We start from the raw sequence: 144179 nt of genomic DNA on the forward strand, positions 1-144179 counted from the left end.
CCCTCACAATTGTTTAAGGAGCCCATGCTACTTTTTCCTCCTCTTGTGCCCTCTTCATGGCATTCAAAGCCCTTCTCAAGCCAGCCCATTCACTAGCTCTGGCCTCAGTCTCTGACTTCCCACCTGTATCCACTTTGTGCTCCAACCATTCTGGGCCAACTTGCCACACTCTCCCCCCCCCCCATAGCACTGAACATTTTAATTCTTCTGGGTTTTTCCACATGGTCTTCTCTTGGGCTAAGATGCCTCTGGCTCCCGCATCTCTCCCTGCTAGACTCTAACTCATCATTTAAGACCCAGCTCAAAGAGCCCCCACTTCCTGAAGAATTCCTGGTGCCTCGGGCCCATAATATGCGGTTCGTATTGCGATGATATAGCATCTCTCAGTCTAATTGGTACGTTGGCACGTCTGCATGTTTCTCCCTTCGTCATGTTACAACGAAGTGGTACTCTATTTACTTCTCAGACGCTTAACATAGCACCTGGCAAATTCTTGGTGCCCAACCAATGGGTGTTAAACTGAAGCATTTTTTTCTGTTGATTTGGCCCCAAACAGGCTCCACCTAGGGCTCATGAAATAGTGGCCACACCTTGGTACTGCTAGGGAGGAGCTGGGCATAGGAAGAAAGCTTAATGGGGATGTCTCTAGCTACCTACGTGGCCACGTGCCCCTGCTCCTAAAGGTTAATGTCTACTTTGGCTTCTGAGTAAAGCTCATGGAGTCCCTGTTTTGGGGAAGCTCCCAGGCTGATAAGGCAGGTCACCAATTTCAAGGATTTTACCTGTCGTTCGAAGAAGGATGGGAGCTTATACTTATTCAGCACCTATTGCATGCTAGACCCTGAGTCACCTCATTTAACCTCACAACCATCCTGTGAGGTAAGCACTGTGATGTCCGTTCTACAGATGAGGAAATAGAAACTCAGAGAAGTTAAGGAGTTTCCCAAAGGAGGCTCATAGCCAGTAGCAGAGAGTGAGGAATGAACTCACCTGTCCATCCTCTTCCCCTACACAACACTAGTTGGTACCCAGAAACTCAACTTCACAAGCACCGAAAGCCCCAAAGTCAAAAGCCTCCGCTGTTGCCATGTCAACAAAAACGGAAGCCCCATTGCAGCCCTGGTGTCCACCCAGTACTCATTTCTGAATCAGTCTTCATGAGTGCTTCTGATTGGTGGAGAGTAGGTCATATGCCCATGTCCTAGCTGCAAGGGAAGTGGGGAGTTTGAGTTCTTGTTTTCTGCTTGGGGAGGCAGGACAATAACAAGGGAATTTCCTCCAGAAGAAAGGCTATCCATAAGACGATGGCAGGTACAAATGTGACAGATATCCACTAAACTGACTCACTGAATGTTGCACGAAAGGAAATTATTTTAGATGCCTGAACACATTCCTCTTTCAAATCCTGTTCCTTTCAGCCGAGATCGGGCGCTTTCAGGGTGGTATGGCTGTAAACAATCCTGTTCCTTTCATAAAAGGCAGTTTGCAGAAATAATTTTTATTACACAATTTTTTGAGATATAATTTACATACAGTAAAATTCACCTATTTTTTAGTGTAGATTTCTAGGGGTTTTTACAAACGCATACAGTTGTGTAACCACTACCATCAGCAAGATACGGTATTTAACCGTTTTTGTCACCCTCCCCCAATTCCCTCATACCCCTTTGTAGTCAACCCTTCCTCCACCCCCAGCCCCTGGCAACTACAGATCTGGTTTCTGTTTATAGTTTCTGGAGCAAAAACTTTTTAAGCAAAGTACTAAAATAGAACTGAGAAGATTCTTTGTGTAAATATGAATGCATGCAAGTCAGAGTCTCCTTCTCCTTGGTCCCTGTTCCAGGAGTGGAGAAAGGCAAAGATTACTTCAAATTGAATCAAACGGTCAAAAGTATAATTTTCTTTCAAATGTGAGGTTTGGGGTTTAAAGCAGGAAGAAGGATGAGGTAACTATTGTGGCTCCAGCTCACTGCAGGAATTTCCACTTAGAGTGACAAGCAAGCAGCACCTCCAAGGAATGCAGTAGTCCCCATAGACCTGTGCAGAGGGAGGCCTGTTTCCAGCCTTCTGATGGTACTCCTCTCCGTCAGGTAAGGGACTGGCGAGTCTGTGCTGTTCCAGGTCCCAGGATTCACAAACTCCTACGCTCAAAGGTGGCCAAAGGCTGGCTCTTTATGGGGGTGTAGAAAGAGCTTAGACAGAAGGCCAGCGCAGGCAATAGGAAGAGAAGGGGACTAACTATAGGTTCAGGCTAGGGGCTGGAGGCTAGACAGAAGGTCTCCAAGGAGTCTGAGAATTCTAAATTTGAACATGGCCTTCTAGGTCATTATGAAATATATTTTTTCATTATGGAAACATATATTTTCAAAACAAGATATAACTTATTTTAGGGAACAGCTTATTAGCTTGGTTTGAGACATAAACATGTGGGCATGTGTTATGTAGGCCTCTGTTAGTAGTCTTCCCGGGGCCCTGCACATGTTCAAGGCAGGCCTAAGTGAATCTATTGGGCTTCTTCAGAGATAGGTACCAAAGCTCCCTGCAGGCCAGGCTCCCTGGTACCCATCTCCTGAGGAGGTGAGAGAAGAAGAGAAGAAAACATTTACTGGACGATGACTATGTGCCTGAATCTGACCTGGGCCCCTTCCCTCACATCATCTCATTTGGGTCTCTCCATTCCCCTGCCAGGTAGGTATATCATTGCTGTTTTGTAGATGAGGAAGTCAAGGCTTAGTGACATTTAAGTGCCTAAGTCTTCAAGCTGGGATTCCCACCCAGATCTGTGTAGCTCCAAATCCAGCAACCTCCTATGTTGCTATAGAGAGTTCCAACTTGCTTCTGCTCTCCCTCCCACCAGAGTCCACAGGGGAAAGTTGTCAATCACTTAAATGGGTTGGAATGAGGCCTGTGCCACTGTTTGTTTGTTTTTTGAGGGGGGGACCCTAAAACTTCTAGAACTTTATCTGGTTGACCCAATCTTTGTTCCAAAGTAGAAACAGGCAAGCTACAGGTACCTAGGGCAGGAAGTGTGCAAACACTCAGGTAAAGAAGGTACATGTAAATCTGCTGTGGGAGCAAAAGAAAGACAGGGAGAGTGGGAGGGTATAGTGCAAAGAACTTTGGCTTTTGAGTAAGTTCTGGTTTCAAATCCAGGTCCCACCACTGACTAATTGTTTGATTTTGACTGAATCGCTTAATTACCCAGAACCTTAGTTTCAATATCTACGAAAATATGATCGATCATAGGGTTTTTTCCGAATCCCTGTGGGGATGAAATGAAATGGAATCAGTGAGCCACCTAGCCGGATTCTCGACAGTGCTCCCGTCTGCCTCTCTCTCCTTCCTCTTGTTGACTGAATCACCGGAGCCCATTTTGGCATTTTGTAGATGTCTACAGCTGAGAAATCTAAAAATAAACTTGAATTATGGTGGGTTTAGCACAGAGGTCCCTGGCTGTCACTTCTGTGTAAATAGCAGAAGTGAAAAAAAAAAGGCCATTTCATTTCTAAGTATTAGAAACTTGAGTTAAAGAACCCCCATCATGTGGGTGTCCCACAGTGGAGTGGCGGGGGCGGAAGGGGGAAGGTTTGGTATTTTTTCTTTGTTGTTTTTGTTTTTGTTCTGTGATGATGTGGGGAACTCTCCAGGGACACATGTCACAGAACTGTAAAGAGAAGAGGAAGGTGAAGGCAGAGCAGGTGGGAAATGTGATCCTGTCCCTAACCTCATAGGGCAGGATTAGGGAAAGGGGGAGTGTCGGTCAACCACGGGTGGAAAAGGGGAGCCAACACTCACAGGTCCTATGGCTGTCACACCCTTCCTACCTCCCAACTGCGAGTCATAGTTGGGCAAGTTCCTTAAATCGTTTTTAGTGAACTTCTGAGGTAAGGACACCTTTGGGGACTTGCCTGATTCCTGAAATGCCAGTACGTCAGAGACTTGGTTTAAAGATTGTGTGTGTGTGTGAGGGGGGTTGGGGATAGGTGAGGGTGGTGCTGGTTATAGACACTCGTGCAAACAGAAAGCAAGATTCTGGCTCACTTGACCATGGACCTACGTTGATAAGAGTCATAGGTTACTCTTATTCTTCTTATTAATTTGAATGCTTTCCCATCACTCAAATCTAATTTTTCACTATTCCTACAACCCACGTTTTATAGGCTCAGTGAGATCAAGAGAATTCCCCTAGAGTCCTAGCCAGGAGAGCCCGAACTTGAACTGGCTGCCTCCTTCTTTATATAGGGTTGTCATTAGCCATCCTAAGAATGGTATGCAAATTGGGCTCTGGACCCGAGACTTGGGGAACCCAAGTCACCCCAGCTTTTGCCCTGTGACCTGGACTTCTGAAACTCTCTCTCTCTTTTTTTAATGGACGTAATGACATTATATGTTAATGTTGTTGTTTTTTTTAAAAAAGGAGCGAATAATCCTAATAAAAACATGCTATACCATGCTTGGTATTGTATTGATCTAGAAGCCTCTGAAGGTGATTTTATGGAAAATGTAACCAAGTTGTCTCCTGTTCCTCCTACAAATTGCCAGAGGGAAGGGATTTAAGCTGCTCTAAGAGGCTGTGGGACAGATCCAAGGAGAAGCTTCCTGATGATGGGAAGTTGAGAAATATAGGAGATGGAAGTGACACCTATCCAGTCCCCTGAGCCTCGAGCCCCTTATGGTGTTTACCAAACACCGCACTTCTTACTTCTGGCCAGTACCTATATTCATCCTCAAGCCAGCTCAAATACCCATCTCAGACTTCCCAGCATTGCCACAAAGAATCATGGGCTTTTCTTCCCTGCTCTGCCTTGTGACTCTGGTACCTCTATTTAGCACCTATGTTGTTCTTCCCAACTTAAAGCCAAGCCCTTGAATTCCTCCCTTCTTGGAGGGCTGGGATGTGGTCCATTCATCTCTATTACCAATACCTGAGGCACCCCCTGGCACAGTCAGTGCTCATTAAATGTGTGCTGAACTTCACAACAATGAGTTGCCTGTTGGTGGTGGTTTAAACCTTGTTAAATTTGAGAAGCTCAATCCCCAGTGTCAGTGCATAAAAATAGGTACTCTCACACCCTGTTGGTAGGAATGTAAACAGGTTCAACTTTTCTGGAGAGTAAATTTGAATTACTTAGAATTTTGTATGCCTTTTGACCATACTATTTTCTTTTATTTTTCGCCCTCTTCCTCATCCCCTCATCTCTTTTTTTCCAAAGCCATTAATGGATGGTTTTGCATAAATATATTGCTATTGTTACATTCATAGCAATGTTTTTTTTAAACAATAGCAGAATTGGGACCAATATTAATATGGAGTTGGATAAATAAATTGTGGCTGATGTATCTGATAGAATACCACGTAGTCATTTCAAATGATGATATGTGAATACTTGTTAACCAAAAAAGGAAAGTGACAAAAGCCAATTATGAAATAGAAAGCATGGTATGATCCCAATTTTGAAGAAAACATACAGATATATCCATGGGAAAATGCCTGGAAGGATTTACATCTAAACCTTTTGTTTGCATGGTGGGATTTTAAGTGATTTTAACTTTCTTCTTTTTGTTCCTCTGAATGTTCTTCTGTGAACGTGTATTATGTGTAGAACATGGAAAAATATTTTAAAGTTGATTCTCTAAGTTTACTTCTTGGTCCTCAACTTCTGGAAACTGTAGAAAACAATACAAATGTAGGAAGTCAGATTTGGAAGAGCTATTAGAAGGCCTTTGGGTCAGAGGCTCTCAAACTTGGCTGCATATGAGATGGGAGCTTTCAAAATTTGATTGCTTAGTCCACAATATATACCAATAAATCAAAATTGCCAGGGGTGTATAGGGGGCCCAGAGTATATTACATCTCCCCAAGTATGGCCAACTTTGAGATCTGCTGCTGCCCAACACAGCAGCAGTAGTCACACAAAGATATTTAAGTTTAATTAAAATTAAGTAAAAGCAAATGAAATGAAAAGTTCAGTTCCTAGTCATACTAGCCTCATAACCGTATGTACTCCATAACCAGATGTGATTAGTGGCCACTATATTGGACAACATAGCTCCTCAATTTTCAGGAGAAGACACCAGAAAGATGCCTGATGGGTGTGTGCCCTTCTAGCAGGGCTGATTCTCACGGAAGGAGAGGGTCCCTATCCTTGCCTGCCCCGTGGCTGCAGAACAGACCTGCTCGAGCCATCGATAATTATGTGTGCCTAGAAAGCTCCTTCTGCTTTCTGTGACTACCCCATCCTCCTCCTTGAGCCTGGGGAAGCTTTATGCTACATGATTATTTTCAAAGGCTCGACAGGCCCAAACCCTCCTGACCTGTGCAGCCTGGTCAGGCCGGCAGGCGAGCTGTTTACATGGAATCTAGGCGCTTAGCGGACAGCAGAGGGCTGAATGTTTTCCACAGCTGCTGAGAAAGGTGAGTGAGCTGAGGCAGAATAACAAAAAGCCACTTCAAAAACATACCAGAAAAAGTCATAAAGCAGAGACAATCAGAGGTTTGCGAGACACATCCCCCCCAAAAAGCCTGACAAGAGAGCAAAAACAAGTCACGGGAGCGCCTCTAGCCTGCTGGTTTCGAGACCATCGCGGTTGCTGACTTGTACATGGGCCTGTCCCAAGCAGTTCTGAGAGGAGCCAGGAGCTGAGGCTGTGGGGGCTCAGAAACCTCACCTGAGTTCTGAGAATTGTGCGGTCTGGGTGGTGGGACAGTCCCTGAACACTCTGACTCTGGGAAGACAGGGGTATATGGGAATGGCAGGGTCAGGCTGGCTGGGTGTGAATGTGGGGCTGTGTTAGCCCAAAGACTGGCCACTGGTTAGGAAGATGCATCCTACCTGGTTCAGGGCTCCTGAGACCCACTGCCTCAGAGGATGAGGCCCCCGTGGACACAGCCCACTAGGGAATTCAAGGCATATGAGTATGGCCACTTATGTCCAGGAAGCTCCTTTTCAGCTTGGCAACCATGACAATGCCAAGCCAGAAAGGGAGGCCTGGGGCTCCCTCACCTTACCCCATTTCCCAAACTCTGCTGCAAGGCCGTGAAGCAGAGCCATGGAGTTGGAGGACTTGGGCTCAAGTCCCAAGCGTGGTCACTTGCTGTGTGACCTTGGGCAGATCAGTTTACCCCTCTGGACCTTAGTTTCTTGACCTGTAAATTGTAGGGTTGGTTTAGACCAATGGTTCTTACCTGGGCTGTGTATTAGAATAACCTGGTGAGCTGCAAAAATAAACAAAATTCTCATTTTGTTTATTCTGGGATATAGTCTGGGCATCAGGATTTTGAACAGCTCCTTAAATGATTCCAGTGTGTGGTTAAGATTGAGAACCAGATCAAATATATAGTGATGGGAAGGAGAACTGACTCTGGGTGGTGAACACACAATGGGATTTATAGATGATGTAATACAGAATTGTACACCTGAAATCTATGTAATTTCACTAACAATTGTCACCCCAATAAATTAAGAAAAAAAAGATTGAGAACCACTGGTCTACCCAGTGCTAATTCTCTGGGTCTGGCATAGGGTCTGATAATCCACATTTCTAATAAGCTCCCAGGTGACACTCAGGGCCCACATTTGAGTAGTAGTATGTCTGTCTTTAATGTTCACTTCCCTTTAACCAGCAAGCTCAATTCCAAGCTCCAGCAATTCAATCTGTTTTTGTTTTTTGTTTTGGTAGCTGGCAGTAGTTGCGCATTTCTGCCCATAGACATCATTACTTCTAAGTTCTTTCTTTTTCCTCCCTCTCTCACAGGAATCATTTAAATTCTCACTCATTATTTGAGTTCTGAGTGGATGCTGTGGGTGTGAATGAAACCGGGATGTTCCCTTCAAGGGCAGAAGATGAAAGACAAATCCAGACTGGCTTGAGTTGAAGGTGGGGCAGAGGCCATTTTTATCGGGAGGGTCAGGAAAGACTCAGAGAGCTGATAATAACAGTTACCACGTATGGAGCCCCAACCCCTGCTGGGCACTGTTCAAGAAAGCACATGAGTTGTCTCATTTAATCCTCATAACAACTCCATGGTAAGTACTGCTAATGTCCCCCCGTTACAAACGAGAAAGCTAAAGCTTAAAGAGAGTCAGAGACTTTTCCAAGTAAGGAACAGTGTTGGGACTTGAACTCAGGTCTCTGTGTTGACTACTCGTTCACATAGAGTCATGAGCAGTATTTGAGCTGCATGCCTGACCAGACCTGGCCAGACCCAACCAGACCCAGCCTCTTGGCACCAAATTGTTGTTGGTGGGGAGAAGGGTGGGATGGGATTTGTGTGAGTTTCGTCTACTAAAGCAACCTCTCCACTCACCTGCATACCTCTCCAACAAGAAAAGGGCAGATGGTAACAGTTTTTCATCCCCAGCTTCTGGCCTTAGGGCCCTTGCACAGAGCCTGGCACCTGGGTTCATACTTTTTCCCACTTGGCTGACTGTCTCAGCCTAAATCTCTGCTGCCTGTATCATTTTCTACTTACATCATTTTCTTTTCTCTGAGGGAGCAGGCAGTGTGTCTAGCTTTATGATTATTTTATCTTCTTTTTGTGAGCCTGTCCCTAGAGTATATCCCCCTCCCCCAAACAGTGCTGCATAGAAGGTGGTCTGAAGCTACCACGATTACTGCAAATTCTAAACTTCTCAGATTCCACTGGGTTCTTAGCTAAAATGGTAGTCACCAGCTCGACTCAATACTTTTTCCAACCTGACTCAACCCAGCTTGTCTCACCTCCTGATGTCAGGGTTATGGGGCTGGGGTGGGGGTGGGGGTGAAAAAAAAGGGAATGGAGATTTCTTTGTTTCCCCACTAGATCTTGAGTTCCTGGAGACAGAGAATTTGTCTTTTCACTTTTGGTATCCCCAGTATCGAATAAGGTGCTGGGCAGATAGATACATAATCATGTTTGTCAGATGAGCAAATGAAGGTGACATGGGTGCATTTTCTTACTGCGTTGAATGAATGGCAGCACTGATAGATTGTCCTGCTTGGTGGAAGAGTCACCGGTACAGGCTTCAGCTTGTGAAGGCGCCGGAACCCTGTGGGCACCGTTACTGGGAAATCTTTCTCTCTCACCACATCTTCTCGGGTTCTGCAGCAGCTCAGGAAGACAAGGTTTTCTTACAGAGCCCGACCCCTCACTGTGCTGGGGAGTTGTAGAATGCCAACTTTGAGAGCAATTAGGAGTGGCCCCGTGCAACTTAGACAGCCCCAGGATTATAGAATGGGGGACCCATGGAAGGAGAAGACCCCTCTCTCCTTTACCTTCCAGAGAAAGGACCATCTTATTGTAGTGGATATTCTTAAAATGTGTTTGGCTATCTAACCTTGGAGGCCAGGATGAGACAAGCAAAGGGTTCAATTCACATGGAAGAATTTTCCTCTGCAGATCGTTTTTGTCCTATCGTTAGAAAAAGAAAGATAAGAAATTTAAAAAGAGAAAGAAAACACAAAGAAAAGAAATCACATATGTACTGATTGGTACAAATATGTACTGATTTACTGAGAAGGTAAATGTGCACAAGAATCCAAAGTGACTTTGTACTGGTCAACTGGACCCAGCCAGGGAAATGTTCCTGTTTATTCAACTTGTGTACCCAAGTAAGAAAATGTCAGGTCAGCTCCTGAAGACTCCCTCTTGTCTCTTGATTCTTACAAGAAATAAGCCATTGAGGGGTATGTATCCACTGCTGAGGTACCTGTTCCATTGGGAGAGGGTCCAGTAAGAGGAGCAGAAGTTAGGAGAGCCCCCCTCACCCAATTTCTAGCTCTGGATTCAGATGGGTGCTGCTGTTGATAACACATTATTGCTATAGACCCAATCTCTTCCTCTGGCTTTCCCATAGGCCTGTGTGGTTAATCCAGTTACACCATCTCTTCTGAAAGCATCACCCATCCCAGGGGGATGTAAACTGGGATTGGTGCCATTTCTATCCCCTCCTTCAATAAACAGCTTCTTTTCTTTATTTTAATTGCCAGGGTTAGAATTTTCAATTGTGTGGAATCATGAGGTGGGCCATTAATTAATAGATTAATTAATCTTTCGTTTAACAAATATCTCTCCTTGAGTGTCCATCAGCATCCATGAGTTTTATCTATATGTGGTTGACTTTTTAACCTATTTCTTTGCTTTGACCTCTCTCCTTGACATTAAACTTACATTTCTAGCAACAACAACAACAACAACAAAAAAGAGTGAGAGGATGAGAATAGAAATTGGATGTAAATGATTGAAGTTAGCCTACGGAAGTCATTCAGCAATACATATTCAGTGACTCCATTTCCAGGAGCAGAAGTTGAGGCCACAGATGGGCTGTGATTTGCCTAAAGTGTCTTAGAAAATTAGTGGCAGAATTGGGGCCAATGCTTTCCCCCTCAAAGCCTTGGATAGCATACAGCGTAATCTATTCATGTCTTCTTGGATTGCTATTACTAGGCACAGTCTGCCTTCACAGAAAACTGAGCTCCTCATGGGCAGGGGAGGAGCTCTACTGTGTCCCTGCACCTCGCAGCCCAGTGGCTGATACATCTGGGGGCTCCAGATGGGTGTGGGGAGTTCAACGGAGTGCTTAAATCTGACTTATGAGACTCTTAGCCGTAAACAGCATTAAGTGAGGCAGGCTGACCCCACCCCGTTCTCTCCACTCAACTATGTCCAAAAAGGTGTAGCTCAGATCTCACCTTATTTGAGAAAACTTTTTAGGTCAATTCAGTCTCTGAAATTTGAAGCAGTTCCTGTCTGTTTTACTTTTCACTTAGCACCCTCTATATACTAATTTATGTTGAGAGGGGATAGTGTGGCATATTGGTTCTGAGTGTGGGCTATGGGTATAAATTAAGTTCCAGCTTCACCATTTTCTAGATGTGTGATCTCAGGTAACTCCTATGAGCCTTAATTTTCTTGTCTGTAAAATAGCCCTAGTAACAATTCCTCTCTCATCATGGTGAAGAATTGAGACAAGTTGACAGCAGAAACAACAGATGGCAGAAAGAGATGTTGAAACATAGATTACAAATAAATAACAAAAAGTTGGAAGAAAAAAAAAGAATTGAGACAAGTTGTGCAAAGTGTTTAGTGCGGAGCCAGCACTCAGTACATTGTAGCTATTATTCTTATAAGTTTTCACAACTAAGTGTTTTGTTTCCTCACCCTCTCTGAGGATGGTTAACTCACCTGTGAACTGGAAAAAATATTATGCAATCTTGGTGCATTGTTATGACAACCAATGAGAGAACACATATAGAAATGCTTTGTAAATTCTTAAGGTTTGGGTGTGAAGTATGGCTGCCCCCAAGATTACATGGCTGGTAAGAGGTAGTGCCCTCCTGGAACAACCACACCCACACCCAACACACGCACCCACACCCAACACACACACACACACACACACACACACACACACACACACACACAGCACCACCACCGCCACCACCAGGAAACATCTAGGTGATCTGACCCCTACTGGCATCCTAAGGAAGTTGACTTTTGGTTATTTCAATAGTTACTCATGGAGGCCTCCAGGCCATCTGAGCAAGCAGTGGTGAAGTGGAAAAAGATAAATGACACATGGAGCTCATTCTCAAGAAGCTTACAGTGTAGCAGGGGAGAAATGTCAGCAAATGTTATTCTAAACGAGGCTGATGACACAAAAGCGGTAGCAATAGAAAGACTGAAGTAGAGGAAGTTTGGGAGTGATATGAGTTTTCATGGCAGGGCTGGCATTTGAGCTGACATGTGAAAGATGGGTATTGTATTAGTTTGATTGGGCTGCCATAAAACAAAGACCACAGATTGACTGGTGTACACCACAGAAATTTATTTTCTCACAGCTCTGGAGGCTAGGAGAGATGAAGGTTTTGGCAAGGTGGATTTCTTCTGAGACCTCTCTCCTTGGCTTGTGGACGGCTGCCTTCTCACTGTGTCTTCACATGGTTGTTTCTCTCTCTGTGTGGTTTATGTTCTAATCTCATCTTCTTATAAGGTCTCTAGTCATATTGGATTAGGGGTTACCCATGTGACTTAATTTGACCTCAATTACCTCTTTAAAAGCCGTAGGTGAAATATATTCTGAGGTCCTGGGAGTTAGAACTTCAACATATTAATTGGGATGGGGGGCATAAATCAGCCTACAACAGATAGGATTTTTTTTTACATTTGTTCAATTACAGAAGTACTCTTAAAATGTTGTGAAATGTTGTAAAGCACAAAAAGCAAAAGAAAGCCACTAAGAGATACCCATTTCTGTCCAATCTTTTAAAAAATGAATGTATACATTTGAAAACAGGCTTATACTGTATAGCCCTGTTGTTTTGTAACCTGCTATTTTCACTTGAAAAATATAACATGAACTTCCCTCCTTGTCATTAATTATTTTTCCACAACATTACCTTTAATGGCCACATAGTAGTCCAACATAAGGATGTATTCAGTCAATGGATGGTGGGATTTTGATTAGCCAAGACTAGGGTAGAGAAAAAATAGTCTTATGGGAGGGAGAACACAGAAGTGTTCAGCAAAAGAGTTCTCAGAATCAGGTAAATTACACTCATAAGAATGTGCAATTTTTTTGTCTGTGTCTGAGGAGAAACTGTGGCTGTGAGGGTGCTTCTGAGAAGTCCTGAAGGGTCCCAAGAAGGAGCCAGCTGTACAACTTCTGTCTGATGAATTTGAATCTCAATTAGACCCTACAGGGCAATTGAAAGTCAATATTTGACCAATAGAGTGAGACTGAACTTGGTGAACATTTAACAGTTTTAATTCAAATGCTGTTTTTTTTTTTTTTTATGAGGGACTTTTAGTCATTAGTGATGGTTGCTTTTCTCATCTCTCACTCCCCTTTTTCCTTCCCCACTGTTCATCCCCGATGAGGAGAAATCTTTGATAAAACAAAGCCAAGACACAGGGACTTAGCTATAAAGATTTATTTGTCTTACACTGAAGACCCTGAAGTTCAAGTTCAAGTTGGACTGGGAGAGCTTCTTGGGGAGAGGAGAGGCAATGAGAGTAGGGAGGGAGTACAACTCCAGGATGTCTACCCATCCATGGTGGATTTCACATGACCCAAAGGACAGTTCAACAGGGAAAAAAATGCTTAGCCCTGTTAATTTGAATAACAGATTTTCAAATTGTGTTTATCAAGCCCATGGAATCTTAGGTTTCATTTGCTCCATCGTGCAAGTGGGAGAAGAGGAAGTGCGAATGACCTTCTTGTGATCTGATAGAGAAAGCCACAGAAGTCAGTTTGGGAATGTAGAGATGTCGGCTGCAGTGTTATTTCTAAAATAACCCATTTCTAAGTGAGAAAACCAGTCAGGATGACAACTGTCTTTGGGAGCTCTTTCTATAGGATATGGCAACCATTTCTGAAACCTTAGGAATCTTACCAGACCCTTTTGTGGAATGAACGCGGCCAGGGTTAGATTTATTCTGATCAAGTCCAGCTGGGAACAGGGATGAATATTCACAGGAGTCCACATGTAGCTCGGGAGAACAAGATTTACATTCTTATGAAAATCTTCAACCTATCACCTTCTCAGATCTGATTCTCTGAACTGGATTTCTGATGGAGAGTACAGCTGTCCTTCTCCCGTGCTGGGCAGAGAGGCCATCTTCTGTGGTTCCTTCTTAGGGATTTGTGTTCATGATGGTGGTTAGCATTTTGGAGGCAATTCTATCAGTTGGAATTGTAAGGACAAAAACAGGCCTGTCAAGTTCAATTTTACAGGCAGAAATGGGAAGGGAATGAAGAGGTTATCACTTATTAACTGTGAAATGTGGAGCATATATAGTTTCTTTTTTAAATGTATTTTTTTATCTTTATTAAATTTATTGTGGTGACATTGGTTAGTAAACCTACATAGGTTTCAAGTGTACAATTCTGTAATACATCATCTCTACATTGCGTTGTGTGTTCACCATTCAGAGTCAGTTCTCCTCCCATCACATATACAGAGGTGCCAAAAAAATGTATACATATTTTAAGAAAGGAAAAAACTATATTAAAATTGTAATATAATGAATGATGCTAGCATTCATTTGTTTAATGCCATCTTTTGAGTGAATGTCATACTACCCATTGCTACCATAATTCAATTCAACTTCTAAAAGGAATACATAGATAACGTCTCTTAAAGTGTGTACATATTTTTGGTACACCCGGTATTTGATCCCCATGATTGTAGAAATTGTAAGGCTTTCTTCTAGTAAGGGATTGTACTGATGCGCTTCTCTAGCGCTGTGGGCATGAAAGGGTTCTGTAAGTGATTGTTACTTTTAGGAGCAGTCAGCCCCTCAACTTTAGGGAGGACACAGGAAAGGGGAATCCAGGAAGGATACGACTCCCTTCAAACTTTTAACAAATCCACCTCATGAAAACCCCGATACGATCATTTGTAAGAAAGCATTGATCACTTTGTAACAATTCCTCACATGTTTACTTTAAATAGTTCTTATGCATTTTGCAGCTTCTTTTCCCTTCAAAAATGAATCTTTGTTGAGACTGTACTGTGTGTGCCTAGCTCTGTAGGAAAACCACACAAACCAGGTCTCAGGCAGACGCACGCCCCCTCATTCTGTGCAAGTGATTTTTTTTTTCAGTGTCTTTTGGCCTCCATTCCCAGTGCCTAGCGAGATTCATGCCACCCAGGAAAGTGGGAAATGCTGCCTAAGAACAGCACCCACATGCCATCAGACAGTCATCCTGGAGGCTGGCAGCCCCTCTCCAAATGCTTGTAAAACAACATGTGCAAGGCTAACGGTGTTCCTGCCGGAAACCAGGTAGCTGGAGAGGCAAGTCATGCAGCTGAGGTGGAAACCCGGGACAGTGACACACCAAAGGCCCAAGACGGGCAAGGTGCTCAGGGCGAGGTGGCCATCAGGACATTTGGCATCATCCAATTATGAAAGCTGAATCTATTTCATTCATGTTAGTTAAAATAGGAGGCCCAGTTCCACCCTAAGGTAGAAGACGCTGTCAGTGGTTGCAGAGTGGGATGTGAGGATCTGGAAGCAAAAGTGCCACCACCCTTGAACCTGTCACTAATGACTGAGATGGTACCATGTCACTCTCCTGGTTACCCTTCACCAGTCACTTGTCTGTTATCCTTTCCGAAGACTGCAGTTTCTCTTGGAAGAAAGGGGAATGTCCCTATTGCCTTAAAGTGCTAAAGCCCCAGGTCCTAGACAACGAGAAGGTGTGAAGGGAAAGAATAAAGGTGTAGATGACACAAGAGACAGAGTTGCATTCCCCACTGAATGTAAACTCCTCGATAGCAGGGTTTTTGGTGTGTTTTGTTCATGGATGGAACCCCAGCGTCCGTAACACATCCTGGCACATGGTAGGAGCTCAGTAAATATTTGTTCACTGAGTGATCCTCCAACGTTGAGTTGACTAGAGTCCTTCCAGGGAAGTGCTTGTTTCACTGTGAGGGGAACAAAAGTGGTGTAAGTGTAAATCAGGGTGCCTGTCCTTAGGGCTGGCCATATACTAGCCCTATAACCACTTGGTATTCACTCAACCACCCATTCATTGAACATTTACCCGGTCACTCTTCTGCAATATACTGTGTGTATTAGTCATTGGAGGCACAAAGATGAAAGTCAATAAATAGTTCTTTAAAGCCATTATGAACCAGGCTCTGGAGATACCGTGGTGACTCAGGTTGGGACCACACTCATTGGTAGGACATACAGACTGTTAAAACCACCGATGGGGAGCGTCTCACTCCAGCTGAAAGTGGAGGTGCTGCGAACAGCTTCACAGAGGAGGGCACGTGTGGGCTGTACCTTGATGGCAGGGTAGGTGTTCATCAGGCACGGGGTTGGGGGGGCATTGAGTCAGCGTGTGTCAAGGCCTAGTGTCTCTCAAAGGCACGCTGGGGCCACCTTCCAGCCACACCGCCTCATCGCTTCCCCACTTCCCAAATCCACTGAACATATCCTTCCTTCTCGTGAATCCTTCATTATTCACTCCTGGCTTGGCTCATCCCAGGGCCTGGCAACATAACACAGATATGTGTTATCATTAATCCCAGTAAATGGAAGAACTATTCCCAGAGTTTGGTGACATTGTTGGTGCTGGTATGGCTAGGGGACTGTGACTCCCATTTAGCTGCTGTTCCTTGGTCTGGCTTCCTCAGGAACCTGTGGGAAGGGGAGCAGGCTAAGGAGGATTGGGGCATTCCTGGGTTCTCTGTACTATTAAAATACCACCTGCCCCCCGTCCTCCCTTGAGGACCAGTAGGTGGTAGGCCCATGCAGTCTAGCTTAACACAGAGACAATGTCTTCAACAGACTGAATATGGTGACAGCACTTGTCCATTTGGAGGCATCCATGCCCAGGATGGAGGCCCTTTGACAGGGCAGTATGGTGGCGTATGGGACTAGAGGGCCTTTCCACCCACACAATTTGTTTTGATTTAGTCATTCTTTCAGGCCTTGAGTCTGGAACGTCAGAGCCTACTCATGTGGCGGTTACTGTTAAAATGATACTGTTAAAATGCAACTAGAAGGCTGTTGTTTTGATACTTTGAAACATCAGCTGGTAATCTTTGCAGGATTTTCCCCTTCCCAGGGTAGAGAGACAAAAGAGGAAGTGAGAACAGGAGGGGAGAATTTTCTTGCAGCACCTCGCATTGTAGACAACAACCAAAAACCCCCTTGGGTTTGAACAATACCTTGTACTTTTTGGTAGCTTGTCCCCTTCCCCGGATTGCTTCATTTGGTTCTCAGAGCTCCCTCAGTTGGGAGGCAGAATTCTGAGCTGCCCCAATTTCACTCTCATTTGCGGAGAGAAGGCACTCCTGGGAAAGGAGGCAAGGGCTGGGGACCAGCTATTCCAGAAGGGAGTAATTCTTCAGAGCCATTCTGGAGCAGTGTTGGGGGTTTCTGAATTTCTTCAGGAAAGCTGGTCAGAGGCTTATCCATACCTGGGAGAGAAAAGTCCCTGTGAACCGGGATCTGAGCTGACTGTCCTCTGGGTGGAGCCCTTTGGTCACAGAAGACAGCTGGGCTCCCCAGCACTGAGTCACCATCTGCTGATCTCGCCCAGCCCAGCCATGGGACTGTCCTGGCTGCTGGGGATCCCCCACTGCAAAGTCCGAGGCCTTCAAGAGCTCCTTGGCACTATCTGCTGCCAAGAAAGGGCCATCTTCCCCAGAGTCTTGTTGCTTTCACTGACAACTTCAACGGGCCAGGGAAGGTGGGGAGAATGTGGAGGTGAATGAGTGAGGCCCTTGTTCTCTAGGAGATTGCAGTCTCCTGGTCCAGACAGACATGGACACAAAGACAGTACAAGGGCTATAGGGAGGGGCAGTGGAGAGGGGAGGGAGTACTAGGGGAAGCTGAGGCAGCCCCAGGTTGGAACACTGATGCCACGTGCCGGGGGCAGAGTCTGTGGTCCAGTGCCTCTGCTCTGGGGGCCATATATTCTACACTGAAAATCAGCAGTGCTTGATTCGGCAAGTGTGAAAGTCCCAGGGGGGCAGAGGATTTGACATTGGGATGGTTTCAGGGAATTCAGGTTGCCATTCCCATTGCTCTTTGAAAAGACTGTAGTGCTGCTTAGTTGAGCTGAGAATAAGGGGTTGGGACATGGAGGTCAGATGGAGGGCTTGCTGGGGAGGGGGCCTCATGGCTGTCCTCTCCTGCCTCCCACGGGTTTTGGTTTGATTGGGGTTTGGGAGCTGGGGATCAGTACTCTGCTGGGAGGGAAGGGGTACTCCTCCCTTTGTTTGACAGAGATCAAGTTCAGGGCCACTGGATATCCCAGCAGAACTGAAAACCAGTGTCTGAACTGCACAGAGAACAAGGCAATAGGATCCTTGCATACAGAGCCCCTCCCCCCACACACATTCCAAGACCCATTCCACTGCTTCCCAGTTAGGAGTGAGCTAAGGCTGAGATTCAGTCTGGGCTGGGAATCAGAACCCTGGAGATGAAATCCTCCAAACAACCCCTTACCCCTACCCCCTTCTGGCTGATCACTGCTCCTTTCCATCTCTGCTCTGCACTTTCTACCAGCACCTGCCTTCCCTCCTGCAATACCTTTCTCTCCATCTGTGCTTTCAGAGCCAGCACAGATGCTGCACTTCTGTGAAGCCTTCCCTAGTGTCCTCAAGTAGGAGTACATGTCTCCTTCCTCTGAGCTCCTCTGGCTCGTGGGACCGTGCATGTGACCCTGCCTGAGGCATTTAGTGCACTTCTCTCCTCTGTCTCTGAGATTCTAACTCCTTGGGCCTGGACCCTGGCCTCCCTCATCTTTGAGTGTGCCCTATCTCCAATATTAAGCTATCAATAATATTGAATGGACACGTGAGAGAGTGCTATCATTGGCTTCTTGGCCTCTGTCGATGATCTTCTCTTCTGGAGAATAGGCAGTTTATTCATTTCCGAGGAAAAGACTGGGGAGAGAGCTGGGAAGGGACATTCATAGCAAATTCCCCAGGGATCTGAGAGAGCTGAAGTCTCGTCAGGGTCATGATTAAGGCTCAGGGGCCATCCAGCAAGGGCGACTGGTAATGACAGAGCAGTTTGCTGGTCTGGGCTAGAGGGGAGAGGACAGAACAGGGCCCTGGCATTGGAGGAATTTGCCCAGCCTACAGGCTTGGCAGGGGGTCAGTTTTCAGGAGACGCCAGAAGGTTAGAACCCAGGTATATTCCAGCGTCTGTCTCTCTAGGGTATAACGAGTGGGGTGAATGACAAGGAACAAAGGTGCTGGGCATCCCTGGTGTCCCTAGAGTTTGGAAACTGGGTGAACCAGAAGTATCCTGTTTAAAACTTACATAAATAATCTCACACCTTTTCTGAAGTACCTCTGAGAGGGGTGGGTGAAGCCTGTGGTGTGTGTGAGGGGCCGGGTGGCTGCCTCTGCTTGGCCCTGGCCTGACCTCTGATTCCCCAGAGCTGGGCCCTCAGCAGCTGAGAACCTGTCCTGGTAGCCTCTTGTCCCTCCTTAGTCATCCACACACACCCGGAGTGCTGTAGGAAGCCGCCACTCAGCCCAGCCCAGTTGTTGAATCAGTCTCCATCTCTTCATTTCGATGGCAGCCTGGATTTATTATCCTTCAAAGATCATCTCTTGGAAGAACACCAGCCTCTTATTACGTCTCCCCGCTGGCCTGGGGCAGCTCAGCTAATCCGCATTCTTTGCCTGGTATACTCACTCCTGGCCTGGGTGTTCCGACGCCACCTCGGGCACCAGTAGGGTGGGACGATGGACAAAATAATTAAGCCCCATGAGTGGAGAGGAGACTTAATTTCCCTGTACAAACTTTTGTTTCTTCTCTTCCTGGGTAATTTCATATGTGTATATCTGGGATGGTTCTTTTTCCCTTTTGTAACAGGTCTAACTTATAGCAGTAGTGTTTTTCTTTCTCTTTGTTAAAGTGTATTTTTTCATTACTGTAGTAGATATGAACTTTATAACATTAAAGCTATTTCCCCTTGTTTGTTGTAAAATGATTGGGCTATATTAAACCCAGTCTTGAAAAGAGAAGCATAAAATGTCACCCCTAATGTTACCAGAAACACACTGGATCCAGATTCTATGTTTTCCCTTGCAGTCTGTCTAGATGCATATTCAATTGTCCACAGTCCCAATGGACATCTACTTTTTGAAAAAACCTAATCTGATAGCAGATGGCTTGTTCCGTCTGCTACAGAATCTTTCTCATCTTCATCAACGCACAAAATACCTTTAGTACCATAATTTATTTCATCAGTCTCCTTGTGGTTGAAAATTTGATTGCTTCTTCTTTCATGCTTCGAACCAACATCTTTTCTGGGCTCTGTCAGTCCCTAGGGGCCAGGTGGAAAAGGTGGTCTAGCTTCTATGGGGGGTCTGGCAGGGTTCAGATGACCAGCTCTTCCTCCCATGCTCCCCTCACCTGGTCCTGGGCCTGACTCCTGCCAACTGGTTCCTGCCGTGCTCGGACGCCCATGAAAAGAAGCTCCCCCCTCTGCTCAGTTGGATAAAGGCACTTCCAGGGCACATCTGTGCAAAGGGTTTCATTCATGCTGGCGCTCACCCACTGGACTCTGACAGTAGAGGCAACCCCTTTGTCAAAGGAAAGGCAGGGCCTAGTTGTACTGGATCTTTATGACTCGTGCCTAGAAGGATTCTTGGCATAGAATAGGTGCTCAAGCGTTGTTTGTTTAGGGAATTAAAGTCAAAAGCTCACAAGAAAACATGGAAGTCACCAACCCCTGCTGTTTCCCCAGCCTGGGCTGCAAAATCTGACATCTTACTCTGCTTTAGGGCCCATAGGCTTTGAAAGAAAGTAAGCCCTTTCTTTCCTTAGAATCCTGGTCTGTGCTCTCCCCCCACGTCCCATTCCTGGATTTCAGCCATAAAGTGATAATGGATTAATAGTGCAGGGTCCGTCCCACTCCCTACACCCAGCTTTAGGTCCCCCTTTATTTAATGAGGTGGCCGGCTTGTCTCAGCTTGCCAGGACTTCCCAGTTTGAGCGCTGAAAGTCCCCCCTGAATCCCAGGTAAATGGGGCAGTTTTGTCCTAGTTTCCTGCATCCAGTTCTTAACCAAGTCCTGTAGAGGGCGCTGGAGGCACACCTAGGAGACAGGCGCACCTGCGGTAGACCAAGAACACGCCGCTTTCCCGGGCAGGTGGTAATATTACACCTTCTGACCAGAGATTCTGCCTCTGGCCAGAGTGGTGCTGAAAACAGCCCATCTACACCCCCTCCGGCAGGGAACGCCCACGTCAAGGAACTGACGCCTGATGGAGTAGAGGGAGTTGCCTTGTCAGAAAGACTGGTGCTCCGAGCTCTGCGTCTGGATCTGGAGAAGGTAAATCGTGTAAATAAGTTGCGGTTCATTTCAGGCTGTCAAGCTGTCCAGTGTGTTCTCTGTCTAAGTGCCCTGACATGAGCACACTCCAGTTGCATTGACCTGGAGCACCTTAGGTGACTAGGACAAATTGGCTTGCTTTGTTTTTCAAGTGTGTTTATCAACTCTCCACCTTCCCCTGGTTTACAGACCTACCTCTGGAAATTTAAGTGGGAAATCATAAAATTTACTTTCAAAGTGGGTGGTGGTAATGAACAAATAATCCTGCTACAACAGTGCTAGTGAGAGAGGAGACTTGCACAGATCTCACTTTGGGCATTAGCCTAGCTGCAATCAGCCAGTCAGCTATTCTGATACATGCAGATTTCCTGGTGCTTCGCATGCACCAGCCCCCTGCTTTGGTTCATAACAAGTGTTGGCTGTTATGTGTTCAACTGGGTTGCAAGTGTTTGGAACAGATACTATCATAGTGGGATCCTTTACCAACTCTCACACTTGCTCACTCTTTGTTGTTAAGCTCCATTACTGTGGGCGATAATTACAGTTCATTAGGTATGGCTGTGAGAACTGTTTTGTAAGGAGGCCTTGGCTGAAAACAGCAACAAAATGACTTAACAACACAGAGCTGCTATTTCCGACTTGGAATATCATCAGTGGATGTTTTCATCTGCACCAGTGTATGGGAAATGACTACGGAATGCCAGTTGTAGAATTCTATAAAGAGACATTATTTTTCTAAGCTCTACTCCCTCTTGAAAATCATTTTAAAAAAGCAGAGGGGTTATGAGAAAAGTATTGGTGCTTTTGAAGAGTCACAGAAGAGAGAAGGCCAGTTGGCAATGCGTTTGAGTTTGTTATCTCGTGGGTTGGGGGTGTCAGCGCTGGAGTCAGACAGATCTGGGTGGACATCCTGTTTCTAGTATAAATTGATTGTGTCATCTTGGACAACTTCTCTGGACCTCAGTTTTTCCATCTTTAAAACAAGGCTGATGTTTATAGTAGCCCCTCAGTAGGTTGTTGTAAGGAGTAAAGGAGATATGTGCAAAACACTGAGCTCTGAGCCTAGGACATGGTAGGGGTTCAACCACAATTTGTTGAAGGGTTGAGTGGCTGCCTTTTGCTTAACTGCAAGCTGACTGCCTATTTTGTTAAGCCACTATTGCCTCAGCTAGAATTATATTGCAGTTGGTGAAGTTATTGCTTGCTTTGTATTTAGATACACTCATTGGATGAGTTTGGATGTTTCCGTTTTCTCAGGGACACTATCATGGACTATCATTGTCAACAACAATAACACCAGCCAACATTTATTGTTTACTATTAACCAGGCATTGGGCAAAATATTTTTCATATAATTGTTACCAAACAAAGGCAGTGAGTTCCTTGCCCTTCTTACAGAGAAGACAAAATTCTGAGGCAGCAGGTTTTCACAGAGAAATGGATTTATTGGTCTGGCCAGTTGAACTAGAAGACCAGAGACGAGGCTCAAATTAGTCTGCTCCAACAAAGGCTTGGGATCAGTTTTAAGAGGTTGATGGTAAGGAGAGGTTATACTTATATAATTCATTCTAATTCAGGGGGTCTGATTGGGTAGTCTTGGAACTAAGCCATCTAAGGTTAGGGATGTCGAAGGAGCTACAGAGAACAAAGAAATTCCAATATGGCAGAGTTTGATTCGTCCGTCCTATGTGTTCAAATGTGGTCCCTGCATTGGATCACCCTTTGCTTCTTATTGGGCTCCGGGTAGTAAAAGTAGCCTCTCTGCTACTTGAGTTCTGTGAATTTTGGTTCCACTGTGCTCTGGAGGTCAGTTTAGGGTCATTTAGCTGCTAACTGTGCCCGCTCCTCGCCCTGGGACCCGTCTGATGGGCTTGGTCTGCTGGTCTCCGGAGTGTTGTGAGGAGGCCTGTTGTTATCTCCTGAAAGACACTTAAAACTAGAAAAACAATTATTAGGGTCTAGTTTTACAATCTCCCATTTTCTTCTCACAGCCACTCTGGGAAGTTGATGCTGCAGTAATTTTATCCCCATTGGGCAGGTGAGAAAACTGAAATGGCAGAACCAGGCTTGAACCCAGAACAGCACTAAAGCCTGCGTTCTGAACCACCACTCCTTACCGCCTCGCTTCATGTGTCTCACTTCATCCTTTGCCGGTTGGATTTTACAAGTTTTGCTTTTGGAAAGCATATCAAACCCCAGGTTCTGTAGGGCTGGTTCCTGCTGGTTTTGGGTTTCTGGTGACGTTGGCAATGATTAGGACAACTCGTGGTTCCATCACCTGCTGTTTAGGGGAGAGAAGTAGAAGGATTTCATTTTCAAGGAAAGGGAACCTGGTCTAAATAAACGGGTGAAATGGGAAACATTAAAAAGTATCACATGGTGAAGGATATCAAACTCTTGACAAAGTGCAGTCCAACTAGGCCAGAACAGGCTTTTGGATATCCTGAGGATCTCCTTTCCCCAAAAGAAGCCGTAAAGAATATTCTAGTGTAGGCTCTGACACAGTTGGACTCTTAGATGAGTCACTCACTTCTCTTTTCGGGGCCTCAGTTTCCCCTTTTGGTAAATAAGGGAATTAAACCAAATTGGTAGTTCTTAAAACTTTGATGTGGATTCCTAGGCTCCACCTTGATGAACTCTAATTTCATAGGCTTGGGTGTGGCCCAGGCAGTCTCCCTGGGGAAATTCTGATGTCCATTAATTTATGACCTGCCTACCTAGACCATAATTTTAAAGCTAGTGTCCTGGGACATGTGTTTTTTTTGACGAGGAGGGAGACCCATTCAAAGCACACACACAGGAAGAGGTGGGTAAAGTTCACAGAGTAAGTAACTCTGTACAACAGCCATCTGATGTTGGTACTTCCTGAAATTTCTGAGCCTCAACCAGGGAGGTCTTTGAAAAGGTTCCCCAAGGCTCACAGATTGACAGGAAACCACAATAGGGTATAACATGCAAACATAACACACCCTATGAGACCTGAGGGCAGTTCCCTATGCAGCACTGTAACTTGCATCATGGAAAAGTTTATAGCATGTTTCCCTGAAAATAAGACTGGGTCTTATATTAATTTTTGCTCCAAAAGACGCATTAGGGCATATTTTCAGGGGTGTCTTATTTATGTACAACAACCTACATTTATTCAAATACAGTCATGTCATCTTTTCTGGAACATCGTCATAACATACTAAATGCGTCCGTCTGGCTGACGATCTTCACTGGGGCTTATTTTCGGGGTAGGTCTTACTTTTGGGGAAACACAGTTGGTCATTTGTGTTAAATCTCTGTGTGTGTATTTTTCATTTTGGTAGTATGGAGAACTCTGGAGGAAAGGAGGTGAGGATGCAAAAGGCAATAATTTTTACACGTACATCTCCCATTGTGAGAACACTGATCTTCAAGTAGGAGTCTTTTGTTTTGAGTCATTTGGATTCTTGTCCACAGTGATGACATCCCCAGGACAAACCTCCACTCTCCACCTCATTTAGTATGTTGTACTACAGCCCAAAGCTATGTTTTTTTTTCCAAGAAAAATGATTTGTAGGAATTGATTGATCAACTGTGGCCCAAGATTATAAATATCGATTTCATTGGTAAAGTGCTCTACTCTAATATTAACTTCAGGAATTAGACAATGTGACTGAAAAGGATGAAAAGCCCATGGGCATACAATACATATTCAACAAATGTTGGCTTTTTATTATTAATAGTTTTTTTTGTTTTTTTTTTTTTTTTTTTAGATTTTATTGGAGAAGGGGAACAGGACTTTATTGGGAACAGTGTGTGCTTCCAGAACTTTTTTCCAAGTCAAGTTGTTGTCCTTTCAGTCTTAGTTGTGGAGGGCGCAGCTCAGCTCCAGGTCCAGTTGCCATTGCTAGTTGCAGGGGGCACAGCCCACCATCCCTTGCGGGAGTCGAACCAGCAGCCTTCGGAGTTAGGAGCATGGAGCTCTAACCGCCTGAGCCACCAGGCGGGCCCAGCTTTTTATTATTATAGGTGATCATGCAATTGATTTCCACTAATTTGCCCTTGAGTTCTACACTGCTGCTGACCCAGGGGTAGTTCCTAAGAAGACAAGGTCCCTGAAATTCCTGGTAGCAGGAAATGCACCCTCCCTTTAGTGCCGTCTTCCCCAAATAGCTTTCTCCAGGCTGCTGTGTGAAATCCTTCAGATGATTTTTGGATGGCGTGCAGATCTTTTAGAGTAATGTTCTTTAAAATAGTATGTATTTAAGTATAAACATAACCAGTAAAATAACTGTTTTAAGATTACCCTTTTGGTGACAAAGGACAATGGTTTTGCATTTATGCTGATATGTTTCCTTTTAAGATAAATTATTCAAGTGGAATAAGTAAGTTGATTCAAAGAAAGCTTTTAAGTAACGAGTACAGGTGGTACCCAGAAATGATAAAAATTGTGGTACCAGTATGCAAATGATTGAGCTTTGAGAAGTACTGTGTGGTGAATTAAACCTGCTTGCTCCCCATTTCACTCCAAAGAAAATAGTAACATTAATTTTATGGAGTTTGCATCTGTCATATAATTATAAAATTTTCATACTCGACAAGACCTTGAAATCATCACAGAACAACCCTCCTTATTTTAGACAGGTGGTTTCTGAGGTCTAGAGTTGTGTTTTGACTGAGTGCATGCAGTTCATTGCAGAGGGACTGGATTTTACTATTAGAGAAAATATTAGCGCTTTCTGGTGGTCTAGACCTCGAAAGTAGGGAAGGGATAGTCCTTTACCTCCAGTTCATCAAGAGAGCTATCAGAAGAGAGAAACTGTTCTATGGCAGAATCTCAGGGGGCACCTGTCTTGAAATATGCAAAGGTCTTTTACTTGGAAGATTAGATTTATTCTATTTGACTTCAAGGTATAGAAGCAGGGCCAGGGGGTTGAAATTACAGAAAGTTTTAGCTCAGTGAGAGGAAATATTTTTGGTGATTTAATCCTGAATGTCAAGGAGTCTGTGGGGTGGCCTTTTCTGCCTTGCAAATGGCTCATCGTAGGGGGCCATTATCTGCAGTTACAGTCTCAGTTTTATGTCAAGTACAATTAAATCATTTGGGAATTTCCCCTCCCTACATAACACTTTTTTACTCCTGAATACATGTAAAAATATATATGTAAGAAACTTTTTGGTGCTAAATGAGAAAACGTGTGAAAATAAGTGAGCTGGCTTAACTCTGTTTTACCATAATATACTTTTAAAATCAGGCCGTTAAATACTTGGCTAGTTTTGGATTTGCATTTTAATCAGGTTTTGTTGAACAACACGGAGGGTGCCCAAAATATGTATACACATTTTAAGAAAGGAAAAATCTATTAAAATTGTAATACTCAGTATATACCGACAAAAGATGAATATATTTTTGTATATACTTTTTTTGGCACCCCCTGGTATAGGTCAGCCTGGTAAATGGAAAGTTCCATCATGTCACACTCAGAAAGCTGCTATTAAGAGCTTATAACTTGGACTATAGAATGCAGAATTATTAGATTGAAGCAGGGGACACGGTCATTTCGTAGATAAAAACCTACATTGGCAATTTTATATGGTCCAATCTAATATTAAGACATTCATAAAATATTATAATTACTGATATTTCGACATTGTTTTCTACTAAACTCAGAATTTTCCTTACCATACTGATCAAAGAAACATTATCTCTATAAGCCAAATTATAATTCAGCATGATTTCTTCTAAGAAGGCTCTGCGTTTATTTTAGCTTGTTATTACACAGTGGATTTTTCATTTGTAAAGACATTAAGCCCTCTAAAGTGCAAATCATTACGAAGTCAATTGTTGTTGTTCCAGCCGGGTTTGCCCTGAGGAGAAAAACATTCGTTGAAACCAGGTGGGGAGACCGTGTGGGGTAGTGCTTGGGGGTGGAGGGGAACTATTTCTGAAATGATTTAACGAGGTATAATCCCAGCTTCATTGTTCACAGGAGACAGCAAAGCTTCAATTTAAATGCAGGCAATAGGAGTTTCACACTGTAAGCATCAACTGTCTAAAACCCCAAACTAGTATTAAATGTGAAGGATCAAAAATAAGTTTGGAGGGATTTAAACTTCAGATTCTCTTTTCAAATATGAATCAAGTATTGTATCTTTTCTATAGGACGTTATTACATGTAAAAATGAGATAGCTCCTAGTAACTTTTCCCAAATTCTCAGCTTTACACAATACATAATTTTCATGTACTATAGGAGAGCCATGTAAAAAGACATGCTTTTGACAAACAGGGAAAGATATGAAATTAAAACTCCTGTAAGAAAACTGGGGTACAAATTTCTCCAATTTGTTGTTAAAAATTAATATAAATTTAAGCCCTCAAACTTTTATGTATTCATACTCAAAATAAATGCACTAAAAATCATGGCTATTGGAGCAGTAAGAGGACTTGAGATAGGAAATAATTCAATCTGTTTTAAGGTTGAAACAGGCTCAGAGTTTTCAGTGATTTGCCCAATTCCTATGGGGATAGGAAAAAGAAAATCAAAGACCTGGGTTGTATCCCCCATTCTCAAAGAAACTAGGAAACACCTCAAACATGGTGGTTTCTACATATGAAGTGTGATAGAAAAGTATGGTGAATGTTTAAAAAATGTATTACAGTAAAAGACACATTGCCATTAATCCCTCTCAAAATACTCCCTCTCGCTTCGAACACACTTATCCCATCTTTCTTGCCATTTTCTGAAGCAGTTCTGGAAATCCTCTTTTGTATTTTAGTTGCGCTGTTGTGGCAACCTTGATGTTCTGAATTGATTCAGAATGTTTACCTTTCATGGTCATTTTGACTTTAGGGAAGAGCCAGAAGTCACATGGTGCCAGATCTGGTGAATAAGTTGGATGAGGACACACTGTAATGTTTTAGTTTGACAGAAATTGCCATATCAAAAGCGATGTGTTACACGGGGAGTTGCCATGATGGAGAATGAAACCATTTGCCCATTTCATGTTAATGTGTTGTTTGTGATTTTATGACACTAACCATAGCTCACACCCGACTGACTACACCAAACAAGTTAAAACTTGTCACACTGTTACTAAGGTTCCACATATGCTTCCCGTATTGAAGATCCCTGCCTTTCTGTGGGATGGCACTAAGCAGTAGCATTCACTGTATTTTTTGATCACGACGGAAAGGCTCCATGTCACACATTGCTTCTGGTACAGCAATTTCTGTCAAAAACATAACAGTGTGTCCTCATCAACTTGATTCACCAGATCTGGCACTGTGCAACTTCTGGCTCTTCCCCATCAAAATGACCATTAAAGGTAACTGTTTTGAATCGATTGAGGACATTGAGGCAGCCACGACAGCACAACTAAATATACTCATGAAAGAGGACTTCCAGAACGGCTTCAGAAAGTGGCAAGAACGATGGGATGTGTGATTGAAGCGAGGGGTAGTTTAAAAGGGGTTAATGGCAATGTCTTTTACTGTCATTTAATCATGTAAACATCGTATTGTTTGATCACACCTCATATTTACATGTATCACTCTGATGAGGTAGAATTTTAATTTGCCTTGCTTAAAAGCTGTCAAATCCCATTTGACTTAATTCACTCTTCAGCCAGTTGCCCTAGCATCGTAAGAGCAGATGTGCTTGCCCTCTTAGTGCCACCTCCAGCTTAGCGAAGGAACCACTTCCATCCTCTTAGAGACTTAATACCACAGTAAATAATCTGACATCTTGCTCTGGTATCATTTTCCACCCATGTTATTTAACAACTTCTTTGCCTGGTTTTGACTATTAGAGAATGTACCAAAAGGGATATACAATTTGTTGGAGATGAGACGGCTGAAGTTCAATGCCTGACACCCAGAAACAGATCTATGTGATAAACTTGTTGATTCACAAAGAAACAGAAGAAAGATTTCATGTATTATTTAGAAAAATATTTCATGTATTATTTAGGTATCAAGGGTTGTTTCCACCCAACATTGTTTCCTTCCCTCCTCGCAGTAGGCTGAATGTACTGGTCATACATGGTCAGTATGTGCCATGCTCAGCAGTGAATTCACTATAAATTAAATCTTGCCCATATAGAGAAGCTATTTGTATGTAAGCAGAGGGCTTCCATGTGTATAAGTCTATTTCCGTTAGTTTTGGAGTCCAAGACCAACGTCCCTGTATGACCTGACTATAACATAAGGAAACTAATTTTCCAAAGTGTCTTGTAGAAATGAACTTACTAGTAGTACAGCAGTTTTTAACAGTTGGGAGAGACAGGGCTGAGTATGCAAATTTGTAATGGCTGTGTATGGCCACTTCATACTGTCATTGCATTACAGTAACAAAATTGTTTGTTTTGCATACAAATAGTGCATTAAAAACACTGAGACTTTTTCTTCCATTTTTTTATTACATTTGGACCTTAAGAAACATATACCATCAGTTATACCACTATTCAGTAAAAATCTATTCTAGTTTTTGGGAAGCATACGTGTCACAAATTATCTCGCTTCTAGTCTCTAAGACTTTATTACTAAGTTTATCAAAAAGGTAGGCTCTGACCTATGGGATCCTGAGCCTTGAGGTTTTGAATGTCTTATTGTAAAACAATTTCAAGTGGATGAACTTAATTTCTCAGCTGGTTTTCTTCTAGAATGAGCTAATCATTTCAAAGTTATACACTCCATTGAAAGAATATTCAATTCCTTGAGCTTGTGATTTATTGTCTTTGGAAACATGATAAAAATAATTTTTTTTTTCTGTACAGTTAAGGATGAATTTACCAGGACACACCCAATACTAATTACAACAAAAGGTAGTATAGTGTCTATGTGCCATGTTCACTTTAATGACTACTTCATAAGCTATAACTACTCTAACTATGGAGACTATTTCTGGATCAACACGATCCAAGTGTAGTTGTAGATACACTCAACAGCTTAACACACTCTTGGCATCTGATATTGACTACAAAGAAAAAAGGGTAAGTGAAGAAACGTATACTCACACATGATTACATTTTCAAGAAGCTACTCTGTGGAAGTAAACAGGAAAGGGAACTTTCAGGGAGCTGTTGTTGGGGACTGAGAAGATTTAAAGCTATGGCTTTGGTAAGCACCCCAGTGAGCTGTAGGAAGGCATTTGTAAGAGTGTATTTTGCAGCATCAAAGGATAATTCTCTACAAGAGGTGGGCATTTTCTCAATTTAAATTCTGAGGCTTTCAACAGTTGAAGACTAGAAACAAGATCTAAAGAAAAGAGCCATCTTCACAACCACTTAAGGTGACCATGCCATTCAGCTCATGATGCTAAATGGTCCAAAAGCCTTTGGTGGTGTGACATGGACAAGAAAAATATTAATACACAAACCACATAACACCATTAAAACTCAAAACTTTTTTTTTCATTTAAAAAAGTATTTAGAACACATAAAACAAGGCAACATTTATTCTTTTTTCTCGTCTTCTGGTATGGGATCTGTAGGTGGCTCCTCCACTGTTGCACTGTTGCTCTCAGAGCCAGTGTTGCTGTCACTGGTCCCTTCCTCTGCCATACTGTCCACCCCTTCCTGCCCGCTCTCCTTGTCCTCAGGAGTCGATGTGCCTTCTTCCCCATTCTGCTGGCTTTCCGTCGTTTCTTCCAGGTGTGTCTCCTCTGTAATCACACATTTGTCACTGTTAGTTTCCAGACAAAAACATACTCTTCTAATTATGCTGACAATCTAGAGCTGCACTGCAGCCACTTACCACATGTGGCTATTAAGCACCTAAAGTGAGCTAGTGTAACTGAAAAACTTTTAGTATGTTTGAGACAACTGGGGGTTTAAAAATCTAATTTTTAACTGTAACCTTATGAAATCTAAATACAGATCGAGTATTTATGATGAAAATGTGGTTTCCAAATTTAGATGTGCTGTAAGTATAAGATAACACATCGGATTTTGAAGACTTAGTATGAAAAAAGAATGTAAAGAATTAATACTTTACAAAATGTTGATTACGTGTTGAAGTATTATTTAGGATATACTGGGTTAATTAAATATATTAAAATTAATTTCTTTTTTGCTTTATTTTAAAATCAATGTCTTAGTAGAAAATTTGTTAATTACACTGGTTTACATTTATTTCTATTGGACAATGCTGTTGTGGAGAGCTTTGGATTTAATCAGTGAGAAAGCAGGTGTGGAAGTGATATAAGCTCGATATATTAAGTGCTTTGTTAAAAGTCATGCTCAGTTGTTTCCTGTAAGAAATCAAGAGCATGAGGTTTCTGCTCTAATAGTTTCAAAAAATTTTCTTCAGTTGTTTTTTTCTTGAGCTAGAAGGATAGACTGAGTAAAGACCTATAGCTATGCTCTATTCATACATGACAAAACAGAGACAAAGGACATGTTCCGTTTAGTTGCAAAATGAGCAAAGAACCATACTCTAGTTCTCTGGCTCTTGCTTTAATCACAAGTGTGCTCATGCTTCAAATTTTGTTAAGATAAAAAACATGTTAACACAAAACAGAAAAAGGCTCAGATAATGAAACTTAGAATTTGACTATCTGAAATGTTAATCTGAATTAAATTTTGTAGAAATATTTGGTAACGGTATCTATATTCCATGAGATGTTTTCCAGCGGTCAATTCAGAAGTTGTCAGCTGAATACTAAGTATGACCAGTGTTCCTTCCACTTCTTGCAATGATGGTCCAGGAAACCTTTGGCTGTTCCCTGTAATACTTTAGTTAGTCCTGTTTACTTAGTACATTGGGCAGGGACAAAATTGTGCCAGAAGGTTGATTTAATCAGTACTTTATGTAAGTTTTCATGTTATTTTTTGCTTTGAGGAATGCTTTTAATCAGGAAAATGAGTACACCTGGAAATAAGAATTTTTCTAGGATGGGATCAACAAACTTTTCTGTAAAGGCTACTTGTACTATATTTCCCCCAAAATAAGACTAGGTCTTATATTAATTTTTGCTCCAAAAGACACGTTAGGGCTTATTTTCAGGGGATGTCTTATTTTTTCATGTACAACAATCTACATTTTTTCATGTACAGCAATCTACCTTTATTCATGTACAAAAACTATATTCAAATGCAGTCATGTCATTTTCTTCTGGAACATCGTCATAGCTCTCCAAACCCCGAATTCCGGCTTGAATTTCTTGTGATTCCATTTCCTGTAGAATCACTGGCCCCCATCTCTCATGTTCAGCAGAGCTCTCCTTAAATGAGCACCTCTTGTCCATGTAGCCTGCTCGTAGTGCATTGGCAACACAGCTCTCAGTGATTTTATCCCAGGAATTCTTCACCCAAGTCACGACCTCTTGCAGCCTAGGCTTGAAAGAGTTTCCACGCTGATTTCTCTCCATTCTATTTTCAATGTAGTCATTGATTTCCACGCGCAAATGGTCCTTGAATGGCTTGTTTATTGCAATATCAAGAGTCTGGAGATAGGCAGTCATTCCTGCGGGAATCATTACTTGATCCATTCTTCTCTCTGCAAGGAAGTTCTTCATGTCTTTAGCGTGGTGAGTGCTGGCTGAAACCCAGACTAGCAGACCTCTTTGGCCACCTCACAAAACAAGTGGCAGCATTAAATCGACGCACTTCCTTATAACTGCTTGTTTGCACCACACTTTTTTGGTTTCAAGAATATAAATGCCTGAAATACATTCAACCTTATCTTTTTTGCCCTTAGTGATGATTAGAGGTGGAACTTTCCTTCCATCCAGATGAATTGCCAAAATACAGGTAACACATGCTCTTTTGTAACCAGTGGAGGGAATGTAGACTGACGAGACACCCCTCTGATTGTCATTTGAGATCCTTCGCCCATAAATACTGCAGTTGCATACATAGCAATCATGTTGGAGAGTTGGTATTTAGAAAACTCAATGCCATCAACAAAAGACTTGAATGCAAGTGCACATTTAATAACTTCAGTATCTTCCAGCTTGAACAGTGTTGTCGATCTTAGAGACAGTTCATATCGCTGAAGGAAGCCATCCAGCCACTGTTGTGATGCTTTGAATTCTTCTGGGGGTATTTCTAACTGTGGTGCCACTGCAAGGGCAAATGCTTGAGTATCAGCCCTGCGCACAACCAAAGCCTTTGCTCTCCTGTCAGCAATCCATTCCCAGATGATGTCTTCTAGCTCAGGAAATAATGGTTGCTGACCTGATCCACACTTGTGCTTCTTAGTATTTCCCTCGTCCACCTGTTGATTGAGGTTATCATACTCTGCTCGCCATTTTCGGACCATTTGGAGATCCAACTTCTCTTTGCAGAAAGGCATAAGATTCTTGCCCCAGGAGTCCTGCACGATTCCTTTCTTGTACTCGACAGAATAGCCCTTTCTTTTTGCATTCATCTTGTCTGGGGGTCAAAATTTATTCCCTTTAAATATACCATTAAATCTAGTGTTAATTGAAGACTTACAAGACAGGAGTGGCAACAAAAATGATGACAGTTAAGAATGATGGTCCACACAAAAGCGATGAAAAATTGCAGGCACCAAAATTCAAAAAACATTAAGTATGTTCATTACAACACACGATGTATTGAATTATGAAGATTCATTAGACACAACCACATCCGTTTGTTATCAAGTGCGCACGTTATTCATGTGTTGTACCTGTACTCCGATTGGTCATTCGGCAATAAGTCTCAAGTTCATCTGTTTACACAGGCATTTACATCTCGTGGAAAGGCACTGGCTTGGGTATTTACAAATACTTAATTTATATTATCACTTAAATATTAATGTCAATAATATTATTTATATTTCATTATATATTAATATTATTTTATAATTCAATACATCCGTCGTGTGTTGCAACGGATGTACTAAATGCATCTGTCTGGCTGACGATCTTAATGGGCTTATTTTGGTGGTAGGGCTTATATTACGAGCTTCCTAAAAAATCATGCTAGGGCTTATTTTCTGGTTAGGTCTTATTTTCGGGGAAATATGGCAGATAGGAAATATGTTAGGTTTTGTGGGCCAGGCAGTCTGTTGCAACCACTCAACTATACTGTTGTGGCCACAAAGCAGCCACAGAGAGTATGTAAACAAATGGGTGTGACTGTATTCCAATAAAACTTTATTTACAAAAGAAGGTGGCAGGCAGGATTTGGCTGGTGGATTTTACAGGGCCAACCCTGTCCTAGGATACTAAAGACAATTGATCTTAAAAGCAATGTCCACATCTTATTTAAACAACTTTTAGCAACAAAGGTTAAAACACTGAGTGCCAAGACCATGTCAAATCCAAAACTGAACGATTATATGTACATTTTCTTCTTTATCCTTTGAAACTCACTCTCAGAGGCAGGTACTAGAATACTTACAAGTGAGGGGACTGAGATTAAGTGACGTCTCCAAAGTCCCAGTGCCAGCAAGTGGTGAAGCGGTGTCAGATGCAGACCTGACTTCAGACCCAGTTTCCTTACTCGTTATGCCATTGTACCTTATATTCCCAAGCCAGAAAATGACGTAACTCAATTTGGGCAAATAACCAAGACCTCAAACAGCAAGACGAAAGATAACACACCACTGCTGTTTTGTACTGATACCAACATTTGAAGTGATTCTACTATAAGAGATTAAGCTTTGGAAAGAAATGGGTAGGTCATATAGAGAATAACTCAACAGGCAAGATTAATGGAGTGACTTCTGGAAAGTATTGAGAAAGAAATCAAAATTAAAGACAGCTGTAAAAACCCTGGACATTTATTTTGGTGTCAGTGGAGAGGTTACCTGTCTCCACTGGAATGCTCTCATCTTCTTTCTTGTCTTCCGTCTTATTAGCTGCTTGCTCTTCCTCAGGAACAATACTGCTCTGACTGCGTTCAGCTTGTTCTGCTGCCTCTTTTTCCCTTTCCTCCTGCCTTTTGCGAGCCTGTTCCTCTGCCTGTGCAATTTCAGCTGCAATTTTTTCCATATCCACTTCTACTTTCAAACCGCACAACTAATGGTCAGAAGAAAAAAAAAACTTAGTACCGTGTTTCCCCGAAAATAAGACCTAGCCAGACAATCAGCTCTAATGCATCTTTTGGAGCAAAAGATTAACATAAGACCCGGGTTTTATATTATAGTAAAAATAAGACCAGGTCTTATATTAATTTTTGTTCCAAAAGACGCATTAGAGCTGATTGTCCAGCTAAGTCTTATTTTTGGGGAAACAGGGTAATGTTCTTTACAATCTCTGAACCAGAGAAATTACTTCAAAAGTGGGTTTTCTTGGCTATGATCTACGCACATATACACATACACATACCTATACATGGGAGAAAAAAAACCATGGTTCTAGGTCTTCTCCAACACTTTTGTGACTACAGGAAAAGAAAGTAGCTCTAGCAGCCATGTAATATCAACTATTATAAAACAGCTGGTAAAGCAATGCTGCAAGTACTGGATTATACACAAGGCTTTCATTTGATAATATATTTCACACTACCAAACACTAGATTTACCTGTTTTGATACAAAGTGCAAACTGTGAACTACATCTAAGGAAGACATTTAAAGAATAAATCTCAATAAAATGAAAATAATTCATGATTGCATGAAAGTTTAAATTAAAACATCAGAAGATTCTAGAGTCTATAGGCCTAGTACATGTGTGCATACCATGTTTCCCCGAAAATAAGACCTAGCCGGACCATCAGCTCTAATGTGTCTTTTGGAGCAAAAATTAATATAAGACCCGGTCTTACATTATATTATATATTATGCTAGACTGGGTCTTATGTTCAAATAAGATCGGATCTTATATTAATTTTTGCTCCAAAAGACGCATTAATGCTGATGGTCTGGCTAGGTCTTATTTTCGGGAAACACGGTACTATATATTTCAAACCTATTACAATTTTGCCAGAAAATGGTAATGACTTTATAAATATCTACCAGTTATAGCAAAGTTACTTCTGTTTCAAAGTGCACAATATTCAACGAAAGCTTATTTTGGAAAAAAGAATGAGGAAAAAAAGTAACAGACACAGTGACAAAAGTACAGTTAACACATTAAATTGATACCCTTTTAAGTTCATTGTTAAATGAATCTGTGCTTTCCAGGAATTTCCTCTTCTTTTCCTGGTGTCGCTCCTCTATTTGAAGCAGTTCAGCTTCTAGTTTTCGCTGTAAGACATATGATTAGGCTTTATAATTATTGAATTGTTTTCTCTAAAGCAAGTGTCAAACACAGAAAACATGTCTCATTTTTTAATAGTTCACATTTCCTTATACCGTAACAAATGTCTTAAATTTTTAATTTAAATCATTTGTTACATAATGTGCTAAGATTTTAGAAAAGTAAAATTTAGCATAGAGGAATCACTGTGATTAATAAGTATATGGTGTTAAAGATACTGTTTCAGGCCTGAGCAATTTCTTTGGAAGTAAATATTGAGTAAAGCAGTAAAGGTTGATAGGATGTCTCAAAATTCTGGATGTACTTTCCATTACAAGGCTCTATGTTACAGTTTTAATGACAAACTTATTAAATCTCTGGGAAAGGTCAAACCTCTTCCCTGAATCAGGAACAGGTTAGAATGAACACAAAAATATTTAACAGGCACACAGATGCATTATATAGAGTCAGGTCACCTGGGATCTCTGGCATAAGCCCATTTTATTGTAATAAATGTTTTGTCACTTTACCTGATGAACCATTAAGGACTGGACCTGTCGTTTGAGGACCTGCATTCTAGCTGTTGTGACAACGGACCGAACGTCTGGCACCACACTCTCACTAAGGATTTCACTGATGAGGCGGTGGTTTCTCTGGAAACGGGCGGTGGCTGTATGCTTCATTGAAAAGCCATCATCATAATCTGGAATTAACAAGATGTTCTGGAAGTTAGGTCACCAATAACGATAAACAGGAGAGTGTAACAAGGGTAATACTTAACCACCAAGGAGCCATGGCTCTCACTGGTCTAATAAGTAGATCTAAAGGGCATCATGAGAACATTGGGGCAGTCACTGGATAAAAACCACACAGGACATACTGTCTTCATTGGCCAAAGTATTGGTTTCTCTCACAAAATCTTTAAGAGATGATAACGTGTTTGAGAAGGATTTGGTTGAAACACAAATGAGATATAACCATGTGTCTTTTGGCCTGGAAATCAACATGAAGGCTGCATATGATACCAAAACTGAAATTCTGCCAATGTTTCACTCTCTTGGTAGTAATTTAAGGCATTTATAACTGATGACAACATATGAATTGGGCGGTGTCTTTGTCACCACAGCACTAATATTCAAGTAGTGAAAATACCCACTGCAGAAAAACATTCTCTCTAGCAATATTCAGTTTCCCAGACCATCATATAAATTTTATTAGATTACAAGACCATTAAAACCCTAAAGTAATTTTACAAGAGAAAAACAAACTTTACTTTTAATTTGTAGCAATTTATACATGTATATTGTTGTCAGTGTGTAAAGGCATTATTGTTTGCATCCACTCAAATTCATATACATAGGGTATAAACCTGGTTTACATGCATACCATGTTTCCCCAAAAATAAGACCTAGCCAGACAGTAAGCTCTAATGCGTCTTTTGTAGCAAAAATTAATGTAAGATCTGGTATTATATTAATATATTAAACCCGGTCTTATAGTAAAGTAAGACCAGGTCTTATATTAATTTTTGCTCCAAAAGACACATTAGAGCTGATTGTCCGGCTAGGTCTTATTTTCAGGGAAACACGGTACCATGTAAAACAATTCAGAACTTTTTAAAGAGGTTTTCATAATGACACTTAATGATTATATATGGTACATTTGTGGTACTTCCATCTAAGTTATCTTTTTTTGCTTTCTTTCATTTATATGGTCCCAATGTTGACCAACAGTAGGGAAAATAGTCTTAGCAATTTGTGCTTGTCTTTCTTTACACTTCAGTTATCTGATTTTTTTGGGGAGTTGGAGGGGCTTCTATTTCTAGTTATTTTCTAATTCACCAGTTATTTACTTTATCTCATGAATATTCTAAAATGTTATTTTAAAAAGCTTTCCCTGTCTTGGGTGGATAACTGCGTATGTCTTGTAGGTGTTTTAATAGTCTTTGTTAAGGAAGTTAGCAGCTGTCATACTCATGGACATGCTGCCTCTCTTGGTTTATGTACATTTCCACCTCCCACGTCTTGCTTTCTACTCAGTTCTTAGGGATAAAATCCCAGGCCTCAAGTCACTCTTATCCTAGCATCTTAATTATTACTTGTTCCTCTTACTAGCAGCTTTAAGATCCAATCTTAAACTTAAAAAAAGTAATGGGCAGAAGTTTGAAAAATAGAGAAAAGGAACATTTTTTGAAGATTGTTCCTGAGTGTATCTCTTCAGTGTTTCTCAATGTTCATGCTCTTATCTTTCATCTAATGAAAACTATTTTCTACTTATGGCTTCTATGTTGCTAGCCTTCGTTTCCTTATACTGAACCCCATCGTTCCAATTGTCTGTAAACTGGATCTTCTTCTAATCTTTAGTTCTGTATGTTCTTCCATTAATCATCCAATCTGAGCAATTAAGGCCTGACTATGCTAGTGTGTCTTTAGGACGGTTGATTCTGCTTAACATTTAATACTGTTTCTATTCTGTAGCTAGTCACTATACTTATTATTATATTCTGTTCAGCATTTCTGAGTATTGATGAGTATCCCAATCCATCCTTTTAAAATATCATTTTTGTTTTTCTCTCCTTTTAAGTATTACTAGTTTATTCATGCCTTTAGGTAGTATTATTGTTTCCTCTCTCAATGGTATCTTCTTTCAAGTTCTTACAAGCTTCCTCTTTGTTACTGCTACTTTAAAATGGGATCTTAAATTATTTTGATGGTTTTTTCTTGCTTGTAGCTAAAGCTTCCAACCTTTTCCATAGTGGCGACACACAGAAAATATTTGTACAGCTTGATATGTGGATGAGTATGTTCACTGCTGGAGGTGGCTAGTTCTGGGGCTCCTTGCAGCTTCAGATCCTGCCTGGCTGCACGGGACCAAGGGTATAATCTGTATATCTGCAAACTATTTATGAAGTGCCAATGAGGAAGCTCTGCTGTGTGTGTATACAAAATTTGTATGTGTGTACCCACGAGAGTTATCATGAGCTACATTTATAAATTCTAGTTGGATTACTCAATTAACTGGAAAAGAAATTTCATAATGCTTCCTCCCACTCATCAACTTTCTCTCTTAAGAGCCTTTAATTCAGAATTTAGGGAACCAATAACAGGATATAACTAGAAAGCATTTAGCTTTTAAAAAGCAGCAGAGGCAAAATTCTGATTATGACTCAAAAACCATTCATGCTTTTCAAGTACACAGATTTTGATAAACAATAAAGAGTTTTTTGCTCATTTCCGCACTAAAAAGGATATTTCTTTTTCTTGTGGGAAATTCACATATAAATCTTACTAAAAATAACCAAAATATTGAAATGTCACTAAAATTATGTTTTGTTTTGTATTTAGGATAGGAAGTAAAAAAATTAAACTTCAGAGATTTCTCATATTTTAATTCTCACAGGAAGCATAAACCAAACCCCACTTTTTTTCTTTTTTTTTTACCATCTGGATCTTCAGCAGGCTGAATGCTCATGTAAGGTTCCCCTTTCTCCATGCGAGACTGTCTCTGTCGACTTTCTTCCTCTAAAGCGGCTTCTGCACGACTTTTTGCATTTATGTAAGCAAGGTATGCAGGGGAATTATGGTAGGCCTTCATAGATTCATTGTACTCTATCTGAAATGCAAATGTTTTTCAGTTTTATAATTAACATTTTGCAGATTATAATGAATACCTATGTCATCTCATTTGAATATCAAAAGATAATCAGCTACTTTTTACAGGTGAGGAATCTGAAGCGTAGAGAAAATTAAGTGACTTGCTCCACGCAGACAAAGCCGCAGTGCAGCCTCAGCGGTCTTATTAGATCTTACGCTTCTTTTACAAGTAACAAGCAAATATTTGTGTCTTTTACACTGGATCCATCCCACTGACGTCCCCATTCTACCTTTTCTGCTTCGTATTCGTTTAAATATTCTTGTTTTTCTTCATCAGTGAGATCTCGCCACATGCCACCAATAATCTTGCCAATCTCCCACAACTTTAGGTCAGGGTTGGAAGCCTTTACTTGGTCCCAGACCTTGAAAAGGAAACAGTTGAAATTTTAGTATTGATGCCTAAAAAATACAGACCTTTAAAAATACTTTTTAATATGGAAATTTTAAAACATAAACAGAAGCAGAGGGAGTGGTATCAAATCTCTATGCGCTCATTAGCCTGCTGCAGGTAACAGTCAGCCAACTGCATTTCATCTAGAGTCTGCTGGACGACTTTAAGGCAGATCTCAGACATCGCCAATCACTGTAGACACTTAAGATGAGATAACTCAATAACACAGTCTTGTGTCTCTCTAAAAGTTTACAAAAATTTAGAAGGAAAGTGCTTAATCTGCACGATATAATGTATCATCAAATATACATATAATTATGACCAAAAATTTTAAAATTTCTAAATAGTGGTGAAAATAGCTAAATGCGCTTGTCTTAAATAAAGATATTGGCTATATTTATTTTAAGAGTTACGTAGTTTCATCACCAAAAAAAAAAAAAAGAAGGAAACATTCAAAGGAGTATAAAGAGAACAAAAATTACCATAAGCTTACTATTTAGAGCTAACCATTGTCTCCTAGGCTTTTTTCCCTTCAAGCTAACATGTAATTGCTATTATTTTTATAAAAATAAGACACTAATACATATAATCTTATACTCCTTTTTTCACTGAGCATTCTTCTCACGTCATTACATATTCTCCAAAGACCACATAACATTGGCTATGTGACATCCTCTTAAGGGTTGTAACAGTCTGTTTAATCATGTTCTTCTTGTTGGATTTTAGTCCTGGAATTTTAGTATTAGAACTAATGTCATTAAAAACTGCAGTTCTTTATCCTTTTCTCGGCCTATGCACAGAAAAGCTGGCTAAGCCAATCTGCGAACTGACAGAAAGCAAAGCAGCAAAGGCAGCAGTCCTTACTCCTTTCCGGCTACTGGGCACCTACCTTTCTGCTGTACCTCATGTAGGGCATCAGCGGCTTATCTGGTGGCTTTGGGGGTTTTGGAATCGTAATACCAGAGGAGGCCTACAAAAGAGTTAAATACATTCATTACTCAATGGCAAGAAGTTCACGAGCAAGGATGAAAAGAGAGTGCCTTAAAAAATTCTAATGCGCCTTTCTTCTACTCGTCCATGGATACAAGATTCTTACATTTTCTCCACTGAAAATAGCTATCACTGCAAATTCAGAAATGTTCACATCAAAAGAAAATAAAGAAAATGACTTTAAGCACATAATTTTTAAATATTTTACTTAGCAGTTTATTGCTATTGCTTTGACAAGCTGGCTGTTAAGAACAAATAAATTATTACATAATAATCCATACATCGAAAATATATGGTTATATTATCACATGTCCCACATTTAGGACATTACCTAGCACCTTTTATTTTGCCGAATTTATCATAACGCATACAGTCAACACTTGATTATCTGCACCAGAATCTAAACTCCTTTATCACTTACCACACACTGTGTACAGGGGTCTTTGGGTCCCTTTGTACTATTTAGGAATACACCCCCCAAGCAAACAACACCACCACCACAAAAACTACATCCTAGGTTCAAAAACAGGTAACAAAAACCCTTTGCTCCTTTATTATGACAAGAGCTTTTATTTTTCTTAAGGTTCTATGTCCGTATCTAGTGGTTTTCTATAAAGGGGATCACGAAGTGTGAACTGAAGTCATGCCTTTTCTGGTCCTTAATCCTAATAATAGCGTAGGAGTGAACAAGTTCACCAGGAACAGAGAAATGGCAGACATGGGGCCTGGTTAAGTTATTTTTGAGACCTTATGGTACTCCACTCGATTATAAAAATTTGGGGAATACACAGAAAGGAAAAGGAAAACAGAGAAGAGGAAGGGAGACTGAAAACTATTTTTGATAAAGGCAAAGAAAAAAGTGGGTTAGAGGGGAAAAACAAAAAAGGAACAGAAAGAGATCATTTCTTTCTAAGGGCTAATACTCAGGCAGGAGATACCAGATAGCTTCTAGTGGGCACCCCACATAACTCCCATCCGAGAATGTGTTTCTGAACTTAGCCTATTTCTGACTATATCTTAACATAAATGATTACATTTGCAGAATAAAATGGCTGAATTACTTTCATTTTCCTCCAATTTCTGGGAGACCCCTGTATTGATTCTCCTTGCCAGGCAAGGGGGAAGAAGTGCAAAGCCTCATGAGAAAACTTGAGTGACGTCTTGTTCCCTTGCTCTTCTGTAGCTGCTGTGATAAAACCCCAGGGAAACTCCTCCGTTCTGGGCTGGGACCCCAGAGTCATAACCTTATTTTTCATCCAAAGGCTCAGAGATTTAGCATGTTTGCACTCCATTCCACTGCTTTCAAACAATGCTTCCTCTTCCTGTGACGAGGGTCTCCCTCCATCCCTATATACTTGTCAATAACTGTGCTTCTTTACACACACAATTATTAGAAAGTATTTTACCTCTGAAACAGTATTTGCTCTATTCCCACTCCTCCCATACATTCTGACCACACTTCATGCTGGTGCCCATACAGACAGACCCCATTTTCAGCCAGCAGTGGGCAATGGAGGGAGGTGAGCAGTGGGGGATGGAAACTGTCAACAGTGGAGGTATGAAAAGTAAGAGAATATCTATCTCAGGGTCTGCAGGAGTTCTTTCAGGAGGTGAGGGTCGGAGATTCCTACAAGGCTAACCTTATGTCATGGATTCGGAGCAAGACACACACACAAGTCTGATTCTTCATACGTGAAGTTATTAGAAAGCATTTCCAATTCATATCTAACACAAACCTTCAGAATATCATGAAGTGAGTTACAAATAAAGTGGGAATTGTGCCAATTATTGAAGTTGGTAGACCACTGTTAACAAAGAGGCAAAGAATTCTAAAATGTCTAGGCTTGAATATGTTGAATTTAAACACTTGAAAGACAAATTATAGTAATATGTGCTCTTTGATGTTTTTCAAAGAATTGCATTTTATAACATTAGTGGATTTGCTTATTTCTCTTCCTTTCTCCCAAAGAAAGGAACCCAAATCACCTACATATTCGGCTCATATTTTCATTACATTTGACCAATTTACAAATACAAAGAAAACAAAACCCAAACAATAACAACAAAGTTAAATTCTAACTTATTTTCAGGATACTAAAGATTTGTATCATTAAACACCCCTAATTTATTTACCATCTCAGATAGACAGCTCTCTATAATGTCTTAAATTAAACATTTCTTTTTTTTTTTTGAAAAAAAGCAGTTTGCACTCAACACACAACAACCACTGCTTTGCTGTAATCTTTAGTTTGAAGTATGAAAAACTATTGGCCCTTTTATAAAACGGCCCACTGGTTATGCTTTTGGAGGGCACATTTCCTTTTTAAGCTATTTCTTTCCTTGCGGTTAACAGGAAATCTACCTCTGGCAGCAATTGTCCCTCTTTCCAATTTTCTGCTTCTAACTGGCAATAAGTTGGGGGAAAATAAGTAATTATGCTTGTTTAAACTGTGCTTACATAAGGTCCTAGGACTGTCCCAAGGAATACGTCCATGATTTTGTGAAATTTATTTTGGCTACTCAAGACTTTTTTGTTGTTGTTTCTTCCCTAATTCTCAGCTGTATCTCTGGTAGAATCTCATTTAAGGGTTTTCTTCTGGGATGGAATTTCTACTAAAGTACAGAAATAAGCTTTTTTTAGTATTTTGTCTCAATCTGTTTTCATACCTTTACTGAAGAGAATGTTAATCATCATAGAAATGAAGAATTGACTAGGAATAATTTTCCTCTTATAGCTATCAGAAGCACTCCAAAAGGTTTCAACATGCTATACAAAACTACAGGAAAACCAGATGTTCTGTGGAGCCTACAGGAAGCTACTTCAAAGGGCTTCACAGAATCATTCCTTTAAATCACCGACTTAAGGCAATTTGCAGACAATAATACCAAATAGGAGCGCCACCCTTTCCCCTAAAGTAACACATAATTGGGGTCATCTTAAAATAAAACACTTTCATAAGGGTGAAAATCAGTTCCACTGAGTCCTAACGTGGCTTAAATTAGATATATAAAAAAGGTAGTGTAAAACTTTAGAGAATGATTCAATGACCTAAGACAGAGGTCACAAAAAGTTGAAGGGGCTGGGATTAGCATAAGCTAAAAGTTTCCATAGTTTCTAGGCCTTTCAGGTTATTAAGAGTAAACAGCAGTTTGATGATACTTCAATCTGGTATTGAGAGGACAATAATACAAAGAAAGCAACCACAAAGAACCGAAACAATATTTTCCATGCCCAACAACCCTTTTATCCTAATCTACCCTGAAGCTAGTGCTCATTCCAAATGTTGGGTTCCAACATCTCCACGAAGAGGGAGAAACAGATACCTTGACCCAGGCTCCAAGACAGAGTGCACTTTGCACTTCCCTTTTCCTAGTAAGTCTCCATTGAATGATCTCACTTTAACAGAATTCCCACAGATACATCCAAGTTAAGAACAAACTGTTTACACAAACCAAAATACAAATGATTCTAATATTACCACCATTTCTATTCCATTAACATAGATAATCAAGAGCTGACTGTATAGAGCTATTAAAATGTAATAATTCTCATTTACTGCTCATGAGTGATTTTCTGCATTAACATGAATGATGCAGAACTGATTCTGCTCCTTGTTTAAATTAAAATGTTCTTTATCATTTGATAACCTTGCCACACATTACACTTGTGCAACAACACACTTAGGCCAGGGAAAAACACGTACCAATGCACATAAAAATTGTATGCATTGTGAAATGCATACACACACACACTGTCAGAATTCTTTTCAGATACCATGAAATATGCATGGCACATAAAATTTGATATGCTTATGAAGTACAAATTATGCAGAAAACAATGAAAAATTTAGACAAACAAAACCTATCAAGTTAAGCAATATGCTTACCAAGATAGACATACAGTTTGATAGTTCCAAGCTTTCTGGTCTAGCTTGACTACAGGGTGAGAGGGCTTTCTTGAAATCACATTAATTATTTATGAATACAGCAGACAAAAACCAGGTATTGAAAAGTTTATAGCCATTCTGGGTTGCATAATTTCTCACCAATACCACATTCCAATGTATGCTGGTATTTGGCTTTTGGATTTATTTATTTCTAATAAATCATTTTTACAGTTATTTGTTTCTTTGGTACCTAAACTTCCTTGAAGTTTAAGATGATTTTAAAATAAAAAGTCCGAAGTATATCACCCAATTTTGATTATCTTAGGTTGATCACTTATTTATTTTTCTCAGATTGATCGGTTAAATAAAACAGCTTCAGTTTCAGAAACCATATCCCTTATCCTAAGAATTAAAAATGCACTTGTAGTTGTAAATATCTATCTAATCTGGTACTTCAAATTAATTTCATTCAACTTTCATTCTGCAATTCTTTGAAGTGACACAAAATTCTTTTTCTCTTTTTAACTGGAGAGAAATGAATCTCAGTTGGAAGGCTAACTATTAAATCCAAAAGACAAATAATTTTGTGTAGCAGTTCAAACTGGTAGGCCAGCCAAAAAAAAGCCAGGTCTGTAAGCCCAGCCTTTACTAAGAAACTGAGTTCTTGAGCCTAATGCCAACCCAATTACAGTACCTTAAATGAAAGATAACTCTTCATCTCAAAAAACATTATTTTAACCATAAGAAATTCTAGGTTTGTTTACACATAGTATACACATTAAGTGCCCAAGGTTTTATCTCTACCAACCACCAAACAGAATGAATTATTTTCTTCTATATACATATCCAGATCTCACTATTTTTTTTTTTTCAGTGTAAGATCGTACAATGAACATTTAAATTAGTCAAAAAGCCAGGTTAAAAAAATTTTTTTTAATGGCTGCGCTGGTGATTCAAAAGGACCTAACTCTGAAGGCATTTCTGGTCAATTCCAGTTGTTTGCCGGATGCTGTAATAGTTGATTCTCCTACCGTGACCCGGCTGTTGGTGCCCGGGTTCCCTCCCAGCCTGTAGTTGTTGTAGGCGAGATGACTGTATGGATTGTATCCCACAAACCCTGGTGTGCTGGGCATTTGCTGATGGAAACAAATGAGACAAAAACACGAATGAGAAATGAGCTCAAACGAGGAAAACACAGAAATGAAAAATGATCTGCATATGGCATGCAAAAGCAACCTGAATTTAAACAAGCAATGATGTGTTGTAGTTGTTCTTTTTATTTCATTGAGAAACCAATCTGCAAGTGTTTTTTTGTTTTTTTCTCTTTGTAGGGGCCAGTGGTGTTTGTGTGAGTGTGAATGTATGTGATTGTTTTTTGGCATAAGCCATACAGTGAAGTGTCTCAAACATTCAGGATTACTTTATGGTCAACAGTATGATATAACAACTTATCAATAAATGTCTGAGAGAGGAAAGCTTGAAATGTGATAAACTAGAACTCTGAAAACACTTTACATGCAAAACAAAACATGATTTGTTTGACAGTTATATGGATGCCGCCAATGTATTTATCTACTAAAAACAAAAAGAAATGAATTGTTTTCAAAGACAGTTTTAAATAATTTTATATAATGTGAGAAATGAGAAGAGACTCAAATCAGGAAACCAGAGTTGTCAATAGAAAAGAACATATGTGGAATTCAATGGATGTCACATACATGATTTCAAAACAAAGACTTGTAAGAAATGCGTGGATTTCATTCTGGGGTATTGTCTGATCTTTTTAACCCAGTCATTCTTTTATAGGCTTTCTCTTCCATCTCTTCTTTGATCCATCTTCCATAGGTCAATCATAGACAATTTCTGCATTTAATGTTAATGTGAATCGCTTTTCTAGTTGACCAACTCCAACTCTCATCTAATTTCCTGATCGCTCTAAGCCCTTTCAAAACACAAGTACTCATTGTAGCAACAGAATTGTTGGCTTTTGTGAATTATGTGTTGATGTGATCACAAATGGGCTCTTATATAGCAGTGCCCTTGATAATATTAGGTTGGTGCAAAAGTAATTACGGTATAAAAGGTCAAAAATAATTGCCAAAACCCCAATTACTTTTGCACCAACTTAATACTATGACATCCAATGTTTATGAGAATCGAGGTCTAATGCTTAAAAAGAATGTAGCAAAGAGAGACCAAAAGTAGGGTATTTCACCTAATGAAATTCAATCAAAACAAGTGACAGTAATTTCATTTTAACATGCAATTAACAATATCAGTCCTGAATTGTATAATGTAAAATACACTTAACACATCCCAGCCAAGCTGTAGCTGTTATAAAATAAACATTTTCTAAAACATTCGGCTGCACATATCCTTAGCGTCTGAAAAAAAGATATTCAAGTAGATATTACATGTGATACTCTTTAAAAGAGAACTGATAAATTTCTAGTCTATATTGTTATAGAAGACGCAAATTAAGCTTATGTAAGTAGGCAAAACACAGATGAAGTATTAAAGGCACAAAAGAAGTGTATATTACTTGGGGTGGTACATTTGAGTGGTAGAGGTGGTGGTGATGGTGGTTGTGATGGTGGTGGTGGTGGTGGAAGAATGGAAAAAAAAAAAGGAAGGAGGATAACACATTTAATATCCACTCTGCTGGATGTTCTAATCCCTAGTCTTCTGTAATTTATGTCAGTGTGAAATTATAATGGTACAGAGATATGACTAAAGGCAAAAAAAGATACCTTTCTACGTTTGAGAAGTCCTAAGGGGACACTTGGTTTTTGAGCTATTTTTATTACCTCAAAAAACCAAGTGTGTCTTCAAGATACTATACGTTGTCTGAGGCAATATTTACGGCAAAATGACACCTTCAAAGGTTGCATAAACAATGAGAATCACTGTTCAACATTATAAGGAGAATAATGTAAGAAAATTAAGTAGGGGAGCTAAAAAACAATTGAAACTAAAACATTACAAGTATACCATTTCCAAAAATGAAGTACATGGTTAGCTCTCTGAGGTCAGGAATCTCAATTGTTCAACTCCACCTGTACAGCCACTAGCAGAGTGCCAAGGAGATGGTCATAAGAAATGTTCTTTGATTTAAGAAAACAAAGCAAACACAGGACTTTTAAGATCTACTGGAAGTAACCTTAATGACTGTACATTATATAAACTGAACTGAGAACATGTGATACAGTATCTCTTTGTAAAAGCATCTTACTAAAGAAAAACAACTTGTTGATAAACATAACTAAAACATTTATCTTAGGGTTAGTAATTAAGACTAGTTATCTAGCGGAGAAAACAAAATTACACAAGGACCTAATTAGTAAACTAGCTTGAAATTCAGGGGATGGGGGTATGGAAGGAGGGTTAACAGCTGTTAAAAGAACTGCTTTTGTAGGATATGATCAATGTTAAGTGTTTTATTTTGTTTGTTTTTAAATAATAAACAAGGAATCCATTTCAGCAAGGCGAAAAGAGTTACTGTTAAGTTTGTTTTGCAGTTTGGACAATTATTTGACATGCTGACCAAGCTGGGTCAGAGCTTGCTGGGTGAAAACTAGTTCACAACTATTATTTAGATACTTTGAAACATTAATTCCCAAACCAATAAAATATTATTTATGGAGTGGCATAAAATTCAATAGCAGGATCTGACCCACAGATAAAATTCTTACTTGAACAGCTTGAAAATAAAGATTTACAGTGAGTGTTATTATAGAACTGGAAGCTTTACTGTTTAATACGAAAATTATATGTAAACAAGAAGAGAAAAATGTAACCAGTTGAAGGTTAGGTTTAAAAATAACAAATGCCAGAATGAGCATTCATTCAGTGTCAATTTTAAAGACTCTTAATAGAGATCAACAAGAAAGAAGTGTTAAACTTGTTACTTATTTCCTATTAAAAAAAAGAACTGAGCATAGGAGGTTGGCATTTCAGTAGTATGTTTCTTTAAATGTTGGGGTTGGTTCAAGGTAAGATGCAAAGAGTTATTTTATTTAGTAGGAAGTGCTGTTTTTTAGCTGAATTTTTCATCCTGTTGCTGTGATGATTGAGTGACTGTTCCTGGAAGACATTTGGGTTTTTGTATCAAGGCCAGACTTGGCTATTACATTAACAAGAAAATTAAAACTTACTGTTGCAGGAGCTGGGGTGGGAGGTGGGGCATAAGATGGTCTTTCTGTTTGAAAGAAAATAAATAACTTCTTGTAAACAACTGAGATATAATACTATGCAACAAAACTACCAATGGTCCTGTTTTGAAGAAAAAAAATGAGAGTATTTTGGAATTCCCATTTGCTAGGGCATTAGTCTCTTATTAATATAGATTGATAAATATAAAAAATGAAACTTACTTGACATTTTGGAAGATTAAGTTCTCAGTTCCTTAAGAATGAATCTGAGACACTAAAATAAAAAAAAGGAAAAAAAAGAAAAAAAAAGAATCAAAACTCAGCAAGCATAAGAGAATGTTTTCCTAAAGAATAGGGTAATTTAATTGGTATTTCTTAGTAAAATTACATTATCTTCTAGTAACCAAGCCTTTTGCATATTTGACTAGTTATTTAGTTCATTTGGATGATCAGAATTAAACTACTAAAACAAATTACGATAGGGATATTAAAAGTAGTATTAGACATGTACGTTCAAGTTTTTTCTTGTGCTACTGAGCCACCTCTTGTTTGAGAAAACATTTTGTGGATGCCATGTACACATTAATAAGACTGATAAAAATAGGACAATAGAATGTGATGTATCATCAGAGCCCACCCCAACAAGGCCTATCAGATACTGACAGCTCCCTGATCAGTAGCTGCTCTCCCCTCCTTTAAGGATAACTATTAAAATGGCAGTGTTTTTTATTCCTGCAGGCAGTGCAAAAGGTAATGTAATGGTATGCTAATGAGCTTTACATTTTCTTATAGTGGTAAATAGCTGTATAATTGCTGGGAATAAATTCTGAGTATCTACTTGACAAACTCTTATTAACCCTTCACATCCCATTTCAAAAGATATCTCCTCTGTGGAGCTTTCTTGATTAATTACCTGGGCAGAACTGTTTCCTAATCCGTACTTCTGCTCAATTTATATACATCTATGATATTATTATATCACATAATACCTGTTAGTATGGCTAGATTGTGTGCTGCCTGGATTAGGGACCATCTAATTGATTATTGTAGTCCCAGTACCTAGCTCAATTCTTAATAAATTTTGTCCTAGTATTACCATACACATGTGAGCTTGTTCCTGCTGTCAATATACATCACACACAGTGCGAACAGGCACACACATTCATTTTTAGAAAAAAGGCAAATAATTTCCATGACTACTAGAGTACTTTCATCCAACATTTTGTGAACCAAACACGATTTTGCTTCTATTTTGCATTTTAAGGGAATTCCCTGGAGCATAAGGAATAAAAGAGGCCTGGGGTGGAAAGAAACACTGTAGTTTATTTTCTCAATAGCCTAACCTGGGTCTCTTCCTCTTTCCTTAAGGAACAGGGAGAAACCATTGACTCTGGTGCAGATTTCCTTCCTGCTCACATTCAGGGAGCTGTCAATATCCAGCAGGCCTTGCCCTGACAGTAACCTCCACGAGCTAGCTCCCTGGTACATCACTCATTGTTAATTCTTTAAAACTATTATTCTCCTTTGCTATACCATAAATTCTAAGAGCAGGCTTGTTTACCATTGGATCCGTCCCCAGTGCCTGGCATGAAATACACGAGATGAAGTACTTGTTGAATACTTGATACGGGACAGGCTAATTACTTACACGATACCGTTTAAGAATTACAACTACCAACAAGACATGCACTGTTATTCCCATTTTACAGATGAAAAGAGGGAGTCCCCGCGAGTGTTAAGTGACTTCTCAAAACACACACAGCCAGGAAGAGACAGGGTTGGGTTTCAAACCGAGGCCAAACCGTTCCAGAGCTTTCGCTCTTCACTCTACGCCACTCTAGGACCGTGGGTCCTCAGGTCGCTGCCTGAACCAAAGGGAAACCACGCTCTGGGGGGTGAGGACCACGGGCTTGGCTCGTCCCAAGGGCTTCCTGAGGACCTTTAGATTTGTTGTGCAGGATGCACGTTACCCGCAATTCCATTACATCGCTGCTTTGACCACTTTCGCGGGGTCAGTGGAAGGGGCAAATCTGGCCGCGGAGGAGGGAACCCAGAGCGGGCTCCCTCCCCACCCTCGCTCCGCGAGGCCTCAGGGAGGCCGCCACCGGCCCCCAGCTCAGGCCCCGCGGCCACGCCTGAGCCCCAGCAACCCCCGGGGCCTCGGAGTCCAGCCAAGCCCGAACACCACCCCTTGCCACCCTCCAGATCCACTCGAGCCGCGTCGGAAACACTCACCCGCGGGCGGAAAAAGCGCCGGCAGCTCCGGCCTCGCTTCCCTTTGTCCCGCGCACGCCCCGCCCCGCGCGTCCCGAGCTTCCGCACTCGCACTTTCACCACTCTTCGTAATTTCTGTCCAGGCCCCACCCGACTCTCTTTACAAAAATAAACCTTCTGCTGAGGACGTGGTGATGCTTCGTGCAGTCAAAGATTTTTTTTTTTGGAGGCTTTCCTTAAAACCCCGAATTGGGGTATTTTCCCAGCTGGACGCCGATTCGTCACGGCGGAGAGGGCGGAGGGGGCCCGACAGCCCGAGAGGCCTGGCTTCCGCGGCCGCGAGCAGCTGCAGCGGCAGCGGGCGGCGCGGCGGGTTGGTGGGAGCCGCGGCGGGTTGGTGGGAGCCGCGCCGGGTTGGTGGGAGCCGCGGCCTGCGCTCCGCGCGCGGGGCCGGAAGACGGCGGGAGTCGCCCAGGGGCGAGGCCCCGGAACCACTGTGTCCGCGCTGGCCGCGCCCGCCTCCGCGCGCTTTGGGATCCGGTCGTCTTCTTTCCTTTTTCTCTAGGAGCGGGAGTGTGTGCCTAAGCGAGCCGAGGACGGAGGCGCGGAGCGCTCGGTTCGCGGGATTTCCGTCCCCACGGCCTTCTCGTAGGGCTTCCTACCCGAACGGCCGGGCATCAGCCTCGGCGAAAAGCAACACGGGCCTTTCAGGTTTTCCAGATGCGAGTCTGGCTGGTGCCGCTGCCTCGGGTTTCTGAGCCAAAGCCCAGAGATGCTGATCCTCTCGCTCCAGGTTGGGTGCCCTTGGAGCGCCCGCGCTGCCACTAGGCTGTGTCCAACGCTGTCTTGGCTCATTCCGTTCCCTCCGCCAGGAAAGACTGTCGCCCACTTTCAGCTTCAACTCTTCTGTCTTGCTGAATGCAGCTCATATGCCTCGTTGTGATGCCCCCCCGACCCCCCGACCCCCCACAATCCTTTCTCTCCACCACCACGATTCTTCTACAATTTATGGTAGTCTCTACCTGATCCTCTGTAGCTAGCAGAGTGCGTTTGTCATCCCCTGTGCATTCTGAGTGTCTTGAAAGCAATGGTACAGACATCTGCATTGGTCATCTTGCTATTACCAGTGCCTACGAAGGGCTTGACCCATTGTTAGATGCTCAATAAAAGTGTATCAAGGCGGCCTTCTGGTCTAGTCCAGGGCTCTTTCCACTAAATCATGAGTACGTTGGTTTGCCAATGAGGAGCCCCTTCCTTGCATGTGTAAACACCTGGCCACTGTGGGCCACTGTGGAGGAAAAAGGAACAGATGGGCTCCCTGACCTGTGATTATTTGAAACCAGTGTTGACATTTTGAGTGACTTAGTGAATTCTTGGGCTGCCCTTTGCCACCATCTGGGGTGTGCCAGCAATGACCAGCGCATCTCTAGAGGTTTGTAAAGCCTGGGACAAGTGAAACCCTGTCTGAGTCTTCCACCTCCAATATTTTTATATGCATACATAGAAATTAGTGAAATTAAAGAGCGTATGGAAGGGAAAGACTGCAAGAGATCTAAGAGTGAAATAATCCAAGGTAGACTCTACTTACACTGAGTTTCCCCCCCCCGCCCCCCAAAGCAAACTCAGGACATACGATATTGCATGTATAGGAATATTTATGGGGACCACAAGACAGACTTTTGGAACCATGATTAATGCTGGAAAATATGGGATGCATCATTAATATGACTTTAAACTATTGTAACTATAAAGGTTGTTAGGAGCCCTCACAGGGGCCTAGTGGTAAACCCCAGAGATAGTCTTAGGCCCAAGTAGTTTAGTTTTGTTTCCAGCAGCAAGATTCAGGAACTTGGCCTCCTTTCCTTTCTGACACTACTCATACTTTCTTGAGGTTCTTCTTCCCCCAAAACAGGGAAGCCAAAACTAGTAAGTGATTAAGCTGGGATTCAGGCCTAGGTCTCCAATTTCTTTCTATTGGACTGGGAAGAAGCTGGGGGGTGGGGAGACACACTTGGAGGTAGGCAGAGAAGCATGACTGGGAAGGAAGAAAGAAAAAGGAAAAAATGGGAGAGAACAAGGAAAAACCTGCAGTCCATGAATAGGCTTTATGAAATCTATGAACTTTTAAAATTATGCACACTTTTTATATGATTTTTTCCCCCAGATAGTAATTCAACAGATTCTCAAAGAGGTCTGTGAGTTGAGAAAGATTTTGAACCAACCACTGAATCATGCATTTTGTCTGTAGTATGTTCCAATGAAGCTTATTTAAATGGATTTTTCCCCTTAAAATTTGGCTCTGTCTGAGCCAAACAGCTTATAAAAGTTTGGTTATAGGCAAAATGGTGAAATAGGCTAATTTTCTCAGCTGTTTCTATGAAAACAGGGTATTCAGTTTCTATTGCTGCACATAGTTGTGAAATATTGAAGGCCAGCAGATTTCCAGGACAGAGTGATTCACAGTGTTTTTTAGAATTGGACAAAATAGGGTTTGCTTTTACAATCTTCTGCATTGCCTTAAAAATATCTTAAGGATCTAGGATGTGGGCTTTGACATGTGGTGTGGAAAAGAAAGAAAGTGTTTGGAAACAGGATGGTCCTGCAGAATCTGGGGTATAATCTATCACCCACAGGCCTTATTTGAAGGTCTAGGGCAGGCAGCTGTGGGCAAACCGCAGGCCAGAGCCGAGCTGCCTTCTGTTTTTGGAATTTTATTAGAACATAGCCACGCCCATTTATTTACATATTACTTATAGCTGCTTTCAGCTACACGGGTGGAGTAGTATAGTTGGTACAGGGATGGTACTGCCCAAAGTTTGCCTACCCTGGTCTAGGGTCTACGTGTGTAAGGGAACCTGGGGAAAGGCTTGTATCGATTTGCACATATCTTATTTCAAAATTTTTATTTGTAGTATGCCCATGAATATGGCAATCTGTGTGTACACAGAAACAATTTCTGCCCTGAGCACAAACTTTCCTTTGATTTCACATGTTGATAATCTGAGTAACGTGTATGAATATTATTTATATTTAACGAAAGTTTAATTTTGACCCATGTACCATAATACGTTTCCATTTGAAACTTTCAAATTAATTTAAGCATTTTTTGACTCTAGAGAACATTTTTGTACTTTGAAAACTATCATGGTAGAACTGTTCAAATTGGGTAACTCACTGGGAAAGAATAACCCTTCTGGCAGCAAATGAATAATTAAAATATTCTCATTACCTGTTGTGTTTTAAACTATTACTTAATCATTGTCAGCATTATATATAATTGTTCTCACAAATTCTTCTCTCCCAATTATAATTTTTATTCAGTTAGTACTGTATATTCGAGTAGTGCTTTGCCAAATATTTTCACTTACGTATTATTTCAAACAACTCTACGAAGTAGGCAGAGTAAGATTATTACCAAGCACCACCTTTCCCTTTGTTTTCAAGTGTGAAAATTGAGGCCTAGGGAATTTCAATGATTCCTTCCTGGTTCCATGGCTAATTAGTGCCAGAACTGGGGCTGGGATCCTATAATTGTTAGTAATTGGAATTACTCTTTATTTTTGTATTTTGTTACGGAAGCATGTATTTTCACTCTTCCAGAGAGATGGAAGAATATTAATTTCTATTCATAAAAATGACAATATTGAGCATCTTGTAGGATTGTTATGACCATTAGTGATTATGTACAAGTATGCTGAGTACAACTGTGTAAGCACTCTGCAAATAGTGGCTACTGTCATACTTTTCCCAGGATGATGGGATTATATTGATTTTTTTATTAGAATATATCATTTATTAGAATATACTATTCTTATTTTTTCTTTTGTAAGAAAAGGTATAAAAGGTATAAAAACATCCACCGTGGTTACATTCCCCATGTGAGCTAACTGTATTGGAACAATTTAACTCAACACAGTGTCTCAAACTCAAATACAATGCAGCTTTAGAGTTCATGTTTCAATTTTTTTTTATTGTAGTGGTATCATTTACTCTGGTAAATTCATATCCCAATTTAAAATGCCCCAAAGCAAATAAAACTGTTATAAATTCAAGTACGATATTTCAAAATGTACACGTTACATACACTAGCTGCACAGTGGAATTACTATAATAAGCAGTTACATTCATGATGCCCAGTACTAAGTTGTTAACACTGCATATCACAAGATATATTACATTGTTATGATTACTGTTGCTAAGTACAGTAACTTTACTACAATAGCTTGTATGATTGCATTTGTCAAAGCTTTAATAAAGTTAGCAACATTTAACTAGTATTGAATGAAAATATTTTTATGTATAGGATGTATTTTAGGTAAGATGCTTATGCAAGAATAAGCACTTAACATGCTGTTGTATCCTTGACAACAAAATCATCCCTTTCACTAAATAGAATAAGCCAGGCCAAAAGAAATCTGAAGGAATTGGAAAAAAAAGAGTTAACTTTATATCCCTGTATTATGTTAAGGATTATTTAGCATAATTTTCTTCTGGTTAAAATATACTTTTTAAAGTTGAAATAAAGTGGCGGGGGGAGGGAGAAAGAGAGAGAAATTGCTATTGCAAAGGCTGTACTAAAATGCTAACATAGCTATAGCCCTTGGATGATACTTTAGCTGGGAAAAAAGTATGATGAGTGGTACTCAACGTTTTTTTTGTTTAGAAAATAATTACTAGCCTATAAATTTCTAATGTTTGAAAACAGGTACTTATTATTTAAGGTTATAAAATAAATATACCTATATTAAACAAATTAGGTTGTTTAAAAAGCTTTGCAACAATCCTTGACTGATTCACAAATATATTTTCTATCCATATTTATTACAGTTTGAACAATTTAAAAACATAAATCCTTCAAATACTCTTAGCTTAGATAACAATACTGTTATCCTAATTCACATAAATGATTACAGGAAATATTTATAATAGTTCATATAGTATCTTACCTAATGCTCACGTCAAATACTCCAATTAATCACATTTAACTTTATAAATGGAAAAGTTGGAATGGTGAGAGGTTCGACAACTCTGTTCTAGTAACTGTAGTAACCAGCTTTTCATATTTTGCACAGCTGGCCTCAGTTTTTGTGGGAGAGGACATATCCTTTAAAGTTCTTTGAATACAGTAACTTCTGGAAATCAGGTAATGACTACAAAACACTTTTAGATGAAGATCAATTTTATTAAATCATCAAATTAGCACTGGGTTGTGTTTCTACAGTTTGCTCAAAACTGCTCATGGAAAATAATTCTTCTTTTTCTAAGTGTGCAAATAATTGTCTCAAAAGGAAAATTTTTGGTTAAATGAATAGTGAGTCCTTAAAAGTTTGTTTATAATTGCTTTCTTTTTTAACTAGAAAAATATCTTTAGATACAATCAGTCGTAGAATAGTGATGAATAACTGTGATGCTTAACATAATATAATCATATTTAAATAAACTATTCCCTTTTCCTTTGAGTATTCAGCCATTGAGTGAAATTTCGAAGACTTTACTAAGCCAGCTAATGCTTACAGGCTCTGATAAAATTTCAAGGGAAAAAGAAGAGTATTTGGAGAATAAATAAAATAGAAACCGTACAGAATTTCTGAGTTTATTAAGTTCCCCCTCTCCAAGAAATACATCCATAATCAGATCCAGAGAAATGTTGTCCCATGCCATGTTTTATTCCCTAAAGAGAATCACACATTGATCCTCACATACATACTTAATAACTTACATTTTGGGACAGAAGGGGGTCAGCATTGCCCCACCTTGGTCCATTCTAATATCATTTTCAAGTCAAGCAAATACTGTCTTTGGATTAATTAGCTGCTGATGGAGTTTTGATAGAGGGGATACTGCACGATCTCCTCATGATAAGCCTGACTTCTATATCTGGTAGATTATCCTGTTTAGTCTGTAAACACCCTTCATCAGTGGCTGCTAGATGAAGATCAAATCGAAGAGAAACAGATTTTTTCCTTAATCGAGGGTTATCTTTAAAGAAGGAACCTTCCCATTCTTTAATAACTTCATCCACTTTCTCTGTCCTGAAATGATAAAATAAACCTCTCTAAATGAAGTATGGATATATTAAAAATATGTAACATGTATTTCATATGAAAAAGAAATCAAGAAGTTTGTATAAATTATAGTGTACATTTACAATTATAATATTCAATTTACATTATGGAATTTATAATTTATGTACTTTAAAAATCAAATGACTATAATTTCTAGGGAATTCTATGGAATTTTGATGTTTTGGTTATAGCTTTAGAAAAATGGTGAATTGAGGATTGAGTACTCCATCTAAGTTTTTGATTAAATATATTCGTATCAGATTAAAAATCACAGCATTTTAAAATTATGTTTGGAAACATTCAAACAAAGATTACTAAGATTACTCAACTGAGATTCATTTCTTTACATATGTTTATTATTATTTCTTAGTCAAAATTAATTTACTTACTGAATAGTACCATGAGCTTCAGTGCTTTCCTTCACGATATTTCCATTTAATATTGCCTGTTTGGTCACTGTTTCCACTTTTTCGTTCTCACACTTTTGTGGGACTTTCGTTGAAAAAGATATTTCATTGATAATGGCTGTGAAAATTTTATTTATGAAATATTAAATTGAGGATAAAAAAAAAATGGCGGCGTGAGGTGAGCCTCTGTAACGCTCCCCTGGAATTTACAACGAATCGGACAACAATAACTCCACAAAGGACTCCTTGCACAGCAGACAGGCAAGACGAAGAGGCCGACTACTGAATTCACCTCCAGGTGGGTGAATCGCGCGAGCGGGGGAGGAGGGAGAGGAGAAGTGCAGAGACGGAGCCTCGCGGGCGCAGGACACAGACCTAGCTCAGTGCTCGGAGCCCGCTGCGCCCGGATCTTCCGCAACTGCGGGAGAGGGAAGGACTCGGACTCCTAGGGCTCCGCTTACGGCCCACAGGGCTGAGGGGGCAGCATACAAAACCGCTGAACCCAACGCTCACTCACGGCAGACCTCGGAGCAAAGACTGAGGGAAGAGGGCTGAAATCGGTGGTTTAAGCCCTCACTGCCGAGCGGAGAACGGAAGCCTTAGGCACGGAGACTGGCCGCCCCCTCCCTACCCTCCCAGAGCTCGCCCCGCCCCCACCTGCCCGGTGCTAGAAGCGATAAAGTAGCAGTGTCGGATCAAAGGACAGAATATTTGCTGCTCTGAGAACTGTGGACCGCAGACACAGATTCGCAGCTCAACTAGTTCCGGCAAAGGGGAGGGAGCTGTGGAAGCAGGACTGGCTGTGGTGGTGGTCGCCGCCATTGCTCTGGGCCACCTCTCACAACTCACCCCGCCCCTGGCCCCACCTATCTGGGCGGATCCCTGCAGGAGTAAACAGAACTGCTGAAACAAACGGGCTCTGAATCTGGTGCAGAAAGAGCTTTGGAACTCCAAAAGCTCTTCGCATACCTATCAACCTGTTGCAGAAGACACTCCTGTAGATGTCTAGGAAGAGAAATAGTAAATCAGTGATTGCCATGAATAACCAAGGCAACAAGATAGCTCAGAAAGAAAGTGAAAAGTCTCCAGAAAAGGAACTTAGAGATATGGACCTTTGTGATTTAAATGACAGAGAATTCAAGATCGCAATTCTGAAAAAACTGAACGAGATGCAAGAAAACACAGAAAGGCAGTTTAATGAACTCAGAAACACAATCAAAGAACACCATGAGCATTTTACAAAAGAGATTGAAATCTTGAAAAAGAACCAAATAGAATTTCTGGAGATTAAGAACTCAATAGAAGAAATTAACAATAAAATATCCAGCTTAGGTAGTAGAGTTGACCAGATGGAGGAAAGAATCAGTGACATAGAAGATAGGAACCTGGAATTTACACAGAGGGAAGAAGAAAGAGACTTGAGACTTAAAAGAAATGAAAGAACTCTACAAGAACTTTCTGACTCCATCAGAAAGAGCAATATAAGAATAATGGGTATACCAGAAGGAGAAGAAAGAGGGAAGGGAACAGAGAATATATTCAAACAAATCGTCGATGAGAACTTCCCAAACTTGTGGACAGAACTGGATCCTCGAATCCAAGAAGCAAATAGAACACCTAATTACCTCAATCCCAACAGGCCTTCTCCAAGGCACATTGTATTGAAGCTGTCTAAAATCAATGATAAAGAAAGAATCCTCAAGGCAGCCAGGGAAAAAAAGACGGTAACTTACAAAGGAAAGCCCATTAGATTATCATCAGATTTTTCAGCAGAAACTCTACAAGCTAGGAGGGAATGGAACCAAATATTCAAACTATTGAAAGAGAGAAATCATGAGCCAAGAATAATATATCCAGCAAAGATCTCCTTTAGATATGAAGGAGGAATAAAGACCTTTCCAGACATCCAGAAGCTGAGGGAATTTTCTAATACACGACCTGCACTACAAGAAATACTAAAGGAGGCTATTAGACCACCATCAACAGGGACAACTTGTGGCAACCGAAACATAAAAAGGGGGAGCGTAAAGGCCTGAACTGGAATATGGGAATAGAGAAAGTAAGCGTACTGAAGAAACTGGAATACTCTAAATATCAAACTTTCTTTTACATAAACTCAAGGGTAACCACTCAAAAAACATCCAAATCTGAAATATATACTGTAATAAAAGAAGAAACAGAGGGAAACATCATAGAATACTACCACACAGAAATAACAGACAACAACAAAAAGGCAAAGAAACAATGGAGACACAGCCTTACCAGAAAACTAAAGACAGAATGACAGGAAATCCTCACATATCAATAATCACCCTAAATGTAAATGAACTGAACTCACCAATAAAGAGACACAGAGTAGCAGATTGGATCAAAAAACTAAACCCAACCATATGCTGCCTACAAGAGACACATCTAAGCTACAAGGACAAGCATAGACTCAAAGTGAAAGGGTGGAAATTGACACTTCAAGCAAATGGTACCCAGAAAAAATCAGGTGTAGCCATAATGATTTCCGATGAAACAGACTTCAGGGTGAAAAAGATAACAAGAGACAAAGATGGACATTTCATAATGGTAAAGGGGACTATACAACAAGAAGACATAACAGTCATCAATATTTATGCCCCCAATCAGGGAGCACCGAAATATACCAAGCAACTACTAACAGAACTAAAGGGAGAAATTGACCAAAACACAATTATACTAGGGGACTTAAATACATCATTGACAGCTATGGATAGATCATCCAAACAGAAGATAAATAACGAAATTGCAGCCCTAAATGACACATTAGATGAATTGGACATAATTGACATATATAGAGCACTTCATCCTAAAACATCAGACTATACATTCTTTTCTAGTGTACATGGAACATTCTCAAGGATAGACCATATATTGGGACACAAAATCGGCCTCAGCAAATTTAAGAAGATTGAAATCATACCAAGCATATTCTCTGATCACAAAGCTTTGAAATTGGATATCAACTGCAAAAAGAAAGCAGGAAAAAACACAAATACATGGAGATTAAACAACATACTTTTAAAGAACGATTGGGTCAAAGAAGAAATTAGAGGAGAGCTCAAAAGATACATAGAAACAAATGACAATGAAAATACATCCTACCAAAATTTTTGGGATGCCTTGAAAGCAGTTTTAAGAGGGAAATTTATATCATTACAGGCCTATCTCAAGAAACAAGAAAAATCCCAAATAAATAACCTCATGTTACACCTTAAAAAACTAGAAAAAGAAGAACAAGCAAAACCCAAGGTCAGCAGAAGAAAGGAAATAACAAAAATCAGAGCAGAACTAAATGAAATAGAGAACAAAAAGACAATAGAAAAAATTAATGTGACAAAAAGCTGGTTCTTTGAAAAGATTAACAAAATCGACAAACCCTTGGCTAGACTCACTAAGATAAAAAGAGAGAAGACACTAATTAACAAAATCAGAAATGAAAAAGGGGAAGTTATCACGGACACCACAGAAATACAAAGGATTATCCAAGAATACTATGAAGGACTATATGCCACCAAATTTAATAACTTAGAAGAAATGGACAAGTTCTTAGAAACATATAGCCTTCCAAGGCTGAATCATGAAGATCTGGAAAATCTTAACAGGCCGATCACCAGTAAGGAAATTGAATCAGTCATCAAAAACCTTCCCAAAATCAAAAGTCCTGGACCAGATGGCTTCACCAGTGAATTCTACCAAACCTTCAAAGAGGATCTAATATCAATCCTGCTCAAACTCTTCCAAAAAATTGAAGAAGAGTCAGTACTCCCTAACTCATTTTATGAGGCCAACATTACCCTGATACCAAAACCTGGTAAGGACAACACAAAAAAAGAAAACTACAGACCTATATCTCTGATGAATACAGATGCTAAAATCCTAAACAAAATTCTAGCAAATCGAATACAACAATGCATTAAAAAGATTATTCATCACGACCAAGTGGGGTTCATCCCCGGGGCACAAGGATGGTTCAACATTCGCAAATCCATCAATGTGATACATCACATAAACAAAATAAAGGACAAAAATCATATGATTCTATCAATTGATGCAGAAAAAGCATTTGATAAGATACAACATCCATTTATGATTAAAACACTTACTAAAATTGGTATAGAAGGAAAACACCTCAACATAATAAAGGCCATATACGACAAGCCCTCAGCTAACCTCATAATTAATGGGGAAAAGCTGAAGCCCTTTGCTCTACGTTCAGGAACACGACAAGGTTGTCCCCTATCACCTCTGCTTTTCAACATAGTGTTGGAAGTCCTCGCCAGAGCTATCAGGCAAGAGAAAGAAATAAAAGGCATCCAAATTGGGAATGAAGAAGTTAAATTGTCACTCTTTGCAGATGACATGATGCTATACATAGAAAACCCTAAAGACTCCACCAAAAAGCTATTAGAAACAATCAATGAATATAGTAAAGTTGCTGGCTACAAAATCAACGTACAAAAGTCCATTGCTTTCCTATATACCAACAATGAAATCTCAGAAAAAGAGATAGAAAAAACAATTCCTTTTGCAATTGCAGCAAAAAGAATAAAATACCTAGGAATAAACTTAACCAAGGATGTGAAGGATTTATATGCTGAAAACTATAAGACATTTTTGAAAGAAATTGAAGAAGACACAAAGAAATGGAAAGACATTCCGTGCTCATGAATTGGAAGAATCAACATAGTTAAAATGGCCATATTACCCAAAGCCATATACAGATTTAATGCAATCCCCATTAAAATCCCAATGGCATTTTTTAAAGAAATAGAACAAAAAATCATCAGATTTGTTTGGAACCACAAAAGACCCCGAATAGCCAAAGCAATATTAAAAAAAAAGAACAATACTGGAGGTATCACACTCCCTGATTTTTCCTTGTACTACAGGGCTACAATAATCAAAACAGCTTGGTATTGGCGGAAAAACAGACACATAGACCAATGGAATAGAATTGAGAACCCAGAAATAAAACCATATAAATATGGACAGATAATTTTTGACAAAGAAGCTAAAAACATACGATGGAGGAAAGACAGCCTCTTCAATAAATGGTGCTGGCAGAATTGGATAGCTACGTGCAAAAGAATGAAACTGGACTGCTATCTGTCACCATGTACCAAAATTAATTCAAAATGGATCAAAGACTTAAGCATAAGACCTGACACAATAAACTGCATTGAAGAAAACATAGGTACTAAACTTATGGACCTTGGGTTCAAAGCGCATTTTATGAATTTGACTCCAAAGGCAATGGAAGTAAAAACTAAAATAAACAAATGGGATTATATGAAACTGAAAAGCTTCTGCACAGCAAAAGAAACTATTGACAAAATAATGAGGCAACCAACTGAATGGGAGAAGATTTTCGCAAACAGTTCCTCTGATAAGGGGCTAATATCCAAAATATACAAGGAACTCATGAAACTCAACAACAAAAAAACAAACAACCCAATTGAAAAATGGACAGAGGACCTGAAGAGACATTTCTCCAAAGAGGACATACAAATGGCAAATAGACATATGAAAAAATGCTCAACATCGCTAATCATCAGAGAAATGCAAATGAAAACCACAATGAGATATCACCTCACCCCAGTCAGAATGGCTTTCATCAACAAAACAAATAGTAACAAGTGTTGGAGAGGCTGTGGAGAAAAAGGAACTCTCATACACTGTTGGTGGGAATGCAGACTGGTGCAGCCGCTATGGAAGGCAGTGTGGAGGTTCCTCAAGAAATTACGAATAGAATTACCATATGACCCAGCAATCGCTCTCCTGGGTATCTACCCCAAAAATATAAAAGCATTTCTCTATAGAGACACGTGTACGCCAATGTTCATTGCAGCTTTGTTTACGGTGGCCAAGACATGGAAACAACCAAAATGTCCTTCGATAGATGAATGGATAAAGAAGTTGTGGTACATATACACAATGGAATACTATTCGGCGTTAAGGAAAGATGATATAGGAACATTTGTGACAACATGGATGGATCTCGAGAGAATAATGCTAAGTGAAACAAGTCAGACAGAAAAAGCAGAGAACCCTATGATTTCACTGATATGTGGTATATAAACCAAAAAGAACAAGACAAACAAATGAGAAACAAAAACTCATAGACACAGACAATAATTTAGTGGTTACCAGAGGGTAAGGGGGTGGGGGGTGGGTGATGAGGGTAAAGGGGATCAAATATATGGTGATGGAAGGAGAACTGACTCTGGGTGGTGAACACACAATGGGATTTATAGACGATGTAATACAGAATTGTACACCTGAAATCTATGTAAATTTACTAACAATTGTCACCCCAATAAAATTAATTAAATAAAAAAAAAAGAAATATTAAATTGAAATGTTGAAGTACCATTCAGTCAATTTATAGTATGTCAAAGTTCATTCAAATATTGCTTTTTTTTTTTTGCTATGTTAGAGTATTTAATTTACTTCCAGTCACTATAAATGGCACTTCACTTTTCAAGTTAGTTTACTTATATCAGAAACTCACCTGAAGGTAAAACAAAACCAACTCTAGTTGTAGGTTTTTGTTCTTTTTTCCCACCTTGGATACAACCATAATATCTGAAATTGGAAAGAATTATATTATAGGAGCAACATTGTATTAGCGTATAATTGAAACAAATGGTCACCAATAAGAGAATGGATAAATTGTAGTGGATTCATACAATGGAAATGTTATTTAGCAGTGAAAATAAATGCACTAAGGGTACATTGTATCTTTATGAATAAATCTCCCAAGTGTAACAGTGAGTGAAAAAAATGGGTGAGTTGTAGCTAATTGTATAAAGATTAAAATAATATGCAAAACAATTTCATATTTTGTTTAGGAATACATACATATTGCTATAAAAGAATGTATGAGATGAATAAGCATCAAATTCAGGAGCCAGGTTAGACTGAGGAAGGAGGATGCGATGTGAGTAGATGTGGGGGTGGGTTGGGGTTGGGGGTAAAGGGGGTTGTTGATAGACTTCAACAGCATTTTATGTTTCACTGCCTGAGCTAGGGGAAATGCATACGTGGGTGTTCGTTATATTTTTCTTGATACTTTCTTGTATATCTTAAATGTAGCATAATACAATTTTTAAAAATTGTAGTAATATTAAATACCAAGTTATCCTTTCTTCAAGAATTAGGAGTTAAATGAAATTTATAACCATTTATCTTATTTAATAATAAATAAATGATATATGTATATTTATATAACACTGTTTTAAGCACTTTGCAAACATTAATTCATTGAACCCTCATAGCAATTCTATGAGGTAGGTAATAGTATTCCCATTTTATAGATTAGAAAACAGGCACAGAGAGCTTTAATAGCATCTGGCATCACTCGGCTAGTAATTGGTACATTTTGAATTCAGTTTATGTTTTTCAAAGTTTTGTAAATGTCAAGACTCATTAGAGGCTAAAGCAGTTTCATCTAGTTGTATAGAGGACTCAGAATTCTGAAGGAAGCAAGAATAAAGGTTTCTTTTTATGGGAACATGGACAATTGGAGGTTGTGCTGTGCTCAAAGCCATATGACCTTGTAAGTGATTGCAGATTATGAAATTGTGTGAATTAATAAGAATTCCTCTTTGATACCTTTTGTTATCAGGTCATCTGTTATCAAGTCTTCTAAACTGTGCACTATGGACTCCATTGCTTTCCATGGTTATAACCATGGAAAACCACATATGGTTATAACCATATATTGTTATAATATAACAATAACACCATCGTTATTGTTGTTATTATTATTATTATTATTATTTTGGTGTTTGATGTGTGGTGGGAGTGGGCCTTTGGGGTGGGGGGATGTGGTAATAATATGTAAGTTTTCCAACCTTTCTTTGTGGGTGGCCCGTAAAAGGCAATGACTAATTCTAAAAGGGCTGCATAAACATGGAAAGAGAGAAAGTTAAGAAAGGTTATTTGTGTAGCTTTTGGGAATTGTTCACATTTCATTCTAGGCTTGATGTGCTCTTTGTTGTAGCCAATGTCCCCGATTTTGGCTGTTTTTCCTAATTTGGGGAAGCTGGAAATAGTTCTTCCTCATAATCTTTGCAGTGTGCACTAATCCTATTTTATTGTAGGAACTCCATGAGCAAGCCTTGGTGATGATGGGGTTTTTTAGATTTAATTTCTGTGATTACGTCAACAATGACGTAAGTGGCTCCACATTTCTGGCCACTTGTCATTAACTATATGGGATTAGGTACCTGATTTCTTCCTTTTCTAGGAGGCGGCGGTAAGTTGCTATTTCTTGTTCTAGCCTCATCTTGGTATTGAGAAGTATCTCATGCTCTCGAAGCTGCTTTTCGATGCCGCGCCTCACTTCTTGTAGCTCGTTTTCTAGTCCTTCAATCACGGCCTCCAGGCCTTGTAGCTGCATCTGGTGATGTTGCTCACTGGCGTGTAGAGAGTTTTCAAGGCCCCTTTCCTGTTTTATACAGACCTTTGTCAGTGAATCAGTGAAACAAAGTATGTTTCTGAAATCTGATTTGTAATGACTTCATTCTATTGTGTTCTTTCTTAAAAAAGTTGCGATAATTTTTTATTACTTAAGCAAGAAGTGTTTCCTTACAGCTTTATGTATGACCAAATTTTTTAAAATTTATATATATAAATTAAATTTGTATAAATTTAATTTAGTATATAAAATTAAATTTACATATAAATTTATTATATATATTTTAGTGTTTCAAAGGAATCCTGTGATGTTAATAATTGTTAGAGCCAAAAAAAAATCTGCAGTGTGATACTCTGATTTATTTGATTTTTTTTTTAAATATTGAAAAATGTAATATTGAATAATAAAGCCAGAGCAGACTACTTGTAAAAGTCACTTTAGGACAATGTTTAAATATTTTCCTCTTAGATGTCTCAATGGTGTGGATAAGAGACTCCCCACTGTTATGACTGAATAATGACAAAACCTCTAGTTCTCCACTCCAACAATTAGAGAACCCCAGGTGATAAGCAAGGATCACTCCATTTTTATAGGTGGGAACTAAATGTTGAGTGAATTGATAACAACCGTTACCATGAAGGAAGGAAGCAGACAGTTGAACTATGACCAAGGATAGAATTCAGTGGCCCTGACTTTTCCCTTACAGCGAGTTTCTCACTGTAAGGTAATGGGATAATTCCTTTCCCTCTCTTAATCAGGTAACATCTGGGGATTCAATGGACCAGTTGCTTTGGAGATCATTCTCACCACAGCATGGAGAGATTCAATTTCCACTTGCAGGTGGTGCCACTGGCGCCGGGCTTCCTTGAGTTCTGCTTGAGCTGCCTTTAAAGCCTCTTCGTCTTTGTCCATTTTTTTGCTTATATCTTCTTCTAGCTAGAAGAAAGCCAACAATAACAGTAACAGAAAAAAGAAAGAGCACTCTTGAAAAGGAGACATTTAAAGGCAATTATAGAAAAATAGCCTAAGAATCGAATCATTTTTTTCTTTAAGTTGTTAGATTACAAACGTATGTGCTAGTGCTTACTTACTAATTAATTATATATGTGAACAAGTCCATTGCACTCTCTGCCTCAGTTTTCTCAGATATGCAATGAACCTTAAAAGTCCCTTCCTACTGTCAGTCTATGAAATGCAGGAAAATGCACCTATTTTAATGAAAAGTAACAGTTTGCAGGACCTAAGTTTGAGATCTCTGATTCTTTTTTTTTTGAGACCTCTGATTCTTAATTTTCCATTATTTATGGCATTTATAAGGAAGAAAGATTGAAAATTAGCTACTATTTCCCCCATATTTTCTTTTCTGTTTTTGAGTGTGTGTGTGTGTGTGTGTGTGTGTGTGTGTGTTTTCCCCCTGTATTTTTCTTGTAGGCTGCTTTATAAAAGCAGAAAAACAGCTATGTATCCCTAAATTACTCAATTATTGGACTAGGTATATAGACAGGGAGTAAATCCTGCTGGAAAGTATGTTATGAATAATTTAGAGAATTAAGTTATCATAGGCATTAGAGATTCTAAAACAGACTTCTGTATCAAAGGAACCCCTGTTGATTTATCTTTTTCAACATGAACTTTTTAGAAGGCATGCTAATTTTGAGTATTTCGGGTAAAATGACTTCTTTAAAGATTGTTTTCTAAATGTCCTCTTATTAAATAAAGGGATTATTTTCTAGTCAGCTTAAATATTCTTATGCTGATATTGAAATTAAATAAAAGTATCCTTTGACAGAATTCTTAACATTTGGATCCAAGAGCAGTAGGAGCAATGTATGAAATTGATTGTAACATTTTGAAGCAAAAAATCACTTATGTTCTTATAAAAATGCATTTTAAAATTTAAAAAATTGAATATGATGGTACAACAGATTTTTTTTTTTGAAGGGAAACAGTAGAGTAAATGAAGTCTATGAATGAAGCTTAAAGCAAAGTATTAGAGAACAAAATTCTTCATACATTTCTTTTGGTTTGTTGTATCACTTGTTCTTAGTGTTAAGTTGGCAAAAACAAGCAACAACACATATTAGAGGAACTTCAAAAGAGAACGTCGAGAATTTAAGAAATAGAGCATAAAAATGCTTCTATTTACTGGTGTTTTAGATTTTGAGCGTGGACCTGCAGCTAGGCTTGTGTGATAACTAGATTCTGAAAATGGCTTCCAATGACCCACACTTCCTCAAATTCATATTCTTGGGTGGTGGCCTTCCACACCGAATCTGGGCTGACCCATCTCTTGCTTTATCCAGTAGAATGTGACAGAAGTGACAGTTCTAGGCCTAAGCCTTAAGAAGTCCTGACAACTTCTGTGCTTTGCTTTTTGGAACCCTGGGCCAACATCTAAGAAGTCTGGATACTCTGTTGGAGAGATTGTGTAGGGAAGCCAGATGGAGGGATACCCTGAAGCTACACAGAGAGAGAGAAACAGGCCCAGTTGTCTCAGCTGAGCTAGCCATCCAAAAATCCCATCAAGGTGCCAGACACATAAATGAGCCACCTTGGATGTCCCAGCCCAGTTGTGCCCTAAGATGACTGCAGTTCCAGCCAAGGTCATGTGCAGCAAGACTCACCCCACAAAACCCAATCAACCCACAGAATCATAACAGAGAACACAGTCGTTGTTTCCATCCACAAAGTTTTGGGGTGGTTTGTCACACAGCAATAACTAACTAATATAGCTTGTGTTGCCTTATTTTATAATAATTGATAGGCTCTCTTGAATTTATTCCAGCTGACTTTCTGCATTCTTTGAAACTAATCCTCTAATGTAGATTTACGTTAAAAAGACTCAAAATAAAACTTGCTCTAGAGTAGTTTTGCTTTTTTACTTCATGCATTTCAGCATTGTGACTTATAAACTAAATAATTTGTATTTTTGTTGTTGCAAAAATAAAATGTTTATTTGATTTATGATTTTCAGAAATTGTCATCTATTAATTCCTCCCCCTTTCCCTCTTTGTAAAAGGTGAATGAACTATTCCAACACTTAAATCAAGTATCCCAGTGACTTTTCTCAATCTAGGACACTGATCATTCTTTATGAAGACTGAAAATGTTATCAGAGGTGAAATTTATAATGTTACTAAAAATGAATTGGAATTACTAATGAAATAAATGATTTCATGAAATAATGATTTCCCAGCAACATTTTTTCCCTTTGGATGTTCTTAAGTTAAACTCTTTTCTATACCTGAGTGGTTGGAATAGAACTTGAACTCAGACATGGTAGGTGAACTAACTAACTAACTAACTAAATCCCTGAATTTCTGAATCTTTGTTTCTAAAATATTTGTTTGTACATTTGTTTAAATAGTTTATACCATAATTAATTGCTAAAGATAATTGTCAAAGTGAGTCTATGAAACTAAGATTTAGCCCTTATTTAACTTGGTTCTCTCTTTCTCTTTAATACTTAAATATTGCATGCCTCGTATTAGAAATAAACATTTTTCCTTATAGCACAAAAGCAAAAATCTATAATCTATGTGGAGTGTCTATCAATTTGGGGAATTCTGATTGTCCCAATTTATGTCTCAATTGTTCTGAATCCCATGTTCACATACTCAGATGATTTCTATTTATAACCATCTGGTATAAAACCGAACTCATTAAAAAGGTTTAGAAATATTTCAGTTTTTTTCTACAAAGTGTGCAAATTAATAAATCTTACTGTAAAGCTTGTCATTTAAAAGATGTTCTTTGAATCATCTCTATAAATAACTCCGTAATATCTTTGAAGGGTATTTGAAATGCCGCCTCCTTTGGAGGATGTCTAAAGGAGGTTAGAGTGCACCATTTTATTGTATGTTGACCCCATGTTTTAATGATAGGAACCTCATAATTTATATAAACATCAAATGCATTAATCAACATTTATTCAATGGTCATTTAACAGTAAAATCACAGCATTTCCCCCTATAGTCCCCGTCTCAGTGCAGTAAAACCTAAATTCCTTCCCCAGAATATGCTGCATTGAAAAGGAAATACTGTACCTCAGAGAGGCCGGGAGAGGAATTGGATAGACATGGATTGTCTCCTTCTCCTGGAAGGTGCCTGTCTGTATGAAATCATTACCTGGATCCTTGCTGAGAGCACGGTCTCTATCTGATTTCTGGTGAGGAGCTTTTCATAGTTTGCCCTGATCTCATTGAGTAGCTGGGACAGCTCCATTCTTTTCCCATCCTCCACCTTGGCTAACTGGACCTTATCGATAGGATGAGTCGCTGCTGCAGAGCCGCTCTGTCTGCTTCTGAGTGGAGAGCCCCTGTGTAGCCTTAAAGACGCAGAGCTCCTTTTTCAGAAGCAACGCTGGTTCTAATCAATTATGCTAGTACTTGGTAAACGTTTTTCTCCTGTTGTTGTTCGCATAGTAGAAGTGTCAGACTCTCCATAAAGGAACAGAAAAAATGAAAACATCCTCAGTATTCCTGAATAGGTTCTCTGTAAACATGAACACTTTGTGGTGGTGGTGCTGGTGGTGGTGGGGGGAGGTAATTTGTCTTGTGGGAAGGAAATGGGGCATACGTAAAGGCAATTATATTTTGTTTTCCCAAGATATTACATGGAAATAAATCTGAACCAAAAACATGGTAGCTGAACTTTTCTTTGACAGGCTTCCCTCCCACCCCCAACCATTTGGGTTATTTAAACAGAAATGCTGTGTGGTAGGGCACTAGGATATGTTGTAAATCTTGGATATTCTGACAGTTATTGAAAAAAGCTGCCATCAGATTAAGTTGACAATTGTCATTAGCCACAGGACTGATGGATTATATTTCTCTCAAATGCATACTGTGTGGCTAATGGCAGGCTGCTGGCCTGACAGCAGGGTTTGATGTATTGAGGTGAATTCCTGAGGGCATATTACAGATGAAGCTATAGCTAGAGATAAATGCTAACAGAGTATGAGAGCTGAGACTTAACATTTCCAGTGTTTTAACAAGGTGAAAAAAAATGCAACCAGATGGTCTCTGTGCAGGGTATATTCACTGAGGTAAGATTTATGGTGGGCTTGCTCCTTCATTAGTCAACATACAGTTAATGACAACTCATTCTTGTAAATATAACATTTGTGCAACTCTTCTAACTTTAAAAAGCACCTTTACATCTATCGTTCCATCCAATGTTCACATCCCTGTCCTTGTGTAACTGGTAAAGATGACAAGCCTGAGGCAGGAGGGGTTAAGGTGTCTTGGCCAAGGTCATAGGGTGATGTAATGACATCATTGAGATTGGAACTTTGATTGCTTGGTTGTGTTTCATGTATTGCTTCTTCTGTCTCTGCATTCTCCCTCTCTCCACCTAAATTCCTTGTTTAATCTGGCCAGCTAGTTGCTAGATGTGACTGAAATATTTTTGAGAATAGATCTATCACGACTGTTATTTGTAGGGTGGCTTGATGGAAATTGTATCTAGAGCAAAGTTCAGGAAATAATCAGTGCTTGGCTCCAGCACTCCTAGGACCTTTGAATGTGCATCATGCTTTCTTAATTTCTGAGTTAACTCACTGCTGGCCCACCCAGTCTACGCTGGGTATTCCCACAGTGCCCTCCAAGCCAAGCCCCTGCAGAGAGGAGGTTCCAGGTCATTCCTGTACTCTGTTTAAGCTGACCCACACCTCCTCCTACCCCCTCATCAGTCATGATGGATTGGTCCAAGGATGGACACTTGACTAAAAGACCGTTAATCTATAGGCCAGAGACCCATGAGGTAGCCTGATACAAGAGCTCTGACTTGCGAGGGTCACTTATGACTAGGCCAAATGGATTCTCTTTCTTGATAATTGCAGTGGTGAAATATAAAAAGAATCAGCTACTTGGTAGAAGGAGGAGAAGGAAGAAAGTAAAGAGTCACACTCTTGTTACTTTATGTAGCCCCTGTTAATCTCTGCCTAAAATACAGAGAAGGGAACTAGATTCCATAGCGGGCTGGTCCTGGCAATCTGCATTTTAAACAGGCTTCCCAGGTATTTCTAAGCACCCGAAAGTAGCAATTTCCAATAGAAATATCATGCAAGTCACAAATGCAAACGACATATGTAGCTTTAAACTTTCTAGTAACCATGTCAAGAGATATAAACAGAAGCAAATGACATGAATCTGAATATATTTTACTTAACCTGTCTAGCCAAGATATAATTATTTCAACGTGTATAATAATTATATATTTGTATATATTTGGTATAACATATACAATGTTGTTATAATACAACAATATTTACGTGTAGTCAATATAAAATATTCACGAGATATTTTACATTCTTCACTTTTGATACTGCCTTTGAAATCCAATGTGTATTTTTATAGCTCATCTCAATTTGGACAAGCCACATTTAAAGTGTTCAATAACCATGTGGCTCCTGGCTACTGTGTTGAACCATGCAGCTCTAATATTTGGGCCCTACTGGCTCACACAAATGAGAGCTCCATGCCTGGAACACTCCACATGCATACTAGATAAAAGGAAATAGTGCTAGATTATTTTATGGATGGGGCGAGGAGTAGTATTTATAAAGGTATTTTACAAGCATATGAGTAATGAAGTTAACCATTTGAAGATCTCAAATGTCATTTTTCAAGGAAAAAATAGTGCTAATTTACTTTTCAAAAATAGCACTCTTTATTAAAAAAATTGGTAACAATAGCTCATTAAATGCCATGGCATATGTAAAATTGTGGGGTCCACGCAATTCTCAGTGGTTTAACTATAGTTAAACCCTGTTCTCTTATACTTCAGAAATCCTAGCAGAATGCAAATTTGCAAGAGTGTCATTTTTATAGGGATTATCTTGAATCTGCTCTAGTTATTAGAAAAGGAAATCATTTGAAAATGTTGTACTTTGTTAATAGGGACAAATTAGTTATAACACACTTCACAACTGCCAAAATGTTGTGTTTGAGGACTGGTTCTAGAGACAGACATCCATGAGAGTGAGCCCCAGACCCTTGCCAGTTAGAATTCAAGACTGAAGGCATATTCATTTATCCATTTGGTTACTGGATATCTACTGTTTGCACAGAAGTGTGTTGGGTGCAGATAAAGTGCTAGAGGAGTCCTGAAGGGGAAAGGTGACCTCTTGGGTCATATGGTGGGGAGAAAAGATGGAGAAGGCATTATATAGGAAACAGCAGGAAAAAAAGTGGTTCAGGGCCAGATCATGGAAAGGCATGCTAAGAAGGCTGGATTTCGTTTGGTAGATAATGGAGAGTCCTTGCTGGTTTCTGAAATGGGGAGTCACATGGTCATATTCATTTGGAAGTAGTGAAAAAGATTTCATAGAAAAGACACCAATTAGGCAACCTGTGTTCATGAACAGAAACATAAAGCTATTTTTGAAGTTCAGGGTGAGAGATCATAGGAAACTGAATTTGAGTAATGGACATAGAGTAGGGGGAGCATGCATGAAATCAGTGGAGAAAGTGCCCCCAGGTGTTCCAAAGTTGGGTGTAGTGGAGTCCCAGCTGAGTCCGCAGGGTGGAGCAGCAGAGCTCACCAGACCAATCAGATTCAGATTTGGCCTGGGGGCGGGCTCAATGTAGGAAAAATGGCTACTGCGTGCCGGCTGCACAGGAGAAGAAACCCTCACCAGAAAAATGCCAACTGTCCTCCAGTCCTCCTCCTGCAGCCACACACTTCAGTATGCTGCCCATGTGTCTCCGAGACCCCCCCGGAGTCACCGTCCCTCCGCTGGAGCCCAAGGTGAGTGCCTGTGAGCGAGTGAGTCTGTGCGGGCCATTTAAGAGGATGCCTGTGTTTCCCGCAGCCTTCTGTCCTACCTGGTTGGAATGGTTGGAATCGCCACTGTTTTTCACATCCAAATGTTGTGGGGGCTCCTCTTCCCAGCACCAGTACTCCAGGCTGGGGAGCTTGGTGTAGGGGTCTGGGGTCCCTTGCTCCTCTGGGGGGAACCTCCACAGCTGAGATATCCCTCCTGATTCTCAACCACCACAGGGAGGCTTGGGGACTGTTTTACATCTCCTTCCCTCCTACCAGTCTCAAGGTGGTTTCTTTTTTTATATTTTTAGTTATAGGACTTCTGGTTGGCTAGAGTTCAGATCGTTCTCCAGGTTCATTGTTCTGTAATTTAGCTGTAATTTTAATGTGTTCAAGGAAGTATGTAGGCACAGTGTTCAAGGAAGGATGTAGGCATCATCTTGGATCCTTGCCTTTCTTTTCTGATCCCTGGAAAGTACATCTCTCTCACCAATTTGACAGGTGTTCCTTTAGCTTCCCTTTCAGTTTTTAAATTAGTTATTTTTCTAAACTTCCTTTCTCTAAATGATGACATTGTCCCTGCTGTCTTCTATTAAATGTCTTAGATAGTCTAGTCTTAGTCATTTTCCACTCTGTTACTTTATTCTAGACAATTTAATCCCTTGTATTTACATTCATCCTTTCTTGGATTTTACCTCTGTTGTCTTCTTTTTGTCTTTAAATTTTTTCAATTTTGTTTAAATGTTTTTCCTTAGGCTATTGTCACAGGTTTTCTCCCTCACAGGTTTTAGCATCCTAACAGGTATTCCTGAGGGTTTCCTAAAGGCATCCCTTAATTCTGCTCCACTCTTCCCCTGAATGCAGCTGTGAATTTTCTTCTCTTCAGCTTGGTCTGTGTTTCTCTGTAACTACTATTGGATGGTTAATGATACACATGTGTTTATTCACTCTAGGACTTTTTTATTTTTAATTAAACTTTTTATTTTGAGGTAATTGTAGATTCAGTTGTAAGACATAGTACAGAGAAATCCCACATATCCTTTACTGAGTTACCTCAACAGTAACATCTCATAAAATTATAGGACAATATTACAGCCAGGACACTGACATTGATCAGTTTAGATACAGAACATTTCCATCGCCACAAAGATTTCACCTGTTGTCTAAGGTCTTTTCTAAGTGTTGGCTCTGGGTGGTGTTCTGGGCACCATGAAAGATGCAGAAAGGAACCAGATGCAGAAGGAATCCTGTCAAAATTTCTTCAATTCAAGGTAGAAAATGGGATGTGACACAAGAAAGACACCTTCGAGGAGGGAGTTCGTAATTACTTTTTGCTGAATGGGTCAGAGAAGGCTTATAAAGGCAAATACAAGTGAAAAATACGAAGCTTAATTCTCCTTGTTGAAAATAAGGGAAGAGACACTCCCTCTCCCTTTTCTTTAGAACATTTACTTTAGAAACCTTGCAATTGTAAATTCTTTATCTGTTCCTTTGAAATGTAGGTGAATCTTTTTAAAAGCTAAATAAGCGTCTGGTCAGCATTATGATAAGCGTCTGGTCAGCGTTATGACCCAGGAATGTCTTTCTCAAGGACCTGGGACTCGTATCTGGGGGATGTAAACATCCAAGGAAAATGGCACCCCTGTCTCCCAGTTTTTGTAGGGAGGTAGGAGCTTAACTTGAGTGGATGCCTTGCTCCAAAACTACCTCCTTTTGGAAAGATATGAAGAACTTGTTTTTCTTTTATATAAAGCCTATTAACAAACGCAGATGGTGGTCCACTTACTTGAGGCTAGTTATCATTTATGTTGAGAACATGTGTGTAATGGGTTCTATCTGTTTGGCTATAAAATGGAGTGAGATTCTTTTCTGTCTTTGCAATTCCTTAGCGGGTTGCCTGTGTTGTGCATTGCATTCTGGCTTAATATTTATTCAAGTGTTTTCTTTCTCTCCTAACTTTGTGGGGAGGATTTCTGGATGGGGAGAATATTTTGTTTTTAATTATATTTCCCCAGCAGACTTCACAGAGGAGGTAGGATTTGACCTTGGCTGTGAGGGATAAGCCTACGTGTTACAGTCAATCTGTTTAAAAATATGTAACATTTTCTATTTGTAGTTTAACCCACATTTTAGGCAGGTGGAAGCTTTGCCTTGAAATTTAAAGGAGGTGAAATTTATATAACATAAAGTTTACCATTTGAAAAGGTACATTCACAATGTTTTATAACCAATACATCTCTTAGTTCCAAACCATTTTCATCAACTCAAAAGAAAACCTCCATTCTCAAAAGGAAGTATTCATTAAGCAGTCACTCCTCATTTCTATGTCCCCCCAGCCTAAGTAACCACCAATTTGCTTTCTGTTTCTATAGATAGCAGCATTAGTCAAAATAGCTGAAAGGTGGAACTAATACAAGTTTCAACAGATGAATGAATACACAAATTGTGGCATATCCACATAATACCATATTACTCAGCCATAATAAGGAATGAAGTACGGATATGAGCTACAACATGGATGAGCCTTGAAAACATTACACTAAGTGAAAAAATCCAGACGCAAAAGGACACATATTGCATGCTTCTATTTATATGAAATATCCAGATGTGGTTAAAAAAAAAAAAAAGGGCTTTTGAGGGAAGATTTTAGCATGGATGGGAAGACATTCTGTGCCAGATTTGGAACCTTTATTAGAGATAGTATGGTCATCTCTATGGTGTGGAGTGTTTTCTGGTAAAGAGAAATAGTAAAGTGGAAGAGGTAGAGGGGAGAGGTGGAGAGGGTGGCCGATGATGGAGGAGGCAAGAGTTTACAGAAATTCCTTTGCTTGGCTTTCAACATCCCCTGCCCCCCAAGGCAAACTTGTGTCTTGGTAAGACCCTTCCCTGACAATAGGGCTGGTCTCTTCCTGGTCCTGAACAACTATTGTAGCAGTGATAGTCTAGTCAGTCCTCAGAATCAAGCATTTTTGTGTTTCAAATGCCTTGGAAGCAGGAGTCAGCTTTGGTTTTCCTCTTTTGTCTTCTCCAGTAGCTTCTTCATGAAGAGACCTGTGTGGATCTGGCGTCTAACCTGTAACCAAAGTTCACATATCTTTCGATATGATTTTTGCTTATTGGTTTTCACATAATGTCTTGCATCACTGAGTTCTATTTTCAGGCTCAAATGCCCTCCCATGGCCCACACTGGCTAGCTCTGTGTACCTATTCCAGAAGCAAATGCTCACATCCGCTACCCCTTTCTGCCCTCTTACTTCTCCATGATGCCCACTGCCTGCTTAGTTTTTCACTGCCAGTGCAGAGCTTTCTTTGGGACTCTGCTCCCTGACAGCTGCTACCAGCTGCCTCTGTCTCCCCATCTTTCTCTTCTTCCCTTGCTTTTAACTTCCCAGTCAGTCTCTAAGTGTCTGAGCACCTTCCAGCTGCTCAGTACTGTTGGATAGCTTTGGAGAATACAGTGTGCATAGCTGATAGTACACTTGTATGTAAATGTGGATCCCTTTCTATGTAAGCTTGGTGTATAAAGCCTGGAATCTCAGAAGTGGCATAGTGAGGCTTTTCAAACAAAAGACGTTTTGCATTTTACAAGATAAATTGTAGCTGTACAAAAAAAATTTTTTGTTTGTTTTTAATTGTATTTTCCCCACAGATTAGGAAGAGGTAGTATCAATCTTGGCTATTAAACGAATGACCTGTAAAATACACAGATTGACAAAAATTCTATTTCTACATAACATTTAAGTGAGGTTCAAAATGCTTGGTAATTGTTTTCTTAACTAGACTGTGAATGTCTCAAGGGCAGAGTGCAGGTGTTACGTTTCTTTGGAACCTGCCCCGACGCCCACTAATCCCTTAGACTTAATGCTTATTTAATGTTTTTGAACAAATGAATATCAGTGTAGACAATCTTTTATTGACTTTATATCTTGTCTTGAAAATAAACTGATTATTGTGAAACTTCTCTTAAAAAATACGTTTTGAGTTCTGGGAATGTTCATTGCAAGGCTCAGGTTTGTTTTGACTTTTTCATTGTATAACTAGGAGAGGAGTTGCTCTCTTAGGGATTACTGTTGTATATTTAGGACAGAATGATAATCTTTGCCTTTTGGGCGTGGGGCTGTACTCAGTTTAAAGACACTAACGTGGCAAACCAGCAATTATTAAGTTTAATGCAACTTAATTACATCTATAGATCATATCATTTTACATGAATAATGTAAATACTTCTGTGAATAATTTAGAGCATTTGGGGTCTGTAGTTTTTACCCTTAAAAATCATTATCTTGGAAACCTCCCCAAGCAGCCACAAGACTAGCTACTCACGCTTTAAAGGAGATGTTCACTGAAGTCAGCACTGTTTGAGAATTAGGAAAACATTTTCTATTCTCTTTGATAAATTTTCAGTGTTACTCTTAAAGATTGAATAAAACAGAACCTATTCTTTTTTCAACTCTATGATGCTTTTGGTAGTTTAGCTACAGTACCTTTTAACTCTTAACTATAACCATATATAGTTAGCAATCAATAAGTTTTGAGCTATGTATGAAAAATAATCTGGTAATAAGATATAAGTGTGCATGATTCATTTTCTGAATTAGTGCTTAACACAGTTGCTGATTTCTTTAAGACTGTGGTCTGCAATACTATGCCAACCGTGGTACAAAGTGTTCTAAAATTTGTGAACGTTTTAAAATTTCTTTTAATTTTTTTGGCTACCTCAATTTGACTTTTGTTTCTTTTTGGCTTCATACACCATTGGTCCATTCAGTTAAAAAAAAAATTCTTTTTAAGTTTAATACATTTAAAAATGTCCTTTGGCCTAAATTTCAAACAATTACATTTGGAAATTAATAAACTTTCTAAAATTTAGTCCAGTCTATATGAAAAACAAAACTGTTGGTAGGACAACTTGGTTGCCCTGTGGTGATTCCACATTCTGTCACACCCTTTACAAATATTTTCACACTGTTGCCTTCAGAAAAATTCCGTATGCTAATCCATTAAGCTTCAAGTCCTTCTTAATCACTTTTTTCAAATGTCTCATCACATCAACGGCTCAGTCAATCTATCATTGCTGACTCCAGAAATGAAATTTGGTGATATGTTGACATACAGGTACCACAAGTTCAATTACCCTCAAAAATCATTATCTTTGAAACTTCTCCAATTAGCCCAAAAACTAGTGACTCATACATACCTTGAAAGAAATGGGCATTGAAGTTAACACTGCTTGCAAATTAGGGAAACATTTTCATTTCTCTTTGAGAAGTCATACACCTCAGTCTGCACCCTGTATGCCTCTAACACCCCTCTAGTCATCGTCCCTCTGCAGGAGCCCAAGATGAGTGCCTGCGAGTGAGTGAGTGAGTCTGTGTATGGGCCGTTTAAGAAGATGTCTGGGTTTCCCCGCAGCCTTTCGTCTAACCTGGATGGTCAAAATACCACTGTTTTTCACAGCCAAATGGGTCCTCTTCCTGGCACTGGAAAGGGCTGGGGAGCCTGGTGGCTTGCTCCTCCAGGGTGAACCTCTGTGGCCGAGATATCCCTCCTGATTCTTCTTCTTCTTTTTTTTTTTTTTTTTTTTTTAAGATTTTATTGGGAAAGGGGAACAGGACTTTTTTTGGGAACAGTGTGTATTTCTAGGACTTTTTATTGGGGAACAGTAGAGTGTTTTTTCCCCAGGACTCATCAGCTCCATCCAAGTCAAGTTGTCCTTTCAATCTTAGTTGTGGAGGGCACAGCTCAGTTCCAGGTCCAGTCACCCTTGTTAGTTGCAGGGGGCACAGTCTACCATCCCTTGCGGGAGTCGAACCCGCAACCTCGTGATTGAGAGCATGTGCTCCAACCAACTGAGCCATCCGGGAGCTCAGCAGCAGCTCAGCTCAAGGTGCTGTGTTCAATCTTAGTTGCGGGGGGCGGAGCCCACCATCCCTTGAGGGAGTCAAACCAGCAACCTTGTGGTTGAGAGCCTGTGTTTTAACCAACGGAGCCGTCTGGCCATCCAGGAGCTCAGCAGCAGCTCATTGATTTCATTCTAGTTGTGGAAGGCTCAGCTCGCTGGTCCATGTGGGAATCAAACCTGCAGTCCTGTTGCCCAGAGCTCATGCTCTAACCAACTGAGCCACCTGTCCACCCCTCTCTTCTGATTCTTAACCACCACAAAGAGTTTGGGGCCTGTTCCATGTCTCCGCCCCTCATACCAGTCTCAACGTGGCTTCTTATTTATATTTTTAATTAATAGGACTTCTGTTTGGCTAGACTTCAGGTGGTTCTCCAGGTTGATTGTTCTATAATTTGGTTGTAATTTTAATGTGTTCATGGAAGGACTCAGGTGCAGTGTTTGTCTACTCCACCATCTTGGATCTTGTGTCAGCATTTGTTTTCATAGAGTAGGAAAATATAGCACAGGGGACCCCATCCCTCCATATAGCAATGTTTGGAGGCATTTTGGTTGTCACATCTGGTAGGGAGCATGCTACTGGCATCTAGTGGGTAAAGACCAAGCATGCTCAAATGTCCTACAACCCACGTGACAGCCTCCTCCTCCCCAAAGAATTATCCAGCTCCAAATGTCTATAGTGCCAAGGTTGATACACCCTACCTTAAAACGTGACATTGGATGTAATGCATTGCAAAATTTTTGGGAAAGTCTTTGAATTAGAGTAAATCTGATCTCATTTTAATTCCCTCTAAGATTCATTTTGCTACTTTGACATTTTTCTGATTTAAAAAACTTTAGTTGCATAGAGTCATAGAGTTTAGAACTAGAAGGTACCTAGGGGTCAGAAACTGCCTTGTTTCACAGATAAATGAAAAATGAGGCCTGGAGATGGATACTTTTAGAAGAGTGACTTATCCCAGGTTACGCACTGAGTTTAGAGACAGCCTGGGACTGGGGCTCAGGTCTACCAGGTCAAGTTGTGTGCTTCCCAGAAGACAGAAATGACACTGCTATCCTGGTTCCTATCTCACTGCTTCTGAAATTTTGGACACTTAAGAAAGGCTTATTATGAACAATCTCGTCTTTTGGAGTGTAAGTAAAAATTGATTCAAAAAGTGAAACATTGATATTCAAGTTTAATGTATTAAATCCCCTTAATTAAAATAGCATATATACTCCTTGATACTGAACGAGATCCCAGCTGACCTAAGACAGGCATTTTATCTACATTAATTCTGTTAAGCCTTCAGACAGGAGCTCTGCCTTACCACCTACCTGGAGAAAGAAGGAGAAAAAAAGAAGGGATCTCATTCTGAATTCAAGCCAGCCCAGAATTTCCCCAACAGCGATCTTATGTTGACATTTGCAGGGTCTCAACTATTTTGGGGTCTGTAGTATTTATATAATAGGGGTTGATATGTGCAGACAATAATTTTGTTTCCAGATGTCTTTCATACATTGAATGGAAACTTTCCTGTCCAAGTTACTAATTGAAGAAGCCCAGGACTTTGGATTTTTCTTACGTGCTTTAAAAAATAAACTTCATTGGAGAATATAATATTTTGGAAACATTGCTGAGGTGAAATCATGAAATTAACTCTGTATAAATTGGTTTTTGGCGTATTCACCAGTGGGGAGATTTTGGCATATTCGCCAGTGGGGAGATTTTGGCGTATTCACCAGTGGAAAGTCCATTTTGGTTCATTTCAGTCTTAGAAGAATCAGATGCATCAGCAATAGTGGCAATCCGCTGTTGTAGCACTCTGCTCTGAAATACGATTACAAAACAGAGTCTTTTATCAGTGAAGGGACACTGTCCTAGATTTCCCGACCTTGACTGTGTAGTTCACCTTATTGTTGAACTTCATTTTAGCATCACGGTCATTCTGCTCAGTCATGGTTTCACAGTGAATTCTTATGGCCTTGAGCTGCTCGCTTAGATCAGGTCAAAGTGCAGTGTCCACCTCCACATGCTCATCAGAGCCTGCAACAGCCAGTAGGCTTTTAATTACCTGAACAGGAAACAACCATCAAGGAATTCAACCACAATAGCAGTGGAGTTTGCTTCCTTTATTAGATTTTTCCTAACCTCATCATTAGATTGGAATTGAAGACAAGAATTAAGTAAGAAAGAGGCAAGCTGTAAATCTGTGTATGGGCACACACATCTTCTTGGTTCTTCTGGAGATAAGCTATCTCCTTTGCCAGAGTTTCACCCTGCATTTCCAGATCAGTGGTAGACTGAGTTTTTACAGATCAGGGTGGTAGAATTAATGGACAGAGGTATGGTAATATGAAAAGCTCTTTTCATAAGGTCAATAAATTCCCAGCATTAATAATCTCACTTATGAATTGCACCATTAGAGTTTTTTCAAGGATAGGTAAGGATGCTTGGAAACCATGATTACATTTCTCAAAATACATATATCTCATTTTTCTTTTTTTTACAAAATCCTTTGCAGAAGATCTCTTCATCATCTTATAAAAATTTTAGAAGAGCTCTTACTTAGATTACATATCATATGTGTTTTTTGTGCATAAAAATTTCATTTTCAATGAAATATTTGCCTTGTCTATTTCACTCCTCACCTTTACTGCCGCTGTGAGATTATGAGATTCACTTCAAGGTGCTGTATTTGACTTTGCCAGAACACAGCTTCTGACCTACTTAGAGAGCCTGTCTTCCCTTGGTTTTGTTCTCTTCTCAAAACCCAGCCTCAGGTTTAATGGCCTAAGGGGCATTTAATGTCCTGCTTTCCATGCTGAACTCAGGCCAAGGAGCATCTCCGTTAGCATTTCTTGTTTCCAACTTCAACAACTTTCTCTTCTCTATGTAGACAGAGAATTGTTCTGGGAATTTTGTAGCCTGCTGGGTTTCTTTAGGTCAAAGAGAAGCTGTTTTGGAAAAATGGAAATATATGCAGCACGTTTACAGAACGCAGCTACCTTGTGAGTTTAATATATGAAACTGTAGACCTTCAGTTATGTTGGTAGAGTGGACAGGGTTTCAACTACTAATTCATTCCCTTACTTGCCCTGTGACTTTGAATACATGATTTGACCTCTCCAAGGGCAAATTCTCCAAGGTCAAGTTTTCTTCATCTGTAAAACAGGAACACTAATATCTATGCCATAGGGCTTGAGGATTACATGAAATACAGCATACACATAATAAGTGCTTATGAGATGTACATTTTTTTTCTCCTCCTAACTCATCTCTTCCCCTCTTTTTTGGGTTTGTTCAAAAAATTATGATGTTTAACGTCACTTATAAAAACACCTATTTTGACTGATTATAGACATTAATTTATTATAATGCTTTCGCATACAGCTACAGTTTTTCTAAGTTAGTTTCAAATACAAAGCAACCCCTACTCCATAGACCAAGTCAAGCATTTGACAGGTGTATTAAGACAAAGCGAGCATCCTTGCTCTGCGTACCAGGTCCTCACCAGGCCTCAGCAGGTTATCACTGCTAACATTTTGGTGTGGGCCCACATTTCTGTGTTTGTATAAACACATGCAAATATATATGGGCTTTCTCCTCTCTCTCTTCAATATTTTTGTTTACACTTGTGTAAACAAATGCACGTCCATATATTATATGTACTCCCTTGGCCTTTTTTTTTTCTTTTTCCACTTCACAGCATATCCTGGATATCGTACCAGGTTAATACACAAAGATTGAATACATTCTTTTTTTATGGCTACATTATATTCTGTTGTCGGGATGCACATGGTTTCTGCAATCATTTCTTCACTGATGGAAATTCAAGCTCCTTCCAAGCTTTTGCTCTCCTAGAAAACACTGCCACAAACACCCTGGGCATTCCAGAATGTCTAAGGGTACAAAGGATCTGATAGACCTTAGTTGTCAAATTATGAGAGATGGTCAGTCGGTGAGATAATTCCTGTCACTATGATTGTGATGAATACTTATTAGCTTCCCAAACAAAGTGGCCTTGTTCTCTTAATTTCTTAGAATATTCCATATTATAACTCTATATCATAACATTTTAACTTATTCTCTTTGGCGGTTGCAGTCTCTTGAAAACAGTGTCCAGAACTTTGGAAAAGTTGGTGGGTTGGCAGACAGTACCTGTCTTTAAACTGTCATGTGGACCTCAGCAAGGAAGGGTGGGAAAAGGAAACACCAATAAGGCTAAGTGACAATTTTTGGCTAGTGGTGTGGCTAGATTTGGGCACAGGAATAAATACCTGAGCATCTCTTCTCTGGGGCAAGTTTTTAGAAATCTGGCACCATATCACATATCACCTTACTTCCCAAGACTTTTATTTGGACCAGTTTCCTAAATGTCCTGCAAACATGCAATGGCAGATTCCTGTGGCACTTCTGGTGACTATTGTGGAATCAAGCCCTTCACTATCGATACCCTTTAGTGTTTGCTGTGTTCTTCATGTTTTAACTTTCCTCTCCATCTAAAAATATAATCTTCATGAAGTAGGAGGTACATCTTTTGTTTCTTTTTATCTTATGAATTACCCAGTTCAGTGACAGACGTAAAGAGACTAGGCATTAATTATAGATTGATGATTCTAAGAACTACATCCTTTTGTGTGGACTCAGCTATTGGCTATAGTTTAAGGGACATTGAGATTTGATTTCAGTTATTACTGAGTTCAAATGTGATGCTGTCAAAAATGCCCACTTACGAAATGGCTATAATCTTGATTTTTATGAAGAAAAGTGCTGTTTAAATAATTAACTAATATGAGTAACATAATATGGTAGCTAGATCATAATTGATCATTTCTAGGTAAAATATTGAATTTCTTTTAAAAAATTTAGGAATACTTCAGTTAACTTGCAAAAAAGTAAGTTTATTCCAGCAACTTTTTAAAGAGCATTCCAGTAAGGAAAAAAGGGTGCAGAAATATTGGTTAGTCATCTATTTCTGGATGGAAACTTTTTCCTGAAATTACGCAGAAAGAGAGCTAGGTGGTTGCGATGTCTTCATTGGTGTCCTTTAGATTGTTTTCTCTGAAAGCCACTCCTGTTGATCTGGAAATCGCTCATTTGACTTTCACCTCAGAAACACTGCTGACGTGAGATGAGACGACTTTGCCGTCCACCACTTCCTCTACGATGGTTTTAGTCACTCTAGTCTTGTTTGGATCTGAAAATCGTAGAATCACAATGTCAGTCTGGAAACAATCACAGGAACACAGATCAAGAGAAATTCATGTACGTTCATTAAGTATGTTCTCTCTGGGTAAGATTAAGTAAACGACAGTATATACTTTTAACATGACAAGCAAAACCTGTTTTTTATTTTTAAATTACAAAATTATGCACATTAAAAAAAAATGTCTACCTCTTCCTTGGTCAGAGCAGCTTCCAGATCTTGAGTCACCAGAGATCGAATCCCTGGATCCCATGTTTCTGGATCCCGAGTTTCTAAAATCTGCTCCTCCAAAACCAGAACCACTGGAGAAAAAGAGAATTGTATTCCCTTGCATTTTGCAAAGGCAGGAGAAAGCCTCCATACAGGGGGCTATCTGTGATGAAGGTAGATGTCCTTTGACTGGACTGGGTCACTGTAACTTTATAAATCCAAGTCTAGCTGTCACCCCCCTTTTTGGTTTCATAACATAAATACACCAAGGTATGCCTTCTATCACATTCATGACTTTTACGCTTACTTACCCTCCCTCTCCATCGAGCAGGCGGCGGTAGGTCTCGATCTCCATCTCCAGGCGGGTCTTGATGTCCAGCAGTTGCTCATATTCTGCGTTCTGGCATTCGGTCTCTCCCCGTATCTGGCAGATCTGCTCCTCCAGGTTGCCAATCTGCATCTGAATTTCTGACAGCTGAGCCATGTAGCCAGCTTCCGTGTCAGCCAGGGTCCCTTCCAGGGAGCTTTTCTAAGAGGAAACAAAACAAAACAAAACAAAAAACCCCAAAACATTCATGCTAAAAATAAGTCATTGATGATTTTTAAAAATTACAAAAGTTTATGAAGTACTAGGAGAATTAATTACACCTTTACCAAATCATAAGCTATATTGTTCTATCATTGTTTTCTTAATTTATGTTGGCATTACTTTTTTAAACTAAATCTTTTATGGAAATAGAGTGCATTATCTTGAACTGGAATGTTTCACGCTTTCTCCAACCACAATACAGCCCTCCTTAGTACTGCTTTTATTATGTGCCAAGTGGAACATCTTGGCAAAGAAAGAAAACTGAATCGCGCAGCTCCCTGTGGGAGATTTTGGAAAGCTCTTTGCTCATACCATGGCCAGTTGGGACTGAAGCTCAATTTCCAGGGTCTGCAGAGTACGTTTCAGTTCTGTTATCTCATTCTTGGCGGAACTGGCTGCCCCAGCATCAGTAGAGATTTGTGCTTGTAGTGATGCACTCTAAATAAAAACAAAATGCAGTCACTGTGGGCTGCTGAAATGAGCAGAAGTGGTTTGTGTGTGGCCACAGGCTTAGCCACTCAGCGGTGATAATCTTACCTGCTTGTTGAACTGCTCCTCAGCCTCCCTGCGGTTTTGCTCAGCCAGCGACTCATACTGTGCCCTCATGTCATTCAGTAACTTGGTGAGGTCGGTTCCTGGGGCAGCATTCATTTCTACCGTCACGCCCCCTCCAGAGCTTCCTTGCATACTGTTCATTTCCTAGCATGAAGAAAAAAAAAAGACTAGTGATGAAAACAAACACGATGACTTCCTAAAATGCATAGCCAACAGAAAGTTGAACTAGATCACTGATGGGGTGGGAGGGTGGGAGGGGTTGGGGGGAAGCCACCAAATTCAGATACAATTTGGTCATTATTACTTTTTTTTCCTGGACATAGGAGTTGGAAATCCATTCAGGTAGAATTTATTTTATTTTTGCAGAATGGACATAGGGGAAAATGTGTAGGCTAGAGTTGTTTAATAATGTGGAACATGCTCCTACCTCCTCGTGGTTCTTCTTCAGGTAGGCCAGCTCCTGGGTGAGGCTCTCAATCTGCATCTCCAGGTCAGAGCGAGTCATGGTCAGCTCATCCAGGACTTTCCTCAGGCCGTTGGTGTCGGCCTCCACGGTCTGCCGCAGATGCAGCTCATTCTCATACCTGGAAGGGGCAGCAGTAAGACAGTACAGTACACGTCAAAGAGTACATGCATTTCTCCGTATTCAAGAAGAAGTTTTCTCCTTTGAGCTAGTCGATAAACACTTAAGGTTCCTAGTTTTATCTTAGGAATTTTTTTCCTTTTTAAAGAAAACTGTGAACCTAATGTTAATTCTATAGATGGCTAATATTCTTTTATAACACAAATTTCATTTTTAATTTGCCTCTTTTTCTTGGTGGAATGATGGTTTTTAAAGTATACTCTTGGGATGTTTGTGAATTTAGGTCTTGAGTCATTATATATATATTATAATAATATTATATATTATTATGCTTGTGAATTTAGGTCTTGAGTCATTATATATATATTATAATAATATTATATGTTATTTATAATATATATAACATATATATAATGACTCAAGACCTAAATATATATATATATATGTTTTAATATATATATATATATGTTTTAATTTAGAATAGATTAGGCAAAAAGACTGAATTTTACTTTTCCTACAACATTAGTTTCCAGATCTTTACTTTTCTTACTTCAGTCTGAAGTCATCAGCAGCCAATCTGGCATTGTCAATCTGTAACACAATCCCAGCATTTTCGACAGTGGCAGTAACGATCTAGAAAAGACAAAAATAGTGAATGAATCATGGGTGCTTTTTACCTTGTGTCTGCATGCCTACTTGTTAGGTTAGATGTCCCCTAAGGTAGCTTTTAAAGGTGAATTGCTTTGAAAACTTGCTTAGTAATGACACACCTCGTGTCATTACTAAGTATTGATAACCCTGGTGTATTTGGACTACATCTTTCTGCCAAAAGGTAGCAGTTTGCACAGTTACTGGGATAGGCACAGCGCATTGTTTTACAGAACACAGCCCTCTGCATGTTTCTGCTGCTTTGGGAGATTGGTTATTCTATGAGCACTTTCAGAAAATAGTGTGAAAAATGAATTTCACATCCAAAAAAAGTCTTTAAAAATAAGAATAGAAACAGTGGAAACGTAACGGCTGTATGTGATGTCAGAGGGGTAGTAGATTGGGGAAGGGAAGTTATCACTTTGTGAAGGGTATAAATAATAAATATCTAACTATTAAATTATTATACACCTGAAACTAATTTAAAAAAATGTGTTTTCCACACAACAGTGGCTAAACCTTTTAGATTCTATCACATTCTTACATAAATTTGTACCAGATTTTCCAGGAATAAAAATAGTTGTAAAGACTATTTAAATCTGGAAGACATTAAAATATATCAACCTGCCAGAATTAATCATGAAATAGATTAAGCTAGTATTGACTCATGGCTGTCACTGTTATACATACATGTTAATTAGCTGCCTGCCATTGTAAAAATTTTACTCTTATATAGAAATACTCAAATTTGAAATGCAAAGAGGAAATTAATGTGGTTGGATGTCATATGCAGTACTGCCATAGTTAAAATATAGCAAGTCTCATTTTACATATACAACAAGCAAATAATGTTTTCAAGTAATTCCTTGACTTAAAATCTTCGTTACAATACATGATATGAATAAAAGTGAAAGACACAGAAATAATAGAAACGGATAGCCTCTAACCTGATTCCTGAGACCTTCAATTATTGGATAGTATTTGCTGTAATCTCGGCCGGGTCCACCTTCTCCTAAACCAGGCCCATATCGGTCATACCACTCCTTGATTTTGTGCTCTAGGTCAGCATTGGTCTCCTCCAGGGCTTTGACCTTCTCTAGGTAATCGGCCAGGCGGTCATTGAGGTTCTGCATGGTTTGCTTTTCACCTCCAGACAAAAGCCCCCCATTGCCAACACCACCACTGTAGCTGTAGAAGCCTGCACTAGCTCCGCCACCGAATCCAGACCCCCCGCCAAAGCCAGCCCCGGAGCCCAAAGCTCCCAAACTGCCCGCTACTGAGCAGCTACCAAAACCCCCTCCGAAACTGCCTCCAAAGCCACCCCCACTTAGGCCACAGCTGCCAGCTCCTCCTCGGAAGCCCTGGGCGGAGCTGCCCCCCAGACGGCATCTGCTTCCACTGCTGAAGCTGCTGCCGCCAACAGATGCCCTGACCCAGCTGCTGCGGCCAGCCCGGGAGGAGGAGATCCGAGATGAGCAAGACATAATGCTCCTACAGATGTTTAGCTTGTCAAGGTGGATAGGAGAGGTGACAGTCAAGAGAGGATTCGCAGGCTGCCTTTTTGGCCCTTATGTACACACTTTTAGGGTGTTGCTTTTCTGTGTCACTTCTTAATCCCTGTTTCAGTTTTGCTAATCCGCAATAGGATAATTTCTTTTCTATGAACCCACTCTACTGGCTCTTTTTCCGAAGCTGGGTCAGAGCCTTGGGGCATTTACCATATCAAGAAAAAAAATAATAAGGTGGAGCAAAGCAAAAAAAGTTTTTTTTTTTTACTCTTTTTTTTCCCCCCCCAGAATTACAGTTTTAATCTTCCAGAGGTTTGGATGACTGATTAATTCTTTTCTGAGGGAGTAATTCTATGAAATTTACTTCATGATTTCTTAATTGCAGGGCTTATTTCCAGATTAACAAGTATCATTAAAATAATATGATACGAGTGGAAATTTCCCATCAAAGTTGTAACTTTTTGTTTGTATTGTTCTCTTAAAATTGACATTAGTTTTAGCATCAGCATTCATTTTTGATTTTCTTAATTGCCCTTCTGTATGATTATCTCAATCAGCATATTTTTAAGGTGGTTGAAATTTGTGATTTTTAGCTTATTGTCTTCTTTGTATTTTGAGATCATTTTAGATATTTTTACTGTTAATAAGAAAAATGTAAATAAATAATAGTATTCCATGTACATATGATTAGATCTCAGCAGCACGTTTATTCGAGCAAAGAATGCCTAGGAAGACTGGAAAAGATTTTAGGCAGATTGTTCAGAGTGCATTGTGACTGGTGTGATGCTATAAAGATTGTTATGTTTTTGATTGAATTTGTATCTGATATAGTGATACTACCTTCCTTCTTTAGAATCAAATCTTAAGAAACTAAGAGATGATACTGATTTCATGTGTGTTTTAAATATATCTGGAGGAGAGGATCTGAATCCACTTCTGATAACCAATGTTACAGAGTTGTTTTGCAGACACTGAAATCTGGAGTTTCCCCAGTCTACTCTCTGCTCATGTCTTTTTCTGTTTTTGTTTAAAAGATTTTAGAAAAGAGAATTCGTATCCACCTCTGATAACTAATGTTATGACTGAGGTCATTTTATAGATACTGAAATCTAGAATCCTCTCCAGTTCACTTTTTGTTTCCTGTTTTTGACTCCCTTTGTACTTGAAATTATTTCCATTCACCTCCGCTAGTAGTTTAAGTTTTTTTTTTTCGTTCTTTTTTGCAAGACAAATACTGTATGATTCCACTTACATGAAGTACCTGGTTTAGTCAAATTCAGAGACGAAAAATAGAGCGGTGGTTGCCAGGGGTTGGGGGGAGAGGAAATGGGGAATTGTTTAACGGGTATAGAGTTTTAGTTCTGCAGGATAAAGAGTTCTGGAGGTTGGTTGCACATTCTTGTGAATGTATTTAACACTACTGAATTTAAAAACGGTTAACTTTAGATGGTCAAATTTATGTTATGTGCATTTTACCCAGTTTTTTTAAAAAGGGTCTTTTTAAAAAAAGTGTAGATGCTTTCAAAAATATTTCTTGGCCTTCTTAGCTTTATGCTCAAGTAGCTGACTTTTTTTTTATAAAAGTTTCTTCTTTATCTGTGTAGTCTCTGTTCTATGCGCATGCTTTAATCTTTATATTTGATCATTCCCCCCCCCAACATTCTGCCTTTTAATTTTTCTTTAGGTTGCCTTTGATTGCAACACGTAGGTGATAATTCCCTTTGCTGTGTAGCTCTGTAGGGTATTAGCTTTAGCTTTTATGTTCTACCTGCATTGTTTTTGCAGTAGTGGTGTGTTACCAGTCTTACATTCAGGGTACCATCTCTCTAAGGGCTATGAGGTGTTTTATAAACTTTAAATCATTAAGCTGGGCGTAATTCTCATTACACCCTTCTCAGGTAAGTAAAAAATGCACCAACCGTCACAGTCCATTGGTCATCTTGCTGCACCCTTCCCCAAAGCTATGAAACCAAAGAATTCTAAATGATAATGATTTAATGGTATGTGAATGCTGGTGATGGGAGGAACCATCATTGGAATTTTCTTCCCTTTTAAGATTATGAAATGGAATCTTTGCCCTTTCATAAAGGCTGGTAGTTGGCTAAAAGAATGTTTAAAGAAAGGAATAACAGCTAAGTGAAAGAAATCTGATGAAACTTTGAAATTTCCGAGCTAAAGTAGAAAGAGCTTACACTGAAGTGTAAGCTGCAAAAGTTCACACTTGTACTTGAGAAGTGGATAGAGAGTGCTGCTTATTTGGTAGAAATTGTGCCAAACTAGAGGTTAGGAGTTAGAGATCCCCCTTAATTGGATTCTAGGTGTCCACTCAGAGGAAAAGCCTAATAAAGGTGGGAGATTGAGGAAGAGGGTGCTTGCCTAGGAATTCTTTCAAGGCAATATTCTCCAATCTGAGACCAGTCATATATGGACAGCCATATATGACAAGCACAGTGAAAACCCCTGGTACCTTGTGACATTGCTGAAAATTTAGACTTAAAGAGATTGGTTGTTGGCTCTCATTCTGCATCTAGACTCCAGGAAGGTGGGCTAATGTTCCTATTTTCTGGGGTGAGAAGGGGAGATATGGCAGGTGGACAGGCAGAGCTGGGAGGCAGTGGTAAGGAAAGAGGAGTTTGGGAAATGGGAGGGTGAGAGTGAGTCAAGCCAACTAAACCGGCTGAAGATTCTTGCAACTGCTGTTTTCTCGAAAGTCGCTGGTCCCAGAATCCCAGAATCCTCTCTTGATTTTAGACAAAGAAGACAGCTGCCAGCAGGTGGCGCCAAACTGCAGATAGCACTAGATTGAGATTGTGCCGGCCAAATCTGAAGTAGGTAGACCGGCTTGCTGAACACATTCCCTTTGGGGTTGGAATGGATTTTTACCATATTTTATTAAGGTTTAAAATGTTTTCTTTCAATTTTGTCGTGCTTCTTACTGTATATTATTTTCGTGATACAGATACATCTTTATGTTTACCTTCAAGCTTTCAGCTTTTGTTTTTTTGATTTAAGAAAACTCTACTGTTCCCTAAATATCTAAATAGTCTTTCTTTTTTTTAAATTGAAGTCTTCGAAGGTTTACTTTATTTTATTTCTGTAATTTTTGGTGGAATTTATTTTGGTGTGTGATATGAGGTAACTATTTTACACCCTCCCCTCACCCACCTCCACACCTCCATTAACTAATTATTCTAGTAGTTTTTATTGAATAATCTCCTTTTGCACAACTGATTTGAAAGTGCCATTCTTATATATAGGTGTGTCTTTTTATGGGGTTTTGATTTCTGTGTCAGTGACACTTTGTTTTCATTGTTGGAACTTTATACTATTTTCTTAATTCTTGTTCACTGGAAACAAGCTCCAAGATGGAAAAATGGTTACAGAGGTTCATCAAGGAGTTTCTCTTGGGAGATAATATCTGTAAGAAAGTGAGGAAAGCAGGACAGGGCCCAGGGAGAGGCCGACTACAATGCTGTTTTAATGGAGGCTTCAGCTGATTCTTTGAGATGTATTGAACTGGGCCTTCAGAGTTGTCCAATTTGAGGCAAAAGGGCTGAGCCTTTGTATCCTGCCCATCAGCCAGTTACTGGCCCATGGGCGTTTTCTTGGGGAAAGGGGAATAGTCTTGAGCAAGGGAGGCCCCTGCTGCCAAGGGCAATGCCCAATGAGGGGCACAGCTGTGAGCTGCTAGCAGCCCATACTCCCAGCATGGTAGAGGCTGGATGAGTCAGCCCTGGGCAGTATCCGCTATACCAGTGTTTTGATATCTGGAAGTTTAAGTCATTTCTCATAGTTCCTTTAAAAAAACACTTGATTTCCTTATTTTCATTCATATTAGTGTTATCTTTTCAGTAGAGAGTAAGTTCCTAAAGAGCAGGTGCCATCTTAACTAATCTGTATGCATTGTTGACACCATAAGAAAGCTGGAAAACTGCAGGCCTATCAAATATTTTATGTCATAATCATTTTTTTTTTTGGCATAGTTCTGGACTACTATAAAACAATAGATTTTAAGTCACTGTGGGACTATAATGAGACAACACAATATCCACTAGGATTGCTATAATCATAGTAAAAAAGACAATAACAAATGTTGACAAGGATGTGAAGAAATTGGAACCCTCATACACTGCTGATGGAAATAAAATGGTGCAGCTGCAATGGGAAACACTCTGGCAGTTCCTCAACAGCTTAAACATAGAGTTAACATAAACTCATAATTCCACCCCAAGAGAAATAAAAACATATGAAATGAAACAAATTAAAACATTTTCACATAAAAACTTGTACATGAGTGCTCACAGCAAACAAATATTGATCATTTGATGAACAGATAAATAAAATGTGGTATATTGATGCAATAGTATTATTCAACAACAAAAATAATGAAGTACTGATAAATGCTACAACATGGATGAATATTAAAAACATGCTAAGTGAAAGAAGCCAGGTACAGAAGACCACATGTGATATGATTCCATTTATGTGCATAGCTTAGAGTAGATACATTTATGGAACATAAAGTAGATTAGTGGTTGCCTAGAGCTTGGGGAATGAAGAGTGACTGCTAATGGGTAACGGGGTTTCTTTTTGAGGGGATAAAATGGTCTAGAATTCATTGTGGTTAGGGTTGTACAACTCTGAATATACTAAGAATCATTGAACATTTAAAAGGGTGAATTATATGGTATATGAATTGTATCTCAATAAAACTGTTGCAAAAAAAGTCAGTGTGTAACAAAATAGCAAAGACTGATGTAGTTGATTTGCAACAGGCAGAAAATTTTTTGAGGTAGAGTGATTAAGAAGGAATACACATTTTGCATTTTAAAGACAAAACAAAACCAGTGAAAACCAAGGAATTCAGAAATGATTACAGCAGTCGTTGAAGCTTTGTCTCCTCAGGTTTGTTAGATTATTCCACTTATTCAGATTTATCACTTACTTCTTTGGGATAGAGCATAGACACCTACACAAAGATAAAGGAAATACTGAAAGGAAGACATTTTGATGACATTCAGGACATCAAGGATAATATGATGACAGCGCTGATGGCCATTCCAGAAAAAGAGTTCCAAAATTGCTTTGAAGGGTGGACTAGGCGCTGTGGTTGGTGCATAGCTTCCCAAGGGGAGTACTTCCAAGGGGACCGTAGTGATATTCAGCAATGAGGTATGTAGCACTTTTTTTAGGATGAGTTTGCAAACTTAATTGTCAGAACTTATGTTGCTTGATCATTTTTATTTTTCTTTGCATTTGTACTGTATTGTTTATTCCATAAGACCACCTGGCCTTAATTTAGGAGATAAGCCTAACTTCATCTGATTCAAGTGCTTAGTGTCTTCACCATGTATATCTGGTGTTCTTGGTACTTTTTCTAAGGAATTTTATTTTGGAAATTTTCATGTATAATTATTTATATAAACTTATGGGTTTTTTGTATTTAAGTTTAAAACTATAATTATCTGCTTTAATAACCTTAGCTATTAAGAATTGTAGTTCAGTGTCATGGGAGTAAAGCAGGGGTTTCAGTTTCACCATCTCAGCACGGTGTTGGTCAGTTGCTTCCATGGAGAACTGAGCTGGCCAGGACTCGCTTTAGTCTGTACCATCATGGTGGAAACAGGGCTCTGAAATACACTCCCACTTTATTTACATATATATGTATTTGTATGTATTTGTGTATATGTACAAATATATATATGTATATTTCACTAGCCATTGTAATAACTGAACTGTTCCTTGGCTTCCTTACAGTCTTACTTGACAATAATTTCATGTTATATTTATCAACATTCAAATGTTGAGACAGGTCTATAGCTGGGGCAGCATTTCTTTGAGTAATTACACTACTACTAGAATATTGCTCCATCTCATTGCCTAATTTAAAAAGAATAGAAAAAAATTAAACTACATTAAAAGAGAAAAACACTATACTTCTACCTTTTCTGATTCTTTTTGTTAAAATGAACCTCGAAGAAAATGATTATTTTGAAGATGAGGTAGAAAAGCATTGGGACATGATTTTATTTTGTGATAAGTCTCTTTCTTCAATTTATTTTTTATATTCATTTATAGGTCAGAATTTGTCAAAGTTTTTAAGATGTCAGTTGTGCAATTGATCTTCATCTTGTTTTCTGTAGATAAACCCCATTTTGATACCAATGCTTTTGGAAAGTGATTAAAAATTGGTTCAAATAAGGATATTTCTAAAATATTTCCTATTAAATGATATGTTTTTTTCTGCTATTCTAAAGACGTGGCAAATTTTGAATAATTCTCTACCATTTAGAAAGGGATGAAAAAATTAAAATAATTTAGACCAATTCATTTCTTTTAAAGTTAAAAATTTAAGACTCAGGGTGATAATTTCCTTAAGATCTTAAAGTAGTTAATGGTATTGCTTAAGCAAAGCTCCAAGATACCTGCATTTTTATTGGTTTATTTATTGATAAGATAAAGAATAGCCTCCTTTACATTACATTGTAGATTTTCGTGTTGTATCCAAAGAAGTTGGAACAAATGTCTCTTTGAATAATCTAGAATCACATCTTCCTGCTATACTCTAGGATTTTAAAAATTAGAGATGGAAATTTTGATAGCTTCAGAGTAATTTATTTTGGGAAAGGATAAATTCGATTGCCTATTTTTTTATTGCTTGTATTATATATATTGTATAAAAAGGTAATATGATTATTTCTAATTAAGTGGATTATGATAAGCATAGTCGTTAATAGCTGGTGCTATTGCTTCATTCATTTACCATTCACCTATTACTCGATTTAGTTATGATTCTATTCATTTATAATTCTATTATTTGTTATTCAATTTATTATTATGTTCTTATCTCAATTATTCTACTTATTTATTCTATTACCTATTTTCTACTTATAATTCTATAATTTACTATTCTATTTTTATCTTATTTTATTATTCTAGTTTATCATAACTTACCGTTTTATTATCACCTTATTAGTTTATATTTTACACACCAGTAATAAGTCAATTTTTATCAATTATTAATTGAGCATCTTACAAAAACATTCTGCTAGATCTTGGGACTAAAACTGACATGTCACCGTCCTTGATGTTAAAGAACTTACATATAATTTTTGTTGTATTTGATAATCACAGCAAGTCTTCTCTTACGTAATTTTTACAAATTGAGAAAGTGTCAGAAAAATAATTTACTTTTTTTTTAATGAGAACCAATAGAGATTATTTATTGTACTAATGGTTGACCTAATTGTAGACTCTTGGTTGCCGAGGGCTAGTTTATCATCTTCCCTTGCTTAGCTGCCCTAGTTAGAGACCCAGTTTTCATGTAGCTTGGTCCTAGTGGCTCACCTTGCCATCATCCCACTGCGTACCTCACACTACCTTCTGTCACAGACTTGCAACCTGATCCTGCTACCCAGCAATAGAAACTCAGATTTTCTCCCCAGCTTTATGCTGCTGCCCTGCTGCTAAAACCCAGACCCCATCTGTTGTCTGCTTCTAAAGGCTTGTGCCACCTCCATAAGGCCCCACTGCCCCAATTCCTTTCCACCACCAAGCTGTTGGGATCAATGTAGGAGATGCTGGAGAGGAGAGCATCTATGTTCCAAGTCATTCTAGAGTGTTAATGTCATAGGTAGGGTGTCCGTTGTATATTACATTCAACAAACGTTTATTGAGCACTTACTCTGTAACAGATACTGTGCTGGGAACCAGGGATAGCATGTTGATAGAGCTACAGAATTTCAGCTCAGCTATACGTAGTTAAAATAGGCTATTGTGGAATTTTATAACTATAACATTGTATAAGAAAATATATTTAAGTTCCAAAAGGTCAGCATGGCATAGTGCCTAAAGATCCCTGGAAGCCACATTTTTGCACTTCCAGCTACCCAGTTATTATCTGGCTATTTACCAGCTGTGTGACATTGAGAAAGTTACTTAACATCTCTCTACCTTGGTTTCTTCATCTGTAAAATGAAGTTCCTATTTCATAGGGTTATAGGATTAAACAAGATATATTTGTAAAGGATGAGGAGTAATACTTGGCAGATGGCAAGTGTGAAATATGTTAGTTAAATAGAAAAATTTATAAACATTTCTTGAAACATACCCCCTTTTAAATTGAAGACTGCTTTTGTTTTTAATGACGAATTGATGTAACCAATAACGATTATGTCTTTGCCCATTTCAAACTAGGTCTGAGATTTTAATCACTAGCAGCAGTTACCTACACAATAGAAAACAAGATTATGTATACATTGCAATGCATCATTTTTCATTTTTAAAATCCCAGAAAACTTTACCTTTAAGAAAGAGGTTGAGGAGTGTGGGTTTCTTGTTTGACTCATCAATTCTTCAATTACTGGGTAATATTTGCTGTAATCTCTGGCTAAACCAAAACTATTGATTTTGATTTTCAAATCAGCAGCTTGTTCATACTGTATCCTTGTTACTGAGGTTCCAGATGGTATGTTTTTCACGTGGGAAAAGCCCACTGTTGTACATGCCAGTCTTTACATCATGGCACTGCCTTACCTGTAGGCATGTTTATCACCATGGAAACCGACACTTACACCTACACCACTGTCTCTAATCTGCATCAAGCGTCATTTTTCAAAAGTTTGTTCTCATGATTCATCAGATTTAAGACTTTTTGCTTCTTTACAGAAGACATTTTTGGGTCTAATCTCTTTTGCTATTCGTGCTTGCATTTCTATCTCACTTTTGCAGTTTTTAATGACATTTGTGCAGGTCAACGTAATTAAGTAATTGTTAGAGTCGTGAGAGGCAGTCAGGGGATTTTACAAAGGAGGAAACTGAAGCTCAAAAGTTATGTCTTCTTTTATGTAATACAATTTGTTGGTGCAACTCCCTTTAAAGAAAGATGGACTCCACCATGAGCTACACTTGTCCACAGGGCCCGGGCATCCAAGAGGTGTGGAGGTCTTAAGTGTAGCGTGCCCATCCATCCTGGCAGTTCAGGGGTAAGTTTTAGAGGACAAATGTGCTGAAGTGGAACTCTGCACGGTCTTGGGGACCTGCTGTGAGATCCTTTGTGTAGTGAAGGCTCAACTCATCAGGCTTGGGTTGCACACATCCTGCATATTCCAAAGAAAGCCCTGGCCATTACCCAGCTCCTAGGAGATAACCTCCGAGCCTTGGAACATCCTGCCTGATAAGAGTGTCTTTGTAGATGCAGCTAGTTTATGCTAGCAATGTGATTTATGGAGGGGTCTTTGGCTATATGGTGTCAGTTTGGCCTCTGAAGGGACGGACAAACTGAGGTGAGTCATATGAGTACTCGTGCCTATGTGACCAACCCCCAGTAAAAACCCTGGACAACACGGTTTGCTTCCCTGGTTGGCAATACCACACATGTGTCCTCACACATCATTTCTGGGGTAAATGCATGTTATTTTATATGATTCCAATGTGAGAGGACAGCTAGAAGCTTATGCCTGGTGGTTCCTGTACCTGGCCCTATGCCCCTTTTGCCTTTGGTGATTTTAATCTTCATTCTTTCACTGTAATAAACCATAACCAGGAGTATAACAGCTTTTCTCAGTTCTGTGAGTCCTTCTAGTAAGTCATTGAATCTGAGGATGGCCTGGGGCCCCCAACGCACCTCTGCAGAACAGAGCTAGGAGAGAAGAGAGGGAAGTGTGTCCTTCCTCACTTTCAGATGAACACTTCCAAGTCATTGTAGCATCATGAGACCTGCGACTATGAATGGCTTGGTGCAGAACATTAAATTATAGTGGAAAAGGCTAGTTGCTCAAGGTTCGGTATGTAGTTTTAAAGCCTGGGATTAAAGAATTATAAAAATTAAACGAGTGTATAAATGTTAAGACTTCACTGAAACCTGTATATTTTTGGTTATATTTCAAAGTTACGAAATCCTCTAGATAATTTAAAAACTATAGCCCTGTTCTCTCAGTACCTTGTATAAATATACCCCTCTGTACACCAAGCAGGTAAAAAGCCCTGCTGCACCAAGGCAGGCCTGTTCTGCTTCCCTTTCTGGAAAGCCTTCAGCTACTTCCTGCTTCAGACACTAGTTCAAGCACGTTAACCACCTTGCCAGGTCGTACCTCCCACCTGAGCAGGAACATCTTGGCTATACTCCGGACCGAGTTCCTGTAGGCACAAGCCTCACCAAGGATGGGATCAGGAGCTGAACTCTCTCCCTTTGCTTTGTAGACTTGCCATTTTGGCAGCGCATGCCTTGGAATTAGGTCATTTTCCTCCCAAATGCTTTTGTATTAGGTGACTGATTTATGCAATTCATTGCCTGAGCCTTGTGGTAAAGTAGGGGGAATTATCATTCACCTTTCAAAGGACTGATAAGATTATATCCCTCATTCTGAGTACCAAGTTTCTCCTTGCTGGGGAAACTTGGCCTGGACTTGATAATCTCTAAGCTCCCATATGTTTTTCAAGTTCTCTGATCTCATGAACTTAATTTTTACATTTTTGTTTCTTCATCATACTAACTACATTTATTGAGGACTTTATATGAACCAGGCACTTTCCCAAGTACATAGACTGGATATGTAATCCTCATAACAACTCCCTGAAATAGGTATGATCATTACTATCCCCATTTCACAGGTAAGGAAATAAAGACACAGAACAGTTAGATAACCTGCCCAAGAACATATAGCTAGAAAGAAGTAGAGATTATTTTGAACTTGGGCAGTTCAGAACCTGATGCTTGAACCACTCGTCAATGCTGGTTTCTCTAGCAAGTAAGTTAGACAATACATTTTTCTTTGTTAGTTTGAGTCATTAATGAGATGACTTAGAGGAGAAGGTCTAAGCCATGGTGCCCGGACCTGCCAGCTGAGGCCGGGAACACGCAGCTCCAGTCTGAATTGTCACAGGGCTCCTGCTCTGATCACTTTCTCATGACCTTGAAACTGACCATCTGGAATTGTGGAACTTAGTTCTATACATCAGACCATTCCCGAGCCAACAAATGGCTCCTTAAGAGTTTTCTAAGAATGTAGATAAGGAACAAAAAAAGGAAAATGGATAAAACTAGGTGTGATATTCAAAATATTTACAAACCATATGGTATGGGTTCTGGTGAATCAGAGCAAACAACGAGCATTCTGGCTAGTCTGGAGTGGGGTTCTGGAGGCCCCTGTTGTGTTTTGTGCATTTCATTACTTGGTGGTGGTGGTGGGGGGGGGTTCATGGAGGCAAGCCTGGGGTCATAGTTGAGGGTATTCTGGGGGGCTCTGGGCAGTGGTATTTTAATGACATGTACCAGCACTGCCGTAGTCCTTTCTGTAACTTTGTACAAATATTCTCTCTCTTGGATACTCAGCTTGAGGAGTGGAATGTGGGCTGGGCACCTAAGCGCAGGGCATAACTTGCCCAAAGCCTTATAGGCAACCTTTTGTAATAACAATTCTCACCTGGGAGTGGGGAGGGGTGTACATATCACAATTTCTGGTGAGACTCGCATGATGTTTTCATGTTCATCTCACAGGGAACATCCCTTGAACAGAGCTGTGGATTACTGCTTTCTGACATTACCAAGGCAATCGTTATTTTTTGCAGCATGGCTTTGTTACTATGGAATAGTTTCTTGTTACAATTGTTAGGGGTAAAATTTTTGCCTAAATCATCTCAGGAAAACGATTGTATAATTTCCTCCCAAAACTGATGATCTGATTTTCTTGCATTCATTTCAATAGATGCCTTTTGGAAGTTTCAATGACTAATTTTTAAAATTCCTTTTAGGCCTTAGGTACAGCTTTGAATTGTTTGGTACAAGCTTGAGTCACATTATTCGTTCATTCAGTTCTGAGTCTGGTCCTTTGCTACCGTGTTTCCCTGAAAATAAGACCTAGCCGGACAATCAGCTGTAATGTGTCTTTTGGAGCAAAAATTAGTATAAGACGTGGTCTTATTTTACTGTAATGTAAGACCAGGTCTTTAGTATAATATAATATAATATAATATAATATAACATAACATAACATAACATAATATAATATAATATAATATAATATAATATAATATAATATAATATAATATAATACCTTATATTAATTTTATTTTCGGGGAAACACGGTAGGGGTTAAAATTTCAGAGATGATAGAAAGAGTCCCTGCTCTTAAAAGCCTACAGTTGGCCAAATCATGAGATAGATGGGAAATCGGCAATTACAGCACAGAGTGAGGATATGGACCTAGGTGCTATGGAATGGATGATACGGGAGGACTTCCCATAGGAGAGTAAGTAGGAGTCTTCACGGCCAGGCCACACCTCCACCATGTCTCACGTAGGTTACTGCAAAAGGCTCCCTGCTCACACTCTGCCTTCCTACAATCCATTCTCCACACAGCAACCAGAGCGGTTTCTCTAGATTCATGGCACTCTCTGGTTGGAGCCTCCCACGGCTTCCAACTGAGCTTTGAAAAAAGTCCAGCTTCCTCCATCGCCTCATTTGAACCTCTCCACTCTTTGCTCACTGCGCTCCAGCCACACCAGCTGTACGTCTCTTTCTGGAACATGCCAACTTTTTTTCCTGCCAGCCTTAGGGCCTTTGCATTAGTTGTCTGCAGAGCCTCTCATGATTGGCTCCTTCTCATTCATTTGGGCTTCAGCTCAAATGTCATCCGCTTTGAAAAGTCTCCAATGACCGCCCATCTAAAGGAGCCACCTGTATTATTCATGCTTTTTATTTCCTGTTTTTTTTTTTAAATGATGTTTTGATATCTTAAACAGCTTGCTGGCCCAGGGCTAGCCAATTCTTGGAGATAGCAAAGGGCTCTGCTGGAAGCACATCTTTATATGCAAACCACCCAATCCTGAGTCTATAGCCCCAACCATCTCCTCATCTAACTCTCACACATCAAGTCAATATTTCCCCTGCCCTAAGGGAAATCCTTAGGGCCAGGTACTGGAGACTGCCCCTACAGCCCAAAGCCCCAGGGAATTATTCACATTAGCCAGTTCTAAACTGTTCATTCTGCTCCGCCTTTCCTTTCCTACAGAACTCCCAATAAAGGCTTTGGCGTCAGGTTTTGCCTCGCTCCTTTCTGCCTCTTGACTAACGTTGGTCTCCATGTTATGTCATGACGTGCCCCCCTCCTCTTGGGAAATATAGGTAATAAAAATCTTCTTTCACTGGCATTGGTTTTTCCATGTCATCGCTCAGCCGTACCTCTAAATTAAATCCTGGGTATAATTTCAATACAACCCCCAAACTACCCCTCCGTATATTGTCTTTAAGACACTTAGCAGCATCTGATGTCCTCTTGTTTGTTCACTTGCCTGTGTTCTGTCTGCCTTCATTAGTATGTAAGCTCCCTGAAAGCAGGAGTGAGATTTGTCTGGATTCCCACAGATCCTCAGTCCCTAGGATTGTAGTGGGCACTTAATTGATATTTTTTGACAATCTATGAATAATAGACACTAGTATTGGCCTTTGATCACATGAACCCATCTGCATTCTTTACAAAGATTAGAAGAGGAATGGGATTGAGTTGGAATTCTTTCATACAAAAAATGTGAAAGTACCAGTTATAAACGTGCAGTAAATATTTGTGAGCACTCTCTTAAGTGGCATGGTGATATGTGTTTTAAAAGAATAAATCGAAGATGTTTGCCCAGATAAGGTTAAGACTATCAAATGTCAGTTTCAACACCGTCTCTCTCCTTCCTCTTAGATTATTCCTATAACTGAATATTGATAAAGATTGACTGGGACATTAAATGAACATAATCAGTTGGGAGGGTCTATGGGAGAAGCTAGGACTTATGGGAGGAGTTCTCGCACTAGGTATATGTCATTGCGAGACCCCTACAAGAAGACCTCTGCTTACAATAAAGCCCTACGGTTGTAACTACCCCTCCCCTTCACTTCCTTTTTCCTTCTTCATCTTGGCATGCCGCGCAGTGTGTGTAGGGGGCTTGCCATGTCTGCATGCACTGGGTTGTAACCCTTTGCCTGAATAAATCCTTTTTGGTGGCAAAACACTTAGTCAACATTGTATTCCAGTTGACAATATATATCTACCCTTGGGCATTTTTATTGCTTATATAGGTCTGTGTGAATATAACTTTAAGCCTAAGAAAGGACAGATACATTTTATAAGATTTGATTTCCTCATGAAGTAAGACCTTATCTGGTAAGACATCCATGTAAACACCTGGAAATTCCCATTGTTGCTGTGAGTAAACTCTCCAATGGACCAGGAATGAGATGGTGATGGCAGCAACAGTGGTGGAAGGAAGAAGGACATTTCATTAGGGAGCAATGTTGACATACTGGCTACAGTGTATGAACCGAAGCTCTGAAAATGTCCCCCCAAAAGTTGTCTTCTTTCTATAACATAATTATCATTCAATTTCAAAAATGCTTTCAAAATGAAGTAGTATTAATACTAAATAAGAGTCTTATTACTGATAAAATTGATTATTATTATTAAATGAATGGGAACAGTGGCACAGAACCCAAGTGGCATAAAATCAGAAAGTATTTTCTATTTGGTAGGGAAATGTCCTTTATGCTCACATTTATTGAGAATGCTGCATTTCTGAGAACTTATGAATTTTCTCTAAAATTGTAACGTTTTTTGTTTCACATAATCTGATGGGGGGCATAATTAGGCATTTTGACTCTAGTGGCCTCTGGAGAAGATTGCATTAGAAAAAGACAATAAAAAGAATTCAAGGATAATTAAAGTGCCCTTAAAAAACTCCATCATCTTTTCTGCTTAGTATTTTCAGATGGAGCCTGAAATCAAATTTCCATGAATGGATTACAATATGGATAATCCATCCATAGATGATTGAGGGTCAATTAAGTCTCTAGGGGTAATATTTAATCTGAGGAAGTTATGTTTTCAGCTCATTTAATTTTTTCCCCTTTATTAGGGATGAATGGTAGTCAAGAACATGATAAACATCAGGTATACTTTGTATGACAAGTGAATGACTCCATTAATAGAGCTTGAATTCTAAATCAGAACTTTTGCTTTAACCTCCCTTACATTTGGAATATTTTAAAAATACATATTCAGGGCCGGCCCAGTGGCTCAGGCATTTAGAGCTCCATACTCCTAACTCCGAAGGCTGCTGGTTCGATTACCACATGGGCCAGTGGACTCTCAACCACAAGGTTGCCAGTTGAACTCCTTGAGTCCTGCAAGGGATTATGGGCTCCGCCTGCTGCAACTAAGATTGAACATGGCACCTTGAGCTGAGCTGCCTCCCGGATGGCTCAGTTGGTTGGAGCATGGGCTCTCAACCACAAGGTTGCCAGTTCAATTCCTCGAGTCCCACAAGGGTTGGTGGGCTGCGCCTTCTGCAACTAGAAACGACAACTGGACCTGGAGCTGAGCTGCACCCTCCACAACTAAGACTGAAAGGACAACAACTTGAAGCTGAACGGCACCCTCCACAACTAAGATTGAAAGGACAACAACTTGACTTGGAAAAAAAGGCCTGGAAGTACACACTGTTTCCCAATAAAGTCCTGTTCCCCTTCCCCAATAAAATCTTTAAAAAAAACACACGTTTTCAAAAGGAAAATGATATTTGAAAATTAATCATTATAAATATTGAGTATTAAAAAATAAGCATTTGTTGAGTGTCTACTCCATAAGTGCACTTTATAATAATTTGTTTAATATTTACAATAACCATTTGAGAGAAGTACTATTATCCCCATTTTACATATGAACCTGAAATGTATACATTTTAGCTATCACGAAAGGGGACAGGCTTGTTATTACTTTGTCTAAGTATGGCAGCTTAGGGATTTAAGTGAAAGCATTTTTATTCATTCTGAATTTGCCTCATTTTGAATTATTAGGAAATCTTCCTGAAAATTTAGAGGGAAATCTGTTAATTTTTAAAAAGTTGTCCTATAAATTAAAAGCTGTTAAACTGTTAGGTGTTCATATATCTGTACCACAGACTTTTTTTTAATTAAAATTTATTGGGGTGACAATGGTTAGTAAAGTTACATGTTTCAAGTGTACAGTTCTGTAACACATCATCTATATATCACATTGTGTTCACCACCCAGAGTCAGTTTTCTTTCCATCACCATATATTTGAACCCATTTACGCCCATCTACCACCCTCCACCCCCCTTACCCTTTGGTAAACACTAAACTATTGTCTGTATCTATGAGTTTTTGTTTCGTTTGTCTTGTTCCTTTTTTTATTTCAGTTTTATATCCCACATTTTAAATGTAAGACAATACCACCAGTGATAACTTGCTGAAGGAAGAAGATTTATTGAATGTAAAGAATTGACAGCATTTTCTATATGATCAAATGAGTCATCATATTAGTATGTGACATTCTTCCAGATGAATGGGGAGATACAACTATTGATTGCCAGGTAGAGATTATATTTCAGTAACAGAAAGACAATAGGACAGACATTTTTCTTGAACTTGCTCATTTTTCAGGACAGATATATAATGCCTTCGCTTCTCAAAGAGTATTTGGCATATGCTAGCTCTTGTGTCTCCAATTAATTGCTTTGAGATTTCTCTTCCAGGGAATGGAGCCTGGTAGTGAGTATTTTGCTGCGTTGGTCTACCTCCTCAAGAACTTTCTTAACCACTATGGCTTTGGCCGGATCTAAAAATTAAAATTTAAATGAAGATTTTAGAGAGTTGAAAAAAGATGAATAAGATCACAATAGCTAAAATGTGGAATCAATCCAAATGTCCATCGGTGAATGCATAGAGAAACACAATATGGTATATACATACAATGGAATATTATTTAGTTTTAAAATGGAAGGAAATTCTGATACATGCTACAACATGGAAAAATCTTGAGGGTATTATGCTAAGTGAAATAAGTCAGTCACAAAAAGACAAACACTTTATGATTCTACTTATATGAGGTACCGCGAGTTAGGAAATTCATACAGAAAGTAGAATGGTGATTGCCAGGGGCTGGGAGGAGGAGGGAATGGGAGTTATTGTTTAATGGATATAGAGTTTCAGTTTTAGAAGATGAAAAGAGTTCTAGAGATGGAGGTGATAAGAATATGAATGTACTTAATGTCATTGAACTGTATGCTAAAAAATAGTTAAGGTATTACATTTTATGTTCTGTGTATTTTATCATAATAAAAATAATTTTAAAAGATGAATACAAAATTATATAAATTAAAGGAATAGTAGGATTTTTACATAGGATGAACTATGCAATAAGAGCAAATACTTAGACTCATTTTTGGTGAATTTTGATTTCCTGATTAGCTAAAAGCATGGTGACATGTTACTTAAAATTAGCACACATCACTAAAGTTAGATACCTAGCATACACTGATGTCTACTATAATCTTTACTATATCTAGTCTTATATATGCTAATATATATGTGCTATTATATATTATATATATATATATATATTATATAATCTCCTGGGAATATAAAAACAATGAAGCAATGCATTGAAATTGAAAAGTAGTATAGCATAAAAACAGAATTTCATTTTAATTACCTTTGAGTTGATTTCCCATGTTTCCAGATCCATAATCTTTAGACTTGTAACTTCCAGACTTACAAGCCCTGTGAACACACATTGTTGGAAACATCACAAAAGAGAGTAATTTAGAGGGAAACCCTCCAATTCTAGATTCATCATTGTGTTTTCTTTAGCTGTTTGGTGAGAACATTTCAGTGGATTCCATCTGCTTTAGCATCAGTAAGTGATTTTAAACTTTTCATACCTTAAATAGAGGGCTTGTTGCATTTTGGTTTTGTAAGATGTTGCAAATTGGTATTTTGGCAGTAGAGTACCACGTTGAATATGTAGTGTCTTTGATAATAAATGCGATCATATCAGTTTACGTTCACTTTCCAGAGATCTAAGTTTTATGCAGATTTCGGTATATTTCATCTTCTCTGTACATTATTTTACCTACCCATCATCTCCACCGATGAGGAGGCAGTAGGTGTCGATTTCTTTTTCCAGATGGACCTTGATGTCCAGGAGCTGCTCGTACTCCAGTTTCTGACCCTCGGTCTCGGTTCTGACCTGGTGCAGCTGCTCCTCCAGGGCCCCGATCTGAGCCTGGATCTGGGCCAGCTGCGCACAGTAGTTGCCTTCGGTCTCTGTCAAGGAGCACTCCAGGGATTGTTTCTGAAGGAAACAGTGAAGAACCTGAGGCAGATATCCACATACACAAACTCGCTTTGACCTATGACTTTCTCCTTTTGTTAACTTTGCCTGTGATTGTTTTAGATTTCACATTGCCACCTAGGTAAGAAGACTGTGACACTCCTAAAATGAGCAAGTCTGTCTTTTTGGTGGAACAAACCTGAAGGTACACATGTTGATGTTTTAGCTGTTCTTTATATACAACCCTACTCTTTCCTTACGTTTAACTTAATTACGTCACATAATAATGGATATATTCTCAACACAGTTCAGGGGTTTAAAACCAACTGGCACATATTTAAAAGGATAACCTAGGAGATGGTAAGAAATTGTCCTTTCCTACCGTCGCTAAGAGAGACTGAAGTTCGATTTCCAGGGTTTGGAGATTTCTCTTCATCTCCGTCAGCTCGTTCCGGGCGGAGGTCGTGGCTCCCACATCCTCAGAGATTTGCTGCTGCAGCGAAGCGCTCTGAAAGGTGTAAGTGACAGAGCAAATCTTAGTTGTGTGAACATCACCAACATGCAGAGCGCTTGTTTTCTGGACAAAGCTCACCTTCTCGTTGAACCAGGCCTCCGCATCGCGGCGGTTCTGCTCCGCGAGGGCTTCGTACTCGGCCCGCATGTTGTTCAGCAGGACTGTGAGGTCCACGCCGGGCGCCGCGTTCATCTCCACATTCACGTTGCCCCCCGCGGCGCACTGTAGAACTTGCATTTCCTGGAAGGAAAAAAGCGTTCAGCTCAGCTATGCAGGGATCTTATAGAAAGTCTGTGCAACGAGCCCCATCTGCATTTTATATTTCCTGACCAGTTTCAATGGTGGTGAGCTCACTACCTCGTGCAGTAGCCTGTTTTCTTTGCTGAAGAGTTTTAATTGCTCCAGAGGCCTTCCTTATAGCGAACCCAGTCCCAGCTCCTATAACTCCCAATTTATGGGTTTTCGTTCTGCTGCACAGAAAAAGTCTTAATTCCTTTTCCAAACGAAAGCCCTCTACATTTCACAAATGAGTTATCTGTCACCTCTTATTCTATTCATTTATAGCTTAAATGTCTCTACCTTGGTGGACTGGTCATTATTCCACTTAGAGACCAGCTTTGATGTATTCTCCACCAGCTATACCCTGAACACCGCATCTGCTTGGTTGAAGGGCTGAGTCTGAATAATTCTGAACAATTGAAATAATTATAGATACATAATAACGTTTATATATTTATTTATAATTATAAACATGCTTATTTATAATTAGTAAAGGAAGAACGTCATCGTCTAAAGATGTCCATTAAGCTGACACAGGACATGAGAGTGTCATGATGGACTTCGGTGTCATACAAATCTCTTTGCGAATTTGGGTTCTGCTCTGAGTGGCTAGGTGAATCTGGGAACGTTGCTTACCTTCTTTAAATCTCAGTTTTCTTAACTGAAAATTGAGGATAAAAAAAATATGCTCTGAGTTGTTGAAAGATGTGAAAGAACTATTCGTAGTAGGACCAACAGTACTACCAGGCATATAAATGCTAAAAAGATGCTAATTATTATGATCATTATCATCATCATAGAGGCAGGCATCACTTTTACGGTCAAAGTCAACATATTATCCCATCTGAGATGTGTGCTGTTGGGACGCAGTGCGTCAGTTCTAAGATTGTGGATGGCAGACATCACTGCTAAGACTGTATACACTGAAATCACACAGATCAGCTTATGTCTCTGCTGCAGGAAGCCTCCTGCCCACCCACACACCCCAGGCCCTGAATTGGTCTTAAGGACAATAATGAGGCTTTCTTTCCTCCGTGTACCAAGTCTCTCAGACGTTTCCAGCATTCTTCCCTCCCTGATGGTCCCTATATCTTCTCTGTCTCTCCAGGTGGGGTTTTTATTTCTGAGGATTTAGGGAAAACTCCTCTGCTTCAAGCAGATAAAGAAAAAGATAAAAAGATACACATGAGTTTGCTTGTGAGTCATTAAAAAAATCAATTGCATTCAATTCATCAAGACTTTGTTGAGTAACTACCAAAGGCTAGAACCACACTTGAACCCATATATCCATATAAATGTTGTTCTTCAAGTAGTTATATTTATCAGACAGCCTCATGACTAATCAAGCAGCATTCTTAGCTTGATTTTCTGCTTTAAGCATTTGACTTGACTGTAAAAGTCTTTTGACTGTTTAAAAATATTAAATTCATTTTCAAAGAATAAAGGTTTTCTCAGGAAACAGTGGTTCTGAAAGTAATCCCTAAGCTATGCCTGCAGCAGTGACTGTATGATTTGATTTTGACTCTAGCTTGCCACAGTGACCACTTTGGATGTATACTATTTATCTGGAAGTATAAATTTCAATGTAACAGTTTCATTTCGGTCTCATTATTTTTATAGCCATATCTATTAAGAGTATGTATTACTATTAAGTATATATACTTAATGTGTGTATGAAGTAAATGTTTAAGTGATTTTAATCTGCCACTGTTATAAAGAAATTTAGGCTATCTTTAAAGTAGATATACTTTAGCTAATAGATGGCGTCTTTGAAGTGTGTCAGTTTAGCTATAATTACCTAGCCAAACAGTGCTCTTGTAACCCTGATTGGTCTGGAAAACATGATTCTTTTCTTTTTCCCATGGGAAACAATGAGAGAGCAAGGGCAAATCTGAACAAATACTTCTCTACTTCTAAAGACATCTCAGACCTCATGTCTGTCTGACAATGGATCGTTAGGACCAATTTCTTATTTAAGAAGTCAAATACCCTATCTCCTGGCAGGCAGGTGGATAGTGTCTGCAGAGGGATGGCAAAATGTAGACATTCAGCTCTTACCTCTTTATGGTTCTTTTTGAGGTAAGTCATCTCCTCACTCAGGGTTTCGTACTGAATCTCGAGGTCTGTTCTGCACAAGGTTATTTCATCCAGAACTCTGCGTAACCCATTGACATCAGTCTCTACACCCTGGTGAAGAGCCAGCTCGTTTTCATACCTGAAAGAGTATTAATGATTTTACAATTTGTTAAAAGATTGGAGAAATAGTCACCAATCAATAATCACATGCTAAAGTTCTGGAATTTTGAAGTGGCAGATTTGGCCACAAGAGACATTTTCAAAGTGTAGTGTATAATAATTATTATTTTTCTTTAGTTTGAGGCATGTCTTTGGCAGACAAAGAACTAGGGTATCAAATACTACTTTTACAGCAGTTCACACTATATATTTCATAGCCTAAGTTTAAAAAAAGTAATAACATTCTGTTTATTTTAAAGCCAAGTATTTTACAGTGTTGGAATAACAGTTGGTGATAGTTTAAAAATAAATTCAATTTAATGCTTTGCATTCATCTCCATGAATTTTTTCACTCTGTGAGTCTACTTACTTGAGTCTGAAATCATCAGCTGTCAGCCTGGCATTATCAATCTGTAGAACAGCATTAGCATTGCTCGTGGTGGAAGCAATGATCTAGAAATGGGAAATTTGGCTTTTTAAAGGCAATTTACCACAACTAATTAAAAAAGCAAAAAGTAGGGGTTTTTTTAGATTAGGAAATGGAAATAATCAAAATTAATATAGTTACTAGATAGTGACATTTTAAATCATGAGATTAACCAATCAAATCCACTTAGTGCTTATTTTCCCAATGCTAAATTGAAATTCCCTTTAAGACTTTAAGACTTTATAAGTGGCAACGATAAATGTTTTCAGTATTCAGTGAAGAAAGGAAAAGAACATTTAGAAAAAACAGTACAAAAAACGAATGGCAAAGTAATTTCTTACCTGATTTTTGAGATCACTGATTATGGGGAAATATCTGCTGTAGTCGTGATCAAGACCCCGGCAAGAACCAGGCCCAAATTTCTCATACCAGCCCTTGATCTTCTGTTCTAGTTCTGCATTGGCCTCCTCCAGGGCACGCACATTGTCCAGGTAGGATGCCAGGCGGTCGTTGAGGTTCTGCATGGTCACCTTCTCGTTGCCAGAGAGGAGACCGCCCTCATTCACAGTAAAGCCAGCACAGGAATTGCTTCCACCTGCATTTCCGCCAGATGCGCTGCCCCCAAAGGCACATGAGAAGCCACTTCCAATTCCGGACATGGTGCTGGCATTTCCAGCCCCAAAGCTGGCTCCTCCACCTGAGAGCCTGAGCGATCCTGTGGTGGGACGGGGACAGGCCCTCCTGGATCCACCGGAAAGTCGAAGAGACATGGTATGAGGCAGGGCAAGCGGGTCACAGAGCTGTGCTTGTGAAAGCCAGCATGGGGTGCCTTCTCATCTCAGCTGTTTGGTTTGCCTTTTTATAGACAATTCTCAAGTGTGTTCTGGATGAAATTCTGCCTACACAGAGGAAAACGTGGCTTGCCAGCCTCAGCAAGTTAGCATAATTGGATGATTTTTCCTAATTAGTAACTAACTTTGCTGGGCTTATTTCTGTAGGAGGGCAGTTGCCCTCAGGTTGCTGGTTATCTGAGAAATGGGTCTGGGTGGAGCAATCTCAGGTTCCTTATTACATTTTTAAATTGTGAGTGAGTCATTTTTCACTTCCCTCATTAGAAGATAAAACCCATCAGTCCACCACACCATAAAAATCTGGCGTCATGGTTTTGGGCTATTATGCCAAGGCAGATTTTGATGCTTTTGAGACTTTTTCTGCTTTCATTTTCACGATTCTATCCACATACGTAGAGAACAGAACTGGAATCGTTATTTCCGCAATCTGGTCCTTCAATCGCCAGTCCATGCACCCCCATCTCCCACCCCTCTTGCCACTGTTTCTGATGGGAAGTAACTTCATTTTGGCTGACATGCATCCTATTTTGTTGACACTCATTTATGTCTAGGGATAGCTGCCTTCTCTTATCCATTTTGATAATTAAGATCACACCCCTAATTGCTATTCTGGGTTGTGGGAGTTTAGAAGGATATTAACTTGTTTCCTGACCCAGCAAAATTTGAAGCAAACCCAGGAGGAAATAGTTCATCTGTTTTTACTTCATTGTGGTTTAGCTTAGGTGAAAGTCATCAGTAAGCTAATTATTTACTGGCTGTGGATTTCCATATATTTATTGAAAGCCCTAACTATTATGGAAATTTTTGGAAAATCTGGAAATGGGCTTATGGACAAACTGTACATGAGCATTTATTATGTGAAGCTGTTGTGAACATATGGATTCAATCATTCATATTTATTTAACAAATATTTATAAAATACCTATGTGCCAGTCATGGTTCTGGGTACTTGGGATAAATAGAATTATAAATAGAATCATCATTATTTCTGTTTTTGTATCTGGCTTATTTCACTTCATATAATGTCTTCAGAATTCATCCATATTGTAGCATGTGTCAGAATTTCCTTTTTTTTAAAAGGCAGAATAATGTTCCGTTGCATATATATACCATATTTTGTTTAGCCATTCATCAGTAGGTGGACACGTGGATTGCATCCACCTTTTGGCTGTTGTGAATGATGCTGATATAAACATGGCAACCACCATTTTATCCTCTGCATGAATAGATTCTTGATGTAAACCAATCAAGCAATATCTAAGAGCATAGAGTAAAATGTGAAAGTCCTTCCTCACCTTTCCCTCTTTTCTATCCTCCTTACTCTATCAAGTAACTATAGTTTACCCTTCTAGACGTTTGCACACTTCCAAGTGGTTTTCTATGCATTTGCATACATACGTGGCATGTAAACACACATATGTCATATTTGAATCATCTGTGTTGTATGCATTGTTGTGTAACTTGCTTTGTTCACCTTATATCATAAGCATGAATAGGTCCCTAATGTGGCAGAAACTGTTGGTTGATCCCCAATTTATAACTAGGCAACAGCGGCCCACAATAAAGACTACTTTCTCCAGGATTTGTTGCAGCTAGCTGGTTGAGTGATTAAACCAGCTAATGTGATATAAGCAGAAGTATATGTGGTGTGTTCTAGAAACTTTATCTAAGAGGAATCTGACACAAGTCTTTGGCCCATCTCCTCCTTTTTCCCTCCACTCTGCTGAAATGGGTGGGATGGCTGGATATGATGGGTGGAGCTTCATATTGGACCATGAGCCTGGGCCACATCTGGGGAATGGCTGAACTGAAAGCTGACAGGAACCTGGGTCCCTGAATGCCTTGCTGCAAAGCAACCATCCCAGCCTTGAATAGCCTACCTCTGGATTTTTTTGTGTGTGAGGGGCATAAACTTCTATCTGTGTAAAGTCCTGTTATTTTGTTATTTTACTCAGGGCCAAACCTAACATTAAGTAATTTGTTTAACCACTATTTTATTAAAGGACTTCCAATTATTTCCAATTTTTTGCTATTATTAATAATGCCTTTTTTAAAGGACAGATTCCTTAAATTATTTTTTCAGTTCTTTAGTCAGATTTATTGAGATTTAATATAGGTATAGTAAAATTCCTCTTAAACATACAGTTCTATGAGTTTTGACAAATGCTTAGTCATGAAACCTCCCCCACAATCAAGATATACAACAATTGTTATTCTCTCAGACCCCAAATTCCCTGTACCCCTTTGTAGTCAACCTCTCCTCAGACCCCCAGCTCCAGGCAAACCTTAATCAGTTTTCTATACATAATTTTGCCTATTCCAGAATGTCATATAAATGGAATCATACAATATGTACCCCTGAGAAGGATTACATGCAGTGAACATGAGAAAAAGCAGAGAAGAAAAACAAATTCCAGCCTTTTTATTTTTAAGAACCAAAAGGGATGATTTCCTTGGGTTATCTAGCCAATGAAATTTCGCAAAGGTAGGTTTAGAAAAAAATAATAACCCCTTTTCCCTTTATCATGGTCCTTTCAAAGGTACATGTTGTTCCATTGTAATATTGCTTATTTTAGAGGCTTTTTCTTCAACTGAGTGGACCCTCAGTGAAAGGACGTTGTCCAGTTGATCTAGCTCCTCATCCACAGTTTTGACAGCAGTTTCTTCTTTTGAATCTAAAATAAGATAAATGAAAGTTTAGTACTCATTCTTAACGGGTTGAAAGGTATGTAGTCATGATGAGTAAATTTTTCAAAAATGATGTTTGCAAGTTTGCAGTAAATGGAGATATAAGTCTCTATTTGTGTTTGAAGTCTGTGCTCAGCAAGGCCCAGACCATCTTCCTTGCATTTACCACTTTTTTAGAGCAATGGGTGTTTCCAAGTATATGTGAAACATGGATCAAAATATATAAGTGTCCAGCAAGTATAGGCCCGGAACAAGTAATGTCTTCTTTTAAACATTAATTTGCCTTCTTTTTGTGGTTTAAAATAAAGTTGCTCTTCTATCAAAGCATTGAAACTATGAAAATAATAGGTTCTAAGTAAGAAGGATATTGGGATAGTGGTTCCCCATTTTAGTAATTTCATAATTTGACCACATCTGTTCACAGGAATATGAAATACAAATATCAAGAGCTGTCACAATGACTTATCTTTATCCCTTCATTCATTAGAACTAAATTTAGAAACAATCTTATTTAGTTTACAAATAAGTGACTTAATACAAGGTAAAAAGCCTTTTATACCTTTGATTTTCTTTTCGGAATTTACGGGCCCATACCCTTTTGCTTTGCAACATGTGGAGTTGCTTTTTCTGTGAAGAGAAGAGTAAATTATTGCATTTTTTTTCTTTCATTAGAGAGCTCATAAATAACTGTGAATTGGGAATAAAAGTTTTGGAGTTGTGGTTTCAATGAGATTCCAATTCTTTTTATGTTTAAGAGATATTAGTAAGTTTTTCATGACTTCAATATATTGAAAGAAGAGATTAAATGGATGTTGATGATCAGAAATTCCCTTGTAACCAGGTATTATCTCTTTCGTCTAGTCCTATGGGGACTCCAAGTTCTCATTCTGACTTTTCAGTCACCTGGCCAATGAACATGTTTGGCGTGCCTACTGTACAGAAGGTGCTAGGCTGGGTGTGAAGAAAATATAAAGCCAAGATACAAGCAGTTTACACTGTTGAAAATAAAAGGAAATATGGGCATGTAAAAAGTTATCTATAAGATGGCATGGAAGGTGCTGTAAGAAAAGTGAACAATGAATCGTGTGAAGAGCACTTTGTTAGTAGGAGGGAGCAATCACCATTCGGTTTATGAGAATATGCCGTAGAGAGCTGACACGGACCTTGGGAGATGTGTAAGATGTTACTGACTCATGGTGTGACTGTGGGCAAGCATTCAGTAATAGCCAGATTACCGAATGCCTTTTGTGTGCGAGCCACTGTCATGAGCGTTTACCTACATAGTGAGTCACCATTGTTAAAAGTCATTAAGAGTATGATTTTGGTGTTATCACTATTTTACCAGTAAGGAAACTGGGCTTTAAAGAGCTTAAGCAGTGTGCTCAGATTCACCCAATGGTGTCATTTGCATTCAGGTTTGTGATTTTAGAGCTGTTATTTTTGGCTATCAAGTTACTGGTGCCTTCTTCAATTAAATCTTCTTGTGTCTTCACTGCTCATCTTTCAAATGAAAATGTAATAACCCACTTCATACAGGGTACATGTATGGTAACTAGTGAAGTAGTAATAAAATAGAGTGTGTTATTATAAGAAATGTAATTCAGCACTAAGTCAAAGAAAGCAACTTTCCCCCTGGACTGGAGTACAGGAATTGTTTAACATTCCATATTTAAATGTTCTCTATATTATTACAGATACAAATACTTTACATATTTAGAAATTTTATTTTACTGCCTATTTTCATTTCACTTGGCTGCAATAACAAATGCCTCAGGCCATCTATGAGTATGATCTTTAGAGTAGGACATTTTAAGATACAGTGTTGGGATACCTGTATACTGAGAAAACCTAGTTGACGTGAGGTTAACTTTTTAATTATCAGATTAATTTTTTTCACTAGTTAATATTTACCCGTCTTCTCCATCTATTAACGTGCAATAAGTTTCAATTTCTTTTTCTAAAAATATTTTGATATCTAGAAGCTGGTCGTACTCCAGCTTCTGGCCTTCTGTTTCCGTTCGGATCTGTTGCATTTCTTCCTCCATTGCCCCGATCTGATCCTGGATTTGCTGGAGCTGAAGGTGGTAGTAGCCCTCCGTCTCGGCCAAGGAGCATTCATAGGAATGTTTCTGAAAGGAGAACAAAGCTAGGCTTGTCTGTGGAACTGATAAATGACACGTTCATATTTTAAACATTCTCAAGGTGGAAAGACATATTTGTATGAGGCCTAAATCTTTTTAGTGAAAATCAGTATTAGCAAAGTTAAAAAAATGTTTTTCTTTCCATTGAAAAAAGTTTGTTTTTTACAAAAAACTTTTGGAATTGGTGAGTCAGAAGTAATGTTTACGGACAAAATTCTTGATATTTAATATAGTTTATATTTTTAGTTATATACATTTAGTTATATATTTAGTATACACACACACACACACACACACACACACACACACACTTCAAATCAGTGGTGAGTCCTACCAACCGTGGCCACGAGGGAATGAAGTTCTATTTCCAAGGTTTGCAGATTGCGCTTCAGTTCCATCAGCTCATTTCTGGCTACTGTGACTGCTCCCTCATCGTCAGAAATCTGCTCTTGAAGAGAAGCACTCTGAAGCATAATTGTCAGAAAGGTTAGTGACCAGCCTGGTGGTCTACTGAACACGCCAGCCCTTGGTGTGTGACTTGCCCCAGATGTACCTTCTCGTGAAACCAGGCCTCGGCGTCTTTGCGGTTCTGCTCAGCCAAGTCCTCGTATTCGGCCCTCATATTGTTCAACAGCACAGTTAGGTCCACTCCCGGGGCTGCATTCATCTCCACGTTCACGTTCCCCCCGGCTGTACACTGCAGGACCGCCATTTCCTAGCAAAGGGATCAGTATTAAAACTCCAGGTCGAATTTTGATTGAGAGTCACACTCTGCTGTGAAATGGTCAGTGGACTTGAGGAAGGAACCCCGACACGATAGGAAGCCACCCTACCAGTTCCTTACCTCCTCGTGATTTTTTTTGAGGTATGTCAATTCCTCACTGAGTGTTTCACGCTGTATCTCCAGGTCGGTTGTACAAAGGGTCAGCTCCTCCATCACTCTGTGCAGACCGTTGATGTCGGCCTCAGCATTCTGGTGCAGAGCCAGCTCATTTTCATACCTGAAAGGTTATTAAAGAACTGGAGAACTGTAATCGTAGGCAGGTGCAGGGTAACTTTTCCAGACATTTCATATACTGAAAGATACATCTGTCCACACTGCTGAAGCTCATTGCGATGGCAAAGTGGTGAAACACTCTGTAATGCCTACTCGTTTATGAATATTATTTTGGAGGAGTTGTTTATTTGGAGTTGAATTTTGTCATCCAAGGTACTTAACAGTTGGATGAAAATATTGTTTGAAATTGATAAGGACACATTTAATTTAATTTCTGCAGTGATCTAGACTGACTTTATAAAAAGTACTGGTTTTTAAAATAAAAGATGTGTTCTTTACTCCAAATGTAGGATTTTTACCGGCATGATAATGAATTATTTTTACTTACTTCAGCTTGAAGTCATCAGCAGTCAGTCTGGCGTTGTCATTTTGTAGAACAATGCTGGCATTACAGATGGTCGCAGAAATAATCTAAATAGGGTAGATTGTGCAAAATGTTAAATTCCAAAAGTCAAGGGAGACTCCAGAGTTAAGTGTGATTCTTCTTAACCTATCAAGCATCTATTTTAGTATCATTTTTGGTACATTAAAGGAATCTGGATTTTCTTCAGATAACAAATGTCCAGGGCTTAAGAGACAAAGTGTAAGCTTTTGCAATAATGGATACTTTCATTACCCTTGATTAAAAAGGATGAATTAAATATAAGATCAACAAAGTGATTATATCTATTTTTTTTGTTAGTTTCAGGTATCCAAAGCAATGTAATAGTTAAACATTGACACCCCTCACAAAGTGATAACCCCCCACTCTACTACCCCTCTGATGTCATATGTAGCTGGTATAGTACCATTGACTATATTCCCCATGCTGTACTTTACATCCTGTGACCGTATACGCATATTTGATTATAGTTGCCATTCAGTATTATTCTATTTCAGCTTCAGGTGTAGAGCGCAGTGGTCAGGCATCTACACAGTCTATGAAGTGATCCCCCTGCTATGTCCAGTACCCATCTAGCACCCTATATGATCTTTACAACATTATTGATTATATTCCCCATACTGTACTTCATATCCCCATGACTATATTGTGACTACCAATTTGTATTTTCTAATCCCTTCACCTTCTCCCCCATCCCCACCCTCTTCCCATCTAGCAACCATCAGTTTTTTTCTATATCTCTGAGTCTATTTCTGTTTTGTTTGCTCATTTATTCTGTTCTTTAGATTTCACACATAGGTGAGATCATATGGCATTTGTCTTTTTCAGTCTGACTTACTTCACTTAGCATAATATTCCCTAGGTCCATCCATGTTGTTGTGATTATATCTATTTTGAAACTTTCTCTTTCATTAATTAATTCCACATTTAATATTTTGTCCTGTTTAGGTCATGCACACCCAAAGTAGTAAAAATATGCAAATTTATATTTCTTACCTCCCTTTTAAGATCTTCAATGACTGAGAAATAGCTACTATAGTCATGATCGAGTCCCCGGCAAGAACCAGGCCCATATTTCTCATACCAGGCCTTGATTTTCTGCTCAAGGTTGGCGTTGGCTTCCTCCAGAGCTCGCACATGGTCCAGGTAGGATGCTAGACGGTCATTGAGGTTCTGCATGGTCAACTTCTCATTCCCAGAGAGGAGGCCATGCTCATTTCCAAGAAAACCAGCACAGATGCCACTTCCCAACCCTCCACCACCATTATAGAAACCTCCTGCAGAAGAAACGCTCCCAAGAGGACAAGAAAAGCTGCTTCCTGTCCCCAACCCACCGCACACATTCCCAGCCCCGAAGCCTGTTCCTCCACCAGACAGCCGACCAGAGCCAGCTCGTGAGCAGGCCTGCCTGGATCCACTAGAAAGTCGAAAGGACATGGTGACAGCACAGCTGAGTGACACTTTCTAAGAGAGGAGCAAAACTAAAGTACACCATCCGTAGTAGTTCCATTGGCCTTTTATAAGATCCAGTAGATCATGTCAGTCTGAAGTATGCCGATTTATAATAAAATATTACCTACTCCCTAATTGTTGTGTTTCATAATTGGGTGATTTTCAATATTGTCCAGTCTGTAGGTGGAAAGGTGCCCAAGGATATCTTTATATATGAAAAGGTGCCCGGTGGAGTAACACTGAATCATAGTTTTCAAAGGTCAAAATTAAATATGAGTAAATGTACATCTTTTTGACCTCTGGAATAGATTCCAGTTTTTTGCCCCCTATATAACAAAGACTTAACAAGTCAAACGAGAAATGTCTACTGCTTTTCTCCTGCAAATGCTGTGGAGTGTCTCTATTATTCCTGCTTTATTGAGTATTTTCTTCATTATTTAAATCAGAGACTCTCAACATGTAGTGATCGTTTGGTGGTGGGAGTTCTTGAATTGATTTTTTAAAAATTGAAAACTGGAATAATAGAAGTACTATAGTACTTTGCTTATTAATTTAACTAAAATTAACTAATATGTACCCTTGACAAAATTATTTGTGATTTCTTCGTTGAGTCCAGGAATAGAATGTCCATTCATCTAACTTCTGAGACTCCAAATTGTTCATTTATCTACCTCAAAAGTATTGTTTACTGCCTTTTAGTTTAAATTTATGTATTTAACACATTATGAATTATTTTGAGAAGTGAGCGTCATATTGATGAGTGGGGAATAAAATGTATGGAGAGGGGTGTTTTTAGTGCTACCTAAAAAGCCAATCATTTGGTATCCTACATAGAAGATCAGTTGTCATAAGGAAGCAGATTTTTCCTTCTCTTGCCTTGATGCCCATGGGACGTTGTCCTGTCTAGTTGTGTTTCCTTTCCTTATTGGCCAAATGAAAATAATAACATTGAACAGTCTCAAATGAATGTTGAGCAGTTCCAATAATTAATGTCTATAAAACAGTCTGAAGGGCACAAACATTGTCTCAGTGTTAATTACTTAAATTATTATAATAAAGTGGCTGTGTCAGACAGGGTCAGTTCTCTATCACTTATAAAGGTACAAATTGATTGGTTAACTGATTATGGGTTTGGGTAGTTTTGAAACAGTCATTTTTTCTGTGTGAGATTTTTCAATGTTGTGGATATTGAATACTTTGAAAAACATTCAGCATTATCGTCCCTAAAAGATAGGGAATATTTGGTGGATGAGAATGCATGGATTTTTTTGACCAAAAATATTTTAAGATAATTAATACAAAACTGTAATTCAGACCATTGGCACATGTTTAGAACAATGTGTGAGAAGTTAAGAGATGCAGCTCATATTCAGAGACTTGTTACTGATTTTGTTGCGATCTGGTCAAAATTTTAATCTTTTGCCCATGTTTCCCATGAATAAAACAAGAAAAACAGAGTATGTTGTCAGTATAATAGTTTATAAGCCTTGAGATTCTTGAATAAGAGGTATTATGAGACTACAAAGTATTATTAACATAATCTACTGATCTCTGGATAGTTTATAAATAGTAATTAACTTGTAATCTTTTGTAAAATAAGTTAAGCATATATTATTAGAAACATTTTGGAGATGAGCTGGCTCTGAAGCTAAGTGGCAACACAGATCACAAAGCATTTTTTATGTCAAAGCAGGACCGGAATGTATGATGCTTTAACTGCTCAGAATGTTGTCATCTATTTGCTCATAATGGTAAATCTCTTGAATTTTCTTAATCATAGATTTCCTCTAAGTTAGTAGTTACTACAAAAGTTTAGGTCTGATTTAGTCTTTTCTGGAAGTGAGGAATAGACTTAAATTCTCTTAAAGTCCGTTTCTATCTATATATTTCTTCCCTGAGAATGATTGTTGTATTCATGGTAAGAAACAGGTATTCAGCCACATAACTATGATTTCTTCAGAATCTATTTGGTATTAGAACATTCATCATATAATGTGCATATTTAGGTACTCAAAAATAATTGAATTGAATTTTTAAGTTATGTAGGGTTAATGTCTGCTTATCTCCGGATGAAGTTTTTCATTATATTATTCTAATGATCAGAATAATGATCAGACACTAATTTTCCCCTGATAAATACAGTGTTTAGTTTCAAATATGCTTTAATATCTTTTGCCATTGTTTACAATTCACATTCTACATTTCTGTTAGCCAGGTTTAGAAATGTATTTTTCTTGACCACGAATGAGGCTTGTTTTGTCACTAGATTCCTAGTTTTTCTTTTTTTTTCTGAGAATCAGATTTTGGTATTCTAATTCCTCCCACAAAATGGCTTCCCTGGTTTGTCTGGAAAGGAGACTCTGATGATTTAGCTTAATCTCAGACTGATTCGAGTTAGAATGTACTTAGTTGTTTTTATTCCTTCTCTCGCTAAAAGGAAGGTGGAATCATGAGGTTCTCAGTTGCATGGTGTCATGTTGTGGTTTAGCACACAGGCTCTGGACCAGACTGCCTGGATTAGCATTCCAGCAACTCCAGTTATTAGCTGTGTGACCTTGGGCAAATTACTCAAACACTCTCTGCCTCCGTTTCCTTATCTGTAAAAATGGATGATAATAATAGTACCTACCTCAGAGGGTTGTTGTGGGGATTAAATTATGCTTAAAATAGAGGCTAACACGTGGAAAGTGCTGGGTATCACTATTATCGATTCTTTCCTGGGAGCTATATTAAAAAGCCCTTAATATATTTTTGGTTGTTGCTTTTGGTGTTAAATCTAAGAAATCATTGTCAAGGCCAATGTCAAGAAGATTTCCCCTAGGTTTTCTTTGAGGAGTTTGACAGTTCTAGGTCTTATGTTCAGGTTTTTAATTTATTTTGAATTGATTTTTGTGTATAGTGTATAACAGGAATCCTATTTCATTCTTTTTACATGTTGATATCCAGTTTTCCCAACACTATTTGTTGAAGAGACTATCCTATCCCCATTATGTATTCTTGGTCCCCTTGTTGAAGATCAGTTGACTATATATGCGTGGATTTATTTCTGGGCTCTCTATTCTGTTCCATTGGACTATGTCTTTATGCCAATACCATGTTGTTTATCCCCCCAATTTTTTTTATTGTGGTAAAATACACAGAACATAAAGTTACCACCTAAACCATTTTTATGTGTACAATTCAGTGGTATTAAATACATTCATAAGGTGCAACTACCATCCATCTCCATGATTCTTTTTCATCTTGCAAAACTGAAACTCTATACCCATTAAACAATAAGTCCCCATCCCTTCCTCCCCCAGCTTCTGGCAACCACCATTTTACTTTCTCTCTCTTTTTTCAGGAACTGCCATACTGTTTTCTGCAGCGACTATACCATTTTTACATTCCCATGAAGAGTGCACCAGGGTTATATTAGGTTGTTGCGAAAGTAATTGCGGTTTTTGCAATTATTTTTAACCTTTTAAACCGCAATTACTTTTGCACCAATCTAATAATTTCTCCACATCCTCACCAACACTTGTTATTTTCTATTATTTTCATTGTGGCCATCCTTATGGGTATAAGATGGTATCTCATTGTGGTTTTGATTTGCATTTCCCTAATGATTAGTGATGTTGAGCATCTTTTCATGTGTTTATTGGTCATTTGTATATCTTCCATATGTTTTAATTACTAGAGCTTTATATTTTGAAGCCAGGAAGTGTGATTTGTTCTGTCTCAAAATTGCTTTGGCTATTCAGAGACTTTTGTTTTTCCATATGAAGCTTAGGAATACTTTTTTTTTTTTTGTATTTCCAAATGTCATTGGGATTTTGATAAGGGTTGCATTGAATCTATAGTTCACTTTGGTGGTATGGACAATTTAACAATATTAATTCTTCCAATTCATGAACATGAGATATCATTCCATTTATTTGTGTCTGCTTTAATTTCTTTCATCAATGTTTTGTAGTTTTCAGTGTACAAGCCTCTCATCTCCTTGGTTAAGTTTATTCTTAAGTACTTTATTTTTTTTGATGCTATCATAAATGGGATTGCTTTCTTAATTTCCTTTTTGGATAATTTGTTGTAAGTATATAGAAATGCAACTGATATTTTAATGTTGATTTTGCATCCTGCAACTTTACTGAATTTATTAGTTTCAATAGTTTTCTTGGTGAAGTCTTTAGGGTTTTCTATATAGAAGATCATCTCATTGGCAAACAGAGACAATTTTACATCTTCTTTTCTAATTTGGGTGCCTTTTATTTTTTTTCTTGCCTAATTGTTCTGGTCAGGACTTCCAAGGCTGTATTGAATAAAAGTGGCAGGAGGGGATATCCTTGTGTTATTCCTGATGTAGAGGAAAAGCTTTCAGTTTTTTTATCATCAAGTATGATATTAGCTGTGGGATTGTAATATATGACCTTTATTATGTTGAGGCACGTTTCTTCTATACCTAAGTTTTTGATCAGTTTTATCATGAAAGGATGTTGAATTCTGTCAAATGCTTTTTCTGTATCTGTTGAGAAGATCATATGATTTTTATCTTTCCTTTTGTTTATATGGTATGTCACATTTTTAATTTATATGTTGAACTATTTTTGTGTCCCAGAGATAAATCCCACTTGATCATGGTATGTGATCCTTTTAACATGCTATTGAATTTGGTTTGCTAGAATTTTGTTGAGGATTTTTGCATCTATGTTCATAAGGAATATTTGCCTGTCATTTTCTTTTTCTTGTAGTCTGTCTGGTTTAGGTATAAGGGTAGTACTGGCCTTGTATAATGAGTTTGGAAATGTTCCCTCTTCTTCAATTTTTTGGAAGAGTTTGAGAAGGATTGACGTTAATTCTCCTTTGAGTGGTAAAATTCGCCAGTGAAACCACATGGTCCTGGGCTTTTCTTTGTTGAGAGATTTTTGATCTAATTCAATCTCCTTACTTATTATTGGTCTGTTTGGATTTTTTATTTCTTCCTGCTTTAGTCTTGGTAGGTTGCATGTTTCTGGTAATTCGTTGATTTCTTCTAGATTTTGCAATTTGTTTGCATATAAATGTTCTAGTATTCTCTTATAATCCTTTGTCTTTCTGGCATCAGTTGTAATGTCTCCTCTGTCATTTATAATTTTATTTATTTGAGTCTTCTCTCCCTGTTTTTTCTTGGTAGTTTAACTAAAGATTTGTCAATTTTATCTTTTCAAAAAAACCAACTCTTAGTTTTGTTGGTCTTTCCTATCATTTTTCTAGTCTTTATTTATTTCTGCTCTAGTCTTTATCATTTCCTTCCTTCTGCTAACCTTGGACTTTTTGTAAAGTTTTTTCTTTTTCTGGTTCCTTAATGTATAAAGTTAGATAGTTTATTTGCAATCTTTCTTCTTTCTTAATATAGGCAGTTATCACTATAATGTTTCCTCTTAGAACTGCTTTTGGTGCATCCTGTAAGTTGTGGTATATTGTATTTTCATTTTCATTTGTCTCAAGATTTTTTAAATTTCCTTTTTAATTTCTACATATTTTTGAATTTTCCATTTTCATCCTGTTATTGATTTCTAGTTTCTTACTATTGTAGTTGCAAAAGATACTTGATATGATATCAATCTTCTTAAATTTGTTAAGATTTGTTTTGTGGCCTAACATTGTGGAATTCCCCACTTGCACTACTTACTCTCCACGTCTCTCTTTCCCTTCGGATAGCATCATCTAATTTTTTTTCTTTATTTTTAGGATGTTTCTGATTCTTCAATTCCCTATTTCCACTTCTATGAGCATGTTGGACTCAGGGATTAGATTTTGTTTACTATTTTATTCTCATTACTAGCACTTAGTGTGTGCTTAGTAAGTATTTATAGAAGGAAGGAAAATTGTAAATTTTACAGAAATGTGAAAAAGACTCCAATTAGTTTACCTGTTAAACTTACTCCTAACTTGTGAACACCATTGAATTAAACAGAAGAAATTAAAAACAAAATTCAGCTCAATTGGGGGTTATGTTTAAAATGCAAAGATTGACCAGAACTAGTGAAGATGATTTGCAACAGGAAGAACTTTTATTGAAACACCACCACAGAGAAAGCCAAAGAAATGTTACTATTCTAAAAATAGTTTGTCTTAATTTATTGGGAGAAAAGCAGAAAAATAAGCGGTCCCTTATTTAGTAATCTAGCTTCAACTTGATATTTTAATTTAGGGATCCTTTTTAGGGGTTCAGGAAGGCACCCTCTGTTCACTCTTCATGTTGTTGACTTTGGTGGATTTCTCTTCCATGGTGTGAACTCTGGATGAGAGAACTTTACCATGAGGATCTATTTCTTCAACAACTGTTTTAACCAGAGTGGTTTTTGATGAATCTAAAATGACACATATGAATTGTTAGAATTTATTAAGTTCACAATTTATTAAATTAACTCAACATTTGAAACATATACAAATAAACATTGAATGCTCAACACAGCTTTTGTTTACCTTTAATCTGATTTCCTGGTCCTTTGTAGCCTTTTGCTTTAACACAAGAGCTGTAAAAATATAGAGAGCTTGTATTTATGATTTCACTCTGTGTTTTGCTGAGGAAACTAAAAATAATGATTTAAGATGGAAGATCATTGGATTCTTAAGTAACACTAGGAAGGTTTATGTATACATGATGCAGACCACAAATACTTTGTACGTGATTTCAAAAAATCTTCAATAACCTTAAAATAAACTGTTTTCTCAATGGAAGCAGTACTTACCCATCCTCTCCATCTATCAGGCGGCAGTAGGTCTCGATTTCTTTTTCCAAGTGGACCTTGATGTCCAGGAGCTGCTCGTACTCCAGTTTCTGACCCTCGGTCTCAGTTCTGACCTGGTGCAGCTGCTCCTCCAGGGCCCCGATCTGAGCCTGGATCTTGGCCAGCTGCGCACAGTAGTTGCCTTCGGTCTCTGTCAAGGAGCACTCCAGGGATTGTTTCTGTGGATCAGTAAGACATAGTTTAGCATAAAATAATGTCCCAGTAGTGTTTAAAAATAAGGCAAAGCACTTAGAGATATTTAAGAGAGTTATCCTTGCATAACACAAACAACCACACTTATCTGAAAGATTCCACTTGTTCAATATTAATTATTGCCATTATTAGATGTCATACTAATTTTCTATTTGAGAATAACACAGTTGGTGGTGAATGTTACTCATATACCCAGGAGTGTTAGCAAAGATGAAGTTGTTTCCTTACAGGGCACAGTCTAAAGACCCTCCTCCCTCCCGCCCACCAGTATGGCCTGTGTTTGTAGAGTCAGACACAATTTGCCACTTTTCCCAGGAATAAAAGTCCCCCTATACTTTGTTAACTCATTTCTAATCATGTTACATCCTTTTCTCATGAGGATCATTGCTCTTCTTTAAAAAAGAATTCTGTAGTAAAGTGCATATACTTTCCAGAAATTAGAATGACCCAAAGAAAAGAGTGGCCTTTTTCAGCATTAAATAGTTTGATTCATTGGCTTGTGAATCCAAGCTGGGTTTATATAGGGTTTATCCCCCAGAGCGATGCTGGCTGTAATTTTACATAGAATAAAGATTAATTTTACATGGAATAAAGATGGGAGTGTCTTACTCTTTCATCTGTAAGAATTTTAATATGAAGTCCTAATTTTATATACATTTATAGCCTCTTCAGTAAATAAACTTTGGAGGTTTACTAGCCATAGTGGAAAAAGTATAGACTTGGGAGTTAGAAAATTTGGAGAAGTTCCGGTTCCTTTGTATCCAACTGCTTAACTTCTTTGAATTTCAGATTCTTCTTTCAGAAATAATGATATGAATTATAAAGTCTGCCCTGCCCAAGCCCCAGGGTTATTGTGGACTCATGTGGGTGAAAGTGCTGGGCAAACCCTTAATAAAAAAGGTTATTATTATTATTATTATTATCATTCATGTTTAGCTTTGTAGGCAACCTTCATGCCTCTACTTTGCTTCTTGTTTATGCCACTTAAAAGGATCTTGTAAGTGCTCTTAATTAAGTGGCCAAAAGGAATGCCAGGTGAAGAAAGTAGGAGGGGAATAAACATAATTTTGTACTCCATGGACTGTGGTTTTTGATCTTTCGGGAGAGAGGATTTGCGGTAAAATCTGTTTTCTTTTTTGAGTACCTCAAAAAAATTGTATTTGACAATTTCTAATGTTTAATAATTATTGGCAGCTAGGTATACTTTTCAGGCACAGAGGATTCGACTGTGTAAAATGCAAATGTCTTGTTTCAAGCATAGTAATTAGTGGATAAAGACGAAAATAAGTACTATCATGTGGAAGAAAACGCTTTACATTTTCCCCCTCAACTTCTAAAGCAAATCGTTTTCTGTTTCTTTTTGTAAGTTTTCCTTACCATGGCTAAGAGGGACTGAAGTTCAATCTCCAGGGTTTGAAGAGTACGTTTCATCTCAGTAAGTTCATTCCGAGCTGAGGTGGTGGCGCCGGCATCGTCAGAAATCTGTTGCTGCAGCGAGGCGCTCTGAAACGTGAGGAGTTGTGTTAGGGTGATGCTGGCGTCAGCACCAGGACCAAGTAAGCTCGCCCTAGCGTGGTTTCACCTTCTCGTTGAACCAGGCCTCCGCATCCTGGCGGTTCTGCTCCGCGAGGGCTTCGTACTCGGCCCGCATGTTGTTCAGCAGGACCGTGAGGTCCACCCCGGGCGCCGCGTTCATCTCCACATTCACGTTGCCCCCCGCGGCGCACTGTAGAGCCTTCATTTCCTGGAAAAATTTTGTTTAACCATGTTAGGATCTGAATATTTTTAAAGGAGCCAGACAGACATGATCCAAATAGTTAGAAACTTTTTTTTTAAGCGTTGATTTCTTTTAGGAGGCATGAATAGACACATGTTCAAACAGTCTAAGCCATGTGGAGAAACTGACAAGTTCTTTCCTGAATAGTGATGTAAAGCATTGTATTTGTCATCTGAAGTTCATTTTTTTTTAAATTTGAGAGGAAGGCAGATTGCGAAATGGGGGGAGACAGAGCAACTACCTCCTCGTGATTCTTCTTGAGGTAAGCCAGCTCCTCGCTCAGAGTTTCTAGCTGGATCCCTAGGTCGGTTCTGCACAGAGTGAGCTCATCTAGGACCCTGCGCAAACCGCTGACATCTGCATCCACGCTCTGGTGAAGGGCCTGCTCGTTTTCAAACCTTAGAAAACATTTGAAAGTTTCATTAGTCACATCACTGTTAAGGTTATCATAAAACTCGAATGAAATGTTGAGGTTCAAACTGTTACAATGTACTAAAAACTTCAGTTAGATGGCCAATAATGCAGTAAATTAATTGCTTTGAAGCAAGAGAATGGGGATACTCAAAATTCTCTTTCGTATGTTCTTGGCACTCATCCACGTCAGTCCCCAAATTTCCAAAGTAAAAGCTATAATTCAGCTAGTTGTTCTAATAGGCATTTAGTGTAACACAAACAAATAAAAACAAAGAATTGAGCCAACCTCAAATAGCCTAAATACAGGCGTGAAATGTTTAGATAAATTTGGGGGTTTCTCTTCAGCTCTACTTACTTTAGTCTGAAGTCATCAGCTGTTAGTCTTGCATTATCATTTTGTAGGATAACACTGCCGTTACTGGTAGTTGCAGAAATTATCTGATAATTGGAGAGTTAGTTGAGAGTGAGGAAATAGTTTTTTAAAATTTCAAATTTCCTTGAAAAAAGTCACCTACGAAATGCCAGTAATTATTTCTAGCACTCTGTCTCTACTCATAAGATGATTATTTTGAAAATGGGAAATTTAAGAATGGCCTCTTTTACTCCTCACCCCACCCATAAAAAATCCTTTCCATGGAAAAGCTCATAAATATGCAGCTGGAGACACTTAGAAGTTTTTGATATTTTAATATTATTAAAAGCATAGATATGCACACCTCATGCCAGATGGCTAGGCGAGGCACGTTCAAAGATTAGAATTTTAATGTTAATGATGAACTACTGAAAATTAGAAGGTAGAGCAAAGCTCTGCTGGGTGTGAAAGCTTATACATTTGTGTGTGCGCGTGGCTAAATACTCTTACAGGTATCACCCTAGGACATCGTGTTTCTTACCTGGTTCCTAAGGTCGTCAATTATCGGGAGGTATCTGCTGTAGTCATGCTCAAGACCGCGGCAAGAACCAGGCCCAAATTTCTCGTACCAGCCCTTGATCTTCTGTTCTAGTTCTGCATTGGCCGTCTCCAGGGCTCTCACATTCTCCAGGTAGGAGGCCAAGCGGTCGTTGAGGTTCTGCATAGTCACCTTCTCATTGCCGGAGAGGAGGCCATGTTCGTTCCCAAGGAAGGCAGCACAGGAAGCACTTGCCCCGCCCAGCCCCGGGCCATAGCCTCCTGCAGATGAGCTCCCCCCAAAGGCGCAAGAGAAGCCGCTGCCAAAGCCTGGCACACCGCTTGTGTTTCCGGCTCCCGCACTGGACAGCCGCACAGAGCCGACGCCCTGGCAAGAACCAAGGCGTCTGGATGCAGAAGAAAAGCGCACAGACATAGTGTCCAGACTGCAGTGCTTGTGCCTGGAGTCAAGCTCTGATGGCGAATGGCCTGCTCAAACAGTCCAGGTCGTCTTTATATACTCGTTACCAGGGTGTTTCTTGATGAACTTTGCTACCCATAGCAAAAGGTGTTTGCCAGCTCATCATGAATTATTCATAATTGGGTGACCTTTTTTTTTTTTAAATGAATGTCTTTACCCTACTGTGTCCATTTCTGTAGGTGGATAGTTACCTTGGGGTTATTTGTTATCTCCGAAATGGGACAGGGAGGACTATTATCAAGATTATTATAGTGATGCATTTCAAATTTAGGATGAGTAAGGCTTCCTGTCTTCCAGGCTTCAGGACTATAAAATTCCTATAAGAATAGAAAGGTGTGGGGGGGAAAAAAGTGTGATAGACAAATTTCTCTTCCCTTTGATCAAACCAACACTATTTTTTTCCCCCCAGCAAGTGAGGTATCATAGTTATAGTTTTCTGTGAATCATATGATCTTTCATTCAGACATATTGAAAATCATTTTGAGACAATGGGCTTGTGGTAGGAGAAGAAGGAGCAGGTCCTAAAGGAAAACTGAGGAGTTAAATGGACTCTTCTTTGGAGACAGAAAGGCTTTCCTTGATTCTCATTCCTACTGAGTTACCATTTTATCTTTACTAGTTTTCTGTCTAACCTCTGCTGCTAACCAGGCTAAGTAAAGGAATTGGTTAAACTTTCTGGGCCTCAACTTCCACATCTGTAAAATGAAGGGACTAGACTATGGCCTGTATGTTCCCATTCTATTTCTAGATTTCTTGTATTTTTACATTTTTTCCTTTCATTATTTCTAGAAAAATTTGCTGCATTCACTTCCTTCACTTTTTAGTTCCTACTCACTACTGACTTTTGGTTCCACCACTTTATGAAAATAAGCTCTCAAAGATTGCTAGTTACCAGACATCTCTAATTCAGTCATTAGTTCTCATATTTATTCTCCTACATCCTTTTAGATACTTTTGATACTGACCACCCCAATTTTACTGAGTGTTAAACCATTCCTCTCTGAGAATACTTCAGCATCTCCATTTGCTCCTTTCCTTTCTTTCTCTATGCTCTACAATTTGCCATTCCTTACAGTTTTGTGCTTGGTGTTCTTGATTTCTACACACTCTCCCTTGGTGATCTCATCCTTTCTTGTGGCTCTGGCTCAATGTGAATTGTTTCTAAATATACATCTTCAGCACTGGCCTCTTCCCCTTTCTAGACCCACACCTTACTATGCCTTCCAGACATTTCTACTTGGATGTTCAGTCATGACTTCCAACTCAACATGCAATTACCTTTGCATCAAAATTTGATCTTTTACATCTTTCTTCATTACTTAGTGGAATTACCTTGAGTCATGCTTAAGATTACTACTGTCATTTTTCTATAGCCCACATCAAACAAGTCAGTAGGTCCTATTGAATCTACTTCAGGAGTGTCTCTTGAAGCATTTTTCTCTTTTCTAGTTTCCTTGACACTGTCATTTTCTTTCATCTCAATTATTAGAACCTTAATTGGATTTCTGGTTTCGTGTCTTTTTTCTTTCCATTATGGTCATTAGGCAGGTGGCTGCCAAAGTATCATTCCTGAAATACAACACCATTTATGAAAGAACGTGGACTCTTGAATCAGTGATAGGAACATTCATATCCCAGTTCTGCCATTTTCCAGTTGTGGGACCAATGCAAAGTTCATTCTCTCTGAGGCTTGGTTTTCATTTCTAAGATGGAAACATTAGTCCTCGTGTTGTGAGGTTATTAAAGGGTGGTTAAGTACGTAAAGCAATTATGGTTGTCAATAATATGTAGTAAATATTTCTTCCCTTTCTCTCCTCTAGTTCAACTATAAGCTAGATGAAGCCCCTTGCCTGACATTTAAGACTCTTCTTTTTTTTTTTTAAATATTTAATTTTTTTTTAAAGATTTTATTGGGGAAGGGGAACAGTGTGTACTTCCAGGCCTTTTTTCCAAGTCAAGTTGTTGTCCTTTCAATCTTAGTTGTGGAGGGTGCCATTCACCTTCAAGTTGTCCTTTCGGTCTTAGTTGTGGAGGGCGCAGCTCAGCTCCAGGTCCAGTTGCCGTTTTTCTAGTTGCAGGGGGCGCAGCCCACCATCCCTTGTGGAAGTCGAGGAATCAAACTGGCAACCTTGTGGTTGAGAGGACGTGCTCCAACCAACTGAGCCATCAGGGAGCTCAGCGGCAGCTCAGCTCAAGGTGCCGTGTTCAATCTTAGTTGCAGGGGGCAGAGCCCATCATCCCTTGTGGGACTTGCGGAATTGAACTGGCAACCTTGTGGTTGAGAGCCCATGGGCCCATGTGGGAATCGAACCGGCAGCCTTCAGAGTTAGTAGCATGGAGCTCTAACCGCCTGAGCCACCGGGCTGGCCCCTAAGACTCTTCTTGATGTAGTTTCTACCTAACTTACTTGTCCCTTCTTTTATTTTTTTAGTCTCCTGTCACTCCCTTTTGGTCTTTGTTCATGTTGTTCTTTCCATTTGAGATTATTTGAAATCTTTGCCAAGAATGACTGTTCACTTTCAATTATATGGATTGAAATGAAGTTGCTGAAAATATAAATTTTCATGACCTAATAAGTGAATTTGCAGAAAAGCGAGCCAGAAAAATCTGTTGGTTATTCAAGAGGTCACATTAATAAAGCATTATAATTTATTGTATTGTATAAAATGATATAAAAATGTTATTTTTTGCAATTTGTAGGTTAATAAGTTTAACATTATATATATGTCAATATTACTTCTATGTTCTAAGTAATAGAATATTTCTAAAGAAAAATATTTGTTTTAGTACCTCTAACTGAACTTTTTTGTGACTTCTGAACAAGGGGTCCAGAATTTTCATTATATACTAGGCCCAGCAAATTATGTAGCCAGCTTTGGTTGTTGGGTTCTTCTCTAGGGAAGTTGTAGAATCTTAAATAAAAAAAGACCTTCAGATACAGGTATTTGAGTGTTTCCCACAAAAGAAATCTCACCACATAACCACTCTGGAGTGAAATACATGCAGGCACAGAGCTTCCAAATATTTAAAGCCTCACTTTTCTTTTTTTCCTGCAAAAAGCTTCGTTGTTTCAGTTTGGTTCATGGCATGGGAGAGAGCTCCAGGTTAGTTAGAAGGAGGCCTAGTGGTTTCAGGGAGAGGCTCTGGCAGAAGCTCAACACCAGGGGGATGCAGAGGGTTCCCTTAAAGGCCTCTGGACTCCAAAGGCTCCTAGTTGTGCTTGAGGGTAAGCTTTTCAAAGAGATACTCACCCAGCTCAGCCTGGGGCCCAGCCAGCCTGCGGAGGTTAGTCAGGCTTATCTTCTTGATAAATTGTGCCTCCTTACCTAGGAAGTGGCTCTCCAGGAAGTCACAGAGATGGGGGTCTGTGCTGCCAGAAGCCAGGGCATGCAGATCCAAAAGGGCCTCATTCAGGTTCTTCTTCATGACCATGGCGGTTTCCATGGCATCCTGAGTTTTACCCCACTCATCTTGAGAAGACTTCTGTAGGTCCTGGAAGAGGGAACGGCCACCATTCTGGTTTTGCATCTTCAAGAGATGGTCAGCACCCTTGCACTTCTCCTTGGCCAACTTGCAGACTACGTGGCCCACACTTCCAGAGCCATATCATTGTGGTCAAAATAGAAGCCCAGAGAGAGGTAAACGTAGGAGGTGCAAGTTGACCAAGTGGTTGACAATGGCGTCCACTTTGGTGGAATAATTCTGACCAACTTTGGAGCTCATGGTTGCTCAGCAATAAGGAGTTAAGCTTAAAAAAAAATGGTGTTGACTGGACTTGGAGGCCGAGGATGGCTGAGATGGCTCTGAGGTTTGCGACTGGAAGCTGAAAGAAGGGGCATCCCTGGGTCTGCTCTGTCCAAACACTGATGAAGCAGAGAAAATCTGGGGGACCACTGAGGGTACTACCTAAAGCTTTATTCTTAAACAGAATTTCAAAGATCACCATATACTGAAAAAACAACTCAAAGAAAGAAGCGAAAAATAACACTCAGGGACAATAAAGAAAGCTCAAGAAAACTTTAAACAAAAAACTATTAATACCTATAATTAATATTCTTAGAAGTAATAAAGCACTGCATATTTGAAACATGAATAGAATATCATTAAAATTGAACAGAAGAACACGAGAAAGCTCTTAGAATTAAAAATCAACTTCCAGAATAAACCTTCAATAGAGGGATTGGAAAATAAACTTTAAAAAATCTCCCTAACAGAAGAACAAAGGATAAAAAGATGGATAAAAGAAAAGATTAGAAAATTAGAGACTGGGTCCAAGAGGAACAACCGTTAGTGCATTTTTCAAAAAGAGAAAAGGGAAAAATGATGAAGAAATTATTTTATAAACATAGTCTATAGTATTACTCAGAACTAAAGGACTGAGCTTCTAAATTGAAAGAGATCACCAAGAACCAAGCATAATAAATGAAAAAAAAGAAAAAAACCTGACAAGTCACATGTTTAAGATATGTCAGAAACACAAGGAGAAAAAGAGAACACTTGAAGTGTCAGAAGGAAAAACAGCACATATCCAATGACAGGAAAATTAGGATGGCGCTGGATTTCTCAACAGCCGTGGAAGCCATGCATGATTCCAGTAAATAGCGCCTTCAAAATTGTCATGTTCAGAAGGTCCTCATACTTGGTTTACTGCTTTTCTGTTGTCATTTTGATGTTCTTAATAATTTTATCTCTAAACTTGTGTCTTGTAAGTGAAGTCCAGTGGTGCAATGGGGCAGGTCAGTGAGCAGCGGAGTCTATATGACAAATGTTTGTCTGCAGTTGTCTCTGACTGCCTAAGTGCATGCAACATATGCAATGTCCATGTGCACAGCATTCTGGTGGACCCATGATCTGCAGGCATTCAGTGAGCCTCAAAGCGAGCACAAAGTGAGTAAATATGTCTATGACCTGGTAAACAGGGTCTCTGACAACCCAAAGAGGGCCAGGTGCTCCATTCAAATGGAACTTGTTTTGAACACAGAAAGAAGGCAATGATATTCTAAGAAACACGAATGATCAAGAAACCTTGTCATATACTTTCTTGTGTTACATTCCTGTATTAGTCGACCACTTCTGAAAATGGCATAGAAAGCTAGGGTCACCCACAGTTCCTTTTCTTGTCTTTTCTTACTTACCAGTAAGTCACCAGTGGAGAGTGTTGGTAGACTGTGAGCATATAAAGAAGTAAAAAACAGTTTGTTTGGTGCAGTGTTCTCACAGTTTTGGTAAGAACAAAATACATCAGTCTGACAATTAAGTTCGCGAACTTTCCACCTTGTAAGCACACGGTGGAAAGTTCACGAACTTAATTGTTGAACTGGGTATGCATGTTTGAGCTACAGAATATGAATTGTGTAATTTTGGTGATTCTATATACAAGTTAAATGGTTGTATGTTTGGATTTAAAATAGGCGTTGCACAATGTAAGAATGAATGGTAAAATGTATGCCAATAACTTACATTTTTAATTTTTATTTACTTAGAACCATGACAATTTGAGAATATAACTGCAGAAGAAAGAAAAAAACTTTATATTTTAATGTCATTAATGGCACCTTTTTCCTGATTTTTGAACCAGGGACTCTACATTTTTAATTAGTATTGAGCCCTGCAAATTATGTATCTGGCTTCATACATTGTATATTTGGGAAGTTATTTCCCCATGAATTTCTAGTATTTGCTTCATTTGATGACTTTTGGCTCAAAATTTTGTAAATATTCTATACTTCACCATTTATTACAACTCCCATGTAACTGTTGAGTTATTGGGTTGAATTCCTGCCTTCATTGGGGCTTCTCATTAGAATTCCATATATTAGAGAAATAGGAAAACTGCTCTCCTTTAGGTAGGGAATTTCATGTTTGTTGGAAATCCCTACCACATATTTGATATAGAACATAGAAAGACACAATAACCATGGTGTTCATCAACCTCATGAGATTTTAAGCTCTAGAAAAAGTATTGGTAGGTTGAATTTGGTCTGCCACCTGTTTTTCTACAGTCCATGAGCTAAGAATGGTTTTTACATTTTTAAATGATTGAAAAATCAAAAGAAGAATGTTTCGTGACTTGTCAAAATTATTTGCAATCCAAATTTTTGTCCATAAATAAAGTTTTATTGGAACCCAGTCAAGCTCATTCATTTATCTATTGTCTATAGCTGCTTTCTGCTGCAATGGTAGAGTTGAGTAGTTGAAATAAAGAACTTATGGCCTCCATAGCCTGAAATATTTACTGTCTGGGCCTTGGCAGAAAGTTTGCTGATCTTTGCTTAGAAAAATAGTCATTAACATGAGGCTTATTGCTGTGGATCTTTCCAGAGATCATCCTGATTATAAGGGGAGTGGTATCCTGGGAAGTATCTAGATCTCTAGAAGAGCTTGAGATAGGATCAAGGGCAAAATACTAGGAATGTGCCATCTACGGGCGAGACTTCTCAATCACAGGAGAATTTCTGAAATATTCAAGATTTGCCCGTGCATAAACAGACTCATAGAAACAGAGACCAAAGGGATAGTTGTCAAAAGGGAGAGGTGCGGAGGTGGGTGAAAAGGGGAAAGGGAATATAGTCAATAATATTGTGATAAGTTTGCATGGTGACAGATGATTACTAGAATCAGTGGGGTGATCACATAGTAAGGTATAAAAATGCCAAATCACTATATTCTACACCTGAAGCTAACATAGCAACCAATATAATATTGTATACCAACTATACTTATGTAAAAAAATTTGAATAGTGAGATTTAAAGATTATGCCTAGTAATGTTTAATATTTAAATGCCATGTGGTATTGGTTATTATTCAAAACTATAGTGAAAGGCAATTAAAATATGTTTCATAAGTGAATCAGACAGAAAAAAATCACAAATAATTATTAGTCATGAATGAATGGAAATGAGTGCACATCAACTTTTCTATTTATTTGAAAACAAACACCCAACTTCCTGTAAAAGTTAATGAAGAAAACAGGTATTTTTGCTAAGTAACTTGTCTTAAAGGGTAGAAAGTATTTTTATTATCTCCTTGATATTTAGAATAATGCAGTTGTACAGGATATTTCCCCACATTATTCCTTTCTCAAACATGACAGCTAGAAAGGAACCCTTTGTTCTGTCTTGCCATTGGTCAGTTTAGATGTCTTTTCTTCAATGGAGTGAATCCTCGATGAAAGAACTTTACCACGTTGATCTATCTCTTCAACCACCGTCTTTACCAGTGTGGTTTTGGGTAAATCTAGAAACAAAACATATGTGAATACACATATTCAACCTAAAAGATTACATGACAATGAGTTCCACTGCTGGTTGTAATATATTATTTGCATTTTTGATGAGGGAGAAGTATAGATTTATAATAATATTTTGGCGTAGTTTCATCCATTCAAAATAATACTATAAGTTCCAAACACTTTACTTAAAATTGCTTGAATATAGACTGTTACCATGGTGCATGATTACCATTAATGTAAAATGTAATGTAGTGCTGCAATAGAAATAGAACTAGATTTTATTACCTTTAGTTGAATTCCCTGAGCTTGCTAATCCAAAGCCCTTTGATTTGGAGCATGAGCTGTAAACAAACAAACAAAAATAGTTTATTTTTTTAACGTTTCTTTTTATCAGTTGAGAAATATTCACTGAATCAATAGGTGAACATGAATTCAAGGTGAACTTTATATGCCAAAAACAGATCTTGTAATAGTTTTTTATGAAGAAAGATATTAGCATTTTTTTGTGCAAGAGCTAAAAGTAATTACATGTTATGGAAAAAGAGGATATGAAACAATCTTGTTTCCATTCGACTTTTTAAACCCAAGAATTTAAAAGTTAAGGTGGATATATATATTTATATATTTATATATTCATATATATTCATACATATTTATATATTTACATATAGATCCTGAGGGTTTGTGCAGAGTACGTTTATTTCAGGGCAGCAATGATATTAGGAATGAACTGAAAGATGGATAAAACCTGGGAGGTGGGGTGGGGAGAATTTTGATACCCACAGTATTTAAATACTTAAATGCCACAGTGATTGACATGGATGATAAATGGGGGCTTCTGCAGGGTTGACTGGGGTCATCCAAGGCAGATGAGAGAGAGGCAGTGATGTACAAAATATGGAAAAGATGACTGCAGGGGCAAGAGGTGGACATGCTTTTCTACTGCAGGAATAAGAAAAGGCTTGGAAGGCATGGAAGGGGAGTGGGCAGTGAGTGGATGGTTGTGGTTTAAGACAGGCACCGGTAGAACTGGATTTTCAAATAGTGTTACTTACTTTCCATCTCCATCTATCAGGTGGCAGTAGGTGTCAATTTCTTTTTCCAGATGGACCTTGATGTCCAGGAGTTGCTCGTACTCCAGTTTCTGACCCTCGGTCTCAGTTCTGACCTGGTGCAGCTGCTCCTCCAGGGCCCCGATCTGAGCCTGGATCTGGGCCAGCTGCGCACAGTAGTTGCCTTCGGTCTCTGTCAAGGAGCACTCCAGGGATTGTTTCTGAGGACATAAAAGATGTCAGAGCAAGGGATGATGCCACTTTGGAAACTATGTAGACCAGTGTTTCCAAGCAAAAGGCAGTGCCGCTCCCTGGACAAGTTTTGGTAGGGGCCAGGCACACGGAACGACCTGACATGGGATAAATAACCCTCTTCCCACAAGACTTTTGAATGTTCCAATGGACATTCATGATATTTAGGTAAAATTCCATATTTTGACCAACCTATACATTAAAACACTTTTTTTGGAGTAACACAATAAGAAATCAAAAGAAAATACTTTTGGGGGGTAGCAAAATTATAAAATTACATATTTATTTTTGGGTTGCTTGTTTTTTCTCGATCTTATTCTGCTACTATCCCCACCACTGTTCTAAGAAATTTTGTGTTGTTGTTTCTTTTTCTAATCCGTCCTCAATTTTTAATTGTCAATCAAAGGCCTTTTCTTAAGCACTGGAGATCGAATGAATGCCTTAACAGGGGCGAGATTTCAAGACAAGAGATATATTTCACAACATAGTACAAGTCATTATTTCAACACTACTCATGAATATTATACCTCCTCATTTCCACTTCCGTAGTCTGTAATTTGTCTTGTCATGTGATTCCCTACTTCAATTAAAGTCATTTTCCTCTTTCCCTTTATCATATATAAACACATCTGGGTGGTTATTACTTCTTCTGATATTGGTTATTATCCGAGTATCCACCCCCACTCCACTCTTTCATTTTCCTTTGCTTGTTGTGTGGAGCAGCTCCTGATCTTACATTGTTTAAAATAAAACTTACTTATCAAAGGAATGTGTAAGCCTCTGTCTCTTTCACTATATGTGCTAGTAGTAGTTGGGCCCAGTATTTACATAGAAAATATATTATTTAAAAATAGTTTTATTTTCCCTTTTTATTGCAGTTATGCCATTACACTGGTTTTGCATTTTTTGGTGTGTGTATTGCTAATTATATTATCTATTGACTTCATTCTAGGATTGTAAAAAGGGAGTTATAAAATATTCGTCACAACAGGCAAACCTTGGGTCCAGCAGGCTGACCGGTACATTACATGGGTGGTGCTGGGTTCTCTGGGGACAACGGAGTGGAAGGTGAGCAGGATGGTAATGTGGAGGGTGAGGCAGCAAGTGGCAGGACGTCAGTGAGCTGTGTGCTTGGCTGTTTAACCTTTAATTTTCCTGATGAGGTGTCTTCATGTGGTCTTCCTTTTAAGGTTACTACCATGTTTCCCCCCAAATAAGACCTAACCAGAAAACAAGCCCTAGCATGATTTTTTTTAGGATATCCCCTGAACATAAGCCTTAATGTGTCTTTTGGAGCAAAACCTAATATAAGACCCGGTCTTATTAAAGCAGAAGGGACAGCATCTCTATCTCACAGTCTTCTGCTCTAAAGCTTGGCTTGTAATATGTTGGTGCAAAAGTAATTGTGGTTTCTGCAATTATTTTTAACCTTTTAAACCACAATTACTTTTGCACCAACCTAATAGACCTAATAGAAAGAGGACAGGGTGAACTTGGGAGTTTGAATGCTACGGGAAGCATATGAAACCTTTCTACATTTAGACAACTCCCAACTTACACATGATTTGTGTCCTAAACTATAGGAGATTGTGTTTAGAATTCATCTTATGACAAAAGTGTTTCAGGTACGGAAGTTAAGTTCTATGCCACCATTATTCTATAATTCATTACGTTGTGTGTTAAAATGGGCTTTTGATTGTGGATTATCTCATGACTCAAACTATAGTACTACCGGCTGCTAAGAGAACCTAACTACTTTCTAACACCATTGTTTCTATGTGAAAATGCTTAAATTCTGATTGATCTGAGAACTCAGGAATTTATTTCCTTTAATGAAATGAGAAGGAGGATTGGTGCTCAGGGTAGAGCATTAGGAACGGGTCCTCAGGGTTCTAGTTGTAGGAAAGAAGGGAATGGGGAAGAGAGAAGGGTTCCAGGAGCTCCAAGAGGCAAGGAGGGTCTCCGGTACCTGCCAGCAGTGGTGGCAAGAGTGAGGAGAAGAGGGGCACACTAATTAAGTTGGGGTTAATCAGTGGTAAAACAAGTCTCCAATCTAAATACCATATGTACGGTAAGAAAGGACCGCGCCTTTTTAGGGTGGCTAACCCAAAATAATCTTCCTTTTGTTTTGAGTCATGTTTTCTTTCTTGGCTCACTGTACTCATTTGTATAATAGTGGCTCTTGCTGTGTGTTACAACCTGGTGTCCTCAGGGAGTAGGAAACCTTTGACGCAGACAGGGACTCCTTGGGCCACGGTACATGCCGGTAATTTTCAAAATCAAGCGTTTTGGGTACTGCCAGCTCACACTCCAGAAAGGAAGCTGGCTTTCGTCCTGGGTTGTTTCCATGGTAACCTCTGAAGTAATTGGCGTGGCTCTGGGGGTGTGTAGGAGGATGGGCCCTCTGCCCTGGACACGGGGTGAAGAGGCTGATGGATGGTGCTCCTATCGATCAGATACGTACCCTCTTTTCCTCTGCCCCATGAAAAGCACAAAGTGGCTTCTAATAGGCTTTCATCACTAGTAGGAAATCCTGGTGACACTAGCTTGGCCTTGCATGGCCGCCTGACACTGTAGGCCTGCCACTTAATTTTCGGATGGAGCCATACTGCACCTGCGTGCTGCTCAGGGCTGAGACGAATGACCTGGGGGAAGGAACTAGTTCATGACATGGACACGGGGCACCTGCCAGGAACGAACTCCTCCGCGACCTCAGGGAGGAAGAAAGCTCTGTCTGTCTCTCTTTCTGAGTGTCTCCCTGTCTTTCTTGCTCCCTCTGTGAAGTGTTTGTAGGTAAAGCTGTAACAGGGAAAAAGGGAAGAGTTTCAGTTTGACCGTTTAGCATCACGAGATCCAGGCTGACCTGCTCTCTCACCTACCGTTGCCAGAAGGGACTGCAGCTCGATCTCCAGGGTCTGCAGGGTGCGCTTCATTTCGGTCAGCTCGGTCCTGGCCGAGGTGGCCGCGCCCGCGTCGTCGGAGATCTGCTGCTGCAGGGTGGCACTCTGCAAGGCCGGGCGCGAAGGGGTTAACCGGGTCTGTCCCCACCGGGGGGCGTGGGCAGGGCTGGGTGCGCGGCCCTCACCTTCTCGTGGAACCAGGCCTCCGCCTCGCGGCGGTTCTGCTCCGCGAGGGCTTCGTACTCGGCCCGCATGTTGTTCAGCAGGACCGTGAGGTCCACGCCGGGCGCCGCGTTCATCTCCACAGTCACGTTGCCCCCCGCGGCGCACTGTAGGGCCTTCATTTCCTGGAGCGAAAGATGAGCCTGACTTTAGGCGCCCTTTATGTTCACCTGCCGGCTGAGAAATTTCCTAACGTGTTATTTACATCTCAAAGTCTGTGCTTTAGTTTCGAGTGTACACTTCAAGGCACAAGACTTTTTTTTTTAAACGGACTTATTCGATCCATCGGCGTGCCAATCATCTGTTCCCTTAGTTATCGGTTAATCAAAACAACCACAACCAACCCCACAACGAACAACAGTCACAACATCTCCAAAGAAGTGTTCTATTCTTTTCGATGAGAAGGGGCTACAAAGACCAGAGAGTTATTAAGCACAAAGCCATTGACTAAATGTCAGGGAGCGCTGTTGTGGATGGGAGCCGTGGGAAAAACGAAAATCCCTGCCCCTCGTGGAACTCTCATCTGAGGGACAACAGCTAACGTGTTAATACCAGGCATTGTGCTAAGCAGTTTACGTGCATTGACTCATTCACTTCTTTTAGCATCTCTATGTGGTAGGTACTATTATTAGACTTATTTTATTTTACAGATTGGGGAACTGAGGCACAGAGAGGTTAAAGTAATCACCCAAGACTCTTAGTACTTTAAAAGGCTGGGATTCAAACACTCTGCGATTTGAACACGATAGGTACTCTGGTTCCATTGTGTCTGCTCTTAGCAACTACGCTCTACAGCCTGTGTGTGCTAGGATATGTCCCAAGTGGAATCATTAAGTAGTCTGACCCAGTCAAAGAAAGGATTTCTGGACAAATCAACCTATCAGTGATTTGCACTTAGCTCTTTAGGTAGTTGACCTTTTTCATTTGTACCTGCTTTTGATGGGTTGGTGTTTCTGCTTTCTTGAACCATATTTTTATGACCTTAGATCAGTGGCTTTCCAGTATCCACCAAGAGCACAAGGTTTACATTGCCCAAGGAGAACACTGATTATTTCCATATGTTGGGGGTTTTGTGTAAGAGTTCATGTGAAGAAAAATTCCTGGTGTTATAAAAATTTGAAAATTGAATTGCTTGAAGTTATCCTAGGGACGCTGGTCACTGGTGAGTGTGGTAGGTATGACACTCTCAGGAGTTGACATTTGAGTGGCTCTTATTCTTACCCTCAGTACATTCAGAGGCACCTTCTTTTGGTTAGTGTGTCTTTAAGGAGGACAATGAATCCTGCTGCGATCCTGACCCCACCCTGGCCAGACACCTGTGGTTGCTATGTCTTCTTTTCTGGGACTGTTTTTTTTCCTCTGTAATGCATGGGTTACTTTTTCACTTTCCTGCTAATATTCTTGGGTGGCCCGACTTTTCCAGGCCTCTGCTCTGGGACACTCTTTCCTCTCCCGTTTCTCTTTTATTTTCATTTTTCCTTTTGAAATTTTCCCTTCTCTTTCCCTCTCCCATAATTTTCTTCTTTGGGGCAAGTAGATTTGGTGTTTTAGCCATTTTTAACCAATGATGAGGCACACATATCCTGTCTTAAGTTGTTTTCTGAAAATTTGTCATCCATGGTTTTGGAGACTTTGCAATTACTTTTGGGATAATAGTTTTCTTAGGGAAGTTCCTTGGTGTTATATGACAAATAATGGGGTTATTATTGTGCAGGGTTCAACATTAACGTAAACCCAGACTCATTAAGTAGAGAAAACATTAACATCTTCCTGGTCAGAGAGATCTTTTGTGAGAAGATTGACCTCATGATAAGTCTATGTGAATAGAAGAAATAATATAGTGAAAAGAAAAATGATTGCATTAATACAAAATGAATGTATTATTATTCAGAAGGAAAGACTATTATGTCAGTCTAAAAACTGGAAGGCTACAGATCAAATTGTTAACATTTATTAGCTTGGGCGATGAGATTAGAAGGGCAGAGTGGGAGAAATGAAATTCTTTCTTTACATGCCATGGCATTGTTTGAATTATTATAATGAGCATGAATTCCTATTGTAATTTAATGGTTCCCCTCAACAGACTTAAAATGTACAGCATTGTGATGTGACTAGAAGTAAAGCTTCTCCTACCTCTTCATGGTTCTTCTTGAGATACGTCAGCTCTTCACTCAGGGATTCGTACTGTAGCTCCTGGTCGGTCCTGCAGAGCGTCAGTTCATCCAGGACTCGCCGTAGCCCATTGATGTCGGCCTCTGTGTTTTGATGAAGGGCGAGCTCATTTTCATACCTTGGGAGGCATTAAATGAATATCAGCACAGGTTGAGACTACCACAAGAGATGGAAAAATAAAACCTCAACAGAAAGTTAAAAATTGAATTAGGACTCTAAATATCATGAAAATATACAAAAGAAAGCCCTTCTCCACTCTACTCACCCAATTCTGTGCAGGATAATCTGCAGATATTTAGTCACACAAATTCCAATGGCCTATGCCAATTAAATCACAATATATCTCTTTAGAATTTTATCTTAATATTTTTACTTAGTTAACAAATAATTTACAAACATCTACTTTATTCTCGGCAGTGTGCTAAGCAGGCATAGAAATACATTGATATTTTGTCCCAACAACATAATGAACATGTAGAAATTCTGAGGATAGCTGATGGAAACATTATAACATGCTTTGTATCGTATTATAGTATTATAACATGTGTTACTTCCTTCAATCTCTTAGGCTATAGTTTATTCTACTTGGCATGAAATTGAAATTGAAAATTTTATTTAACAAATAAAATAGA

At 39.2% G+C, this 144179-nt stretch overlaps 7 protein-coding genes and 1 pseudogene across 13 annotated transcripts in view; all 8 read right to left on the bottom strand.

Annotated features, from left to right (window-relative positions):
* Positions 1 to 30155: 30155 nt before the first annotated feature.
* SMARCE1 (SWI/SNF related BAF chromatin remodeling complex subunit E1) lies at positions 30156 to 51342 on the bottom strand. Of its 4 annotated transcripts, XM_081028666.1 has the most exons (11): positions 51204 to 51342; positions 49191 to 49242; positions 48972 to 49015; positions 45849 to 45953; positions 40830 to 40910; positions 39780 to 39911; positions 39337 to 39508; positions 36427 to 36599; positions 35803 to 35904; positions 34526 to 34736; positions 30156 to 30428 (listed from the first exon to the last, which is right to left on the bottom strand). In XM_081028666.1, the coding sequence occupies exons 2-11, from the start codon at positions 49195 to 49197 to the stop codon at positions 30220 to 30222; spliced, it is 1236 nt and encodes a 411-aa protein (XP_080884792.1). In that variant the 5' UTR covers positions 49198 to 49242; positions 51204 to 51342; the 3' UTR covers positions 30156 to 30219. The 4 variants fall into 4 exon arrangements, with proteins under 4 accessions (XP_080884792.1, XP_080884794.1, XP_080884795.1 ...); XM_081028668.1 differs by lacking the exon at positions 45849 to 45953; XM_081028669.1 differs by lacking the exons at positions 45849 to 45953; positions 48972 to 49015.
* Positions 51343 to 55155: 3813 nt separating this feature from the next.
* KRT222 (keratin 222) lies at positions 55156 to 70407 on the bottom strand. 3 transcript variants are annotated; one of them, XM_081028671.1, is made up of 6 exons: positions 70150 to 70407; positions 66911 to 67039; positions 65913 to 66133; positions 64193 to 64266; positions 57637 to 57772; positions 55156 to 57214 (listed from the first exon to the last, which is right to left on the bottom strand). In XM_081028671.1, exons 2-6 carry the CDS (start codon positions 67013 to 67015, stop codon positions 56986 to 56988), a joined length of 765 nt encoding a protein of 254 aa, XP_080884797.1. In that variant the 5' UTR covers positions 67016 to 67039; positions 70150 to 70407; the 3' UTR covers positions 55156 to 56985. The 3 variants fall into 3 exon arrangements, with proteins under 3 accessions (XP_080884797.1, XP_080884796.1, XP_080884798.1); XM_081028670.1 differs by having other exon boundaries at positions 70232 to 70392; XM_081028672.1 differs by having other exon boundaries at positions 66911 to 67035; positions 70232 to 70350.
* Positions 70408 to 84845: 14438 nt separating this feature from the next.
* Positions 84846 to 89027, bottom strand: KRT24 (keratin 24; the record flags this gene model as incomplete). Its single annotated transcript, XM_081029525.1, has 8 exons — positions 84846 to 84949; positions 85148 to 85260; positions 85480 to 85697; positions 86070 to 86195; positions 86295 to 86456; positions 86740 to 86896; positions 87446 to 87528; positions 88491 to 89027. The coding sequence occupies 8 exons, from the start codon at positions 89025 to 89027 to the stop codon at positions 84846 to 84848; spliced, it is 1500 nt and encodes a 499-aa protein (XP_080885651.1).
* Positions 89028 to 105463: 16436 nt separating this feature from the next.
* Positions 105464 to 111390, bottom strand: KRT25 (keratin 25; the record flags this gene model as incomplete). The annotated part of the gene is made up of 8 exons (XM_081029526.1): positions 105464 to 105668; positions 106545 to 106612; positions 106969 to 107186; positions 107548 to 107673; positions 107758 to 107919; positions 110017 to 110173; positions 110564 to 110646; positions 110962 to 111390. 8 exons carry the CDS (start codon positions 111388 to 111390, stop codon positions 105559 to 105561), a joined length of 1353 nt encoding a protein of 450 aa, XP_080885652.1. The 3' UTR covers positions 105464 to 105558.
* A 2604-nt stretch (positions 111391 to 113994) lies between these two features.
* On the bottom strand, positions 113995 to 119176 carry KRT26 (keratin 26; the record flags this gene model as incomplete). Its single annotated transcript, XM_081027978.1, has 8 exons — positions 113995 to 114146; positions 114719 to 114786; positions 116071 to 116288; positions 116639 to 116764; positions 116854 to 117015; positions 117145 to 117301; positions 117686 to 117768; positions 118736 to 119176. 8 exons carry the CDS (start codon positions 119174 to 119176, stop codon positions 113995 to 113997), a joined length of 1407 nt encoding a protein of 468 aa, XP_080884104.1.
* A 6204-nt stretch (positions 119177 to 125380) lies between these two features.
* On the bottom strand, positions 125381 to 129672 carry KRT27 (keratin 27; the record flags this gene model as incomplete). The annotated part of the gene is made up of 8 exons (XM_081029538.1): positions 125381 to 125523; positions 125639 to 125688; positions 125905 to 126122; positions 127534 to 127659; positions 127739 to 127900; positions 128175 to 128331; positions 128703 to 128785; positions 129241 to 129672. The coding sequence occupies 8 exons, from the start codon at positions 129670 to 129672 to the stop codon at positions 125381 to 125383; spliced, it is 1371 nt and encodes a 456-aa protein (XP_080885664.1).
* A 3228-nt stretch (positions 129673 to 132900) lies between these two features.
* Positions 132901 to 133440, bottom strand: LOC308488329 (ferritin light chain-like; annotated as a pseudogene). Its single transcript has one exon. The product of its transcript is annotated as a ferritin light chain-like (transcript).
* A 3371-nt stretch (positions 133441 to 136811) lies between these two features.
* The window catches only part of KRT28 (keratin 28), a gene marked incomplete at both ends in the record, with an annotated part of 8404 nt that continues 1036 nt past the window's right edge, over positions 136812 to 144179 (bottom strand). Inside the window, 6 exons of the mRNA XM_081029528.1 lie at positions 136812 to 136954; positions 137235 to 137290; positions 138005 to 138222; positions 141133 to 141258; positions 141339 to 141500; positions 143509 to 143665. Of these exons, the coding sequence (XP_080885654.1) occupies positions 136812 to 136954; positions 137235 to 137290; positions 138005 to 138222; positions 141133 to 141258; positions 141339 to 141500; positions 143509 to 143665 (862 nt within the window). The remainder of the gene's footprint in view (positions 136955 to 137234; positions 137291 to 138004; positions 138223 to 141132; positions 141259 to 141338; positions 141501 to 143508; positions 143666 to 144179) is intronic.

Source organism: Rhinolophus hipposideros (genome assembly GCF_964194185.1).
Source record: "Rhinolophus hipposideros genome assembly, chromosome: 20".
NCBI classification, from domain to species: Eukaryota; Metazoa; Chordata; class Mammalia; order Chiroptera; family Rhinolophidae; genus Rhinolophus; species Rhinolophus hipposideros.

Coding starts and splice junctions, on each gene's coding strand:
- SMARCE1 (XM_081028666.1), bottom strand. Junction 45,954..48,971: donor CCACCCCAGCTCCTGCAACA/GTAAGTTTTAAT, acceptor TGTTTCCATCAG/CAAATGCCCAGCACACCAGG. Junction 35,905..36,426: donor AGTCCTTAATGGTTCATCAG/GTAAAGTGACAA, acceptor TATGTCTTACAG/CGAAAACTAGAAGCTGAACT.
- KRT222 (XM_081028670.1), bottom strand. CDS start 70,327: ATGGAGCTGTCCCAGCTACTCAATGAGATCAGGGCAAACTATGAAAAG. Junction 64,267..65,912: donor CTAGAAAAGGAAGAAATCAG/GTACCTAATCCC, acceptor TTCCAATTTCAG/ATATTATGGTTGTATCCAAG. Junction 57,215..57,636: donor GAAGCTCATGGTACTATTCA/GTAAGTAAATTA, acceptor TTATCATTTCAG/GACAGAGAAAGTGGATGAAG.